This window comes from Adiantum capillus-veneris, chromosome 12 (assembly GCF_014529385.1).
Source record: "Adiantum capillus-veneris isolate H3 chromosome 12, ASM1452938v2, whole genome shotgun sequence".
NCBI classification, from domain to species: domain Eukaryota; kingdom Viridiplantae; phylum Streptophyta; class Polypodiopsida; order Polypodiales; family Pteridaceae; genus Adiantum; species Adiantum capillus-veneris.
Window position 1 is genome coordinate 66,352,021 of NC_140942.1, and position 144,179 is coordinate 66,496,199.

Consider the following 144,179-nt stretch of genomic DNA (forward strand, 5'->3'; position numbering starts at 1 on the left):
CACAACGGGCCGAGGGGGTCATACCAGCCAAAGATGAAAGGGCTGAGGATGTAGAAAGGCCAAACAAGGATATGCAAGGTGCTAGTGTACAAGCAGAGGAGACAATGAAAGAGGCAAGTAGGCCAGTGGAGGAGCCAAAAAATCCCATGGAGGAAACCTTGGATGAGGCAAGCCAGTCTCAAGAGGAGCCCCAAAAGCAAGCAAGCATGGATGAGGAGAGCAGGCCTATGGATGAGGCAATCCGGCCAATGGAGGAGCCCCAAAAGGATATGGATGAGGCAAGCCGGCCAACGGAGGGTGAGGATAAGACCTTGGAGGAAACCATGGAAGACAATCAAAGTGATGAGGCACAAAGAGCCATGGGGGAGACCCTTGATGAAGATGAGAACGATGACTACAACGACAAAGCAAAAGCAGAGGGTAGCAACAACGACAACAACACTATAGAGACCCAATATGGACCCTTGCTACCTGTAGATACGGTTGTTCCGGTAATGTCTATTCAAGTATGGAAAAATATGTTCAGCTTCTAACTACTTATATGTACTTGTCAACTTTTGCAGAGGTTGATTATCTTGGACATCAATGGATTGCTGCTGATGCGCCTGCCTCTGGGTATAGCAGACACCTAATGGGATTTGCAAACATTTTGGATGGGTACTTGTCGAGTTGTGGTTTGTCCAGGAACAAAAGAATTTATTCAATTTCTTCTTCCGCACTTCAGAGTTCCTGTATGGTCTTCAGTGCAAAGGCAAAACTTGTTGCCACTAGTTAGAATAGTTTGCGTTGTATCCGATGCTGATACGGCAAATTTTTCTTTTTTATATGATCAGAGAAGATGCGCTACCATCGAGGGCCACTACCACCCTAAAAAACCCAACTTACATCTTTTGTACAAACCGTTCAGCCAAATCGATGTACCCTTTGATGCAAATAATACACTACTGATCGATGATACTCCTGAAAAGGGAGATCTAAATCCACCAGGAACAACTATCTCACCACCCTCTTTTGAAGGGCATACCTTTGATTTTTACCTTGAAGACATTTTGATTCCATACTTATAGAAATTGTATCTCAGTCCATTGTTCATGGACGAGTTTGTACTTTCTAATGAATTAAGATGACTCTTCTATCATGTCTTTGTGTTGCCTTACATTGAGAGAGAGAGAGAGAGAGAGAGAGAGAGAGAGAGAGAGAGATGTGGAAATGGCTAAAGAAATGTATTTCAAGAACACTTATATTCACATACCACAATTGATAAATAATCTCAAAAAAACTTCATGTATTGAAAGTCACTCGTATACACTTAGGTTCACAAGAATCTCTGTTAGATTGACACTATTTCAACCCGAACATCCAACTCTTTGCACAAAATATCTTTCTCCCTATGCCGCATCAGCTTACGGCTAGCTAGGAAAAAGGAAAAATTTGAAAGGTCCCTATCCATTGACTCTTCAATTATGTCGTGCCGCAACTGCGGAAGACTGCATAGCTCCCTTATTGTAACCACCAACATTAGGCCATGCTCTTTATCAAACACTTCCACATCCACAGCAGGATTATCTTCCAAACCTGCAGAAACCTGGTCCATAGGAATGTACTTACGTATGAGCATTTGTGATCGCATATACCAAAAGGAGACTAACAGTGATTGGCTGGCAATCATGTACTTGACAACTAGAGTGTCAAGCGCAACCTCATAGCATATGCCAATCTCTTCCTTTACATACCATCCTCTGTCAAGAAGTTTGTCACAGGATGACTGTTGAAATGAATTGCACATGAACATAGTTTTCATAACACGTATATTATAGTTATGAAACAACTCTATGAACAGTGCAACAGGACAAAAGTTTGCAATTCTAACCAGTTTGGTGGCAATAGAGCTACGTAGAGACCTCTGTATATCCTTGTAGAGCTTACTTCACATTGCCTCCACCATTGTTTCCTCAAGAACTGGCCAGCCCGCAGTGTTCCAGTCGAATGGTAGAGGCACTTTCACCAACATGCCATTCTTATTCCCTGGGCAGAGTTGGTAGATGTGGTCATAGAAATTTATTCCTTCATCAGCCAGGCTTTTGCTGGTTCTCCCTGAATACTATAGAGAACTAATGTGGGCATGAACGACAAGGAAGAGGCCTATTATGCACTCCACAGGCTCCCATTGCTCATGAGAAGAGGGATAAACATCTGCAAAATATATAACAAGAGTTAAACTAAGAGTATCAATAAGTGAAAATGACATATCTAATGTAGTTGAGATGTGAAGAATGGAGCCATTGCTCATAAGAAGAGGGATAAACGTTGCAAAATATATAGCAAAAGTTAAACTGAGAGTATCAATAAGTGAAATGACAAATCAAATGCACTTGAGATGTGAAGAATACTTACAATTGCAACGTGGTTGATGTATATCTGACACATTTCCATCGTTTTCTATCACGTCTGGATGGGTAAATACATGATGAACAAGAACTTACTTTACAGATCTTTTGTCGATTTCAACTTTGAAATCCAACACTCTGGCCTTCCATGTTGAGCAGTAAATATTGATAGCACTAGACCTCTTGGCTCTTCTTGGTTGCATTAGGACCCATGAACCTCTGTTTATCCTTTGTCCAACCCATTGGTTCTCTGCACTTATTGAAGTTGATATTGTAATTGATGATATGCTACTACTTGTCCTTCTAGGCAAAGTGCAGGTGTTGCTAGTTGGTGTGAGAGACCATAAACACCTAGAGCTTCTTGGCCAGGAAGACGTGGAAGCCATAGCTCTGAGAGAAAAACTTTAGTGGAGGGAGATTCACTTTGAAAGTATCCTAATAGAGGGAAAGTGTTTTACAATTCCAATATCTTGTGCAGGCTTAATGGCCACCATCCAGTACGTTAATGATCATAAGAGAATATCAGCAGTGGAACCACACATGCACCTAACAGCTCTGTAAAAGCAAAGAAGTTACGATGCCACAATCCTAGATTCGTGAATGTTTTTAAATAATATTTCTATTTCTTGAGTCTTTCCACATATTTTCCTACGTAACGTAGCCCTCAAGCTCATTGGACGCGCTCTATTTTCTCTCTCTTTCATATGGCCCTCCAAATGACCTCCAAAATTTCCTAATGATAGTATTTAGTATTATAATGGAAGCATATACAATGATGGGTGTTGTATGGCCACCATACGAGTATGTCATGCATACAATGGAAAAAATATGAAGCCATAGAGTCAAGGATAGTCTCAACCATGTGAGCATCCATTGGTATATGTGCCTTGCACCACTACACTGGTATGGATACATCACAATGCACCGTTGCGTAAACTGTGAGCTTATATCCATGTAGTGCTAAAGATGGGTGCCATTATTTGTGATCTAAAGTCAATTGATAATACCTTGTCACATAAGAGAAGCTTTGCATTACATAAAGTCAAGCAAAGCACTAGTCACCCCTTGGAGACGAGTAGTCGTTGCTTGAAGTTGGCTTGTAGCCATATATACTGAAAAATTGAGAGCTATCAGATGTACCCTACATCCATTGTGGCATACCGACCTCCAAGAAAATCATATATACATTGTGCCAAGTTTTGTGAAGTCCGTATGCTACTAGCATACACTACAAGATGTTCTTCATATTAGCGACGTTAGCAGTGCAACGCTCAAATGTTAAAATCCATGGCGTTGCTATGCTTGTCGCTATGACCGTCGCTATACAACAAATAGTATAGCGACAAGCATAACGACGCCGATAGGGATAAAAACTAAACCGAGAGCGCCAAAAACTGAGATCTCAGATCTGACTTTCGATGCTCTAGCGGAACAGGTAAACCCGCACTCTCCCCCCCCCCCCCCCCTCTCTCTCTCTCTCTCTCTCTCTCCCCCCCGACCCCCCCAACACACACACAAGGAGAGGAAAGAGAGCCAGGTATGCTCCTTCCCTCTCTCCTTCCTCTCATGTTCCCTTCCGCCATTTCTCTCTCTCTCCCTCTCAATCTCTCTCTCTCTCTCTCTCACACACACACACACACACACTCACACACATTGTGTCTTTGAGAGAGAGAGAGAGAGAGAGAGAATGTACACACATGCATAAACAAAAAACACATACACACACACACACACATTGAATGTACAAAAAATTACACACATATACATAAACAAAGAATGCACACACACACACATTGAGAGAAGAAAAGAGAGGAAGAGAGAGAGAGAGAGAGAGAGAGAGAGAGAGAGAGAGAGAGAGAGAGAGAGAGAGAGTGGGGGGGGGGGGAGAGGGAGAGAAGAAAAAAAGAGAGAGGTATGGGGAGAAACAGAGAGAGAGAGAGAGAGAGAGAGAGAGAGAGAGAGATAGATTAAAAAAAGTAGAGAAAATATGAAATGAAATGTTATATTAAGATTTAGGGCTAGGTTAGATTTAAAATTACATTTAAGATCAGGTTAGATTAAGATCTAAGATTAGGTTAGATTACATTTAACTTATATTTAAAATTTATGCTAAATTCAAATTATGTTAGACTTAAGATTAGGTTAAGATTTAAATTAGACTTAAGATTAAGTTAGATTACATTTAAGTTAGATTACATTTAGGTTTAAATTAGATTTAAAATTAGATTAGATTTAGGTTTATGTTGAGTTTAAGACTATATTAGATTTAGATTTATGTTAAATTTAAGATTAGGGCAAGATTTAAAATTAGCTAGGTTAGATTTATTAGATTTAGATTTTAGGGGCATGTCAATGAAGGGGGAGTTGCAACTAAGCTCAAGGATCTGCCCAAAGAGCAAACACTAGGTACACAACAATATGTATATTCCCATCAGAATCTAACACCTATTAACTTACCCACTAACCATGTTCAATTAGCTCAGAATCACCACATGTTCAATTAGGTTAGATTTTGGATTTAGTTTTTATATTAAAGTCTACCTTAGGGATTACGGAAAAAAATTAGAGTTAGGCCAACGGTAATCCCTCTCTTCCTCTCTACGGATGCGACCTTAAGTTGGAAAGCTTTCAATGGCATGATACTCAGATTGGGGGCCAACATGTAATGTGCTAAGCAATCCCTCAAACAAGGATCTGCTGTGAAGAGATGTTAAGATCTTGTGAATTGCTACAGCTAAAGAAGAGGCAAAGAGGTTTTGCCCACTACATACACTATCATGTAGACGTGGGTGTGTAGATTTTTTGTACCCACAAATATAGGCATTGACCAATAAAGACGATATTATAACCTGGTGGTTCTGATCTTCGTGCACCTCTAGACCGAGGTGTGCGGGAGATGACTAGAGAATGTGAGGTAGTTTACAGTGTGATCAAAGAGAGAGAGAGAGAGAGAGAGAGAGAGAGAGAGAGAGAGAGAGAGAGAGAGAGAGAGAGAGAGAGAGAGAGAGAGAGAGATAAGATGAAGGATGCCAATAGAAGATTAAATTTATGTCTAGTAAGGTTTTTACATTCATTATGAGTAGTGACGACGATGTGGGGCCGTCCAACTGAAACACCTATCTCTCAACAAAGATCTTATGTCCTTGTAATCCATGCAGACATGATGTGCGACGTACAAGACGCGTTTCTTTGCAGCACGTTCACGCATTTGGCAAGTTTGATCCATCTATTATAGATCGAGTTGTTGCCAATTATAATTCGTCGGACTCTGACGTTGGCCAACACACAACAATCTTGAAACCCAATAGACGTATTCGCAAGCTCTTTGGTCAAGTAGCATACGTGAGGCCACAAGATGTAGCCTCTGACAGCTCGGAGGATGATCATGCATACCACATTCCCAACAACAAGGCTATGTTTGAGCTCGAGATTGATGAAATGATCGATACGATCATGGATTTAGAAAGGCTTATCTATGATGATATGAAAAGTGAAGCCGATACGCCATTGTATGATGGAGCACGTGTGTCTAGATTGAAGGCGCTCTTGGTTCTTCTCAACATGTACGCAAAGTTTGAACGGAGTGACACTAGCATCACAACGCTTTTCAGGTGATCTATTACAATGTGTTTACTTCAAGAAAAAACTGTAGATGTATAATGATGTGATAGATTACTTACACAAGTGTACTGCATTTTTTTTGCTGTGTAGATTGCTTAAAGATCACATATTGCCAGCTGATAATGCGATGCCAGATTCTAGAGAGGAAGGAAGAAAGATCTTGTGAAACTTAGGGATGGATTACAATTTGATTCACTCTTGTCCTAACGACTACCTTCTTTTCAAAGGGGAATACATAGACATGGAGAAGTGTCCGAAATGTAATTCCGAGAGATATCGAGTAGATCTCCACGGATAAAAAATTCCACAAAAGGTTTTGCGACATTTTCCTCTGCTTCCTTGCATCAAGAATTTCTTTGAATGTAAGTCCATGGTCGCCCTAGCATCATGGCACAAGGAGAATAGATCTTTGGATGATGTGCTATGGATTCCTGCAGATTGCGCAGATTGGAAACATATAGAGATACATGGCTAGATTTTACCAAGGAAGCTCAAAATTTGCGCATAGGCCTGGCTATGGATGGCATGAATCCATTTGGTTAGAGGTCAACATTTGACAGTGTATGGCCCGTTGTCATTGTCAACTACAACATTCCCCCGTGGTTGACTACCAAGAAGGGACACCTGTTTCTATGCTTGATTGTGTCGGGGTGGTATAAAGTGAAGAATATGGATGTGTATCTTCATCCACTATTGGAAGAGCTACAACAATTGTGGATTGGCATAGAAGTGGTGGATATGAGCCGATACACAGGTCGACACAATGCTTTGATCAGACCATGCATGGCTATCCCAGACTAACAGAATGCTCAGGTGATTTATACTCAAACTCAAACACTATAAATCTTGGTTTTTCTCAAGCTTATCTATTGTCATGTGTATACATGCAGGGATTTAAACAAGCGGATGCAGAGCATGTGTCACATGTGGACCCAGACTTAATGCACGTCGGGAACCCTCATTGAATAAGGAAATCTACGAAGGTCATCAAGCGCATCTTCCAAAGAATCATGAGTTACGCGATGATTTTTTGGGAAGAGAGCCACCGAGGATGTCTGCACAAGCATGGTTAGAGTAGAAGGAGATGTGTGATGACAGTTTGCCCCTAGGGATGAAGAGACTCTCTCTATGGTACGAGTTACCATATTGGCCCAGACTCATGATCAATCACTTGCTCGATACAATGCACATATTCAAGAATGTGGGTAATCTGACGTGGGACCATTTGATCGGCAAGAAAGATACTTTGGGAGCCAGAGTTGAGCTTAGAAATGTGGATCGTATGGAGCAATATTTGCAAACAGCACCCGATGGATCAATAAAACTCCCTAAAGCACCATGGATTTTGACAGGAGCCCAAGAATGCAAATTAAAAGAGACTATTTGATCTATGTGGACCCCCACTAGCATAATGCACTCACTCTGAATGTGTTTCACTAAAGAAGAGAAGCTTACTGGCTTGAAGTCACACGACTGGCATAAAATGTGTCAAGTATGTTTGAAGTGGAATATATCATAGTGGAAATTGTGTAACATATCCACGTGTGGACTTTAATATCATAGCTAGATGTGTTTTGTAGTTTATTTTATCGGTGGCCATTGAGGGATGTTTGTCTCCTGACGTCCGTACCACAATCTACAAACTTGCGAAGTTAGTGCAATGGATCTCACAAAAGGAGATCCATGTAGAATCCATACCATTTTCCAAACTAAACGCTATGGAGGTTGTTGCATGTTTGAGAAACACTTTCCTACTACCATGCTAACCATTCAAGTGCATCTTCTTGTTCACATAGTTGATGAGGTGGAAATAACTGGCACTAATACATTCCAGATGGATGTTCTTTTGAGAACATTTCATGAAAACGTTGTCAAAGGACATGTGCGTTAGAAGGCACGTCCAAAGGACAGCATGGTAGAAGGTTGGCTGGTATCAGAGTCCCTAGTTTACATTGGGGAGTGGCTAGACGGATTTGATAAAGCCCGAGACACGCTATGGCAAACCATAGATGATGAGTGCATATTTGGGATTGTCATGTGCAATCTCGATGTTGAGAAGAAGATGACGGAAGATCTAGAGGCTAAAATCAATCGATTTTGCGTGCTTCACAATTCATTGATGCAAAAGTGGATTTCACGATACGAGATGCAAATCAAGAGTGACAAAGGGCACGAATCGAGTGGAGACACGGAAGACGACCACCGATGCATTATCCGGCGGGTGTGGAGAGCCTATCAGCATTCATGAGCTTAAGATGGTTGCACAACCACTTGAAAAGCGCACAACATTGCGGTGAAGAAGTGATTGAGGAGGAGTGGGAGTACTCTTGGGGTTGCGCAACCAATATAAGTTTGCTATTTACGACTCGTGGCTTTCTAGATGTTTGAACAGCCACTCATAATCTTTGTTGGTTGTAGTATAAGTCATACACAGCAACATGGTGCAAAGGTTGACATTTTAGGGTGGAACGGATCGACAAAAAACGTTTTACACAAGATTGTGGAATCATGGCAAAATTTGAACAGTCTAACGATTAGTCTTGGGCACATTCTTGGCAATACCAATGAGTCACTACCCTTCTTAATCAATTGATTGGAGATTAGTAGCATTCTAATAATTGTGTGTGTGTGTGTGTGTGCACGCGTGCAATTTCCAATTATTGTGCTTCTTCGTGTTCACCTTTAGGTTGTTTTAAAGCCCCATTACTCTCATTGTAGGAATCATTTCCTCATGCAATTCGTGTATGTGTGGGGTGTGCTTCTCACCACCATTACATTGAAACCTTAATTGCTTAAATCAGAGCTCATTTGGATCCTCCATTAAGCTCCATTTTCTAGCTTTTAGTTGACTGTTCAATCACTAGCTTTGGAGGTCATTAGTCCACTAATTGCCCCCCCCCCCCCCCCCCCCCTTCCCCCTTTAGGTGTGTGTATGTGTGTGATCTCTTTCTAATCCAATTGTTATATTTTATTCTAGGAGTTCTTACACAAGCAAACAAGGTGGTCATGGTGGCCACTACACCATTTATAGTGCATTGGTTGAATTGCTGGGGGTTCAAATCATCACTACCTATTTTTGGAAATGGGGCAACCTGGGTGGATTTGAAATTGTCGACTAAATGGAATCCATAGCCATGGTCAGGTCCAAACAAACCAACTGACTAGCCATATTTTTGCTTTGACCGACCACTGTCAGTTGCCTCTGCTTTGGCCACCACAGGCTTTCTTTGATCAAGCCACATACGTGCTCACGATTCTTAAATCCACACTATTGCGGCTTTAGTTCTGCTAGCATGCCGTCCTATGAGTAGGAGCTCTAGCTTTTGAGTAGAAAGCCGCCAAGGCCAAGGTTTTAAAACTTGTCCCCACTACTATTCATAAACAAGCTCCATTTTTTCTAAGGGTCTATTCCCACTATTCACAAACAAGCTCCATTTTTTCTAAGGGTCTTTCGGTGATTTATCGCCTATTTTCTCACAAAAAATTGACCTACAACTAGCTCTCGTGATTGCATATTCTACCATATATGAATCCCATGTAGCCCGTTTTTATATGTATGTGTACTCATCTATCCTCGAGGATAATTCCATGAGTCTGCAAGTCCATGTATGAGAATTAGACATTGCCTTGCAATGTCAAGGTAAGACCTTCCTCATGGGCACTTGCATGAGCACACACACAAGCATCACAAACATTGTAAATGAAATGTATGCATGATATGCACCATCGGTCACAAAGTTTGCACCCTCAACAAAATGAACCAACAATATCAAGGAGTTCAACATACAAGTGAAGATGAAGTGGCAAATGACAACATAAAGACAAAAACACATGAATCCAAAAAAATTAATACCAATGAAGACAGCAAAGATATAAACACAATTGTAATGTACCCAACATTTATCTATATAAATCATTTCAGATATTTTGCAAAGAAATTGAGATTCTCAATTTGGTGAGTCATCATGAGTTTATCAGAGCAATCGGATTGAAAATTGGGTTCAGAATCCATTTATTTATGATCTTTCTTTATGTGGAACCATAGGTTTATGTGGGAACCTAATCTATGTGTGAAGAAAAAGCTTGGAGATAGTATTTTTAGGAAAGAAACAGAGCTGAGTCAAAATTAGGATACTTCTTTCTTTCTCTCTTTCAAAATAGAATGAGAACTTGTAAGTATAGAGCTTTTTAAAATCGCGCATAAGATTCGCGAACGCAAAAAAAAAATCGCTAACGTATGCTCTTAGCATATCCTCTAGCACTTGGTTAACTCGTTCAGTCTGACCATGTGTTTCTAGATGATCGCCTGTACTGAGGTTTAGTTGTCTACCCAATCATTTGAACACAGCCCTCCAAAAATGACTGTTAAACTTGGATCACGATCACTGACAATGTTACTTGGCAAACCATACAGCTTGTATAGATTGTCCACAAATAACTTGGCTAGTTCTGGATTCTTAACCGTTGATTTGGTTGGAATAAACTTACATAGTTTAGTCAACCGGTCTACAACCACCCATACTGAGTCATGACCTCGTACAGTGGTTGGTAAACCCACAATAAAGTCCATAGAGATACTTTTCCATTTTCCATTGGGAATCTCCAAAGGATGTAAGAGTCCTCTTGCTTTCAGGCGCTCTGATTTGTAACTTGACATTTTTGGCAATGCAAAACATAAGCTTGAACAAAGCCATGTAAACCTGGCCAGTAAAACTGTCGTCGTATGATAGAATAAGTCTTTCTAATACCCCAGTGCCCTGCACTTGGACTATCATGACATTCATAAAGAATTTGACGTCGAATGTCTGTGTCCGTCGGTACACAAACTCTCCCCTTATGGAGTAGGTACCCATTGTCGATGGTGAAATGCTTCCATCGTTGTAGTCCATCACTCGATAGAGGAGAACTATGTGTGGAGGTTAATGTTATACTACCATCATTGGAGTGAGAAGGATCCCTCATTTGTACATGGCTCCACACTTTGGAATATGCTTCATCATGCTTATATTTGCCCTTTAGAGAATCCAAAAATTCACTACGAAGTTCCATGAACAAGAGAGAATTGATCTCTAGCATACAACTTAGAGCGTCAGCCACCACATTGTATCGTCCTTTATGATACCGGAGCTTGGCGTCATATTCTTGAAGAATCTCGGCACACCTGGCTTTCCGACCCTTCAAATCCATTTGTTGTGTAAACCATTTAATGCTTACATAGTCAAACACAATCTCAAACTGAGCACCATACAAATAATGACGCCATGTTTTTAAGACAGACACTATTGCATAGAGTTCGCGCTCATACTCGATGGGTAGTGAGCATAGTCCACTACATAGTGTTGCTTTTCTACTTGATCCAAAGTACTAGAACATGGACTGTGATGACTTACATGAGGAGTGATTCAAGAATTCTATAATGTGGTCAATAATTTCTACAACAATCTAGATGATCAAGCCTAAGCACTCGCCAACCTGACAAAGTACATGTTAAAGGATGTCTTTTTCAGTTCACAGTTTGTGCAAAACCTTGCATCCAAACAACCAGCACATGGAGATGGTGGCTCATGATCGGTACTTCCACACCTACATTACGCAGATTGGCTGTTAGGGTTCTTGCACAGTGTGCTACCAATTCAAGTACTGAGTGAAATTGGAGTACCTATAGCTATGTACACTCGATTATTCGTAATCGGCTTCTCAATGATCGTGCCAAGAAATTGGTATACCTATATTGCAATCATAAAATTCTAAGCAATATCAATCAGAAGGTATGAACAAGACAAACCATGTTGAACTGTGATATCAATGAAGATGACCATGAGAAAGGGGAAGAGGTGAGGATCAAAGAACTTGAACTTTGTGAGCTTGGTGGATGTACTTTGCTTGAATTGAATGTGAACCTTGAGGTGGATGATTGTCTTCCTACTCGACAAAGAAGGGTATTGTGGAGTAATGATGTAAACAAAGATAGCAATGTATGTTAACACTTTATGGTGCAAAACAAGTGGAAGTCATGTAACTTTTTGTGACTTATGTGCAAGGTATAAGCTTTGTCCTAGAGTCACTAGAGTGTGAGTGAATGAGAGAAGATTGGAATTATCCCACATGTAATGGTGCAAGATTGTAGAGCTACTTAAAGCTCCTTTCATGGATAAATGAATCCATTCCAAGTTTGCACTACATCTCTCTTGTCTTTGGTGAGGTTGCGATGGGTTAGCAAACTACTGAGGATTGTGTTTATGAGTCCAAGTTAATCTATCTTGGAACCTAATTCGCTTGAGTAACAATCTAGCCTACACACACTCACTTGTGTTCATGATGTTTGTCTTCCATCCACCCTAGCTAGCATGATCCCATTCCCATCAAGTGGTGTCAGAGCCATGGTGTGCTAGGTAGTTTTATTGCTATGTTTTTTTGTGTTAGTGTGATTAGCATTTCCATTAGTTTTTTCTAGTCTCTAATCAATTTATGATTAAGCCATTGTTAGTAATTAGCATCTCTTAATCTTTTCCCACCCTTGCATTGCATATTAGGCTACACTAATCCCTTTTGGAGGTTTGATACCAAAAGGATATGTACCCTCATTGAGGATGTGCCACTACCCACATTATTAGGTTAACAAAAGGAGATTAGCATTAGCATTAGGAGATTCATTTTCATAATTAATCTTGTCTAGTGCAAACCTCCTCTACTCCAACTCTTAGTAGAGCCCTCAAGCTTTGAATTTGGATGTTAATAGCTTGCTAATCACCCACCCGATTTAGGTGTGTGTGCCTTTGTGTGAGCCGACTGTGAAGCGAAGTTTAGATACACTACCTTTGGAGACTTTCTACAACAAGGGCGTGTGGCCCCTTGGATAGACTCTCATAAATAGAGCTTTGACCTTACGGATGCCCTGAGTTCAAGCCATGAATTTTTCCCCAAGTTTTTGAGCTCGTTATGCTTTGATCATAAGAAAAAAAAAATCAACCATCTCGTGGCTGCATGTGAGCATCAAACCCAAATGGCCTCCTTAAGAGCCTCAAGAATTACCAACCAAGCTATGAGCTTCACTTGCCTTTGAACCAGCTGCAAACAAATATATGCCGACTTTCACTATTTTTGGCCCTACCAAGCCGGCATTCCCACGGCTTCTCTCGTGCACCAACTGCTGCGTGCGGGCTTGTGGAATCCCTGGAAAGCAAGCACATCCTTGCCTGCAACATGTTCAACTTCATTGTCTCAATAGATCATCATAATCGGTGTCCCAAGTCAGTAGTAAGTCAACATTGTTTTTGTGAAATTTGAAGTACAAGACTCAAGTGAAGGGACCCTTCCCACATACTACTCATAAGCTATCATTGCCGTGGCACCCCAAGCCCCTACAAGGGCTCATTACGCTTGGTGGCTTGTCATATCTGCAGAGGCATTCATGCCTCAATTACTACACAAAGGCAAGTCCCCGCAACAGCGAGCATATGCAATGAAACATCAAAGTAAAATGTCAAAGAGCATTAAAAACTTATATTCGAACATCAAAGAAATAGGCTTCTCAAGGCACACTTTGAAGGAAATTTCAAACTTCAAAGGCTTCCCCATGCAATCAAAGAAGATTTTTTTTTTGAAAGGGTGGTGGTAATGCGTGTGCTAGTCTCCACCCAACCGTGCTATCTTATAGCCTCCCCCTAGCGTACACACTATCTAGTCGTGCCAATGGCATTGCCCATAGGACCCATGTCCTTACATTACCCTCCCCCCCCCTTGGGGAATCGTTTTCGTCCTCGAAAACAAACGTAGGAAAATGTTTGTTAAGTGCAGAGACATTCTCCCATGTAGAACCTTCTTCATGTCTATCTAGCCACTTTACCAATACTTGTCGTCTGATATGATGTCTGGTGCGAAGCTCATGAGAATCCAAAATCTTTTCGGGATCATGAGGAATGCTTAGCAGTGTGATAAGGTCAACCAACACACCTGTGTCAATGAAATTATCATTCTGTCCTAGCTGTTTTCGTAAATGGCTAACATGAAAAACAAGATGAACTCGTGAGTGATCTCGAAGAGCTAACGTAAAGGCCACTTGACCTATACATTTGAAAATGGTAAACGGTCCACAATAGCGTGGTGAAAGTTTAGCAACCTTTTCTCGTATTGAGACTTTTTGAATGCTCCGGAACTTTGAGGAAAACCTTGTCTCCTTCTTCGGCAGTAGCAAGACGATGATGCTCATCTGCATACTTCTTATATCGATCTTGAGCTTGCTCAACATTGTGTAGAGTAACTCGAAGCATGTCAAAATGGTCTTGGATAAAATCCTTTGCTTGCTGTATCTTCTCCTTAGCCAACCCCACCATAATGGGTGATCTAGGTTGAAATCCATACAAAAGCATAAATGGACTAAACCCTGTAGTCACATGCTTTGAACTATTATAAGCAAATTCCAATATAGGTAAGTAGTCTTACCATTTGGTTTGCTTCTTGCTAACGTATGCTCATAGCATATCCTCTAGCACTTGATTAACTCTTTCTATTTGACCATCCGTTTTTGGATGATCAGCCGTACTTTGATTAAGTTTAGTTTCCAACTTTTGGAACACAGCTCTCCAAAAGTGATTATCGAACTGTCGATCTCTATCACTAATGATACTAGCTGAAAGACCGTAGAGTTTATATATATGCTCTACAAATAGCCATGCTAATTTCGGTGTCTTAACTGTAGTCTTAGTGGGAATGAATTGACCCATCTTTGTGAGACGGTCTACAATTCCCCAAATGGCATCATGGCCACGATTTGTAGTAGGTAGTCTTACTACAAAATCCATAGAGATACTCTCCCACTTACCTTGTGGAATGTTTAAAGGATGTAAAAGGTCACCTACCTTGAGGCGCTCTGCCTTATTAACTTGGCATTGTTGACAGTTTAGTACGTACTCTTGAACATCATGATGTAAGCCTGATCGATAAAACTGCCATCGAACTAAGGCATATGTCTTACGAATACCTGGATGACCGGCACTTGGACTATCGTGACACTCAAATACAATTTGGCACCTAGTGTCTGAGTCCTTTGGCACACATACTCTACCTTTGTGGAGTAAGTAGCCATCATCAATGGAAAAATTCTTCCATCGCTTAAGCTCTTTCTGAGTAGGGGTGGAGCTCTGTGTGTTGGAGTTTTTATCTGCACGTGTAGAGATATGTTGATCTGGCTGTTCAGAGACATGTGAGTGTGAGGGATTCCTTTTTAAAACTGCACGCCACACTTTAGCATATGATTGATCGTGTGCACACTTGCCATGTAATGACTCCAAAAATCCACTCTTTAGTTCCGTGAAAGCAAGTGAATTAATCTGAGGCATCCGACTTAGTGCATTCGCTACTACATTATATCGCCCCTTGCAATATCGTAGCTTACAATCATAATCTTGAAGGATTTCTGCCCATCTAGCTTTACGGCCCTTCAAGTCTGTTTGAGTAGTAAACCATTTGATACTCTCATGGCCAAAAAACTACTTCAAACTCGGCACCATATAAATAGTGTCGCCACTTTCGTAAAGCATGAATCATGGCATAGAGCTCTCGCTCATAAACACAATAATTCTGTTGAGCTCTACCTAACTTTTTACTTTCAAAGGCTATAGGTCTTCCCTCCTGGAGAAGTACCGCACCAATGGCTTTATCACTAGCATCAGTCTCTACCACAAATGGCTTAGGTGGGTCGATGATTGCTAGGATGGGAGCAGTGGCGATAGCTACATTGAGCTGTTCAAAACTGTGTTTCTGGGCTTCTTCCCTAGAAAAGGTCTTACCTTTTGCTTTAAGTTGATTCGTCATAGGAACAACAATTTTGGCATAATCACGGATATACTGTTATTAAAATCTAGCCATGCCTAAAAATAATTGAAGCCCCTCAATCGTGTTGGGATGTGGCCATCGAAGAATGGCAGCGACCTTGCTAGTGTCCATTTTGATGCCAGAATAAGAGATCACATGACCGAGGTAATGTATCTCTATTTTAAAGAAATCGCACTTGCTTTGCTTAGCATACAACATGTTAGCTTGTAGCTGTTTGAACACTAATTGTCATTGTTCTATGTGTTCATCTTCAGTCTTACTGTAAATGAGAATGTCATTAAGGAAAACCACAACAAACTTTCCAAGATAGGGACGTAAGACACTATCCATGAGTGTCATAAATGTAGCTGGAGCATTGGTTAGGCCAAAAGGCATAACCAAAAATTCAAAATGCCCGAACCGTGTTCTAAAGGTAGTTTTGGAGATATCTTGCAGTAGGATACGCACCTTGTGGTATCCTGAACGAAGATCTATCTCTGTATAGTATCTTGCCCTGTGGAGTTGATCAAACAACTCATCGACTCAAGTAAGAGGATACTTGTTCTTGATGGTTATCGCATTTAATCCGTGATAATCAACGCACATGCACATAGTACCATGTTTCTTTTTTACCAATAGAGTTCGTGATGCCCAAGGCGAAGTGCTAGGTCTAATGAAACCACGGGGAGGTAGTCAGCATACTGACTCTCAACCTCCTTGGCTTCTTTAGCACTCATACAATAAGGTGGTTTACTCACGGGTTTAGTGCCTGGCAAGACATCTATGCCATGCTGCACATCACGTGTAGGGGGTAAACCCGGTGGTAAATCACTTGCAAACACATCACTATACTCCGTGAGTAAGTGAGTCAGCTTTTCCTATGAAAAAGGAGAAAGTAAACTAGAGTTATGATGGGATGGAGAATCTTGTAATACCTGTAATGTTTGTTTTACAATAATTGCACGTTACTCTATAGAATTAAAATTGAGAGCACTTTGCTCGTTAGATTTTTTAACACTTTGTTTATCAATAGAATTCATTGCACTGTGCATACAATTAGAATTCATGGCACTTTGCATACCATTACTAGAATTCACCGCACTTTTCTCTTGAAAATTCACAAGACTTGGAGAAGCAGTAACACAAAAAGACTTCATCTATTAAATCTGCTTTCTGCAAAATAGAAAGCTCGGCTGCACATATAAGAGGTAATGCGTGTGCTAGTCTCCACCCAACCGATGTCGTGCAGCTCCGCTCCCATGCTAAGAAAGATGCCAGGAAAATGCACATCAAGTTTGTTTGAAGCTTACACGATTAATGAACAGTGATTAGGGCCTGGTAACAAGACAAGTTCAATGCTGAATGTATGACAAATGCGGCTGACAGAGCCAAAACATGCCTTAATGATGCTAAAAAGTGTTATTCTTGCAGTGGGCACGGATGGGATATTGTGACTCAGAACTACAATGCTTGATGTGCTCTACCGGCCTGTCTTTACGGCTCGTCGATTGGAGCTACGGTGAAGAAGTTAAGGCAGTTTCAAGTTTAAGTCGATTGCAGATCCATACCGGATTGGGCAACTGCAGCTGACGAGACAGAGATGAAATGAAAGCATGGGCCTGGAGTGTGCACTTTGTGGAGAGCGTTGGTCCTTTCAGATCAGCGATCGGAGTTTCGGTTGCCAAGTTATTGGCCGTTTAAGATTCACCGGGGGCCGGTTCCGTACCAATCTGGTCGGTTTGTACGGAGTTCCATCTGGAAAATTTTGAGCTTCAGTCAGGTTTTGGGAACTGGAATCTTGTTCAGAATTTCATCTCTTGCAGTGCACTGTGAACTGGTGGTTCAATTGAATTGTATTTCATGACCCGCTAATGAAGATACGACTGATATGCTTTGCAATGCCTTGGATGATAAATATGCTAAGTGGAATTAGCAATGCCTTGCTAGATTATGCATGCTAAAAGTGGTGCCATTACGAAAGCACTTGATTAGCTCACAGTCCTAAATGACATCTTATGGAGCTTATCGATTGTGGGATATGCTAATGATTAGACAGTGGCTGCTCGAGAAAGATGTTGTGCTTGGCAATGCTTTGCCAATATGTATGCCAAATGGGGTGCCCTTTAATTGCCACCCACCCAAGCCAAATCGAATGGCCGCCCAAAGGCAACAAAAGGGTTGCCGCCCGCCCAAAAGTAAATTAAGTTGGTCGCCCACTTGTAAAATAGGGCTTAAGTGTGGAGGAAAATAAAAAACAAAGAGCCAAGGCGTGGCGGCAGCGTGCAGTGAACTGCGCAGGGGAAGAATGGCTCGCGCCGGCCTGTACGAGCGGCAAATGGAAGCGCTGCAGTGACGAGAAAGCACCTCCTTGCCCTGGTGATCATTTTTGGTCCAAGTCTCGCGACATTTTATGCTGGTCGATTTCGCGTTGCCACGTCAGCTAGAGGGAAATTTTATGCCTCCCTAGCAATGACGGCGCCGTTGTTGCTAAGGGAGGATGCATGCTATTAATAGCGGGTCTTTTTTTTGCATGCGAGAAAAAAGAAGAGGAACGAAGGGAAGAAGGAAGCTTGGAAAGAAACAGGGAAGCTCTCTCTCTCTCTCTCTCTCTCTCTCTCTCTCTCTCTCAGCTTGGAGAAGGTGCTCACTCTTTGTCTCCCGAGCTTAGACAAGGAACGCTCTCTCTTTCGTTCTCGATCTAAAGAGAAGCAAAAGCAACAAGGAAGGGGGAGAGTTTTTCGAAGAGAGGAGGAGAACAGGAGAAGGTCAAACAGGGATTTTCTCTCTCTCTCTCTCTCTCTCTCTCTCTCTCTCTCTCTCCAAATCTCGGGAAGAAAAGAGGGTGATTGCAAGTGAAGGCAAGCGAGAGAGGAGAGCAAGGGGAAGCAATCGAGCTTGGAGCAGAAGGTAGAAAGGGCAAAAGAAGCTTGGAGAAAGCACGATTTTCGTTCGGCTTAGCAAGGAGAAGGCAACCAAAGCATGATTCTCCTTCGGTTTAGGCAAGGAGAGACCAACAAAGGCTGGTAAGGAGTCATAGGATAAGAAATAAGCTTCGGCATAGACAGTGATTGAAGACAATCAAACAGATGGAATCGACACAATGGGATTTTGTTCGTTGGCAGGCTACCTAATTTTATTTTTTTCTTTTTATTGAATCGTGGAGCTGTTAACGGCCCGAAGTATTCTGTAAGGGGAGTTTAAGCTCCTAAATCGTCATTAGTGTCAATTAATGGTGTCGTTAACGACACTTCTTCATAATTGTGCATCAATTTTGTCGGTGTTATCGATTTCCGAGCAAGTTTTGTGCGTCGATAACATTACCAAGTGATTAAAAGCTGCTGTATTGTGTGGTGTGGCAAAATTTTGCTCTCAATTTTTCCACAGCCAGCAGCCCCCGGTGCTGATCTGGCTCAAGTTTCGAACACATATCCCCCGACACCTGGTGAACCTGACGCGAAACCGAGCCGGGGTGGGAAAATTGTTGAAGCATATGTCTACACCACAAGAAGCAGCCATGCAACAGATGATGCAACAATTTGCAGCATACATGCAATAGCAACAACATAATTTGCAAGAGCGGATTCGTAAAGCTCGTCAAAATGTTACGGAAAAGCTGCAACGGTTTGAGGGCCGAGATATTTCAAAATTTTGGAATTTGTATGAGCAGTCTATGGAAGATAATGGTATTGAAGACCAGGATTCAGTGGAAGGATTTCATCTGATTGCACTACCAGAACTTAGGGCCCGAATTAAAGAAATTCAAGCGGCTCAAGGGCTGAACTGGCAGGATTTTAAGAAGGTACTGCAAGAGGAATATTTTTTGGAGGATTCTCAATGGGTGACCAGATAGAGTTTTACGAAGTGGGTGTAGAAGAAGGGTAAAAATTTATCTGCACGAGAACTGTTGCGAGAGTTTGAAAAGAATTTTGATCAGTTATTGTTAGCAGAACAATGTTCCTTGAGGGATCAAAAGGTGGAATTGTTTATTCAAGCTGCTGATCCACGACTACAAAAGAATTTGGTGCAATTATTAAAGGATCCGGCGAGAGAATTGGGATTCACATCAGATTGGAAAATAGTATCGAAGCGGTGAACATGATCGTAAAACGACAGAAGCGAGTTGATAAGCAAATCGTGATCGAGGCACTGGATGATGATGAAGAAGAGATTAAAGAGAAGCTGCCCTCTACATTACCCAAAGTGGAGGGGCCTGTTCTTGACGATCTCGTTAAAGGTATTCAAGAACTAAATTTGAATTTTAAAACTGTTAAATTTGAAGGGTTAGTTGCAAAGGCGTCTACTTCTGAACCTAAGCAGCAGACAGAAAAGAGAAGGAATTCAGGAAGTTTAAGGTGCTTAGCCCTCCACAAAGAGCCTAGATCCAACAAGAGAGAGAGAGAGCCTATCCAAGAGGCATCCATAAGTGCAAATACAAGGTTGGAAAATTGAGCGGACAAAGCATAGAGGCACCATGCAGATACCAAACACCAAGAAAGTGCCAACTGCCAAGTGGTGGCCATGCAAGGAAATTTCTAAAGGAAGCTCCAGTTAATTGTACGAGCTAGAAATTGAGCGGACAAAGCATAGAGGCACCATGCAGATACCAAACACCAAGAAAGTGCCAAGTGGTGGCCATGCAAGTAAATTTCTAAAGAAAGCTCCAGTTAATTGTATGAGCTAGATAGCTCTTGTTTTGTTTCCTTTTTTGCATTAGCCAAGCTTGGCTTTTTTTCCAGAGAGAGTGATTGGGGTTTTTCAAGCCTGTGTATTGCAAACTTGCCATTGGAGCTACATACTTGACTGTACTATCTCCCTATGCAAAAATACCAAATATTTTCCCCTACTTCTTGTGTTGCTTCTCCCCATCCCCCTCCTTTTCTCTTGGTCTTTGTGTACTTGCCGATGCTTGCAGAGGATTTGCCTGCATCTTGAAGGGTGTCACCAAGAGGGCAGAATTGGGGTGTCTTGTGAGCGGGAACAAAGGGTCAGTCGAGCAATGTGGATGCCTTAGTGCTGTAAGGTGTTTTTTTGCAAGGTGGGAGGCGGTTGTCCTGTATGCTAATGTGGAGTTGTTAGTGTAAATTAGCCAATTTGAAGGTGGTATTAGAGAGGTTAGGGGTGGTGTGAAATCCCTGGGCTATAGAGAGGCAAACATTTTGTGTGTTGGGTGTGTTCCCTATTCCTCGTCTCCAATGTCACATTCTCTAGTCATGCCCGATCCCTGCACACCTCCGTCTAGAGGTGCATGGAGATTAGGACCATAGGGTTATAATCTCATCTTTATTGGTCAATGACTATATATTAGGGTTTTTGAAGTTTGTGTGTGCTATTGAAGTCCGGATGCGTTATTTTACTTCGTTTATCAAAGTACGTTAGTGGTAACTTTTTTGAATTACACAAGTCATTTTCGAAGTTCGTTTGGATTTTTTCTAATATTTTCCGCTAGCTCTAACAACTTCACATTCTCTAGCCATGTCCGATCTCTGCACACCTCCGTCTAGAAGTGCACGAAGATCAGGACCACAGGGTAATAATCTCGTCTTTATTGGTCAATGACTATATATTAGGGTTTTTGAAGTTTGTGTGTGCTATTGAAGTCCAAATGTGTTATTTTACTTCGTTTATCAAAGTTCGTTTGCGGTAAAGTTTTTGAAGTATACAAGTCATTTTCGAAGTCGGTTTGCATTTTTTCTTCTATTTGCCGCTAGCTCTAACAACCTCACATTGTCTAGCCATGTTCGATCTCCACACAACTCGGTCTAGAGATGCACGGAGATCAGGACCACAAGGTAATAATCTCGTCTTTATTAGTCAATGACTATATATTAGGGTTTTTGAAGTTTGTGTGTGCTATTGAAGTCCGATTGCGTTATTATGCTTCGTTTACCAAAGTCCATTTGCGGTAATGTTTTTGAAGTACACAAGTCATTTTTGAAGTTTGTTTGCATTTTTTCTACTATTTGCTGCTAGCTCTAACAACCTCACATTCTCTAGCCATGCCCAAACTTCTCATACCTCGGTCTAGAGGTGCACGAAGATCAAGACCACAGGGTAATAATCTCATCTTTATTGATCAATGACTATGTATTAGGGTTTTTTGAAGTCTGTGTGTGCTATTGAAGTCTGATTGCATTATTTTACTTCATTTGTCGAAGTCCGTTTGTGTTTTTGAAGTACACAAGTCAATTGTTGTAGACTTTTGCGTTTCCAAAGTCTGTTTGTGGTTCTTCTACTATTTTCTGCTAGCTCTAACAACCTCACATTCGCTAGTCATGCCCGATCTCCGCACACCTCGGTCTAGAGGTGCACGGAGATCAGGACCACAGGGTAATAATCTCGTCTTTATTAGTCAATGACTATATATTAGGGTTGTTGAAGTCTGTGTGCGCTATTGAAGTCCGATTGCGTTATTTTACCTCTTTTGTCAAAGTTCGTTTGCGTTTTTGAATTACACAAGTCATTTCTGAAGAGTTTTGTGTTTCCGAAATCCGTTTGCAGTATTTTTACTATTTGCCGCTAGCTCTAACAACCTCACATCCTCTAGCCATTACATAAGTCTGTTTTTTAAATCTTTTTGCATTTTTGTTGTCTGTGTGCGCTGAATAAAACGTTTGAATACTGATTAAACCTAGAGGAATAGCCCTAAGTTGCCAAGTGACTAAATAACAAAACTAGACGAAACTAGCTCAGCCCGCATGTAAGACTAAGCGGGCTCGGCTAAACGATACGTAAGCAGCTACACGCTCTAATAAAACACCTAACCTTGATCAATCTAACTGGGGATTAGTCCTAGGCGATAAACCACTTATTACCTAAATCGATTAATGTTAAATGTTTCAACCTAATTAAGCGGGATAGCCTACGATAAGTCACAATTATAGAAATAACAATATATTTGTCAATTTCTAAATTTATTTACACAAAAACAACAAAACTAATTAGAAAGTAACATAAATCAAAATAAATCTTTCCTTTAATGATAAAATGTAATTATCTTTCTTAGTTAATGATGATTTTTAATTAATATTACTTTAAAAATGCATTTTTATTTTTTTTCAAATTGAGAAATATGTGTTTGCATCATATATAGCATGTTTATATTGTTTAGTGTGCATTTTTATTTACTTGTGTGCATGTTTATGTGAATGTGTGTGTGTATGTGTGTATGCAACAAAAAATAATGTTAGAGCACTCACATGCGGCCTATTTGAGCAAGAAAGAGTTGGAAAAATGTCCTCAAACTTGCAAAAATGCACGCACACATGCTATGTTACATACACATACACTAAAATGTACAAATCTACAAGGAAACTTAAAAAGAATCTCACCTTGTTGATGAGGAGTAGTCCACAAGTGAGAATCTCACCTCCGGCATGTCTTGAGGCTGCAGCAAGTAGGAGGAGGAGGGCAACAGAAGAAGAGAAGAAAGAAAGGAAATGCACAGGAAAGACCCGCGGTTCTGTTTTTTGTAGGGTCCGACGGTACAGGTGCATGTATACGCATCCATATGCGCACTGGTATGTGCGTTGGTATGAATGCCGTATAGGCATCGGCATGAGCGTCAAAAATTTAGAAATTAAAATTTCTAAACACTTGATCTCCCTCCAGATTTACCTACACATATACCAACGCTTGCCATTGACGCCGGTAATTTGATGTCGAAATTTAAGCGAGCTCTTGTAGTGAATGCATATAAAAAAACTTAGTGGATGAAGACCACCGGTTTGCTGCAGTGTTTGACACTTTCCACTCATGGTTGCATGGTATACTGAGGTTGAAGACATGAGCACACAGATGCCCCCAAGAAATTTTGAGGCCATGACCCAGCCTGAATCTTCTCTTGGCCACCATAAAAAAGATAAGGTTTCCATTAGAGTCAGCTACTTGATTGATTGAGCTTAACCCTCTTTTAAAGAGGGTTAATGCTTTCTTGCCCAAAAACACAGCAGGTGGCCTTTAAAAGACAAAACTCCAAAAGCAAGATTCAACCCCTAGTGAGTTATTAGTGTATCTGGCTCTACCCTCCCAAATCAACAATTCAAACACATTTTTCCAAGATTGCACCAATATATTAGCAGTATTCCCACACAATTTAGCAAGAGTAGCTGAAAAGAGTTTGTCTCAAGTAGACATATCCCACACACCATGAAAATACACAGCAAGTATATGGAAAAAACATATGTTCCAGTAGAGTTGCCCTCCTACCTAGCATATGCATTTTCAGATTAGTGGTACCCAAACCTCCAAGGTTAACATCATGTAATGCAATGTAATCACATGCTAGCCATGCATTAGCAAAAGATCCCCAAAAAGTTTTCAACAATTTAGATTTGAATCTAGTTCAATTACTGTGAGGCCAGTTCATTAAATGCAGAAAATACATGAGATAAGGAATTAGAATAGCATGTATCATTCATAATCTAACATAAATGGGCCATTCAGTACAATTCAATGATGCCATTTTGCATTGAATTCTTTAATCCACTCATTGAGTGAGCTGTTTAGCAGAAACATGAAATCCCAAAGGGTATCCCAAATGTTTGAAAATAGTTCCCCTAGGGATTCTCTTACCTTGCCAAATCAAATTATGAAACTGATTTGTAGTTACATCAATCAACTGAGATGTAAATCAGACATACATTTCCCTATATATGTTAGCATTCTCTGCATGCAAAAAGGTGATGGTATCATCAGCAGATGCCAAATCCAGAATGTGTTCACGCCGTACTTGCAACACTTTTGGATTTCCATTTCTTTCTTGTGCATGGAGAAAACAAAACAAAGGATGAGTAGCAACTGCAAACAAAAGAATACTTAGTGGGCAGCCTTGCCTAACAGATCTTCTCACCTTAATGGCTAGGGATAGTCTCCCACTGACACTAACTCTTGAGATTTCCCCTAAGCCCAACAATTGAATGCAGTTTGATATTCGTTGCCCAAACCCCAACTTTTTCATTACATTCACTATAAAATTCCAAATAACTGAGTCAAAGGCTTTAGCAAAGTCAAGCAACAACAACACCAATTTTTTATTACATTTTTGAGGAGCCTCTATCCCAAGCATCACTGTGAGAATGTTATTTAATATGGACCTTCACCCAATGAGCCTTGATTGCGTCTCATGCATGTGTTTTTCAAAGAAGGGTGCTATTTTTATAGCAATTTCTTTTGCCAACAATTTGTACAGAATCCCCATCATAATTACAAGTTTCCATTTAGATAGAGAGGTTGGAAAAGTCTTCTTAGGCAGGGGGGTTTTAAATTTGTGAGTCTTTCATTTCGAGCGTTTTTAACACTTTGAACAATTCTTTGAGTTTCTCGACCAAGTCTCTATCAAATCCTATTCATTGTATATTTCAATTACAAGACCCTATACAAGTGTTGGAGAGAGAGAGATAGAGAGAGAGAGAGATAGAGAGAGAGAGAGTACAAAACCTAGAGAGAGAGAGTAACTGCATGTCTTCTCTTTAGATAGAAAAAGTATAAAAACTAGAGAGATAATAACTTTATTATCCCTACAGCTTAAAAGATAGCATCTCAAAAGTCACTCTACGCAAATACATCTATATGAGCATCATAAGAACAAAATAAATCTTATGTTTGAAGAGAGAACGTAGTTCTAAAACAAATAAAGCTGCAAGTAAGAAACCCCATGTAAAAAAGTTACAAATCATGAAATATCTATAGATAAGGGGTACTACACTTGTTCCAAAACTCCAAAAGTGCCATGTAACACTAAGAAAAAGTGCAACATGGGCTACCAAAAAATTTGCAAGGACAAAAAGGTCATAAATCACAAGAGATCTATATACTCTCTTGTTCCAAATACCATGTAACACTAAGACAAAATACAAAGCGGACTACCAAGAAAGTTGCATGGACAAAAAAAATCAAACACCTAATGGAAAAATAATAAACCAAACACGTTGGGAATCCTCTTATAAGAATCTCATAAATGTTCTTGATCAACACCTAAAAAACTACATGTTCTAGGGACTTTACCACTTCCTCCAAAAAAGTGGCAGCCATATCCTTGCATGCATCTAATCTCTCCATGGCCTCTTTAGAAATCTTGTGCCTCCATTTTTTTTCCCATGAATTGCTTCCACCTTCTGAGGGGCCATCTCCTACAACTTGATCTCCTTATATTGTCTTCTCAACCACAAAGCTTGCCTAACTTAGTCAAGCAAGTTCTTTCTTGGAAATGTTTGTTCGTCTTGTGAAATTGGGATGCTTGGAAAAAAGCTATGCACGAGGTAGTACTTTTCTTGCATACACTAAAAAGGATAAAGAAATAATCCTAAGTCTTTAGGGAATAGATGACTTTCACAAAACAAGAGTGTTTACACAGGAATTAGATAGACACTTCAAGCGACATGTGAAAAAACGTGAACCTAAAACTTTGGAGGAATAAATTAAATTTCCACAAGTTTATGAAGATAATACTCGCGTGAGAGCTTCTAACCCCACTCAGACTAAGCCCAAATCCATAGATACGGGTATTACGGCCCTCTCTAAAGGGGAAAAGGAAATTGTCATTTAATAAGGAGGGTAAACCATTGTTTAAGAAGAGAGTTGTAACCGGACCTAGGTTGAGCCTAGAGGATGTTGCAAAGGCTAAAAAAGAAAACTTGTGCTTCACTTGTTTATCACCTAATGGAATTTTTCAAATAATAAAAGAAAAAATGATGATGAAAAAGGTAAAGGTCTTGACAAGAGTCATAAAGATAGTCTAATCTGTTAGGTCGAGACACTTTTAATAACTGGTGATGAAGAGTATAAATTCATAGAAGTGTTGCATAAGGACAAAGATCATCATTATTGTTTGTAAACTAGCATGTGAAAATCAAGTTTTGTTCCTCATGAGCTGGTGAAAATGCATGGGTTTGTAGATGGGAAAAGGGTTAGGGTCATGATAGATGACTCTGCCACAGTGCATAAATTTGTGAACTATGCTCTTGTCAAGAAATTAATTTTTTTTTCAACAACCAAGCACTCAGTTATATGTCATCTCCATGATGAAAACAAGAAGGATATGGGATACATTGGTATGCAATTTGGAATTGAGATACAAGGATATAGAGAAATTCTTGACTTGCAACTTATGAATATGGATCATGAGGACTTAGTTTTGGAAAGGGAATAATTATGAAAAATAGGACCTTCTTTGAAACGGAGTTACTAGGAAAACTCACTAAAATTTTAAAAAAAATTAGTAAAAAGTTTGTTTTACTAGTGATCACAATGTATAGAACAGTCCTTTCATATGATCTCTTGAGTTGAAAAATCTTGTTAAAAAAAAGTTTTTTATATGGTTTGGTGTAAGTCTGTTGTAAATAAATACTTTGATGCGGAAATGAAAGATCAGGTTTCCTACTCGTCTTTGTCTTGTTGTAGTGATTATGCAAGTGATTTGAAAGTCTTGCTAGATTAGTTTAAAGATGTTTTTCCTATTGATTTGCCAAAGGGTATAACTCTTGAAAGAAATGAAGTAAATCATGCTATTGATTTAGTTAAAGATGCAAATCGTGTGTGTAAACCACCTTATAGATTAGGCCAAGCACAACACTAAGAAGTAGCAAGACAACGATAAACTATGTAAATAAAGTATTTAATAAACCCAATGATTATCCATAGGCTTTACCAATTTTATTTGTGAAGAAAAAAATGGTTCTATCTTTGTGTCGACTATAGAGCACTAAACAATCTCACAATCAAGAATAGCATCCCTATGCCTAGAATGAAAGATCTTTTTGATTAGTTAGAGGGAGCCGAGTATTTTATAGAGATTGAATTACACTTTGGTTATCCTCAAGTAAGAATAAAGTTTAAAGATGTTGCAAAAACAGCCTTTAGAACTAGATATGGGCTATATGTGTTTTTGATAATGCCCTTTGGGCTTACCAACGCACGAGTTAGTTTTATGACGTTGATAAATAGATTTTTATGGCCCTATCTAGGAAAATTTTATGACGTTGATAAATAGATTTTTATGGCCCTATCTAGGAAAATTTGTAGTAGTCTTGCTTGATGATATCCTCATCTATAGTCATAATCCAAATGTGAATTCTTTTCTTAAGAAGTAAAATATCTTGTTCATATCATTTTTGGAGATCGAATCAAGATGGATCCCGGAAATGTCCAAGCCATTTTACAATGGCCTAATCCCAAGAACCTACATGATGATGATGATCTAGGATATCATGGGCTTTAGATATGGCTTCTTTCAAGACTTTGGAACATTGCCAAAGAGTACTTGAAAGCAACCTCTCCGCACTCAATGCAAATGTTACCAATCTTACGGAGTTACTTGTGAAATTTATGAATTCACAGACGATTCAAGGAGCCACAAGTGGCACGATTCAAGGAAACCAAGCTCGCACGAATCAAGGAGTCCAAGAGGCAAGTACTACAGAAGATGCAGAAGGTAGCAATGCATTACTTAAGAATATCACCATTCCTGAGTTTCACGAGGAAGAGCGTGATCGCAAAAGGATGCGGTCAATACATTCTTACACAAATGGAGTGATATTCATAGATTGAGACACACCCCGGATATAAAGACGGCTATGGAAACAAGGCAAGGCCTATAAGAGGTGGATGACATTTCCAATAGATGCTCGTCCTTCGTCTTCGACTGCGTTTTGAGCTTCTTTCTCCAAAGAGTTTTTGGACTCCAATGAAGAAGATAGGAATTGGTTAGCATGGGATGTATGCCGCATATCTGGCCTCTCTCTCATGTAGTACCTTTCAAAGTATCAGGAAATCATATTAAAACTAAAAGATCTAGATGAATTCCAAAAGATATGGGGTTTTAATAGGGGTCTTGACAAAGACTATCGTCTTCATGTCAAGACCCAACGTCCAAACACTTTGGAAGAAGCCATCAATCATGCCCAAAGATATGACGATGACCAAGAGAGGAAAGGAAATGTTCCCTACTCTAAAAATACTTTTGCCATAAGAGCAATGTGGCTAAGAGCCAATGGCGAGGTAGATCTCCCACACGTTCCAAGAGGAATAAGAGACAATCTACCTCTCCACGCCCTCAAGAGGCTATGAAGCGTAAGCAATCACGAGATACTCCACGTGGGTCTCTCAGCACTACCGATTTTGAGCATGCAAAGAAACATAATTTGTGGTTAAAATGTCTTTCGGACCAACATAACAAGAGAGATTGTCCTTTTTTGCAAGGCATAAAAAAGGCCATGCACACGGTTCAACGCCTCACATTAGATTCATCTCCTGAATATTGTGATGTAGAGGTTCTTCATATGGAAGAAAAGCACAAGTGTTGTGTGCCTCCTTCAATGTGGCAGCCCACCTTTGGCCCCCATGATTTGATTCGCATGCATGGCACTATTAACAACAACGTGTTCGTATTTTAGTGGATGATGGTGCAACTGATAACTTCTTGAACTATCAACTAGTCAAGAAATTGAAGCTTACACAGACTCCCTACTCTTGCAAGTATGTGGTGGAGGAAATGTCTGTGAATGATAAAGAAGTATAAGAGTGGAGGCTACGTCACACTTCGGCTTGAATCTGTAAGTATTATACGTTGTGGGTGGGATGGAAACACACGGAACGCTTCTATAACGACCCGACACACACTCTTGGAAGGATATACACACACACTATGGGGCACCGCTCGGCTTACACAACACACCTGGCCAAGACATGGAACACACCTATGGAGTGAGAGGAGAGAGACTATCCGTTTGTCCGCTCCACACAGAGAGATACACATACACACACTCAAAAAACTCAGCTCAAAAGAGGAGAACTTATAATGTTTAGATACAATTGAGCTTGGGCCAACACCATTGGGACAAATAGCTCACACAGTATGGGTAAAATAAGCCAGATACAATCACAAACTAGAGTAGAAGCTTCGCTCATAGGAGAAACTTACACAGCAAAACAGCAGAAAAAGAGTGAGGAATTTGAAAAAATGGACAGCGCCATCGCGTCCGGAACGGCCCAAAACCCCAGTCTACGATGTCAAAGTGCTCAAATCCGACCTCGGATGAGCAGTTTACGGCCAAAACATGCTCCAAAAACCCCAAAAACACAGTTGCGGCTGTTCCTCCTCTCTTCTCCACGTTTTTTATGGTTTTCTCTCAGTTTTTTCAGTTCCCACACTTAGCTTTATCACTTGGGCACCCTTGGCCTTTTAGTTGACCTCAAACGGACCCCGAACAGGCCAAAAACTGACCTCGCAGTGCATAGTTGTCACCTTTTTGCATCCATACGCACACCTGGCACTCAGCTTTTTTCAATAATGCATCCCGCCACCACGTGGAGTGGCCCAAAAAGTGGTCCTCATGATGACCTTTCTACATAATTATCACAAGACAACACCCAGGTTGTGCCCGTACTTCTCCATGTGCAAGTATTGACCCCATTCGCCCTCCTGACGCCACTAGATGCCATCTGACGCACCTGCTTACCTCATGTCATCGGCCCGTGGATAGCTTCCTCAAGAAGTTTTACGTGCTACCAACTCCTCATTATTGTAGAAAAAACACACTGGTACTGGTAATAGTGAAAATCGATGCACTATGTACACCATGTCCTACATGTACACATGTGGGCCCCACATAACCACCTGGCTCTGGAAAATGGGCAATCCTTTATTTTATGCACCATGCATGTGTATGTACATATGCGCAATCCCTTGATCCAAAAAACTCCTGAAAACGTATGCTTTAAATTGTCAAAAATATATATATAATTTGAAGATTTATCTAATCATTAAACCATAATTTTGCAGGCAGTTTCCATGAAGCACCCTCTAACACGCCGAGATGAGAAGTATGGGTACAGGCATGGACTTGTGGCCCGTTTGACCAAGCTGCAAGAAGAGGGATACGCCATCGATTAGGAGGCATTACCATGAGGGTGACGTCCTCCATATATGTTTTTTTTTGGAGCTATTGTCAGGGATGATGGGTTTGCGAGGTGAGTCAGGTCAGCACCGAGGTGCTCGCTGTGGAAAAAATAACAGTTTTGATACACTACACCAATCAAATAGATTGAATAACACTTAAATGACTTAAAATTGGCACACTGAAAGCCTCAAGCTGGTAATGGTTAACGAAAGGTGAAATTTGATTACAAAAGTTGTCGTTAATGGCACTGCTTGACAATTCCCAAGTGCTCAGAGCTTACTCCTCCCAAAATCCACCCAAGAAGGTAAAATTATTCCCTGGCTACACCTTGAAGCTTATCTGCTTAGAATGGCTATCATTAGCACTTAGAAATTGGTTCTCCTCTGCTTAGGGCAAGTGTGGAGAATCCAAGAGTTCCTTGCCCACAGTCTACTTGGTAGAGAGTAAGAGATATCTCAATAAGCACACACACACACACACACATAGAGATAGAGAGAGATAGAGTCAAATCCTTCTCCATTTTGCTTGCATCCTTCCGCTTACCAAAGAGAGAGAGAGAGAGAGAGAGAGAGAGAGAGAGAGAGAGAGAGAGAGAGAGAGAGAGAGAGAGAGAGAGAGAGAGAGAGAGAGAGAAAGAGCGTTTCCCTTAGCTCTTTTTGTTTATGTATACTAGCCTGTTCTTTTCATCATATCTATATATTATATTTATGCATAATCCACAACCATGCATATTTCAAACCCCTAAGAATCAATTAGGTCATGTTGTAATGCAAGGAGGAGCCCACCTTTAAAGCCTTATGCAAATTCAACAAGAAGGGGGCCACTGAAGAGTTTTTTTTTTGAAGAAAAATAGGCTTTTTGGTGGGATTTTTTATATCCATCTCCACTCTGAATTTGAAGCAGCAGTTACAAGACAAAATGTGGACCAAGAGCTGAATAATCACCTCAAACATTTTGATAATTTCTGGAGCTACCACCGATGAGATAAGATATTTTGAGTGGACCTGAGTTTGCCCAGTTCTCTCAAACTAACCCATAGTCTACTCTCACCTCCTTTACTACTTCCACACACACTCATTCCTCACCATCCCTCACTCAAACCTGCAACTTTCATGGCTTCTTTCATCTTCTTCACCATTACCATCTCTCCCTTACTCCATAATTCAAAATTATCATCCCTACACACATATATCTCAATTTCTCTCTGTAGAATCAATCTCATATTACCATAACCTCTTTATCCTTTCACAAAATGAGAAAAATCACCAAATAACCAAGCTCAAGATCTACCAAAGGAGGCGTTTGATCATGGAAAATTCAACTTTTCCATGTTCATAGGAACTACACCAATAGAGTTCTACAACAGCTCATTCGCTGGAGGAGATAGGTGAAAATTTTCCTTTCCATCTTCTGGTTTCTATCAAATTGTGTATATTCTAATCCTTCTCTTACTTTTTTATCATTGTATAAATCATATAATGCACCTTGAGTGCATATGCCACGTAATGTTACCCCATCCTACTAGCTACAAACTACTAACACTAACCACTTACATACTTACACCAAATAGCCATTGACCTAACCATAAAAGACACCTCACCTCAAGCCGACATGTGCATAGTAACTCTCTCTCTCTCTCTCTCTCTCTCTCTCTCTCTCCTTCCTTTCTTAAAAATCTACTTTCACCTTATCTACCATCGATAATGCTCTCTTTTGAGCCCACATCCATGACTCAAGCACACAAACGAGGCCCGCAATGTTTTGATATTAAAAAAAAAATCATAATCCTGATTTGTTAGCTTGTAAATTAGGATTTCCAATAATCTTAAGGAGAAGTCTCCAACCTATAAATAGGAGCCTCTCCTTCTTGTAAAGAACTCCCAACATCACACATAGCACCCCAACACTCTATGCGTGAGGAGAGACTTAGGCTAGCAACCACTTTGTGAGCTTCACTTTTGATGTGAGAGAAGCTTTCAAGCTACACATTGTTGCGAGTGAGAGAGTGTGAGTTCAAAATCTCAAAACCACTATTGTATATGTTCCTCCATCATCAGTAAATTGAGGTTTGGTGCATCAAAGGCGTGATTCGATGTTCAAATCTTCGTCCTTCCACTTGTGCAATATGGTTTGGTGAATTCAAGGCGACTTGTGAATTTTAAGTTTCTATAATTTGATCTTGTTTAAGAAAGTGTTTTAGTGTGCTTTCATTGCCAGTTTTGTGTCCATTGTAAGAGGGTATTGTGGTGACAGGTCTCCCATGCCCTAAGACAGTATGTGTGTGTTGGCAATGTTTAGCATTCACTAAGCATTGACTTAGTTTTGTACAAACTCTATGATAGCATCATAACGTACCATCTCCATTTGCAAGTCACAAAAAAGGTATTATGCAAGTTATATTCCTCTCTCTCTCTTCCCTTTGCTCTAGCTCTCTCTGCTCCATTAAGTGTGTCTTTTGGTGTGAGATTGCTTGTGCGTGTTTGTGGCACATCTTCTTGGTTGTGACAAAATCTCTCTTGCGTCCTAATTTGTATACCGTAACTAGGTGGTGCCCCATCACTCGTTTGGATGTGGGTTTTTTTGTTGTTGTTTCTTGCTTGTGGTTGGCTCAGCCCCAATTGAGAAGCACCGGAGCCTTGAGGGGTGTTTAGAGGTCGCCTCTCTTGTTGCCTGCCCCAAACTACTTCACTACTATCATAAACAAGTACCCAATCTCCATTCTTGATAGCATAAGACCGTAGCCTATGGTTCTCATCAAATGCTTCTTTATTTGTCAACCTTGCCTCCCTGAGCTTTTCTTTGGCTTGCTCAATATCTTCTTGACGCCTCTCAAGTTGGAAAATACATAAAGCAAGCAAATCTTCTGTAGACATATCTACTTCCCATGGAATTATAGTCTAAGACATAACTGCCTCCTCTGTAGGCATAATGGGTTTCTGCCCATGCATCAATTCAAATGGCATATAGCCTGTAATTGAACTATGTGTAGTGTGATTAGCCCATAAAGCAAAAGGTAGTAGCTTAAGCCAATCACCAATATCTCCTTGGAAAGCCTTAACAATAGGTGGATGCCCTCTTCCACTTTTTCCATTACCCTCTGGACTGTATGTCGTACTAAGAGCCAATTTGATGCCCAAACAAGAAAAGGACTCACAAGCTTCATTTGCATCCACGTCTCCTCTATCAGTAGTGATTTTTCCAGCACAGCCATACCTGGAAATTACATCTTCTGAAAGCAAAAATTTGCATACAGTAGTTGTAGCCTTTGTACATAAAGCTCTTCCTTCAACCTGATTAGTGAGACCTTCTCCTCATTTTCCAAACACCCACTTGCATTATAATAAAATCTACTACCCACTTGTAATGCATAGCTAGTGGATAAGTAGGATGCAAATCGTCTTGATGCCGTACATTAGATTGATGGCATACTAAGCATGTCTTCACAAATTGACGAACATCTTTGTATATTCCCTTCCACCAGTAGCGGTCCTTAATTTTGACAAAAGTTTCTCATACCCTTCTATGTCCGGCCCATAAGCTTTCATGAAACTCTTTAATCACTTGCTATTGAGTGGTTTTATCACAAACAACCCATTGTGGTAACCCTCTTGAACGCTCTGGCTGATTCAACAAATGACCATCCTTTAAAAAGTAACCATAAGCCTTCTTTCACATCCTCTTGTACTCTTGATCACTCCATCCCTCTTGCTTGGTAAGAGTGCTTAGTTAACGGCCGATCAAAAGCCATTCTCCATTATACATCTCTTCAGAAAAGACTTTAAAAACACGAGCATGAGTACCACAACTTGCATGTAAATGAGAAGAGGTATAGAACTTTAAGCCCACGTAATCACTAGTGGTAAGCATCTCCGCTTCAGCTTCATATCTAGCCCTTGACAACATATCTACTACAGGGTTATCTCTGCCTGCAATGTGACAAAGGCTATCCATCGCAACATTGCAATGTCCAGTAATAGTACAGTTTGCAATCATACCTATCAATGGTAAACAATGTGTCTCTACTACCTTTGAAGCACTTATAAAATATTCTTTGTCAGACCTCAACAAAATAGCAACACCCCAAAGTTCTCTCTTAACTTGTGGGTAACCTCTTTGACGAGCATTAAGCACTTTTTCTCCAAACCGGACTGCATACATGTGACCATCCTCATCATTTTGACCTATAGCCCAGCCAATACCTGTCAAGCTCACTGGCTTTCCACACTTATAGTCAACCTTTCTCAAGGTAGGAGCCTCGAGAAGCATTGTTTTTAATTTTTTGATGGCCATTGTATGAGATTCTTCCCATACAAACCTTTTACCCTTCCTTAGCAATTGGTAAAGCGCCTCTCGAACATGAGCAAAATGCGGCAACCAAATACGATAGAATACACACGAAACCCAAAAATCTCCGAGCCTCTGTGACCAAGGTGCATGTTTCTTTCATCTTCTGTATAGCTTCAACTTTAGCCAGACTTGGTCTTCTTCCATCTGAGCCACACATATGCCCCACAATTGAAACCTCTTTCATCTTCTATATAGCTTCAACTTTAGCCAGACTTGGTCTTCTTCCATCTGAGCCACACATATGCCCCACAATTGAAACCTCTTTAGCACCAAAAATTCATTCTGGCCCTAAAAGTGTCAAGTTAACTTCTTCAAGCCTAGATAAAATGGCATCACAGTCAACAATATGATGGGCAACAAATTGTTGGCACCCGCTCTAGTCTTTTACCTCATCTTTGAACCCTTCTTCACATCCCTTGATGGGTAATTCATCGATGAAAGGCATAGTAACATGAAGAATACAATCCTTTAGCACCATCATATGAGCTGCAGAGTTAGTAGCACCATGTGGTAGAGTGCACATCCTTACTAAACCAAGAGGTGTACGCATTGTAGTAAGATCCTTGCTCTACAAAGCAAGCTGAAACTGATCATATCCTGACTAAAGATCACCCATAGAGTAGATGGATCTTCCTGCAAAGGCTTCAACAAACTCATACACTATTGGACCTCTACCCACATTGTGGATTGTTACTTTGTTGACTGGTTGCATATCCTGAACGAGCCTTAGGGTACTATTCTTCTTTGGAACGGTAAACCACGGATTAGAGTATGGTGCACATGATAGTTCCAAAATGCCCATCCTTATCTTCTCATTTAACAAATCAATGAGCTTTGGCAAGTGAGCTTTGGGTACCAGACTAGGGCATAAACTCCATGGCATATGAGGAACATTAAATATGACCATAGGAGAAACAACATTTGGGTATGCACATCCAATCTCATCAGGCTCAAAAGCAAAGGCTTTACCATGATTTCCAAGCATCTCTCAAAAGAATTTGATTTCCTCTTTAGTAAGGAAATTCTCCTCTCCAGTTTTCAGTTGCTTCAATGTCTCTTCAGTAAACTTATGGCCAATGTGTTTTGGATCTCTTAGTATAGGCTGGCGAGAAGCTTTCTCCATTACTCCATCACTCCCTTCTGGTAGAGGTGTAGCCACCGACCTCACCTTCTTTGCAACAGATTTATATTTTGTCTCTATCTGGACTTCAATGGCTTCCCCCAAATCCTCCTTTATTTGTGTAAGTGCTTCATATAAATCCAATTCTTCATACATGTCCATTGAATGAACTTTTACAATGTTAGTTCCACTTTGTAACCTGTATTACATGATCTCTTCTAGCTCTGACATAGTATCCACATATGAGACCTCTTCAAAGATTCCTGAAAACACATCATCTGGTTCAAGCACATCACATCCCTGCAACTCACTTTGAATACCTGACAGATATTGTTTTTCCCATTTAGGTAGCTCATTAAACTTCCTGTATGACACGGAACCCTTAGATGTTAATCCCAAAAACCCTGAAGAGAAAGTCTTTGTGAGAGATTTTCCACCTTCGTACCACCGCCGCACCTTATAGTGGCACCCCAAGAAAATCTTGTGAAAATCTATGTTCTTTGAACTCTTTGCGTATCTTTAACAGTGGATGATAATGTAGGCTATCTTTGTTTCTGGTTTGTTCTACACACACAGTAAAAAATTAAACAACCCTTTTACTATCCCTTCTTTAAATACTTGCATAGGCTATCTTTTTCTCTGGCTTGTTCTACACACAGTAAAAAATTGAACAACCCTTTTACTATCCCTTCTTTGGATACTTGCATAGGTCGCCATAATCTAGCACCTTTGTTTCCATGCGCACAGCAGTAATGTAGGATTGTCCCAGTATGAGTGGATAGGACAAATGCTCGTGTATCACAAACATCCCCAGTTGTTACCTTAGCATTTGTACATGCACCATAAAGATCCCCTGGAACAATATTGGCAGCTGGAATCCGCCAACCGTGATCAACATCAATAGGCCATTTTCCTTTCTTGTGCAAGCTCTTTGCCATAAGATTGATTTCTGACCCATGGTCCACAAGTGCTAAAACTGGCTCTTCAATGTCCCCAAGCTTCACAATGGTTTTTATCGTTGTTGTGGCCCAATGAGTCCTAGAAAAGTGGCTCCTGGGGCACAACTTCCTCTTCTCCATCATCATTAAAATGAACATGCCTTACCTTAGATATGACTGGATTTGAAACCACCACAGACTTTGACTTTTATCTTCAAATGCCTCTTTATGAGCATCCAAAATTGACTCAATGTGATGGATGATTTGGCTTTTAATCGCATCAGGTTCTTACTCACTTGGTATCTGACATTTCCTCTTGATAATGTCAATAATCTCCTCATGAAACTCAAGCTTAGAAGTTCCCAAGATCACCCAATGTGATCTTCACTTTTCTATTGAGAATGCGCTCTTCAAAAACCTTCTTTAGATCTGTAGCCAACTCAATGTCCTATTTCAGCTTATAGGAAGGTCCCTTGGGTTTACCTTGCTTCTTATCTTTCGACGCCTCTTTCATTGCCACTTCTGGAGTAGGTTTGGGAACAGGCCCTTCATCTTGCTTATTGCTAGATCTTGTTGGTATTTTTGATGTTCTTGCAATATCCTCATCTCTTTTCTGCTTCTCTTATACTATGGCTTCATTAGCTTGAAACCTAGCAATAAATGCATATACTGAAAGTGAATCTATCGGATCTGCCCATCCTACAGTTTCCGTAACGTGTCACAATTTTCCATGAGTCACCTTGCCTGCTTTTGCAGTCTTCATAGCATGGGGCCACAAATCACCTTTAATTCTTGCACCTTGGTCATCTGCATTATTGTATACGTGCAACCCATATGTAGTTTCTTCTACCATAGCAACATTATGCTGTATCTCCTTCACTAACTTCTTCATACCACCCCTCCCAAAATTCAAGTGGAGCGACTCACCTGTTGCTTTGAGATGAATCTTTTTGTCTTTCCAAAAGACCACATTTTTCTTGTAAGCTTCATCAAAATCTTCACAGTCTTTGCGTTCATGATCTTTACTATCACACCACATGCAATGGTCATCCCAATCCTTGCGAGAAGGTCGTTGCCTGACTCTGAAGTGGAACCCCTTGGTGCCTACCCCTTCAAGCTTAATTGTTTTCAAAAACAGGATCCTCTAATTTTTGCTTCCCAAAGACTGGCTTTTCCTTAATTTCTTCATCCGTTGTCTCCATGGGATCAACCACAATCAGCTTATCTACCCTCATCTGCCGCTTTACAATCATGTTAACTACTTCAAAAACCAGCTTCCAATCAGATGTTAAACCAAGTTCACCTGTTGAATCCTCAAGTAGCTGTACCAAGCTCTTTTGAAGCCGTGCGTCAGTAGCATGGACAAATCACTCTACCCATTCAGGTTTCAATGACCGTTGCTCTCTTATAGATAGCTGCTCAAATTTCTTTTCAAATTCTTGTAGCAACTCTCATGCAAATAAATCCTTGTTTATCTGCTAGATCCACTTCATAAAACTCTGGTTAGTTACCCTTTGAGAATCTTCAAGGAAACACTCCTCCTGTAACACCTTTTTAAAATTCTGCCAATTCGGTCCTTGTGTAGTCTGTATCTCTCCAATTCGAGCCCTAAGCTCTGCCACGACAATCAAGTGGAAAGCTTCAACTTCTTCATGATCATCAATCCCATAAACTTTGCAATATTTTGAAACATCTCGACCTTCGAGCCGCTGCAATTTTTCTGTTACTGCTTGTCGAGCTTTCCATGTCCGCTCATGCAAATTGAATTATTGTTGTGCAGTCTATTGCTATTGCATGTAGGCAATAATCTGCTGCATTGCCACCTTTTGCGATGTAGTCATCTTCCTTTGCTAAATTTTCCCACCTCGGTTCAATTTCGCGATAGGGTTCACCAAAGATATCGGGGATAATGGGTTTGTGAGGTGAGACAAGTCAGCACCGAGATGCTCGCTGTGGGTAAAATAATAGTCTGTTGGGGTATAAAGCCCAATGTGGTCGCCCAAGTAAGTGGGCGGGCTGCCAGGTATGTACACATATTCTTTTGTAAAAACCTAATAAGAACTCACTATGCTCTACACATTACAGTAGAGCGAGTTCACTATATCGTCGTGCTCTTCTTCTCGCACTCTCTCTCGCGTCGCACTTCCGCTCGTACTCCTTCAACTGGTATCAGAGCTCAGATCGAGGCTCGGGGCAGCACTGTAGGAGGCTAGAGTCACCAACTCAGATTGGAGTGAAATTCGACAGGCGAAGACACGGCCCCAAATCTCGTGCATGAGCCGGAAGGGCTCGTTGTAGTCAGAACTTCATTCTGAGGTCATCTCGGCCACCGTTCGGCTTCGACAAAGGTCTGTGCAGGCCATTTTTGACTACGTGGTGACTGTAGGCGACATCCACTAGTTCATCAGGTAGCTTGTGTTTGCTTCTTGATATTCCAGATTTCATCCTGACACTACAGGTACTTCCACATGGGATGTATTGACAGAGATGATGTATGTTTGTTGAGGGTTTGCTTGCTGTGAGTCACGCAGCAAACAACCGCCGCAGCGGTTACAGCATACAGTGGGAAATTTGTGGATGTATGACTTTGTGGGAAGTCTATGTACTGTCAGATTTACTACAGCCTTTGTTGAGGGTCGAGTGAGGTTTTATTGAGCTGGGGGATTCTCGAATGTTGAGATCCTTTCGGTGATACAGGTCTTGGAGCGATCCCTCGAGCACCCTTAGATAGGCAGCTAGGATGTATTGACTGTGAGTTAGACAGTTGGGATTGCATCTTTGCTTTACTGCCGTTGAGGCATTGTCGCAGTCTATGCTTACAGGACAGTGACAGGACAGTCAGAGACAGTACAGGTGCAGGACAGGTTTACCCGCAGCTTACAGTGTCAAAGAGACAGTGTTTTTTGAGCTGTGTTTTGGTCTGTTTTTAGTACACCAGAGCCATTTTACAGAGGAGACTCTGCCAAAATTTTTGCAGAATCTGAAGCTTTCTTGGTTCATTTGACTGGTTGGTATTGGTTCAGAGGTCAGTTTACAGGGGAAACTCTGCCAAATTTTTCCCAGGAAAGTAAACTACTGTGAAGCGTAGCTATGGCTGGATCACAAGACACTGCTCTTTACAATATCAAGAAGCTGGATGGAACCAATTTCCCATTGTGGAAGAAGCAGATTTGGCACGTGTTGGTACAAAAGAAGCAGATAAAACCTATAAAGCTCAAGGGGATAAAACCAGAAGATATGGACGAAGATGAATGGAGCGAAATGGATGAATTGGCACTTTCTACCATTATGTTGACTTGGCAAAAAGCGTTTACTTCAATGTAGCAGATGAGATGTCGTCTTATCAAGCATGGTTAAAGCTGAGTGATCTTTATGAGAAGCAGAGTGCAGCTTCACTGGTATACTGGCTTAAGAAGCTTGTTGACCATAAGATGAAAGAAGGGACACCTATGTCCAATCATCTGAATGAATTCAACACAATCTATAGTCAGTTGTCAGCTCAAGGTGTCAAGTTTGATGAACCTGTTAGAGCTATGTTCCTGTTGATCACATTGCCGGAAAGTTAGGACACTTTTCGCACAGCTTTGAGTAATTCTGCACCTCTAGATGGTTTGAACATAGCAGGTGTAGAAGGAAGTCTGCTTACTGAAGAAACCAATAGAAAGACAATGGACAAAGGCAAAGGAACAGCCTTAGTTGTCAGGGGAAGGACCAAAGAAAAGTACAAAGGTGAAAAGAGGAATCAGTCTTGTAGCAAGTCCCGCAGTGCTAAAGGCAAGACTGACATAGAATGCTACCATTGTGGCAAGAAGGGTCACATGAAAAGAGACTGCAGAGAATGGAAAGCAGAAAAAGGCAAAGAGAAAGCTGAAGACCATGGTGAGAAGAACAAGTCCTCAGTGAAGATTCAAGAAATAAATGTGACAAACACTGTTGCAGAGGATGACAGTCTAGTGTCAGGAGACATCTACTTCTTGAAGAATACAATGGACTGAGCTCTTCTTACAGCATCTGATGGAAATGCACTGAGTGACTGGATTATAGACTTAGGGGCATCACTTCATGTGTCTCCAAACAAGGAGTGGTTTACCTCTTATGTGACCACTAAAGATCATGTTCGGCTAGGCAATGGGCAGACATGTGAGATCTTAGGTGTTGGAGATGTTCAATTGAAGTTTCAGAATGGCTCTTCTTTCACGCTGAAGAATGTAAGACATGTTCCCGCAATTACAAAGAGCTTGATCAGCACAGGTTTACTTGATGATGTTGGCTACGTCACCACTTTTGGACAGAACATGTGGAAGATATCCAAGGGTTCTATGACAGTAGCACATGGAGTAAAGTCTGGAGGACTTTACATGATTTATGTATCAAATGTCTCTAAAAATGTAATCAATGTAACCGAGCAACCGAACGTTTCTTTGTGGCATAGCCGGTTAGGACATATGTCCAAGAAGGGAATGGAAATCTTGTCTCGTTTTGGTTATTTGCCTGGCTTTTCATTTAATGATTTTGAATTCTGTGAACATTGTCTGAATGGTAAGCAAACACAGCATCCACATAAGCATAGAAGCATTAGAAGAGATACACAGTTGGCACTTGTTCATAGTGATTTGTGTGGACCTATGCCTAACCTATCTCTAGGGGGAGCTTCTTACTTTATAACATTTATAGATGATTACTCGAGGAAAGTATGGGTTTACTTTCTCAAGCACAAGGATGAAGCGTTTAGTGCTTTCAAAACGTTTGTGACACTTGTGGAGAATCAGAGTGGCAAGAAGCTTAAATGCTTACGCACTGACAATGGTGGAGAGTATGTTTCAAAGGCCTTTCAGGACTTTTGTGAGTCAAAAGGTATAAAACGTGAACTTACTGCTCCTTACAATCCTCCTCAAAATGGTGTTGCTGAGAGGATGAATAGGACCATACAAGAGAAGGTCAGAAGTATGTTGTCTAATGCACAGCTGCCAAATGGGTTTTGGGCTGAAGCTGTATCAACAGCTGTTCATCTTGTAAATAGATCTCCTAGCAAGGTTTTGCAGAAGGATTCAGTGCCAGAGATGGTATGGTCAGGCAAAATGCCCTCATACAGGCAACTCAGAGTCTTTGGTTGTGAGGCATATACTCACGTTCCAAAGGAATTTAGGAACAAACTTGAGCCAAAGAGTAGAAAGTGCATCTTTCTAGGCTATGGTAATTCTGGTGAGATGGGGTACAGACTTTGGGATCCCAAATCCAGAAAGGTTGTCCGCAGCAATGATGTTCACTTTAATGAATCCAAATATCATTCTAAACCAGAGAGGGTTGAGGAGATTAGAAGAGTTGTCTTCCAAGAAGATGGACCTGCACGTGCAAGAAAAAATGTCAGGGCTCAAGAGGAGCAAGGACATGATAGAGTGGAACCACAGGTTGTGGCTGAGTCTGAGCCACCTATTGTGCGTAGATCTGGATGTGTCACGCGACCTCCTGATAGGTTTGTTCCATCTATGAACTATGTCATGTTGACTGATTGCAATGAGCCTTCATGTTACAAGGAAGCAGTGCAAAGGACTCCGGGAATTGGCAATTGGCCATGCACTCAGAGATGACAGCTCTGCATAAAAACAAGACATGGAAGCTAGTTAAATTACCACAGGGCAAAAAGGCTCTACCTTGTAAATGGGTTTACAGGTATAAGATCACTGCTCATGATAGTCAGCCAAAGTACAAAGCAAGGCTTGTTGCCAAGGGCTTTAAGCAAGAACAAGGCATTGACTTTGATGAAGTCTTCTCTCCGGTGGTCAAGATGACTACATTGAGATGCTTTCTTGCATTGATTGCCATATTAGATTTGGTGTTGCACCAAATGGATGTCAAGACAGCGTTCTTGCATGGTGATTTAGATGTGGAAATTTACATGCAGCAGCCAGAAGGGTTTGTTGAGAAAGGCAAGGAAGATTGGGTATGCCAATTGTTAAAGAGTCTTTATGGCTTAAAACAATCACCGAGGGCATGGTACCATAAATTCCACAAGTTTATGCTTTCTCAAGGCTAAAAACGTAGTGAGTTCAATCACTGTCTATATACAAAGAAGGCTAAGGATGGCAGTTGGATGATCCTTATTTTGTATGTGGATGACATGTTGATTGCTGGCAAGCACTTGGAAGAAATTTCAGCTTTGAAGTCAAAGATGGAAAAATCGTTTGACATGAAAGACATGGGTGAGGCAAGTCATATACTTGGTATGCGCATTGAGAGAGACAGATCAAAGAAGTTGATTTGGTTATCTCAAACAGAGTATATTGACAAGGTTTTGCAACGTTTCAATATGGAGAAGGGAAAGGCATTGAGTGTTCCATTTCCACCATATGTGAAACTTAGCAAACAAGATTTTCCTGTGTCTAAGGAAGAAAAGGCTGAAATGGATAAGATTCCATATGCATCTGCAGTGGGTAGTTTGATGTATGCAATGATTGCTACTCGCCCAGACATTGCATTTGCAGTGGCAGTAGTAAGTCGATACATGTCAAACCCAGGCAAGAAACATTGGGAGGCACTGAAAGGAATATTGAGATACCTGAAAGCTACAAAGATTATGCGTATATGCTATGGGAGTCAGGAGCTAAGTGTAAAGGGTTTTACAGACTCAGATTATGCAGGTGACTTAGACAACCAAAGGTCTACGTCAGGGTATGTCTTTACATTGGCTGGTGGAGCAGTATCATGGCGTTCTAGATTACAAGATTGTGTTACTCAGTCTACTACAGAGGCTGAATATGTTGCAGCATCAGAGGCATGCAAAGAATCAATTTGGCTTAATCGACTAGTAACAGATTTGGGAATCAAAGAAGAGATGCCTGTGTTATATTGTGATAGTCAAAGTGCTATACAATTGGCTCGCAATCCAGTTTATCACTCAAAGACAAAGCATGTGGATGTGAAGTATCATTTCATCAGGGAAATTCCGAGGATAAGCAACTTCAGCTTGTCAAAGTTCACACCACAGAAAATCCTGCTGATCTAATTACAAAAGGACTTCCCTCAGAGAGCTTTGCGCATTTTCGCAAGCAGTTAGGTGTAGGGTAGTACATCACTTCTCTACATCTCTTGTATATTAGCTTGTATAGTAGCTTCTCTCACACTTAAAGTACCACATTGGACTTTAAGTGGGAGGTTGTTGGGGTATAAAGCCCAATGTGGTCGCCCAGGTAAGTGGGCGGGCCGCCAGGTATGTACACATATTCTTTTGTAAAAACCTAATAAGAACTCACTATGCTCTACACATTACAGTAGAGCGAGTTCACCATATCGTCGTGCTCTTCTTCTCGCACTCTCTCTCGCGTCGCACTTCCGATCGTACTCCTTCATAGTCTAGATGCACTACACCAAGAAAATAGATTGAATAACACTTAAATGACTTAAAATTGTCACATTGAACGCCTCAAGCTGGTAATGGTTAGCCAAAGGGGAAATTTGATTACAAAAGTTGTCGTTAACGGTACTGCTTGACAATTCCTGAGTTGGTGAGAGCTTTAATCCTCCGAGAATCCACCCACGAAGGTAAAATTCTTCCCTGGCTTCACATTGAAGCTTATCTCCTTAGAATGGCTATCATTAGCACTTAGAATCAGTTCTCCTCTGCTTAGGTCAAGTGCAGAGAAACCGAGACTTCCGTGCCCAAAGTCTACTTTGTCCTGCTTGGCATCTCCCACTTCACATCCCTGTTGGTATCTCCTTACTCCATGCAAGGCCAAGCCATCACACTCTTTGCTTCATACCTTCATCGTCCTTATCACATCCTTCATGTTGTTCTTGAGAACTCCAATAAGCGGAGAGAGAGAGAGAGAGAGAGAGAGAGAGAGAGAGAGAGAGAGAGAGAGAGAGAGAGAGAGAGAGAGAGGGCCTAGACTCAAATCCTTTTCCCTTTTGCTTGCATCCTTCCGCTTACCGGAGAGAGAGAGAGAGAGAGAGAGAGAGAGAGAGAGAGAGAGAGAGAGAGAGAGAGAGAGAGAGAGAGAGAGAGAGAGAGAGAGAGAGAGAGAGAGAGAGAGAGAGAGAGAGAGAGAGAGAGATTCCCTTTTCTTATTTCAATATTCCTTTTAATTGAGTGGTCAACCATCCCATTTGGCTCATGCGCGGCCTTCCCTTGGCTCATGTGGGCGACCACCACAAGGCCTCAAAGTGCAAGCGCTAGTGAGCATTTGGAGGGATGCCCTCAATTCCTATACGCTTACAAGTGCTTCCAGCTTCGTTGCCATAGCCATATTGGTCATTTTTCGCAAGTAATGCGCTCCAAAAGACGACCCTTTGAATTAAAATCTCATTAAACATCTTATGTTCTCTGGTAAGGGAACCACATTTGACATGCATCTCGACCAAAGCAATGTTGATCATGGCATTTTCCCTTTACATCTCTGCTTGCCCTTGCCCTATCTAGCATAATATCACGCTCAAAAGCTCCTCAAACACTTGTTGCACTCTTAAGTGCACATTACAAAATTCGGAATACATATCAACTAGGGCACTGCCTGAGATGACATTTTGGATGATGCTCCTTGATCGATTATTGCCCTATTAAGTGCAACGCATTCCAGAACCCGATAGAACGCCAAAAACTCCCAGTTGACACTGACCGAGGCGACCAAACTAGTATGGAACAGGCCCCCGAGAAACTTAAACTGCCAATCTTGGCAACCAAAGCTCCAATTTCCGATCTAAAAAGATCGACGTGCCCCACAAGTCGAGCACTTCAAGCCCATTAATTCACTTTCTCCCTGATCCCTCATCTCTAATTGCCCAATCCGGTATAGATCTGCAATCGGCTCAAACTTCAAACTAACATAACTTCCTCACCATAGCTCCAATTGATGAACCGTAAAGACAGGCTCGTAGAGCACCTTGAGCACTACAGTTCTATCCCCATAAACTTTCATTTTTAGACACCCCATACAACTCACGTTTAGCATAAAAACATAAGTTATGGCCCCTTAAAGCCGCACCTAGCATACATTAAGCATTAAACTTGGCCTATTAACAAGCCCTGATTACTGCTCAATAAATGTGTAGGCTTCAAAGAAGCTTAGCTTGCATTTCTTTTCTCTTTTTTCCATCATGCAAGCTGAGCGGCACGACACTGTGGTCTTCTTGATACAATTGGTGGAGATGAATGAGAAGTAGTATATAAGAATAGTGTGTCTGAGGTTACGATTGTATTGCTTTTGTGGTGCATAGATCTCTTTTTTGATTGTGAATTTGCGTTCTGATGTTGCGGGTGTGGTGGCATCCCCATGCTTTTTTTATGTTATGCTTGAGAGGGTGGCTCCCTTGCTAGACGGACTCTTCGAGTTGGATGGCATTTCACATTCTTCTCGATAGGGTGGCTCCCTTGTTTAGCTAGAGCTTGGATGCCATGGCTCAGCTGGGCTTTTCAAGGTTGATATATGTCAGTAGGAGTTTGTGAGCCATATGGATAAATTTCAAGCGCCTAGTGCAACATGGCACAATTGAATAGCCTCCGATCCCTCTAATCAAAAACTCTAAAGGGTGCTTGCTAGTGCCACGTAGGCACTAGCGCTCGAAATCTATCATCCACTCCCGTTTGTGAGTGTTGAAAAAAAAGGAATCTTTCGTTCGTGAGTGTTGAAAAAAGAGGAAAAAGATTCAATCTTGCTAGCTGAGAGCAAGAGGAGAAGAGAAAATATTTAACGGCTACATTCTAGAAAAAATAATCATAAAAGTACTCAAAAATTTAGCTCAATTTTTCAAAGATTCCTCTTGAAAAATTATGAAGCTGTGAAGTTCCAACGTTTTTCAATACCTACCAAAATTTCAAAGTCTGAAGACTAAACCCCTTGAATTTTGAAATGTTGCAACCAGACGTTCACAGGTCCCCTCCACACTATCTCGCACGGGCATGCTCAAATGGGATCGACGGCTAAGGTGATCTTGGCCGTCGGATGTGCATTTGGTAAATTCGGTGCATTTGGTAAATTCGGGTCGATCTGCACCCCATGTCTCAAACCCCCGACCTCCCCACCATGCGCCATGTGCACTAAACACTACGCCCTCATGCGTACGTTGAAATATAGGCGATTCGAGTATATCATATTGTAAATGTGGGTCGATTAGTAAATTCGGGGCAACTTCAGATCTCACGGTCCATAATTGACGCGCGTCGCCTTTTTCCTCCTCCACCATTGATCCCATTTGACCATGCCCGTGTGATATAGTGATGACCGAAAAGCGACGTGGCACATTTCCGCACGCAAGCTCCAGCAATCCGTGGGGACGTGCAGCACGGAGTGTACCATGCCGTACAGTGTACCTTTGGTCCCTTGAGCGTACCAACTAAGCGTGTTCTTATTAAATCGTTCTGCAATGAATCTGCAACAAGGAAGCTTCCTGGCAATAATGGCTGCCTGCTTCCTCCTGTCCACTAACTAATATAAGCTCATCGTGAGCGTACCATCGACATCTCTGTGTGTGTGTGTGTGTGTGTGTGCAGTCGTGCCCACATCCATAATCTTCACATGGCTCTTTCCTGCGTGATGCTGCCCTCTCTCTTTCTGCAGCCGTGCCCACATTCATAATCTTCACATGGCTCTTTCCTGCGTGATGCTGCCCTCGCGTTCTTACAGAAAGCTTCGCTCACGTACTCATGTAGCGGGCTATGGCGGGCTGAAGAGACGAGATCGGGACACCGCGAGGCTATCTGCCCATCCAAGTGGGCGAAACCTCGCAACGTTTCTTCGTGAAGGCCCACCTGGTAAACCACCCCCTCTTGGCGGACCTCCTCCTCAAGTCAGCACAAGTGTATGGCTCTGATGCCCCCACTCTCCATTCCCTTCTCCAGGTCTTGTGATGACATTGCCTTTCCGAGGATATGAACTTGGGCCTTTAGGCACCCCCCACCCCCAACTTCATATTGTGATTCTTTGTCCTTACTGCCTTGCAGGACAGGATCCCCATGGTATAGATCATGGTCACCCCTTATTTTTATCACTAAAAGTTCATGAGACTCTCTCTCTCTCTCTCTCTCTCTCTCTCTCATTTTGTTACATCTTTACATCGTGATGATGAAATCCATCATCTTGACCTACAAATGAGCAGGTTGAGCTACACAATCTTCCATTAGCTTGTCTCTTATCATAGACCACGGTAAGGTAAAACTTTGGAAAGTGTGTGAATAAAACAAATCTGAGTTTCTAGCATTCCGCAGAAAAGACATCCAAACTCTGAGAGAAGCAATACATAAGTCCAAGCCTTCAGCATTAGTTTTAATTGTTCCAAAAAGCAGATTGTACTTATTGGAGATCTTAACTTTCCATTGCATTATACATACATTATACAAGCATAACCACCAAGAGTGAAATGTAAGGAAATTTCAAAACAAATGTCTAACAATTTCAAGCTGACCACAGCTAGGACAATTGTCATCAGACATGTTCTTCCTGGCTAGAAACTCACCTATGGGGAGAGCCCATGTTCAGGGATTTTAATTACGCGATGACGCATATTGTTAAATGTTAATTATTGTTGTTATTATCACTATTTTTTTCATGTTAATAACATATCTAATGTCATGACCTACGAAAACCGGTAGAAAACATAGAACTGACGGGACAACCAACAATCCCGGCAAGCCCGACGGGTTTAATATGAAACCCGGCGGGCCCGGCGGGACAAGCAAGAATCCCGTCGGGCCTGTCGTGTACCCCCTCCATATTTGGCGGCTCTATATAACCCTTTTATAGACATCACATCACATCACATCACCTCTTCCTCTAAATTTGGTCATCCTTTAAAATTTAGAAGAAAAACTAAAGGTAAAAAAATGAATAGTCTTTAAAACAAATTAAAACTTAATGTAACTCCGATCATGGATCATTAGTTCTTTTTTGGATTGAACTGGTTCTTGAAAGGAGGTAGAAAGGTGAATCTTTGGGTCGGTATCTCTACATTTGGGATGGACTGATCTCACGTTTGGTTCACCGTTATATTTGCTAAATTGATTGCTATATTGATTAGAACTACTATCATGGGTCATTAGTTCTTTTTTGGACTGAACTGATTCTTGAAAAGAGATAGAAAGGTGAATCTTTGGGTCGATATCTCTACTTTTGGGATGGAATGATCACATGTTTGATTCACCGCTGTATTTGCTTGCTATTCCGATTAGAGCTCCAATCATGGGTCATTAGTTCTTTTTTGGACTGGATTGTTCATGAAAGGAGGTAGAAAGGTGAATCTTTGGGTCGATATCTCTACTTTTGGGATGGACTGATCACATGTTTGATTCACCGTTGTATTTGATTTCTATTTCGATTAGAGCTCCAATCATGGGTCATTAGTTCTTTTTTGGACTGGACTGATTCATGAAAGGAGGTAGGAAGGTGAATCTTTGGGTCGATATCTCTACTTTTGGGATGGACTGATCACATGTTTGATTCACCGTTGTATTTGCTTGCTATTTCGATTAGAGCTCCAATCATGGGTCATTAATTCTTTTTTGGACTCGAGTGATTCATGACAGGAGGTAGGAAGGTGAATCTTTGGGTCGATATCTCTACTTTTGGGATGGACTGATCACATATTTGATTCACCGTTGTATTTGCTTGCTCATGTTTGAGTAGATTGAGGTTTCTTCCCTTCAGGCTTCACTACTACTCTTGTGTGTGATATTGATTATAACACTAATGTTTGGTTTGAATAATACTTGAAAGAAGTGATAGCATACTGAGGATGTCTACTGAGGGTTCTTGACATGTACTGTCAGAGGATGTCTACTATGTTAAAACTGTCGTGCGAAACTAGATTTTGCACCAACTACTATACGGTAGAATCACTAATAAAAAATAAGAATGTTGTGATGGAGACATTTGTTTGTGCCACTTTTTCAGAATGGGAGGCCGGTCAAAGGGAGAAGATAAAAAGCAAAATAGAGGTGATCAAAGATCTACTAGCTGATCGCCACTTCTGGGATGATGTGGTGGATGTGCACAATGTCATGATGCCAATTATGCTCGCATTACGCCAACTGGATTCTGCCTTGCCTAACATAGGTAAGGTGTGGATGGCTTGGTGGAGTATTCAAGAAAGCCTTGCAAATCCAGAGGAGCCCCAGGAGCCAATTATGAAGCCTTGGAAGACACCATTCACTCAAAAGAGGAGAGAAATTTTGAAAGTATGTGCATGGTCGATGGGTTGGAGCACATAGTCCACTACGCAGCATAGATTTCTTATTGGATCCAAAGTATTGGGCAACGGAAATAGACAAACTTGATGAGGAGGTACTGGAAGACTTTTATGATGTGATAGGCAGGTTTTATGCTGATCTTGATGAGCATGCATCAGCTGCTACTGATCTTACGAAGTTTGAACTCAAAGAGGGTAAGTTTGGTACAGAATTTGTGCAGAAACTTGCCACGGAGCAACCGACATGGAAGTGGTGGATGATGAATGGTGGTAGTGCACCCACCCTTAAACGCCTAGCTGTTAGAATCCTAGCCCAATGTGCATCCAATTCAAGTTCTTAGAGAAACTGGAGTACATATAAATATGTACATTCCACCATCAGAAACCGCCTTCTAAATTCAAGAGCTGAAAAATTGGTGTATATGTACTGCAACCATCGGCTATTGGCAAGAGTGCAAGCTGAGAACTACAAAGAGGAGATGCCGCGCTGGACTTATGATGTAACCAATGATGAGGTGGACGAAGACAGTAAGCTACAAGAGGAATCTCATGAAGTAGAAACTACATGTACTTTAGAAGAGATTGAAGAGAATTTGGAAATTGAACCAACTTTGACCTGTCGCAGCAAGCAACAATGGTTTAATTAATAGATTATCGAATCCATTGAGTGACTTCTGTTTAAGTTTAGAAGCTGTTCAGAATCCATTGAGTCACAATTCACTAATAAATTCTCGCAATACAACGAGTAAATGTTTTCAAATGTTACAAAAACTATCCAAGTGATAGTGAAATATTTGTGAAAATATCTTCATTCTCCTGTTCACGCTGACCTTTAAGCTTATTATAGTCTTCAGAAATTTTGAACATTGCATATAGCTTTTTGGATATCTCATACTCACATATAGCACAATGAAAGCTATTAATCATGCTTTGTGATAGCGGGAAAAAGAGCAGTGCAATCGGGTGGCCTCTGTACTCGTGCACACTCCACAAACCACGCCTCATGCAAACAAGCAAAGAACAAAACAAAGGGGGCACCACCCAAAATTAAGAGGTTTAGGGACCTCACATATAGTGCACATAGGCAAGTGAGACTTCTGGCATTATGATGGCATCAAAACATATGACAAAACACATAGAAACGAAGCTTAGGGACCTTATGTAGCATATATATACACAAGACATCAGCTTAAAAATACAACGGCATCTGATCATACATAACAAGGATATAGAGAAGCAAGCCAAGGATGGCATAATCCCTTGTCCAAAACAATCAACCCAGCAAGTAGGTATGATCCTACTAGCAACACATCAATACCTTAGAGAATGATGGCGAGGATGGTGGCCATGGAGCATGAGAGAAGACTCCTTATTTAGGTTTTAGGGCTAGTAATGTAGCATACTAGAGGGAGAGAGAGAGAGGGAGAGGGAGAGAGAGTAGAGCTCCACCCATAGCTCCTCGTTGTGAGCAATGTCGTCATAGCTTCGTTGCTTGGTGAAGTGGGTGAAGTGTTGGTTTTGAGTGAGAGAAGGCCTCCTTATATAGGTTTCTGAGAGGGTTTAGGATTAGGGATAAACATGCTTAAATCCGCTGATTGGGGTTACTTTTTGCTTAGGGTGGTCAACAGATTGAGGTCACCTGATATGTCACCATCAAGATATTCTCTAGAGTGATGTGAGAGGGGAGGGTAAATGCTGATTTTTCTGATTGTGACACATGGGGATAAGGCCTTGACCAGCATGTAAGAGCAGGTAAGGTGGCTGTTGAAACTGGAGGTTCTGCACATGTCAGGGGGGGACCTGCGGGGGGGAGGTGGCAGCTGGGTCCTCCTGAATATCAAATTCTCAAAAAATCCTCAACCATGGCTTCTTTTGACATGTGTTCTTTGAAAAAATCAGCATGTCTCTTTTCAACTCAAAAGTCTTTATCCCTGTTGACTCACCTTTACCATAAGATTTTCCCCTTTCCTCCTCCTGTAACTGCATTGTTGATGCCCAATCACTGCTTCTAGTAACAGTGAACTGTTACCTACCAAATACTTATGGTGCAGTAAAAAATATTTACCATGGGTAAAAAAAGTTACTGTAGGTAAAAAGTGATTTGTATTTACCATGTAGGTGAAAAATATTTACTGTAGGTAAAAAATATTTACTGTCGGTAAAAAAAGTGAAAACGGAGTATGCTGTGCTGTGAGTCCACACGAACATCCTCGTGTAAATTTCACTAGAAATTCACACCTAGAATGGGCTATTCTGTAAGATATAGGTTGTAGGCATGCATAAGAGCTCGTTCCCACGTATCTTCTGTCCATGGCACTTTTTACTCTTTGGTGCTTGTGAAGTAGATTTTTCTTCTCTTTCGAGATCCCTTGGACTAGAGTATCCTCATCTCCCCAACAACTGACTGTGCCTTTATTGCATCTTCAGAAGGGGTCCTAAAAACCATGCATCATATAGCCCTCCCCCTTAAGCTAGAGGTATTTGATGCCTCTAGCTGTAGGTTGTGCTACAATAGGGTTCTCTTGAATACTTACCTACCTGGTACCAATTGAATTTTCCATGTTACTCCTTTCTTGGCTGATGCACCCTGTTTAGTCCTTTCTGATGAATAATTGTATCCATCCATGACTAACAACTGGTCTCCTAGACCCTTGAAAGCCATACCCCATCCATTGTCAATATCCACTTTCACTGGTAGCATGCTCTTTTTTTCTTTTTTTCTTCTCTTTTTTTTTTTTTGGTCTTCTCTTTTTTTTTTTTTGAAACGACTATGTACATGATTGTTACCTTAGTTGGAGCTTGAATATGTTGAGCTCTCCTCTGAACCATCCTTAGCATTGATTTCACCAGCATATGGCTGTGAAAGACGACATTGGTAGGCCTTCAATCGCCAACCATTTACCGGGGTCTGATGTACCTTACCATCTAGGTCACCTAGTTGGTAACTACCATTTGAGAACCTCTGTATCACTACAAAAGGGCCTTCCCACTTAAGCAAGAACTTACCATCCTTCCTGCGATCAAAGCGATTGTCGTATCTGAGCACTAAAGAACCTTCCTTGATACCTTTCTTGACAAGGTTGCGATTGAACTTCTTTCGTTTCTTCTCTGCTTGGGCTGCATAGTACTTCACTGCTGAGTCTCGATCTAGCCCTAACCTCTCCAAATCGATGATTCTTCCTTCCACCTGCTTCTCTTGACTATCCTCTTGATGTGCTTTTAGAACTCGGAGGCTCGCTAGCTCCACTTCTATAGGCAATAGTGCCTCTTGCCCGTAAACCAAGTGAAAAGGTGTATACCCCAAGGATGTTTTAAAGGATGTTCTGTAGGCCCAAAGTGCTGCATCTAGGTGTTTGTCCCATGCCTTAGGATGTAAATGCACTTGCTTAGTGATGATTTTACATATAAGACCATTTACCTTTTCCACAAGACCATTGCACTGAGGGTAGTATGGTGTAGAGTGCCTGCGCTTGATTTTTAACTTGCTCATCAATTGCCCGACTAAATCAGCTCGAAATCCCGGTCCCCTATCCGAGAGAATCTCCAAAGGTGTGCCAAAACGGCAATAAAGGCATTCAAAAATGAAATCACTCACGTCCTTGGCTGTGATGCGCTTTGTGGGACGAGCTTTTGCCCATCTGGTCATGTACTCCACCCCCATAATGATGTATTTCTTCCCTGATTGAGTGCAAGGTAGTGGCCCTATTGCATCTATCCCCCATTTTTCAAATGGCCCATAGGTTTTGATTGGATGCTGATTTTCATGGGTAAGACGCCTTGGTCCAGCTTTTTGGCAAACCTCACATGTGCGGCACCAATGTTGTACATCTCGATGGAGGCTTGGCCACGTGAACCCTGCTTGTAAAATCTTTCTGCTAGTAATCTCTTGTGCAAAGTGGCCACCACACACACCTTCATGAAAACTAAACAAAATATCCTTTATCTCTTGGGATGCAGGAACTCTCCTTAAGACAGCATCTTTCCCTCTACAATACAAGTCCTCATTCACTAAGCTATAGCTGGTAGCCTTTTTTGCCTACCACCTACGTTCACTTTTACTCATACCAGAGGGTGCTTCACAATGCTCAAGAAAGTAAAGTAAATCATGCAGCTCCTCCTTTCCCTGGTATAAAGGACTTTTCACAAGGATAGCACCTACTATGAGAGTTTGTAGTTCTTCACCTGCTAAGGCATCCGCTTCTCGATTTTGATCTCTAGGTACAAAGTGCACTCGAACTTCTTTAAAACCCTTCAACAAGGCCTTTGCTTCCCTCATCTTAACAGAAAATTTGTCATTTTTACAGGCCCATACACCAACCATTTGCTTAACAATCAACATGGAGTCACCAAAAACATTTAGCTTTGTGATGCCCTGAGAAAGACAACATTGCAACCCTAAAACAAGGGCATGGTACTTAGCCTCATTGTTAGAATGAACCTCTTTTAGATGAAACCCTTTTGCAAAGATCTTCTCCTTCTCTGGACCTAATATTACTATGCCTGCTGATGCCTTGTCTTTGGTCCTCTTGTAAGCCCCATCAAAATACAGACTGTGTGCTCCCAGTAGAACTTCAGGCTCCGGGATAGGCGGTACCTTACTAGGTGCCTCTTTCTTGGCCTTCTCATAACACCTTTGTGTGAGGACATCTGCCAAACAAGCACGGGTGGAATCCTCTACTTGTAGTGTGTAGTCAAACTCTTGAAGCTGCACCACCCACTTTGCTATTCTTTGAGACAATTCCATGTGTTGTAGGGCATATGGAAAAACCTCCTCAGTTGTGATCACCACAAATTGTCTCGAAAGTAAGTAAGCCCGAAACTTCTCCACTGAAAACTTAAGAGCTAGCACCAATTGCTCAGTTGCGCTGAAACCCTTTTCAGCAGCTGTCATCACTCTACTAGAGAAGTAGACTGGTCTCATGAGAGATGTCTTTGGGTCTTTTTGCATCAAGACAGATCCTAGAGCTTCTGGACCTACACTAGGATTAACATAGAATAATTCACCCCATGTGGGTTGTAGGACGACAGGCAATGAGCTCAAAATGCTTTTAACTTCTTGAAAGCACCTTTCACCCTCCTCACTCCATGTCAATGTAGTGTGTTTAGTGAGCTGCTGCAAAGGATAGATTGCCTGAGAAAGGAGATGTATGAATCGTCCCATGTAGCGAACCTTTTGAATGAAGGAGACTAGTTGCTTCACGTTTGAAGGAGTAGGTAAAGCTAACAATGTCTTTACCTTTTCAGGGTCAGCCTCAATACCATCTTGAGACACAACATGGCCTAGTAGAGTGACCTTGCTCTCACCTATGTGGCACTTGTCTTTATTCAATTGCCCACCCAATTGGGCCAGACGGGTGAAACCTTCATCAACCTTGGACAGATGTACTTCCCTAGAGCTGTAAATGCAAAAATCATCAATGAAGACTCGTATGGACTTACCAAAGTAAGGTTGAAACACCAAGTTCATAAACCTCTGGAAAGTAGCTGGGGCATTAGTTAAACCAAAAGGCATAACTCTATAAGCAAAACACCCCCAAGGTGTTATGAAGGTAGTCTTTCTTTGGTCTTCATCTGCAATTCTGATTTGGAAGTAGCCTGAGTACCCATCACACACTGTGTACCTTTCATGACCAGCCACTTCATTTAGTATTTCATCTTGAAAAGGCAAAGGAAAATGGTCCCTTTTTGTGGCTACGTTTAGAGGCTTGTAATCCACACATACCCTCCACTTCCCATTTTTCTTTGGTGCTACCACAACTGGAGACACCCACTCAGAATCTTCCACTGGGTAGATAAATCCTGCCTTGAGTAATCTTTTTACTTCTTTTAAGAGTGCATCTTGTTGCACTAGCCCTAATCTCCTTAGCCTTTGCACCACTGGTTTGGCACCTTCCTTTAATTGGATATGGTGTTGGGTTACCGTCACTCCTTTAATGTGCTCGTAATCAGTTATAAAGAGGCCAACATGCTTCTTTAGTACCTGCAAATAGGGTTCTCTCTCTTCTTCTAGTAGGTCCTTAGCTAGCATCTCCTCTAAGCCTGTGGCTTCTTCCTTGTTTAGAGAGTCTTGACCACCTTCTCCTTCTGGGTTTCGCAGTATTATACCCATGACTTCCAAAGAGCTAGCATCTTCCTTGTTTAGAGAGTCTTGACCACCTTCTCCTTCTGGGTTTCGCAGTATTATACCCATGACTTCCAAAGAGCTAGCATCCTCCTCAGATGACTCATCCTCAGATGAAGAGCAGCTGCTTGTGCTCCATTCATCCATAGAAGTCTCCATCTCTAGGTCTTGTTGTCTACCCTGCTTCATGTCATACACAATTTTTTGTTGCTTGCCACCTACCTTATGATTTGGTCGCAACTCAAGGGAACCTGTCTCCCAATCTTGCCTAGCTTTCATACCCATAAGCCAAGGTCTTCCAAGGATTAGCGGATAGCCCTCCCCCTTAGTTGGGATCACATAAGCATCAATTGAGATTGCCACACCAAAAGCTGAAACCTTCACTCCATTAACCTTTCCCACACAAGCCACCCTTACATTATTTGCCATCTTAGCTTGTAAGGAAGTTTGCTCGTTTACTTCCAAACCCAACTTGTGCATTAATTTCTCTGTCATAACACAAATCTCGGCTCCACCATCTACGTACACATTGGAGACTCGCTGACTCTTAATCTCTGCATCAATGACTGGCACGATATCCTTCATGCCTCTTGCACTAATAGACCCAACTGACTTTGCCTTAGCCCTCCTGGTGCTGACCATCTTAGACCAGGTTCTACGCATCTTTGGGGAAAGGTGGAGGAGTTGCTGCCATGAAATCTTTGGTCCTTGCTTACTCACATCTGCTACCAGGTCGTAAGGTATGGATCCTACCCCAAGTGGAAAGTCTTCTACTCCTATGTGGCTCCTTGACCTACTCTTCCTTTTCTTGTCTCCTATCACTTGGGAGGAACCCTCATTCCCTTTATCCGGCTCTGAAGCTTCCATTTCATCAGTTCTTTGTCTCCTAACTCTCTTTATTGGCATGGCAACAGCTTCCTCCATTTTTTCTTTCCCTTTATCCTTACCATTGTCAAGACTTATGACAGAGACAGCCCTGTCCTCCCCTCCCGATGGTAGTGGAGGGATCTCTGCTGGTGCTTGTGGTGGTGGAGGAGGGGGTCTCAATATTTGGATTGGTGGAGCCACGTGTGCATTTTGTCCATTTAGTGGCCTAGCTCGAGGAGGAGTGACTTGCTGGCGAGGAGGCCGTCTTTGATTACCATTTCCTTGATAGCGTCGTGGATGGGGGCAATAATACATGCCGTGACCTACCTCTCCACAGTTGTAGCAAATGTACTCACGTGCTTGCCTTTGTCTTTCTTGTCTATTTCGTTCATTTCCTGGCTGGGGAGCCCTTACACCTTGAACCAGATTGATGGACAGGCTCTCTAGTTGATTGGTGATTTGTTGAAGTAATTCTTGTTGAGAGGACTCTTGGTCTGTTGCTCCTGTCCCTGCTACTACCCTTGCCGTAGGTTGAGCTAGCGGTGGAGGCTCCATTCCCCCTTGTAGTTGAGCTTGGAATTTTAACTTCCTATCCTTCTCCCTTGCATAAGTCATAGCTTTATCAAAGGTATCTGGGAATTTACCTTTTACCTTTTCTCGAAGGATGGGGTAAAGCCCTGCCAGGAATCAGTCCTTCTTTAGGCATTCTGGCACCCTTTCTCCTTCACCTAGTGATGCACACCATTTCTCCCACAGGTTGGAAAACTTTCCTTCATAGCTTCTATAGTCATTGGGTGATGTTTGGCGTAGCTCTAAGAGCTATCTCCATATCTCCTCTGGAGGCTCATGGCGGCGAAATTCTTCGATGAAGGCCATCTTTAAGGACTCCCAGTCTCTTCTTTCTTCAGGTGCCAAAGTTTGATACCATAATTTTGCACCTTCCCTCAAGACCAAAGGAAAGGCCCTTAACTTAGTAGCTTCGTCATCCCTTCCTGATATTAGAAAGGCCATTTCCAAATTATCCAAAAAGTCTGGAGCAACCTCCCCAGGCTTACCATAAAAATTAGGGAAGGCCATAAGTGAGAGAGTAAACAATTACACAAACAGCTCCAATTTATTTTAAAATAGAGTATGGTAATTACAATTTGGAGCTTTAGCACAACTTAGCTCAAAATAGGATGAAGATCGACACATCAAAGGAATGGTAATAGTCTAGTAAGGGTAGAATGACAGGATGAGGAGAGCGCAAGATTTCCCCAAGGCTCTCGGCTCCAAACAACAGGGCTATTCTTTGTTGATAAAAGATTTTTCTATCAATACAAATATTCACACAGATATGACGCACAAAATGGAAAGGAAACATGCGGGGATCATCATTCTCATTATTGGCATCCATACTTACACACAAGAGCCTAGCTTAGTTGCACCACCTTGGGACCAATGAGCCTGATCAGCCACAGAAGGTCAGCACCTCGGATCACTTCGACTCTTCCTGATGCATCTGTGAAGACGTAAGGCGTGATGGCAATGCTGAGCCTTTTAGCAAGCAACAATTGGATGCTATTACCATAATCAGCATGACGAATGAAAGTGACACCATTAATGTGCAGCACATCATCAACTAAGATAGTTTCCTTAGATTGAGATAACTTCTTGAAAATTAGTAGCAAAGGTAGGGCAGGGAGGCTTTTCACCCGGTCTCCAAAGCACTTTGGACAATATCCAAAGTGATCTTCACGCGGACAGGAGGTTGGCTTGGGATTGGTGGTGTCTGGATTCACAAAGTGCACTGGGAGCACTCGCAGACGGGCGGCAATCTTGTAGGCAAGCCTTCGCCTCTTTGCTTCAGGAGGATTTAGGGGTGAGAGTCGTGGTTGCAAGTTGTAGGTTGAAGTTGGTTGCTCACTAGCCTTTTTCTTGCATGTAGTGGTCATGTAATCCCTTATTAATGAGATTAAGCCAAATGTTACCTTACGCTTGAGCACTTGCTGCGGCCTTGGGCCACTTAGGTGTACAGGTGATCTTCCTCCTCTTAGTCGGCTCCTCAGGAAAGAGAGGTCTGGTGATGCTTTCTCTTCCCTTAATGTGTGTCACAGTACCTTCGTGTATGTTGATGTAGAATATTTCAAGCTCGTGTGCGTTGGAGGTTTCTGGAGCACTCATAGGTTGAGAGGAGAGGTATATCAAGCTCTTCTTCTCACTCTCCTTCGTTGGCGACGATCACGAACAAGGCATGTAGAAGAACTTACTTCTTGAATTTCAATGACACTGTAACCTGGTAACAAGACCTCGATGAAAGCTTTTAAGGCCTCTAAAGCCTCCTCCTCTTCTGTTCTCCAATTTGCAAACTCCTCACGCCATTCGTCCATGTTGTAGATTGCACATCTTCATTGCTTGTGAACTGAAGGTCTGTGAAGCCCTCCTCCGTGGGGGCACCAAAATGATAGCGGAAAAAAGAGCAGTGCAATCGGGTGGCCTCTGTACTCGTGCACACTCCACAAACCACGCCTCATGCAAACAAGCAAAGAACAAAACAAAGGGGGCACCACCCTAAATTAAGCACATAGGCAAGTGAGACTTCTGGCATTATGATGGCATCAAAACATATGACAAAACACATAGAAACGAATCTTAGGGACCTTATGTAGCATATATATACACAAGACATCAGCTTAAAAATACAACGGCATCTGATCATACATAACAAGGATATAGAGAAGCAAGCCAAGGATGGCATAATCCCTTGTCAAAAACAATCAACCCAGCAAGTAGGTATGATCCTACTAGCAACACATCAATACCTTAGAGAATGATGGCGAGGATGGTGGCCATGGAGCATGAGAGAAGACTCCTTATTTAGGTTTTAGGGCTAGTAATGTAGCATACTAGAGGGAGAGAGAGAGAGGGAGAGGGAGAGAGAGTAGAGCTCCACCCATAGCTCCTCGTTGTGAGCAATGTCGTCATAGCTTCGTTGCTTGGTGAAGTGGGTGAAGTGTTGGTTTTGAGTGAGAGAAGGCCTCCTTATATAGGTTTCTGAGAGGGTTTAGGATTAGGGATAAACATGCTTAAATCCGCTGATTGGGGTTACTTTTTGCTTAGGGTGGTCAACAGATTGAGGTCACCTGATATGTCACCATCAAGATATTCTCTAGAGTGATGTGAGAGGGGAGGGTAAATGCTGATTTTTCTGATTGTGACACATGGGGATAAGGCCTTGACCAGCATGTAAGAGCAGGTAAGGTGGCTGTTGAAACTGGAGGTTCTGCACATGTCAGGGGGGGACCTGCGGGGGGGAGGTGGCAGCTGGGTCCTCCTGAATATCAAATTCTCAAAAAATCCTCAACCATGGCTTCTTTTGACATGTGTTCTTTGAAAAAATCAGCATGTCTCTTTTCAACTCAAAAGTCTTTATCCCTGTTGACTCACCTTTACCATAAGATTTTCCCCTTTCCTCCTCCTGTAACTGCATTGTTGATGCCCAATCACTGCTTCTAGTAACAGTGAACTGTTACCTACCAAATACTTATGGTGCAGTAAAAAATATTTACCATGGGTAAAAAAAGTTACTGTAGGTAAAAAGTGATTTGTATTTACCATGTAGGTGAAAAATATTTACTGTAGGTAAAAAATATTTACTGTCGGTAAAAAAAGTGAAAACGGAGTATGCTGTGCTGTGAGTCCACACGAACATCCTCGTGTAAATTTCACTAGAAATTCACACCTAGAATGGGCTATTCTGTAAGATATAGGTTGTAGGCATGCATAAGAGCTCGTTCCCACGTATCTTCTGTCCATGGCACTTTTTACTCTTTGGTGCTTGTGAAGTAGATTTTTCTTCTCTTTCGAGATCCCTTGGACTAGAGTATCCTCATCTCCCCAACAACTGACTGTGCCTTTATTGCATCTTCAGAAGGGGTCCTAAAAACCATGCATTACTTTGCATCAAGCATGATATATGGTACATATGTCCGCATGGCAAGCTGAAGTGACCACACCACTCATGAAAGAATGATCTACATATGGGGCAAGGACCACCGTGCTCACCAGAAGCTGGAGGGGCCTCAATAGATGTTGGGTGCTCAATCAATGTGGCAGCATTTTGTTTTTTTATAGTCGCCTCTAACTCTTTTACGTGGCGAGATAGCACCTTCACCTCCCTTTGCAAGTCTCTATTTAGGGTTGCTTCTACATGAGAACCTTGTGTAGCTTGTCATGCTTGCCTGAGTTGAGTTTGAAGCTCCTCCTTAACTTGGTGCACTTCCATTGATCCACCTTCTAGTGCCAATGACATCTCTTGCCGTGTGACGGTGATTGCACTGCTGTGAATGTCCTCAACCGTCATATGAGGTGTCCTTGAGCTGAAGTCCACTGCTTTACCCAAGACATAATGCATGTATAACATCTTGGCAAACCACAATGGACAATCCATATGATGCATAGGATGACCCATAACATCAAGATATATGTTCTCTCCATTGTCTCGTATGTCTTCATTAATGCATTGTGATAGCTTGAGTCGGCCTTTCTTGATGTTGTCATCTGCAACGCCTGGCCATATGGATTTGACCATTTCTCGGTCAATCCTAGAGTTCACCTCTTTCCATTGTGTACCCACTGGGTTGGCCCACTGGGAGCAACGAGCTGGAATTCGAGCGGTGTCATTCATTCCACCGCCTTGACACATGGACCTAAGACACTTAAAAGTGCGCTTAGCCCTTTGATTATCATTATCCATATCCTGATTAAACACTATACTTTAGTTACGGCATACAAACTTAATGATAATCAATTGCTATAAGAGTAACCACCATTTTACGACAATCAATTGATATAAGAGTAACCACCATTTTACGACAATCAATTGATATAAGAATAACCACCATCTTACGACAATCAATTGATATAAGAGTAACCACCATTTTTTAAATCAATGAATGACAATCAGTGATTCCACGTGGCTTATTGCTTGAAACTTAAGAGAAAAAACAAAACTCATAGAAAATTTGTTGTCTATTGAGATATAACAAAGTGTTTTTATTACTCATACATCATCCATAGCGCATAAAACCCAAATTCTAAAAGTGCTTTTATAAGTCAAAAGTCTCAGAAAACCCCGCTTCATAAAGTACATCATATATCCATCAAAAAAAGGCTACACTCATTTCAGAGGGAGGGCATAAGCATCGTTCTGGCTGGGCTTCAAATCTTTCTAATTCTTCGTCCAAAAGTGCCAAGGTCTTTCTCTCTGTGGATTTCTTCCTCACCCAACCTTCCACAACAATCCTAGATATGGCTTGTACCTCCACTGAAACCTTATGTTTGAACCAATCTGTGTTGTAGTAGTTAGAGAACTCTCCACAAAACTTACAAAATTGTCATATCACCCATCCTATGGCGTACACATCTGTGGGCATGGGTGATTGCCATCTAGTAACTCAGGAGCTCGCCAAGGATGAAGCTTTTGCCAGTTTTCATCGGTATTGTTGGTCTTTTGTGTCTCTAAGCCAACACGCAGAGCCAATCCCCAATCAATTATTCCAATACGGGGAGTGCGATCCTTGGTAAAGTCCAACATGATGTTCCATGGATGGAGATCATTGTGGATCACTCCCTTGTCATGTGCGAATCGCAATGCCTTCACTAAGGCATGGATCAACGAGGGAGCATGATTGCACAGGCTCTTGATACGTGTTTTCTGGTCTTCAGAGGGTTGTTCCCATTTAAAGTCTGCAGGGATCTTTGCTTTCCCCTCTTGATGCGCTACAAGCATCGTGAAAGAGCCATGTGGATGGGGCATTGTCTCCATAAGATCACCTAAAGTTCCCCCATTGAAGTAGGGGAATATCAAAAACCATGGAAACGTTACAGAGTGGGAAATACTCCTCACAATCCCTCTATGGTTGAGATCTACCCCACTTTTTGATGCAAATTTTTTCCATTAATGCTTGGCCTGTCCTTTGAACTCCTTGGCACAATAAGTATTCGTTGTAGGAAGGAAAGTCATCCCTTTGATTTGAACTTGTCACCCTGTGCCATAATCCCCTGACCCAAGTTTCTTGATCTTCTTAATGGACTTATTTGGAATGTCCAGAGTCATACTACATTCAGAATTGTATATACTGCTCTCCAGGCGACTGGCAGAAGCAGTAGAACCCGATGTTCCCTCAATGGCAGCCTCCTCAATAAACAGTTCTCCAACTTGGCTGCTCCCCACAACTCTGGTGACAACCATTCGCATTTTCTTGCTTAGGCCAAACTGTGTGTCTATGTGGGATGCTCGCCTTCACCTCTCCTTTTCAGCTCTCCATCTAGTGTTCCAATGCTCTAGCTTACCCTTGTCTACTTCTTGAGGGCATTCCTCTTTCAAATCAGAGGCCACCTTGGGAAAATTGCCCACCCAAGTGCTCAGTAATGAGTTTATTGATTCGGTTGTTTTGTCTGGATATAACAACAACATTTTGCGGGCAATCTCACTGTATAATGATTGCAATCTAGAATCATCTACAATAATCTGCGCTATATCGTCGGGATCTAGTGCACTAACGATCGTAATCAACAATTGTCTAATTTTCTTTTTGAACTCTATCATTGAAGTAGCAGAAGGATCCATTTTGCCTGCAATGGTATTATTGCAAACAACACATTGTGAAATATAACTATGTGCCACTGCATTTGGATCTTTTCTACGTGAAAGAAAAAGTGTAATATAGACCATAGATCTCGTACGCTTTTGCAGTGACACACCTAATCGCAATTGCAACCATGTGCCAATGCCTCACCGTACGACAACTTACAAACAGATGCTCCTGTCATTCTAGCAGCAACACACCTAGTCGCAATTGCAACCATGTGCCGAAGCATGAATGACTGGGAGAAACATAAAACATAGTCACCCTACGCTTTTGCAATGACACACCTAGCCACAATTTCAACCATGTGCCAGTGCATCCATGCACGGTGAATTCTTTCAAACAGATGCTCCTGTCATTCTAGCAGCAACACAACTAGTCGCAATTGCAACCATGTGCCGAAGCATGAATGACTGGGAGCAACATAAAACATAGTCATCCTACGCTTTTGCAATAACACACCTAGACGCAATTGCAACCATGTGCCAGTGCATCCACGCACGGTGAGTTCTTTCAAACAGATGCTCCTGTCATTCTAGTAGCAACACACCTAGTCGCAATTGCAACCATGTGCCGAAGCATGAATGACTAGGAGCAACATAAAACATAGTCATCCTATGCTTTTGCAATGACACGCCTAGTCACAATTGCAACCATGTGCCAGTGCATCCACGCACGATGCCTTCTTTCAAGATTCAAGCATATGAAGCATTATGAAATTATTTGAGCACACATTCATGCATTAGATGCTACCGTCAATCTAGCAGCAACACACCTAGTCGCAATTGCAACCATGTGCCGAAGCATGAATGACGGGAAGCAACATAAAACATAGTCATCTTGCGTTTTTACAATGACACACCTAGCCACAATTGCAACCATGTGCCAGTGCATCCACGCACGGTGACTTCTTTCAAACAGATGCTCCTGTCATTCTAGCAGCAACACACCTAGTCGCAATTGCAACCATGTGCCGAAGCATGAATGACTGGGAGCAATATAAAACATAATCACCCTACGCTTTTGCAATGACATACCTAGCCGCAATTGCAGCCATGTTCCAGTGCATTCACACACGGTTACTTCTTTCAAACAAATGCTCCTGTCATTCTAGCAGCAACACACCTAGTCGCAATTGCAACCATGTGCCGAAGCATGATTTTGCAATGACACACCTAGCCGCAATTGCAACCATGTGTCAGTGCATCCACGTACAATGATTTGATAAAAGAAATTTTAAACCTTTAAGTTTTAACGCAAAAAACTCAAAAAAACATCAATAAAATAAGGAAGGGTTTAAAAAATTACTGCTACACTGCTTTGAGAATGTGGAAAGCTGCCAGAAAGTTTGGTGAAGACTTTTCAATGTACTTCTTTTGTGAAAAGACAAGCACCGGCGTCACCTTTATATAGCCACGGCGGGCCCGGCGGGAAAATAGCTTTACCCGGCATGACCGCCGGGAAGATTCACTAGCCCGGCGGGCTACGAGCCGGTCTCCCTGGAGGTCAAAAAAGATGAATGTCAATTAACAAAATATTTGTTATTTTGCATTTCTATTGTTATTAACCTAAAATTATAGTGTGATCACGTCATTTTGAAATCCCTGCCATGTCAATATTCTCCACCTTACACTTGAAACTCACTGATGGGCACCATGCATCTAATAGCTTTTGTATCCACTAGCTTTGAGAATACTTGAATTGCCATATCCTATTACATCTAGTTTGAATCTTTACATTGCACCACACAATTGTCGCATTGAAAGTCCAAGGGAACCGTTGTATTAGTCTCGTCGAGCTCTATGTGTGGATATCTACATTGCAAGTGCTTTACAAGATCCGAGCATCGAGTTTCTCAACTTTCCAAGTGACTTATCTCACCACCCAAGCGTTGTATTGAGATTCCATCAAATACATGAAATTCCCAACACTTAGGAGTACCCCGAAGACATGTCTAATACTTGATTTGATGAATGCAATTAGATTACTAGAAAAGTTAGTGTTTTTTTTTGTGATCGAATTTTAGAGTCAAATGATCTAGATGTGTTCTCGATCATGTAAGGATGTTGCCAATTAGGTATGGAGTCATTTGTAGTTGGTTTGTTAGTGAATTTTCATATGGATGTGTGAAGGGATTAGAGGGATAGAACCCAGGTTTTACGTAGATAGAGTGCACACAAGCACTGACAGTCAAATCAGAGTTTATCATGTCCAGACAAGAGACTGACAACCTATTGGCGCGCTTGCATGCCCTAGTCGAGTCACTTTCTCCCATGATTTACATTTTAGTCTTGGCTCCGTCTCATTGGGAGGTGTGACATGTGTTGACCATTTGGTCTCAAGACATTCGCACCGTTGCCAAGAAACGAGAATGTAGACTAGTGTGGTCACATACAAATCTGATAGAGTTGCCTGAGATAGAATATTTAGTTGGATAAGGTAGAATAGGAGTGGAGATTGAGGTATCCTTGATCTTGGTGTATTCACGAGGTGAGTTTCTTTCCGCGAAAGTGATAAAGGGATAGAGTAGAATATGTGAGTACAAGGTAGGAAAGCTTGGTGCAAAGTTAAGATGGTTGTTAGAACCACTAAACTCGCTCTAGTCTAAGAAACGCAAGAAAACAAAAAAAAAAAAGGAGTTCATATAGGGAGTTGTTTGCTGAGCATTTTGAGGTTGTTTTTAAGTTGGTTTCTTTTTTCATAGGAGTAGACAAATAGGAAAGTGTGACAAGTATCCCCATCATCTTGGATTTGGAGTGAGTCAATTAGAAAATAGCCATTGCGGTTTGAAGCTTAGTGTGATGAAAGTTTGAAAAATGAGATACACTAATGCAAGTTGTAGTTGATAGCATAGATTTCATATACATGAATATATCAATGCACATCCCTCGACAAAAAGTTCAAAAAGTTCATCATCAGTCTCAATGTGGAAAAAATGCAATTTTTTTCCAACAGGCTGATTTGGCCGGAAAATTTGGCACAGTTTGACTTGACCGAAGTATTTGACTTGTGCAATTGAGAACTTTTCTCAAAGTTGAGTGCAAAGAGAAGCATGGTTTGGATGCAAAAGCATTGAAAGACCAAGTCTCAATAGGGTTATTCATGAGTTAATACCAAGTGGTAAGTGAAAATCAGTGTGTTTGAACTATTGGGGAAGTGGCTCCGGATAAATAAAAAGGGAAAAACAAGTTTTATTGGACTATCATTGAACAAAAAAATGTGTTTTATTTTCCATATCACCTCTGAGAGTTCAGTTTTTGAGTTTTTCTTGCAGACTTTTGTTTATTTGTGTTTGAATGCTAAGTTGTGTTGAAAATATGAGATTTGAACTCTTGAAGGGACAGATAGGATCTTATCATGCAAGAAAGATAATCAAATTTAACCAAAACTAGGTAGACAACGTCTTTTGATAGTGCTAAGCACATTCCAATTTCCAAAAACTAGATTGGAATCCATAACATAGGGGCTAGGAAAAAAACGTGTTTTTTTCATCACCTAGCTGCAGGAGCCAAAACTAGGTAAAAATTGTGACACTGGGTTCTGCTTAACCCTAGAAAGTAAGCTATCAAATAAAAAGTAAGTTTGGACTCATAATGTGGGTGTGAGGTCAATTATCAGCTTTCAGACAAAGAAAATTTCTAAAATTGAAATTAAACTCAAACCAAACAACCAAACAGAGTGAAACTTGGGGACTACACTCTTGAGAGAGGCACAACACTTAAGTATTAGAAAAAGTTGCAAAAAGTGCCAAAAGCCGATTTGAAGAAAAAATGACGATTCTTTTCTCAAACTTGGTTGGAGTGGAAACTTGGGACCATGGGTAGACCTTGATGCAAGGGTCTCACCTATCAAGTCAAAAGTGAAATTGGGCTTCTATGTACTAGATTAGGCCAAATACTAGTCAGAAAGACGACTGAAAGAGGGTTAAGTGAACACCAGAGACCCTGAAGAAAGCTTAAAAATTGGGATTGATGCATAATTACATTCTTGGGAGTGTGTGGTATGCTTGTGAGAGGGACAAAATGAAAATTAGTTCATAAGCTAGTAGGCATGAAAAAGACGTGTTTTTTTTTTCCAGATGCACCATTCATTAGGAAGGGAATGGGGTATAGGAGGGCCTCTTTATTTGGCAGTTTAAGGAAACGCTTAAAGCTTAAGTCAATTTTGACCAAGCCTAAAAGAGAGGGCAAAAAGGCCTATGCTGAGATTTTTAAAAATACCATTTGTATATTTTGTATTTTAAAAATAAGCTACTTCAACACAAAAGAGAGGTGGGTAACTGAATTTTAAAATGTCTTTCCCCATCTCTCTCCTCTCTCTCTAACATATAAAACACTCTCTCACTTAGTTCTCATTAAAAGAAGCACTTTTCAGCCCCCCTACCCAAAAAGAAAATTTTACATATTCTCTCTCTGCATTCTCTCTCTAAAACGTGAGCCAACTCTTTCTCTTTTCCCCCCTTTTCTCTCTTGTCACTTCCACCTCCCAATCATGAAGAGGACATTCTATGCTGCCTACATCTGACAGAAAGTGCAGATCCTCCAAGGCTGCAGATCTACTCTCTCTCTCACTCTCTTCCTCTCTCTCTCTCTCTCTCTCTCTCTCTCTCTCAGGCTCTCTCTCCTCCCATTCTAGCTTTAGGTGAGAGCAATGGAGAACTCCATTACCTCTGTGTGCAGCTGCATTTCTCTCTCTTAATCCCTCATGATCAATATTTTGAATTCAAAAGAGATTGAGCTACACTCCCTCTCTTTCTTCCCTCCACAACATAATCCTTCTCTACTATCTCTGAGTACCTTTCCACTTTTTCCTTCCATAGCCATATTTTCCTGCTTGTAGCAGTCACCATTACACATTCTCTCACGATTTTTCTTAATTAGCTAACAAACATGTCATTCAATCTCCCTCCACTGCAAGACATTACTACCATGCCAAAACGATATCGATTAAACGTTGATTTGGAGCAGGAGTATGCTACTGTGCAACTTGGCACATCGAATCCCAATGCTACAGATCAGCTACGAAGCATTGGGTGCAAGGCAATCAACTTATGGGTTGATGGCCACATTTATCCAGGTGATCTAACGACTAATGCACCACTACCCTTTCATAATGTCACTGAGCTTCTGCATTTTATTGGAGATGGAAGAGGCAGACTGTTTAGCTACTACTGGAGATTGTATTCAGCTTTTGTCAATGAAATGGGAAGCAAGTAAACATCTCTTAGCTACCTATTCATCACTACAAGAGAAGTCTACGAAAGATCTACAGCAAGTTAGAGAGGAATCCAACAAGAAGATGAAGCAACTGAACGATGAGATGGCAAATCTCAATGAAAAAGTACAACAACAAAAAAAAAGAGCAGGAGTGTCGACTAGACAATTATGTTCAACTACAACACACTTCATGCAATATGCATCGGCGAATCGATCATCTCACACACATTCCCCTTGACTACCACATTCGTAAGCGCAAGAGACAAGCGATGTCCTTGCTATCCTCAAGTGGTGGAGCTCAAAAGAAACGTGTCCATCAAACTCGGTAAGAGTACGGATGCAAGATTCTGATTTCCTATATGTTCTACAAGTTTGGGTAATGGTAATTCAATATGTAGAAACTTGGCTGGAATGATGATGGGAATTGATCTCGATGCTCAAACAATCGTACGTGCTCTGCTGCAACATATCATCAAGCCAAAGGAGTTGGTTAAGCTACTAGATGATCCATCCAATGCTGTCACTGCTAATGTTTTGCGACAGAAGTATTTCAATGAGCTAACGGACATTGTGTCGCCTCAAGAGATGATGGAGGTGTGTGACAGCGCATGAATAAGTTTCAAGGCCTATGAAGCTTTGTATAGAAGTGTCACACTCGGTCATCGGACAAAAGGTTTGTTTCGATTTCTGCCAACGCCTTACAATGTCAATGTTGCAAAAAAGTGCTCCAATAATGATGTTGCAAGCTTGTTGGGCGGATTTCAGTATGTGAAGGATGACATGCCATTAGATGACAACAAAGCATTCCGCTACAACGAGTTCAACAATGTGTATGTTGACTTGTTGAAGCTCCAAGAGTCAATGATAAGATTTTTATGGGTTGACACAAGAAGAGTGTGATGGAAAAGTGATATTTGTTATGAAACTTGATGAGTGCCAAGTTGTTGAAGGTCAACGGCTCGAAAGGGTAAGTGTTACGTTGATGAGCAGGGCCTTGGTGGGTGTTGATGTGGAGCTAAATGCCAATGAGAAGGGAAACACTTGTTTAGGTGTTTAGTCAGAGAAAAATATTTGGTGGCTGGCAGCTTTTCATCTCCCACATGAGACACATGAGACTCTCAAATGGTATTTCAATCACACAGAAAACGTTGATGTCATTCGACAACAGCAAGAAGGACAGAGATTGCATGTTTCAGGTCTGGGAACGTTCCAAGGTGAGTGGCGTTTGGAAGGAGACTTGAAAACACTCAAGTGTATGTTAGGGTGCAAGCAAGGTGCAATGACCCTCTTTCGATGCATTTATTGCTGCCACAGTAAAGTCTCAATGGGAACTGATGGCAAGGGTGCAAAGGCCAGCAAGTTGAAAGGTGGTAAGGGTAAGGGAGGCAAAGTTACAGTCAACTCTGCAAAAGGTGTACCCACTACACAAGCAGTGGGTAAAGCACTACAACAATGGTTTCAAGGTATCCTCAGTTGTGACCAACAAGTACCTCCTAATCGAAACATGGATGATCCAAATTGAGATCCTATTCTTTCAATACCACTTATAAATGTGCATGTGTGCACCCTTCATGCCGGTCTACGAATTCTTGACAAGTTTCTTATGCTCCATATTAATTACGCTTGGAATATGGAGCCTGCAAAAAGAAGATAAGTTTCTTGACAAGTTTCTTATGCTCCATATTAATTACGCTTGGAATATGGAGCCTGCAGAAAGAAGAGAAGAGTGTATACGAGAACTAGAATCTATTCTATCGAGCGTTGGTCTACATGGGGGTGCAGTTGAGCTATCAAAAGACAAGAAGGCGTCTGGAAGTACACAAGATCGCCCTAATAAAGTTTGTATGGGTGATAGTAAAGCTAGACATTTGCTTTCAAACTATTGAGACTCCCAAAGTCCCAATGAGTTTCAATTGTGGAAAAAGGTGTGTGACATTACCACCTACAAAGGTAATGAAGCAGCCCTAGGAATTAAGTGTGCTCGTGTACTGATGATATTTTTTGTCTTCTCAAAAAGGCAAAGCTAACCGATGATGATATATCCACCCTAAAGTTTGTAATCAATAGTTTTACTGCACAAATGGTGGATGCTTGGGGGGAGACACACATAACATATTACATGGTGTGTTGCACATTTGATATTTTCAATCAAAATACATCTGTATGCGAAACTAAAGTTTGTTTTTTTCAACACATTCTTTTTGGACATACTGCTTTTTTTCTCGACACTTATGGTTCATTAGGCATTTGGAGCAGCCGGGATGGAGCGCTCCACTATCAAGCAAAAGCAGTGTATTTTAAAAATACACGACATGGAGGTGGAAGAAAAAAGAGCAATGCCCTTCACGAGATGTTCAATTGGTTCTACAGAGTTTTAGCAGGGAGAGAGAGGAAAAAGACAAGGGAACAAAGAAGTTTAAAATGTAGAATAGAAAATTGGTTAGCTTGAGGTGATCACAATCATATCATGCTTCGAGTGTAAAAGATCGATTCCGACGCTGGTTGGAGACAAGGCGGTGTGATGGTAGGCGTTGGGTGGAAATTTAATTTCCTTTTGACACTAACCATTTCTATTTTAAACATGCATTGTCGTGCAAAGTGATTTGTAAAGGCGACAATTATTAGTCCCATGGTTCAAGTTTCATCTATTTTGGAGTCTTTTTTAATTTTTAGTGATTTTATTGAGTTTTTAAAAAATTTTAAAAGTTTAAGTACTATATAAGTCAAAACTCATAACTCAAAGTTCATTTCTTGTTTGCACATTTTAAAAGATCCTCTCAAGCCCAAACGTACACGCACTCATATCTTGCACAACATGGATGATACACAAGAGCACACCACCATGCACAACGATGACGCCACTGCCATTGACAACACTGCAAATCCGCAACCTCAACCTCGTACAGAATCCACAGCCTCAACCACAAGAACTAGCTTCTAGCACCCAACCACTCCCCCAACCTTCAACTACAGAGGATCAAAACACCATGTGGCAGATATTTGGTGACCTACAGCCACTACAACATGCAAATCGCACATCTCTACCGGATTTCAAAGCATTTGCACCTCATGATAGACCAACACAGGAAACGGGACCTAGAGTTCATGCAACGTCTCAACTGAAGATCAAGCAACGACAGCAACTGGAGATCAAGCAACGGCAACACTTGAAGCTCAAGCAGCCGCAACTACACCACGGAAATTTGCTCCGTGAATCAAACAAAGGGTGATCAAGGTAATACCCGATGATCCTTTTTTTAAAGCACGAGATGCCAAGAGGAGGAAGAGAATGAGAAAGTTAAAAAAGAAAGAGGCAGCAGATAGAAAAGCACAGAAATTGCATGAAGAACAAAGAAGGCAGAGAGAGCAAGAAGAATGGCAGAGAGCCGAGGCTGAGAGATCCCACTTGGCTAATTTACAAGCACGAACAGAGGCCGAGAAGAGAGCGGAAGAGGATAGGGCTCAGGCCGCCCAACAAGCAAAGGCTAGGAGCTCCACACCAACAAAAATTCCGCAGAGAGAAAAACAATGTGCGAAAAAGAAAAAGGACAAGCTCACACCTGAAGAGCAGCAAGCCCAAGAAGAGAGGAGGAAGAAGTATAAAAATGATCCTCCTCAATGGGCTAAATAAGCGGCTCCTCCACCACCGCTAACAGTGCAGAAGAAAAAGTGATGGAAGCCTGAAACAGTTGCTCTACGTGAGATCCGAAAATCTCAAAAGAGCACGGAGCCAATAATACCAAAGGCATCTTTTTCTCAGGTGGTAAGAGAAATAATGGACGAATATTCAGATTCGGTTACATGTATCCAGCGTGCGGCTCTTTTGGCTTTACAAGATGCCGCCGAGGACATTCTGGTGTAGTTGTTCCAAGATGGTGTATCTTGTATGGTGCATGCAAAGCAAGTTACATTAAAAAATACAGATCTAGCTCTAGCGCTCAATCTGAGGAATGAAGGGTGCTTCCATAAGAATTAGTTTTCCCATGTAATCTCTGTTTATCAGATTTGTAATCTTTCGATATAATATAAACGACTCCATTTTCTCTCATTCGGTGTAACTCTAATAGTTAATTGTGTACTTTCTATTGTTGAAGTATTTGAATTAATCAAGTAGTTAGATTTCAATTCCTCGACCATCCAAGCACCCGTTTGACGTGGGACGCCCACCAGTGAATAATTTGTGAAACGAAGCCGTTTCGTGTGCGTACGGAGGCCGTGGGACAACCAAAAGCCACGGCTATGACCGACGAAGCAGAACGGGTCGCAAAAAATCCGTGTGCGCCACGGTGCGCATGGGGCAGTTTTCACCCAGGTCAAAACTGCCCCATGCGCGTCGTGGCGCACAGGGCTTTTTTGCGGCCCGTTCCACATCGTCGGTCATAGCCGTGTCTTTTGGTCGTCCCACGGCCTCCGTACGCACCCGAAACGGCTTCGTTTCACAAATTATTCACCGGTGGGCGTCCCATGTCAGATGGGTGCTTGGATGGTCAAGGAGGTGTGAACGCGTTGAAGAAAAAGATTTATTGGCCAATATGTGCAATAGAAAAAAAAAAGTACATGAAGTGACAAACAAAAGACAGAAGACGAAATTATTGTATATTGCTCTAGATATTACATCATGGCTGGTTGGTTTTCTTGTAAATTACATCTTTTGGTATAGAGCGAATGGCCGACTTGACACCAAAAGTTTTGATAATCCTTTGGGTTTGTCACCATTGACCTAGTCTTAAGGCACAATGGGAGAGGACTGACCCAGGGTGCTTTCCTGTAAAAGCATACAATGCGACCTCTCGATCCACCAAGATACACTTGTGAGCATTAAGGGTAAGGGAATCTTCAGCAAGGATGGCACTTAATGCCTTGCACTTGAGCAACTCCACAGAACCATGCTTGGAGAACTCTGTGTGTCCAACTCGAAGAACGGATGGCCCTAGATGGCCAAGGTAGTGCCACAGGGAGCTATCTCTACCCATAGGATTGCTACATGAACCTCCAGTACGCATTGCAAACTTATCAACATGGTATGCGGTCTGCAAAACATTTTAAACAACTTCACTTGATATAGGAAACAATTTACTATCGATAAATTTAAAAAGTGGATACCTCAGCTTCCTCATCCATCTCTTCAAGAGTTTTCCTTGTAAGTTCGATGCTAAAGTGATCTTCTCCACTTATAATGGTCAGCGGTTTGTGTGGAAGAAAAGTGCTTTCCGGGATGCTTTCATAAAATGAGGCACATGATTTGATTTCCATAAGTGTATTTGCCACGGTTTGTACCAAATTCTGTTCGTTTTCACTAGGGAGGAATGACAGGCTTGGTGGGAGACCTTGGTCTTCAAAGTCAATTTGAAAGTTGACCTTCTTTTGCCTTCCACTGGGATCTTTCATGCCCGCATAGATAGCGAGCACTAAGAGAGACTCATCTTCTATAAGTCCTAGTGTCTTTGCAATGTCATCAAGGAACAAAAAGTGACGACCATCCACCACCACTACATGCAAAGTGAGAATTTGGAGGTCAGGAGCTTCTTCTAGCACCTCGTCTCCCTCTATCGTCCCATCTTCCTCCTTAGTGGAGCTGGGATCTTGCAAGAGGACAAGTTCCATAGATGCTTCAGCCTGCTCATCAACCTCTTCAAATAAATTCATTTTATTCCTCCACAATGGTTACAGGAGGTTTCTTGTCGGCCTTTTCCTTTGATTTTCCCTTCTCCATGCCCTCAAGCACAAGCAATACCAGAACCATGTCCCAAGAGATGAATTGGGTGCCTATGCACCCCATGCCCAAGTCTATGAGGTCATCCTCATCCTCTGTCTTGTAGTCCCGCTCAGTAAGCCCTTTTATAAACCTCAACAAGCGATAGCAAAATTTTTTGTCAACCGCATAGAGGTGTTTGAGAAAATCCACTGGCAACCACGCCATGTTAGATCCCTCAAAGACTATTGCATATTCTTCCATGTGCTCCATCATGTAGTCAAGAAAGCTCTGGAATCTCTCTACGTGAAGGTTAGCAGTGGCATGCATGTCGATCGTCCCCTCAAACACACTGACTAGTTCATGTGCGCGATCTACAAGTCCTATCTTTTGTAATTGTGTGAGAAGTGCATCAGAAGATGTTTCCATGGGTCTGTTAGCGAAGAAGATGGGAAGAGAGCTGAAAGCTTGTGTTTTGTGAATGTGAGAAATGGTTTAAAACCTACAAAGTGACTTTTTTACTCAATGTCACTTTTTTAAAGCACTTAAAATTAACAACAAATTAACTTAAAACTATAAATATAAACAAAATCACACGACAAGCATTGAAAGACACCAACATTGAAAGTCTTCACGCTCGAAACTAAAAAACTTGCATATTTCAAACTTAATCTTGAACAAATTAAAAAATGAGACAGAGATTCAAAACGCCATATGTATTAATGGGAGGAAAATCGTTTTAGTTACAAGCTTTCACATTAATACATCGCGAAAAACCAATGTTTTCACACAGAAAGCTCTTTTCTTTTCTAGAACGAACAAAGTTTTCATTGATTACAAAAACATATTGATTGGGCATGGTATATCTAAGATTAAGATACTCGCGAAGGTGACTCAGATTCCAGTCGTTATTCACCGAGATGTCATGCACTGCATTATTATGGAGGGATATTTGCAGATCAATTGATTCTCTAGAAGCAACATCAGAGTCTAGTGCCTCCTATTCTCCCTTCGTCAGCTTCCATCTTCTATAGGGAAAGACAATTGACAAGCTCTGCTTCGCAATATGGTATCTGCACACCACATTCTCAGCAACTACAGAGCACTTGCTTGTATCTCCCTGGTGGTTGACCACCTTAGTCTACCATCCAACTGCAAGGAAACTGTTGATCGCACTTTCCCCTTTGCAAGTCCACATTGTTGGTGTCCTGTGAACACTCTGCAGTCAAAAGATAAACACAAACACATGAAGGGACATAAACCAAGTTAGGGAAGCTTTATGGGAACCATAGGTGCACTTCATTGCTGAATACACATCCGCCTCAATTCTCCTTTTGGTTGTTGTGCTCAAGGCACTATCAGGCTTAGGCCATTCCGTACTCTGCAAGGCTGGTGGATGAACTGGAGAAAGATTACCATACCCAGTTTGCCTAGGCGTTACATAAGTATGGTTATAAAAAAAAATGTCCCATGAGACAAGCTCCACAGATGGACAACCAGCATAGAGCAGCTTGCCAAGGTCAATGTGGATGGCCTCAAAAGTTCCTGTGAAGGACTCTAATGGCTCCCGCTCTACCAAATCAGATGGGAATACATCTGCAAACATGAACAAGCAATGAAAGCCTTATAGACATCAAAGCAATATATACAACACAAATACAAAATATACAATCTAAAAATTGACAGAGGAGTGAAATTACAGTTTGCAGGAAACCTCGATGGAGCCATTGTTGTCTCTAGCTTCAGTGGTGAAGCAACATACACATGTTGCACCTTTGCAAGATGCTTTCCATCATGGGTTTTCTTGAACTCCATGATCCTTCCCTTCCAATGGTGTGCTCGAGAAGCCATGTGTCTCCTTGAGACCTTGTGTGCACCTCTCAAGCTGGGCTGCATTGTCACCCACATCAATCGTTTGAACTTCATCCTCACCCAACATCTGTTGCCGTCTTGTACATTGCTGCATGAAATGGAGTATATGACACTCCTAGGTCGTCGAGTACCCGATGATGCCATGGACAATAGTGGCACAACCTGCAGACAAACACTTATGATTAGAGATTGCACATCCACGTTCTCAGTTGTATAAAGAAAGCAAGATTCTTGATGGTACATCAGACGAAGGATGCCACTTACTGCTATACTGCTCCACCTGCTTGTTGGCTTAATTGGAAAGATAATGTTGCAAAACTTGAGAGGAAAGTAGATCCTCTCTAGAGAGCACAATGGAGAAGGAGCAGGAAACCTATTGAGGAAAGAAAGAGGGATGATCTAGAAAAAGAATATGCAGCAGATCTTCAGCTTTAGGTAGAGGTGTTTAGTGAGGCTCATGGATAAATAGAGAACTTCAGCTTGAGGAGGGAAAGAAGGTTCAAACTTCTGCTGCAGAGCTTTTGGGAGGGAAAACTGAAAGTGAAGTGAAGAGAAGTGAGAGATGGTACAGTAGAGAGGGAGGGAGGGAATGATCAGCACGTTTTTGGAGGGACCCTTTTTTAGGAGAGAGGGGGGGAGAAATTGACAACCACTAGAGAGAGAAAGTATTGTTCTTTACTCAACTATTTAGAGAAAAGTTCATTTTTTTCAAATTATAAGAGATTTTCTCTTTGTATTTTGTAAAAGAGCACAAGTTTGACCACTTACTTTTAGGACCTGCCATACCCACCATTTCAGTCCACATGGCATCCACCCATTTGCCCCTTCCATAATCTCCTTTTTAATCACATGGCAAATAAAGAGGCCCCCTTAGACCCCATTCCCTTCCTAATGTTTTGACAAATTTTGGTTCCAAACTCTGAAGTAAGCCTTGTATTGCAATAGGTCCCCTTTGGACCAAGAAAATTGTGATTGAAGTGTTGTTGTGTGTAAGAAATCGTGTACACATCATTTGCTAGCTTGACATAACTCCACCAATGTTTTAGTTTATGTTGAGACTTATACAAGCAAGAGTCAAATGTACAAGTAATCCCTCGTGGACCTATCTCCTTTGCATGAAGTGATATTTTTCGTAAGAAATTATGTAAACATCATTTGCTAGCTTGACATAACTCCACCAAAGATTTAGTTTGTGTTGAGTCTTGTACAAGCAAGGAGATCGGTCCATGAGGGGATTTGGAGCAAGGTAGAGGTTCCAAAGGATCTAAAGAATTCTAGGTAACAAGTCAGCTTTCAAATTCCCATATATTGTTCATGTCCTTGAGGTGAAGAGCTCAGTACATGTTAAGCAACAAACTGGTGAGAGATCAAGTGAGTTGTTGGTCTACTAAAGAGAGTGTCAATCAAGCTAACTTTGAGCATCTATTGACTGTTCACAAAGAAGTAGTATTTGACACTTCATCAGAATAGGATTTCACTATCCTTATGGTTGAGAGAGCACCAAAGATGAACTATCATAGTGAGGGAAATGGGGTTGGTACCTCAAGGAAACTAGAAATCCCATCGCCCATGCAATTATATTACCATTACACTAATGGTAAAGGAGCCAAAATTTATGTGAATATCCATCATAGATGCTATGTTTGTGAAGACTTAGGAAACGAGTTTTGAGAATGTAGACACTATTGACAATGGAGACTGATACATTGATGAGAAAGGGGTTTCCTTATCTTAGGACCAATTGTCTTGATCCCATAGATGCGATGGGTATGATTGGGACCAAGATAAATTTGATGGAGGAATAGAGAGACCTTCTCTAGAGAATGAATCAAGAGCTAGATTCATAGCCATGAAAGATCTTGTAGAGTGCTTGTGGATGATTCTAGAATGGGGTTATGCAAGCTGATGACTAAGGAAGGGAAAAACTATTACATCAAGGAAGATGTGAGTTTAGTAGACCTTATTACTGATATCATGCAGATATTCATGTATGCTTATCAATTCAAAAAAATGACTTATTTTGGTCGACAACAATGAATAATAATATGAATATATATATATATATGGATATGTGAGGGACATGGAAAAGCTTTTTTGTTCGGGAAAACCATTTTTTCATTTATTTGAATCAGATGTCCCATAAAAAGCCGATTGAGAAAGAGGTAAGTTTTATTAACAGAGTCATAGAGATTCCATCCCATGTATAGAGCACCCACAAGACAGGATTAGGAGCATCAAGAGTTACAAATCTTGTGATGAGAGAGAGTCACTTGTGAGAACCAGAGCCTATCATAGGTGGTTTTACAACCATTACATGGTCATCCATGCCACAACATACTGAGCGAGTAGTACCAGATGTGACTACAAGAGAAGCCTTGAGAGCTACACCTAGAATGGAAGCACTTACTTATGAGGAAGATTTTAAAATATCTCTGTGAGTGATGAGATATGTTGATGAGTTGAGGCCCATGCGTCCATCACAAGTTGCAAAATGCATGGCATCAAAGTACAATGGCTCCGAGCATCCCCGTGCACATTTTGCATCATTTAAGCAGGTGTATTATGAGCCAAGTATATTTTTCCACATTTAGTTTGAAGGTTTTAAATTGACCTTGGAAGGCAAAGCCCTTACCTGGTTCCAACCTTTGAAAAAGGAAGACTTTGGAAGCATAGAACTGCTATTGCAAGATTTTATAGAGTAGTTTTCCATGACAGGAATCAAGCACAATACAATTTCATAAATGCAATACATTGAAAGGTTCCCACTATGTGAGAAACCTCGGGGAAGACTACCAAGTAGTGTTGTTCATTGAGGGATTTAAGAACTAGCACTTTGAGAAGTATTTGCATTTGAAAAATTGTATGACTTTAGACGAGGTCACAAAAGAAGCTTTCCATCTGGTAGAAAACTACCAAATCTATGGGAAAGTATCACAATATGTGGATACTATCTTGAGATATTCTCATTTGATAGCTAGTGGATCAAATACATTTTTTAGATTCTCATTTGATAGCTAATGGATCAAATACAATGAAGAAGACACCACTACCGCAGTTCCCCATGAATATTGAATAGCCTTGCAGATGAGCTTGTGAGAAGAATGGGATAGAAGTTAAGAATCCAAAATTAGAGAGTACCACCATTGAGGCTTTACTTGACCTGTGGAGGAGACCACCCGAAACGGTAGTGCTCCATGTTACCACAACCATATCCTAAGTAGAAGTGGTGGACAAACCATACCACTCAAGAATGCTACTACAATAGGGAAATAATGCCTTATTAATCTACCTCCCAATATGATCCTAACATGCCACTAAATCCTCAGTATCAAAATAAAGGACAAGCACTGCCACCACCAAGATATGCATCAAGGCCAATAAATCCGCAGCAAGCTAGAGTGGAGAGGCCAAGACCAATGTTGGTCCATCAACCACCACTCCCAATTGAAGATCAGGCAACAGTGAGATGTGTGTATCCAGACCAATACCAGGAAGAGAATGCTCTAGTGCTATTACAATTGTAATACAAAGAGGAAAGCTACAGACCCCACCATGCATACGACCCTTATCCATCAGGGATCATGGAGTCAAATGAGAAGGACGAGGTTATGAGACCATGGGGGATTGGATCATGCAACTCTCCACTCAACCATGCCATCTAGGCTCTTAGAAATCTAATAAAACACCCCTTGACCGCATGTTCGTCTTGGCCCTTGGCTCTAGCCCTTGGTCTAACATTACTCCCCCCTTAGAGAAGCGTTTTTGTCCTCAAAAATAGAAGTGGTGATATCTTCTTAAGAACACTAATGTTTTCCATGGTGGAATCCCTCAATTGGGCCACAACTATTCATTTCACCGATACATAGTGTAGTAGGAGGTTCAACAAAACCAAGAAAAAAATCTTGATTTTCCAAGTTGTTGTCCCTTTGCAACTGCTTGTATCCAAAATTGGATGAATACAATAGTGTGTAGACTCAATTTATAGCTCACTTGAGTACGTTTATTGAGTTACTACAACTAGGATGTGTCTAAATTCTTAATTACGTTTTAGAGTTTCTAAAAGTACTGAAACATGCAAGAATACCTCATCCTAACTTTCCATGAAAGTAACACGCTTGCTTAGGCCATCCCCACCAACCAAGTCCTTGACTTTCTCTCGTTTCTCAGTAATAGGAAACCTCATCAAAACTGGTGATCAAAGTTTAAAATCTTACAATAACATGTAGGTACTAAACCCAGCCACTACATGCGAACAAACTCCAAACTGAAAAGGTAATCGTTGTCAATTGGGTTGCTTCTCGCTACTGTATGCTCTTAGCATATCCTTTAGCACTAGGTTAATACTTACCAACTTCCCATTTTTCTTTAGATGAGTGGTAGTATGTATTATTGTTTTCTTCCCACCCATTTACAAACACTCCTCCAAAATGATTGATAAACATGGGTTCTCAATTAGTCACAAAATTGTGATGCAATCCATATAAGCTACACAGAGATTGGAATGAACCAACTTGGTTAAAGAGTGGACCTTGTTGAATAATCATACACAATTTAATCAATCTATCAAAAAACACCCATACCGAGTGCGCACCTTGTATGGTAGTTGGTAGATCCACACTACATTTCATAAAAACATTGCATCTATGGTGCAATATGCTTCTTAAGTTATGTTGTCCATGAGTTTTCATGCCGTTTCAAACAAGCATGTGTTAAACACTAGGGCCCATAACACCCAGTGTGCATGCATTCAACACAAACCTATCTGGACCCGCATTTCCATGCGTAGAATTTCCACCATTACTACTGTGCGCTCCTTGCCGCACTGTCGAAGCAAGGGACTTGCCAATACACCGTATGCGAGCCACAAACGGCTCCAAGCACACAACAAGCCTAAACTAGCAAGCTCAAGAAAACAAAGGGTGTGTCACTCACCGCTCTACGCTCGCCTTCGTGGTGGATTCCTCGCCGCGATGAAGAAGAAGCTGCAGTCGTGCCGCGCTCAACCGCTTCGCCGCCGTCGTGCCTTCGTAATGCTCGATCGCACACACACTCTCCCTCTCTCTCTCTCTCACACACACACACACACAAGGAGGTGAAGAAGAAGAAGAAGATGGAGATGGAGCAAGAGCACTCTTCAATTGCACAAATGAGAGAATGAGTAAAAATTAGGTTTAGTTGGCTTTTATAGGAGCTCACCCCATTCACACTTGGGTGCCCATGCTTAACCAACTAATCCCTTGAATGTCCAAGTTAAAGTGCGCCTCTCATCGACGATCACTCTACCTTTCCCTATTGGACCGACAAGCCCGGTACCTGACTCTACCAAATACATAATACGCGTCCATCGTAGGTGATGGGTGTCCGTGTGCCGTGAGGGTTAACATGCCCCCCTTCCTGATGTAGATTCCGTCCTCGGAAGCTATTGAGTTGAAGCTGGGTCGTCGAGGTGGAAGAGCATTTGAGATGAATGTCCTTAGCCTTCTTCAGTCACTGCAAAATCAAACAACATTGGCACAGTAATTGCATTCTCTTAAAAAGCATATGCAGTTTTAGGTAGACAAATTGATTAGTCAAAGAATTTCAAACAATTTGTTAGCAATGAACATTAAATTGCAATGTAATCAAATGCATAAACAGATGTAAAGGCAAAAAATTAAACAAGTCTGGGGTCGCTAATTTGACGGTCGAAAAGCACTAGAGATCGAATATTAATACCATGGGTAAGCTTCTTAACTTTCTGTGGTCAATTAAGTTGTTTAATCGCGAGAGCCAAGTATTCATGTTCGAGGGCTGACTAGAGGCTATATCTAGAAAACCTTGTAGTTAAGCTACCATAAAAGGAATTTCTCATGAAATCATCGCCTGACTGATTACTTTTTCTTTGACTCCCCAAAGTCTTTTCACATTGATTCAATTATGATGTGTGTGCTTATTTTGTATGCCTTGGGTTTTTTGCTTTTCAAGGAAAAGCGCCCACACTGGGAACCTCTAGGGCTCTAGTACCATAGGCGATACATGTGAGTGAAGTACCAAATCAAGCCGAGATTTCTCTTCCAGCTTAAAATTTTACATTGTGGCACTTTGATTTTTTGTTTGTTCATTTTTAGCATTTTAATTTTGTAACTTTGGGAGGTCATATAACACTGTTACATTCCCCAGGCTCATCACATTAGTAAACTCCCTTTATAATACTTAAGCTAAAGGTCACTAGGGTTAAGCCCACTAGAAAGCCCTAGTACATTTCATACAATGCTGCCTAAATCGGATTAAGAACCTAAGTAACCATTGTTTATTAGGAAGGCATTCCCCATGGTATTAAGAGAAGATCTCTAACACCTAACTTGGTCAAACTAGCTTAGTCGGACTGCTTGATTTTTACACCTTAAACAAGTGATTATGACAAAACATTACATTGAATTAAATGTTGGATACTAAGCCAATGCGCTGAATAGTATGCTACCAATCACAATCAAAGCAGACAAACATGGATGTAAAAAAGATAAGGGCAATGCTAATGGACAAGAAACACCTGTTTGTGTTGATGGTCGCGCTTGATTTGAAGGTTCCATGAAGATCCAAATCCTATCAATAGCAACACGCTCCTGTACACACTATGAAACACAAACAATACCTCTAGGAGGCACATTAGTGGGAAAAGAGATCTTTGCTAATCACTCAACTCTAAAACAGAAACACTCCTATCGTACTAATCTTACCTACCCTCCATCACTCAAGTGATGAGGATCAAAGGTGTTTTATGGCATAGGTTTTTGTTTCACTGTACCAGATGTGACATGTGTAGGTCTGAGTCAATGTTTTGACTTTTATTGTGCATAATCGTTTGCTAATTGCTCTTGCTCTTTATTTTTTGTTTTTTGTGAGTATAAAGCTTTATATGTACATTCCCTAAGATCGGAATTGAGAGGTCAGGGAAAAAGGTTGAGAGGGAAACAAATGAATGATGGATGTCCACAAACACTCCCCCCTTCCTTGGGTAGATCATACCGTTTGAAATGAGCTTGTCACCCTTTGAAACCAATTGTTCCAGTTGGTAATAGGTGAGGATTTTTGCCAGTAGTTTTCTATTACCCTAGGTGCCTCGTCAAGTTGCAACGGTGGTAAGGTACTCTCCCAGGATCGAACCTGAAGTGGTTCATTAGGTGATTCTTGAACACTCGGAGGTGTGGATTCTTTTGTAGCTTCATGGAGGTCCACTACTATAGATGGAGGCTGTGTAGAAGCTTTTACCTCTATGGATGTATTACAGGAGGAGCTAGAATCTTCATGGGACTCCCCCCTTCCTGAGCTAGGTGGAACAAATCGTTCTTTCTTTGGTACCCAAACTAGCTCGGGAGCGGGTGTGTAGCATTCTGTGATTTTTTCCTTTCCACGATCATTGATTCGTTTTGGAGCTACGGGATTGGGCTCACTTGGGTCAGGTGACAGGTAAGAGCACAATCTACATTTTGGCACCCAGATTTGATCATTTCCTTGATAGTAGCCTTGGGCTTCCAATAGTCGTTTAGGGATCCATCGCAACATTTTCTTACTTTTCTTGGAGTGAGTGGTACGTTTCTTACAAGGCTTCTGTTTTTTTGCATCAACCATGCTCACTACAGAGGTTTTAGGGACCCACTTGTATGTTTTCTCTGTTATATTAGGATGGTTCTTGTGTGTCTCAAGCTTTCTTTCAACTACATCAGTTGAAGCTCTAGAGAGTTGGGCTATGGGGACGTATGGTTCAACCTCCTGGACATGCAATGTCTTGGGTTTTATTTCCTTGGGCAATATCTGAGGGACTATGGCTTGAGTGGTAGGGCTAAGAGTTGGTTTTTGCGTTGTAACACCCCCAGTCCCCCAATCAATAGTGCATTTGGTGGCTATCATCCACGTGCGGCCTAGGTTTATATTACCCTCCATAGTTCCAGTAGGCATGACCAAAAAGTCTTGAGCTACCACCCCATTGTCATAACTGACAGAAGTGTGCCAGAGTCCAAAAACCGCAGTTTTTTTCTTGTTGACACCCTTGACTTGGATAATACTCTCAGATAGAGGTGGCTTCCCTAACTGACACCACACCCCATAGGATAGCAGATTGTATTTAGCACCCGTGTCCAATAAGGCGTTATATAGCACTTTTCCATAGGCACTATTTAACTCAATGGGGTATCGTAGAGGTGTGTCAGAGTCCAACCCATCCTCTTCGTGTGCTTCATTTGCATCAGGTTCCGAGCGAGTAGCTCTACCTAATGTTTCCATGAAACGGCTAAACATACTAGTACTAGGCTGTGGAGCTTCGGGAGGTGCATGGCCTTCTCTCTCAGTGTTTTGGGTAGGGTATGCTTCCATGATTTCTGAGTCGGAGGAGGAATCACTAGCGGCTATTTTAGGGTCTTGGGTGGTGCTACCTTGTGTCCCTGCTGAGGGTCTAGAGCTTATCGTGGATGGGTAATGGGTGTCCGTATGAACAGAGGCACCCTCAATATGCTCGTGTTCTAGCACCCGCCCAGAGCGTAAGTGCATGTGCTTTTGATACCCTAAGGTGTCAAAAAGCTGCTCTAGGAGGCCTTGTGACTAGTTTTTAGCGTGTTTTTTGTTTGTTTTTTTGCTAGATTTTTTAGAGCGTGTCGTGGAATGGGCCGTGTGATAGCTCAAAACGAGCGTATCGGTCAGAGGGTCGTGCCGTGCTTTACAGCCCTCCATTTGGTCACTCTATGCCCTCGGAATCCCTAAAACTGTCAATTTCCAGTAGGGAACTAGGCCCAAACTAGAAAGTCTAAGGGTGCAAGTGGGAAGAGAAAAGAGGAGAGTGGAGGACTTGTCCCACATGCTCTCATTCTCTCTTGAGGGAGTAGGGTATATATATAAGAGTGAGTCTAGTATATATCATAAGACTGAGGGCTTGGGCTTGGGCTTGGGCTTGGGCTTGGGAAAATGATCCCGATCCCAATCTATCTTTTATACAAACCAACCCGTCCGTTTTAAGAGTCACGTTTTTTATTTTCGAAAAATTTCGCCGCCCGCTCACTCGCGTTTTTTTATTTCCGAATTTTTATTTTTTATTTTTTATTTTTCATAAAATTTTTTTTTTGGGAGAAAAAATAAAAAACTTTTTTTTTTTTTAATGCAAAAAATGCAGAAATTGCAGAAAATTGCAGAAATTGCAGGTATGGGCCTGAAGACTGAGGACTGAGGCCTGGGCCTGGGCTTGGGCTTGGGCTTGGGCTTGGGCTTGGGAAAATGATCCCGATCCCGATCTATCTTTTATACAAACCAACCCGTCCGTTTTAAGAGTCACGTTTTTTATTTTCGAAAAATTTCGCCGCCCGCTCACTCGCGTTTTTTTATTTCCGAATTTTTATTTTTTATTTTTTATTTTTCATAATTTTTTTTTTTTGAGAGAAAAAATAAAAAACTTTTTTTTTTTTTAATGCAAAAAATGCAGAAATTGCAGGTATGCAAAAAAAACGCAGAAATTGCAGAAAATGCACAAAAAACGCAGAAATTGCAGAAAATTGACAGAAATGCGGAAAATTGCAGAAATTGAAAACGCCGAACTTGAAAACGCAGAAATTGCAGAAATTGAAAAAACGCAGACAATAGCAGAAATTGAAACTTGACAGCAAATGCAGAAAACGCAAAAAACAGAAATCTCCACACACTCCTTCCCTGCCTTTCCTATGATAGAAATTGCACCATAAGGAAGCGTAAAGTGCTAACCGAGCTTAGTGTAGGGCATATCCCCGGCAGCGGCGCCAAAAATGTGCGCTCCTTGCCGCACTGTCGAAGCAAGGGACTTGCCAATACACCGTATGCGAGCCACAAACGGCTCCAAGCACACAACAAGCCTAAACTAGCAAGCTCAAGAAAACAAAGGGTGTGTCACTCACCGCTCTACGCTCGCCTTCGTGGTGGATTCCTCGCCGCGATGAAGAAGAAGCTGCAGTCGTGCCGCGCTCAACCGCTTCGCCGCCGTCGTGCCTTCGTAATGCTCGATCGCACACACACTCTCCCTCTCTCTCTCTCTCTCACACACACACACAAGGAGGTGAAGAAGAAGAAGAAGATGGAGATGGAGCAAGAGCACTCTTCAATTGCACAAATGAGAGAATGAGTAAAAATTAGGTTTAGTTGGCTTTTATAGGAGCTCACCCCATTCATACTTGGGCGCCCATGCTTAACCAACTAATCCCTTGAATGTCCAAGTTAAAGTGCGCCTCTCATCGACGATCACTCTACCTTTCCCTATTGGACCGACAAGCCCGGTACCTGACTCTACCAAATACATAATACGCGTCCATCGTAGGTGATGGGTGTCCGTGTGCCGTGAGGGTTAACAACTACGTGAAAATTTTGCATCAAAAGTTGGACCATATTAGAATGTGGAAGCTCAATCACATCGAGGTACCAAAAATGAAACATTTTCATTAACCGAACATAGCTGTGCTATATATGTAAACAACCATCCGTCAATGTTGCTTATAATACTTGTAACCTCAACGCGCCAGTGTCAATCCCAGAGACTCATATTCTCCACATATAGAATATGTCTCATAACATGATGTTAGAAAAAAAATGACATACAACAAGTACAAGATGTACTTGTGTGTGGAGGTAACTGCAAACACTCACCGACATGAACAAGAGGGACCCTCATGAACCTCACTCCACACTAGCTAAACCGAGCTCCATGAGTTTGTGGACCATGTTGCACACCTTGTGACTAACAACATGTACCAAAAAAAACCGTACCATATAGGCCTATCATTGTGAGGTGCAAAAATTTCCCAGTACACTACTTTTCCAAAGTGTTTTTCTCCAACATGACCTTGTCGCGTGTCTATCGAGTAAAATGTAAGCAACATATACATCCCATTATGGGAACACTTAATCAAAGCATATACGGAACAAGAAAAGTACATACTAAGAAGAAGTTAGAAACATACCATGGAGTATCAAAGCCTTGCTTGAAGTGGCTCAGTACTGACATAACCTGTCAACCAAACACTAAGGATAAATTAGTGAATAGACAGAGACAATTACCTGATGATTATTCCTCTTACCTTGACAATTCGAAACCCTTGGCAAATTCCAAACGATACGACAATTACCCTTTGGTAGATGAGAGGATCTTTCCTTGCAAGTGTAAGTGTGAAGGTTTCAAGAATTGACCATCAACACTTAAATGAGTGATTTAGTAATCGCAAGCTAGGTCTTCCCCCAAAATTGTGCTCCTATAGACACTCTCCTTGCTTTAGACAAAGCAAGAGATCCACTGAAGTTGGAATCATATTCACAAATAGATCTTTGGTAGACTTGAAAGTCAATAATTGTGTGTTTTTTATGGACAGTCATGCTATCTAAAATGTTTGATTCATCTATTATACACCTTGGTAGAGATAAACCTTTACAAGTCTAACTTTCAAAAACTCAACTTGATTTTCACACTAAAATTATGATGTGCTAAAGGAACACTCAAATAGTTACTAATGGCAAGACTCTTGCTTGTCCATTAGAATTGATGGGTACTCAATTGGATAGAATTATTCGATCTTAATAGCGATCACTGATGGATTACAAACAAAAGTCTCTTTGCCGTTTGAAAGTAGATGGCTTGTAGCCCTTCTAAAACAGATGGCTCTTAGCCCTTTCCCTTAATCTCAAATCAATGGCAATACCTGGGCATGGGTTAGAAGCCTTACTTCTTGTGAATTTTATCAAAGCAATTTTGCTTTGCATAGAAAGAAATATTTTGCAAAATAAAGGTTAATATAAATTTAAAAATTAAGAACTTAAAAGTTGTAACCTTGTCACCACTTATGGCCAGTTGTCTAGAAATTAACGTAACAAACTCGCTCAAATATGTTTCATAGACATATCTACTGCGTGATTGAGTTATTGTATGTACCATATAAGGCCTCTTGGTATGTAATAACTTGTAGACACCTTGGCAAGTTCCCTTGGGCACATGCCAAAATTGTAGACTTTCTTAGCATAAGTACTCATGGAGTTCTTGTGCTCATAGATAACAGATACTCTTGCCAGCTGACAGATGTCATAGCAAAAGAAATTCAACCTTGTCAAGCATTCATAGAGAATCAACCTTGCTGAATTGCACATTGTATTGAAAAGCAAAAAAATACTTGCAAGGTATGTACCTCGTACCTGCTTGGCTTGCTTACTGATGTCCTTGACCATATAGGTTTGTCTTGTTCGATGGCAGAAACTCTAGAAAACTTTGCCTAGGAACCATGTCCTAGAAAAAATGAAAATTCAAAACACAAACACCCATTGAAATGGTCATGCCATACATTGGTAAAGCTCCCCCAAATTGATATGCTCATAGCATACTCCAGATTGTGGGTAGGTATTATACCATAAGCATGAAAAAGGAAGCCTTGCTTTTGACATTGCCCTTATAGATATGCACATCCCATGCATGATAAAAAATCTCCAAGGCCAACTCCTAAGTGTTGTACTGAATGTAGTTGTTTATATTTAGCTAGTGAGCCTTGCTCAACGATCAAAACACCATCTCAAAGGACACGTGTACCTTGCTCTAGCATAACAAATGACAAGTGTATGATTAGAATCAATCAGCAAGGCCTTGAATATCGAACCGCTGCCATTTTGTCAACAAGTGCAACTTCTTGCAGTTCCTTGTTCTTTGGTGGCTTGAATCTCTGAAGAAATTGACAAAGTAACTTGCTGAGAGAGAGCATCACCGATTTCAAGAAGTTCAAAACGACCTCAATCAAACATAGCTATGCTAGTCTTAATAGTACTAAAAGGACTTGCTTGTTTAATCCCCTTTTAATAGCAACAAGGCACACTTGATGTAATTGTGTAAGTACAAGGTTTATGTTTTCTATAATTGAATGGTGAAGAAGCCACCATACTTTTGTTAAGGAAAACTTTTGCTCCCAAACGAGGTTGGCAGGTCATGATTCTCCTTGAGGTACTCCTTCTAAGACGATTCTCGTCAAAGTCAAGGTGAATCTCCTCTTCAAAACGGTAAGGGGTTTTTCCATGTGTGAATGCCAAAACGTAAAAATTTATTTTTGTTATGGAATTGATATTTATCCATTTAGTGCAGCTGACAGGTGGCAAAAGAAATAGCAGATAATGGATTATGCAGAAGGATATTATATTTTATGTATATTTGATTATTCAAGTGCTCTGTACGAGCTTTGGCCATTTATGATCGGTCGGCCAGTTTGTACTCATTTTTTACCATTCAAGAAATCTATAAATGAAATACGTGCAAGAGGGAAATGGTCACTCTTGCACGGGGGGAGATTGCACCCAGTGTTCGTATTGTTCTTCTCTCCTTTCCACTCTTCTCTCTCGTCGTGCCGGCGTAGCACTCCGTTGTAGGAGGTGCACCTGCACGTGCTCTCTTTCCCTCTCCTGCTCTCTATCTCTGGCGTATTGCATACGGCTCGGAGTATGTACAATGATGGTTGTCAGGTATACCATTTTGTCGATTTATGGCTTGCTATGTGCTATTTCAAGTATTTTGCAGGGCAGCCAGGCTTCCGGCTGTAGCAGTGGTATCACACTCCAGTGATTGGCATATTTGGATAACCAAAACCTAAGTGCTCCTATTTTCTTTTGGTTTTTAAAATTTATAATTCTATGTCCTTGTTTTATACTATCTTTTTCATGCAATTTTGGCGTTAATTCTTCAGTAATTTGTAAGTAGTGAAAGATATCTGAATAAGATAGTAGAAATGACAATTTTATACTATGAGCAAGTTAACATAGTATTAATGCAAAGACTAGTTATGTTAAAATTAATGCATTAATTAGCACTAGATTTCATTCACAATATCATCTCCATGAATCATCACGTTAGTCATTAGCACATGAAAAGTTTGGTATGCAATGGTGATAGATGTATAAGATCAACTAGAGATTTGATAGGACGAGATAGAAGAGGAGAACCCTTGACATTGTAAGGGAAATCTCAAAAGTACTCAAGGAGACACGTGAAAGACTCCTTGCATGTGGCTGCTGAATATTAAGGAAGCATAGAAAAGGGAATTGAACAATTGTCAATTAGGAGAAGAAGAAGGCGTTGCAAAGAATTGCCGGGAACCACCACTTGGTAGGGGAGAGGATTGAAGTGCGACCATTATGAAATCAATTGTGGATGGACTCTACGGGATTGCGCCAGCATGGAGGCCAAACTTCATCACTTGACCGCATGCAAGTGATGCCTTCTCTGTGAACGGCAGCATTAAATCTCTCTCCCTCTCTCCACTTACATGAAGCAATAAATCTCTCTCTTACGTGCGGCAGTAAATCTTACGAGCGGCAGTTGCTCACCAAAAGCGCTCATCACTTACGTATGGTAGTAAATCTACAGTGGGCATGCAACTGTGTACGCCTAGAATTTTTCTGTGAGTCGCATGCAACCAACCCTCTCTCTTTTTTTTCCCTGACTCCAATCTGCCATGCAAAGTCGATATAGGGTGACATCTTGCAATGCGTCAACTACACCACTATCTGTCTGCACCAACCTTACTCGGCGGCTCAAACACATAGTACACACATAAGATATCCAGCTGGCGGCACCACACACGGCTCTCACTCAACTCCCTCTCACTCAGCCCCTTGCATGCAATTTGCACCTCTTTGATCTCTCACTCTGGACTACTAACAGCCGCACACACAAAAACTACTTGTACTCTCTAGCTTATACTCTCTCTCCCTAGTTTGCTTACAGACGGATCTGCATGCTCAACCCCTTCGAATGACAGTTACCAGTGCCATGCAGCTCGCACCTGGCAGGCCAAAAACCCATCAGTGTCTTTCAATGATTGGCCACCCTACGGTTCTCTTTCTTTTTCTTTTTCTATACAGCTACCCCTATCAACATGACACTCTCCATGTAGGGTTGGCATGCCTAACAACTTCACCAACACTGCAGCACCGCACCTTGCATGCACTCGTAGCTTCTCGACCACCATGCACACACCCACACACACCACACAAATGCTGTTGAACTCTCTCTCTCTCTCTCTCTCTCCATTATGTCTCTCTCTCTCTCTCTCTCTCTCTCTCCATTATGTCTCTCTCTCTCTCTCTCTCTCTCTCTCTCTCTCTCTCTCTCTCTCTCTCTCTCTCTCTCTCTCTCATTGTAAACCATGCAGATATCGACCCTCCCCATTAAATTTGTCTTTCAACTATGGCACATGATCTTGCCTCACTTTGCTTTTTCTTTTTCTGACGTAGTGGACGCAGAGGATCAGGGCTTTCCCACTCTATAGTTAAGCCATTCTACCTTTGCGCTCCCCAATAACCCAATCTCTCAACTCACATACTAGGGTAACAAGAATCTCTACCGATTCACTTTCCTCCCCTCGTCCATTAACCCCGCCTGCACCTCTTAAATCCTGCACCGCTATTGGTTACAATCCTCAACCACCTCTTCAATCCTTCACCGCTATTGGTCACGGATAGAGCTGATTACATGGGCTCTCTTGCAGTCTATTACATCGAGTTGACCCAAGCTTTCCAACTATGTCAAATTCTCTGCAGCTCAAACCGTTTCCAGAACACAAAGAGAGGGAGACGCACAATACAGAGACATGACACAAGCAAGACATCGCAGTGGCGTAACAAGGAAGCAAGGAAGTCTTGCTTCCATACAGAGCATCACAAGCTACCGAGTCTCTCTCCCTCTTTGTCTGTGGGTTCGGCCTGATGCACCGTCTGCGCATGCACAAACATCAGCCCTTGTCGCGTTTCTCTTCCCCTCCACGTACCTTCTCCCTCCCTTTTTCAATTAACCCCGAAGGGAGCATCTCATGAGATTCCAAAATTATAGAGACATCTGCAAACTAGAAGATTAGCAAAGATTCATTAATCATGCCCTCTGCAATAGAACTTTCTTCCTCCCCCCCGTTCCCTCTAAAAGCAAGGATGCAATGGCATAGCCAAAGTGAGCAATGTTTTTTAAATTTTCTTTTTGAGCTTATGCTACGATATTGGTGGTGCATCATGCGAAGCTATGGCGACAACGTCCTCTGCTGACAAAGGAGCGTGACTTTGAGCCTCTCGGACCCTCCGCCCTACCATCACCTCCCTCCTTCAAATTTAATATGAGCAACTCCTCCTTGCATAACCTTCTCAATTGTGCTAGTTGAAGTTACGAACGTCAATCTGGAAGCATGTTTGGAAGCAGTTTCAGTCTTATGGATGGAACTAGAGTTTTTCTTCCTTCATTGGCTTTGCCGGCTATTGCCTTAGCTATTGCCATAGTATGCATTGTTCATGTGGCAGTGATCATTTCCCTTGCTATATAGTTATCTTCTTATAATAGTCGCTCGACCATGCCCTTGCAAAAGCAACACAATTTTGGTTTTTACACCAGCTTCCGCTTAAATGTAGAGCTTAACAATGTTCAAGATCGTAGGGTTCCTTTACTAGGTGAAGATTATATGCTTGATTATGTTCATGCAGAGTAGCATTTCAAATACATAAATATTTTTGTTGGTTCACCTCAAAGCTACTTGAAGACCCCGAGTGTGCAACATCATGAAACAACCCCTATCCAATGTCGAAACTAAACAACATTTTCATATTTAAATTATATGCATACACTTTCAAGGCAAAATCACTATCTGTCTAACCAGCTTTGACCCACATGATATTACTCACCATTTTCACATTTTAATTGTTTTCTTATTTTCCCTATTTGTTTCATTTTGAAAGAGCTACGCGAATCATAATGAACACTGTTTTCTTTTCAAGTTCATTATCAACATACAATCAATGCTTATTCGACTGAGTATACTAACACTTTTATACAAGATAGGGCTACATCATCTTTACACAATCTAAGCAAAAACAAAAACAAGAAGAAAAAAAAACCACACACACACAATTTCAAACGCTAATCATAGTCGACCTCGGTAAGTAATCAACATAATTTTTTCTTTTCTATGAGTTGTTCGATTCATATAATGAGTCTAGTAGAATTTCATACTTACATCTTTTACTTTGGCCAACTGCAACAACTCGCAGCTTTGATCTTGCTTTTTTTTTTTGTTAATGGCACTAGTTGATCTATGCTATTAAATTAGACTTGCAAATTTTCTTTCGCTCGGTTGTCTCACATTTGTCTCGGTTGTATACTAATCCCTTCTGTAGTCGTCATTGCAAGTTCATGACTATTTATTAACCCCACACTAACACATTTTGGATCTGTTAATTATACTTTGGTGTCAGTTTGCTAGTTACAATTGTCTCCTACTTGTACCTGTCTCCCCACCCACAAACTGGTACATATTTTCAGATGCAGTACATCATCCGGAGTCTAATGATTTACAAAAATCACACAGGTAAGTTCTCTCCGCATTTTCAATTTTTGGTTTTGAAGAATCTTCTCGTAAACACAAGCAATCATACACTAATAGCACTCTCTCAAAATTCTATGATTTTCAAAGTCCTACACATATACATTCCACAGAGAACAACACAGGAGAACAACACAGTTACCTAAGTGCAATGGACATGGCTTACTTATCAGCTTGATTACCGTCTATTTTTTGACAGACAGTATGACTCTTTTTACTTACCTGCATTCTCTAACATTGTATCAATGCTTGTATTAAATGAAATTGCTATTGCGATCATTTCACATTGAGCTATGTAGCTACTGACATGAGCTAAGGTGCTTCGCCTATGTATAACAATTCGTAAGTACTCTGCTACTCAACTATACTCTAATGTGGTGTCACATAGGTAGTAAATGTTTTCTCTTTTTTTATGTCTTGTCTAGTCCATTGGTCACATGCACACAGATTCGCCGATTTAGGCAGTGTTCCAATGCTCATCCTGGTGTAGATTCGCTGATTTGGGCAACACCAGTTGTCTATATAGATTTATCAATTTAGGCAGCAGATTGACAAATTGCAGATTCACAACGGTAAATGCAAATTCATCGATTTAGGCAGCATTAGTGCAGATTCGCCGCTTTAGACAGCACGTCTTATTGGTGTAGATTTGCCGATGTAGGCAACATCTATCACAAAATCATGCTACAGTGGCTGGCCACCACTGTAACTGGTATGATTTTGTTACCCGGGTATATGTTGGTACATGTTGACAGCTATTTGGATTTGAACTTGGAATCGGATTTGGAATGGGTATATGATGATTTTCATGTCGCGACAGTGGAACTGAACTTGAGATTGATGACAATTGATTTACTAAACGATGAGTGTGACCTATGATATCCTGATTCATCAGGGTATGACATATACTACTTATTCTAGTGGTATGGGACACTAGAATAGTTAGTATGTGGATGACGGCGGGCATAAGCAATGTTGTCTAATTTTATGAATTTTTTTACTATTTGATACAGATTTCTAATCATTGTTTTTGACAAGTACTGTTTGCAGATTTTTATCTTTGCAACTGAGGACAGTTGCTTTCCAATGGAGAGGTATGTTATGGAATTGATATTTATCCATTTATTGCAGCTGACAGGTGGCAAAAGCAGTAGCAAATAATGGATTATGCAGAAGGATATTATATTTTATGAATATTTGATTATTCAAGTGCTCTATACGAGCTTTGGCCATTTATGACCGGCCGGCCAGCTTATACTCATTTTTTACCATTCAAGAAATCTATAAATGAAATACGTGCAAGAGGGAAATGGTCACTCTTGCACGCGGGGAGATTGCACCCAATGTTCGTGTTGTTCTTCTCTCCTTTCCACTCTTCTCTCTCGTCGTGCCGGTGTAGCACTCCGTTGTAGGAGGTGCGCTTGCACGTGCTCTCTTTCCCTCTCCCGCTCTCTGTCTCTGTCGTATTGCATAAGGCTCGGAGTATGTACAATGATGGTTGTCAGGTATACCGTTTTGTCAATTTATGGCTTGCTATGTGCTATTTCAAGTATTTTGCAGGGCAGCCAGGCTTCCGGCTGTAGCAATTTTAAAAAAACGAAACTTCAACAACAAGAGATGAAGGTTGTGGTCTATTGCACAGGGAAGAACTCAACCAAGCACTCATGGTGTTTCTCACTATTCCTCCAGTCTATGACAAATTTTTCTCATTAGGCCATCGCAAACTGGCCGATCCCAAGAGATTTCAATGTCATGAAGGTCAATTTTGACCACCTTGTGTGTGTAAGGGTGCTTACCCGCATGCTATTTGACAGCCTTGACAAGCCTCGCCATGGAGAAGCCGTTTTTGTTGGCCTCGATGTCTTCTTCATCTACTCCATCGATCATGCAAAGCGTGCAAGCCCATGCATGATAGCACGCATAAGCTCCACGACTCTGGCTTCCTCCATTATTGCTTGGCTTTGTGCCAAAAAAATATTTCCATGGACACTTCCATGAGAGAGAAAGAGAGAGATTGAGAGAGTGATCCATTGTTGCTCCACCACACCCTCTCCTTGTCCATGGATTTGATACCAATAAAACACTGTGGGGACTTAATCATGCAACTTTGCACCCAAACATACCATATATAGGCTCTTAGCCATCTAATACAACACCCCTTGACCACAAGTCCATCCTGGCCACCCTTGGCCCTGGCCCTTGGCGTGACAAAGGTTGCTTCATCCTCTAGTAATCCTCAATCAAGAATGGGCAACATAGCTTAGAGTGAGGGTTTACTCTGAGTCAAGGAATACTCATGTTCATAGTAGCTAATCAAGGAGAGGCTAAACCAAATGCCTATCTCGAGAGACCATATGCTCAACAGTTGAGACAGTAGAGAATGCTTGGAAGTTGTTTCAAGTGTCAAGGAGACCATTTAGCTAAAAATTGCCCAACTGGCCAACCTAATGTTGTTTCTAATACTCTTCAAGTGAAAAATAGTAACTGTGGAAATGATGATGAATGTGAAATTAAATAAATGTATCAAGATTGATCTCAGAATCGAGACAAAGGGGGAAAAGCAACAATGAACATTGTGGAGGTCTTACCTCTTTGAGTGGTTAAAACTCAAAGACAAAATTACCATTGAAAGTGGTAACAAGAGTGCAAGCAAAATAGAAAGACTCTAACAAATTTATTAGTCTGAAATGTGTTAGGAAGTCCATGAGGGATACAGTTAGACCCCAATACCTTAAGAAGTTAAATAATATTACGGTTGAGCTATCACAAGCCCAGGAGCAATCATAGCAACCAACGAAACCTTCACCTAGTATCATACTAGTGGAAATACTCAAGACTTGATAGAAGCAAAGCAAATAAGAGCCAAAGGATGCTATCTCAAGAGGTTTGGTCCTAGTCGACAAAAAATTTGAGCCATTGTTCGAAGCAGTTCTAAAGGCATATGAAGCTAGAATAGATAACAAATGGATGATGGAGCACATGGATGACTTATCCTAATGCAAAATGGCAAAATCTTAGGTTGAAGATGTGCAAAAATTTGATTGAGATTGCTCAAGCCCTCATTGAAACTCCACTAGCCATGCCAATCCAAGATTGGATACTACATCAACCACCTATAGACTCTAGAGAAATGAATGATAAAAACAAAGCAAAAGAGCTTGAATGGCATAGGTGAACAAGAATGGAGTAATGAGATTTCAATTGAAGGATTGTCAAGGAATTTCAAACGAGAGAGGTGAGAAAAAGAATGAAATAAAGATGCAACATCCTCAACGGAGAAAAAAATGCAATCACATGCCAAAAAGCCTCAACAGATCAAGTGGTAGAGAATACAATGGATGACTCTGTCTACCAAATACCTTTTACCATGCCAGAGGTCAAAGGCGATTGGCCTTAAGAACTTTGAGATGTAATTAGGAAGTCTAGACATAAAAATCCTTTGTGGGAATCAGTACCTATTATGGAAGTCAGCCTAGAAAAAGGCATAATGGACCTAGAAGTGCAATCCATTTATGGAAACCAAGGAATGAGAAGATCGAAAGATAATAGAAAAGAAAGCCTTAGGGAGTTTACCTCTTACTTAGGACCGTATGAGGAGAGATTTGATGTTATGTCCTATTATTGCAAAAAGAGCATTCCCCCCTTGCAATGAACATTGAAGCCTTGTAAAACTTGCATTGACTTTTTGAATCATGGTATATGATACTATTGCAATGAACATTGAAGCTAACTTCCCTTGGGGAGTTCACTAAAGTATATGTAACATAGCACGTGAGTTCAATAAAAGGGATTTTATATTCCTGTAAAGTTACATAAACATGTGTACATAAGGCCTATAAGGGGTACTTTTAATCCATTTGGGTGAACGCATGTGATATAGGAAAATTTTACGTAATGAACACACTGAGAAACTGCCTTATAACCAAACGTGGATAAATTGATATGTGAATGTTTTGATAGTCTTACTTGGCGTATAAAGTAACCTTATAAATGCAAAGTATATAAAGCCACCCATTTATTCAAGCAAAAAAAAATTATGATATTTTCTAGACACTAGAGCAGTCATAAATAACAAAGTGTATAAAGCCACCAATTGATTCGAGCAAACAAATGGTTTTAAAGTCATACCTTGGTAATACTCAGACTACTGTGTTGAAAGACAATACAATAGTAATTGTGGTATTTCCCTGGCCCATGGGCCATAGTGATGGGAATGGGATCGTGCTAGCTAGGGTGGATGAAAGACAAACATAATGAACACAAGTGAGAGTGTGTGGGCTAGATTGTTAAGAAAATTAGGTTCCAAGATAGATAAACTAGGACTCATAAACACAATCCTGAGTAGTTTTATAACCCATCACAAGCTCACCAAAGACAAGAGAGATGTAATGAAAACTTGCAATTGATTTGTTTGTTAATGAAAGGATCTTTAAGTAGCTATACAATCTTGCACCATTACATATGAGATAATTCCACTCTTCTCTCATTCACTCTCACTGTAGTGACTCTACAACAAAGCTCATACCTTACAATCCTCCCCTTGAGGTTTGGACTAGAACAATATACTGAAGATTCTTATATCCACTAAGGATGAAATAAAATTGACACAAGATGTCAATACATATCCACAAAGGATGACAGATCCACAAAAGATGACAAAATATGGTATCCACGAAGGATGATAATAAAAAAGAGGAATCCTCTCCTTGAAGTAGAAATTTTGTCTTTGAAACTTGAAACACGCACGTCTTTCCCCCTTTCCTTCACTTCATTCTTGGAGTCTTCTAGCCGCACCTTGTTGATGCCAATGATGTGGATGTCTCCATAGCTTTGTTTGGGCTTTATTGAAAACAAGTACAATGCCAAAAACCACTGATGCAAAACTATTGTGGATGCAAATGTTATTCCTTTTATTTTCCCTCCCCTTGAGGTGGAGTTCCCAGATTCCCCCATGGTTCCTTGGAGTAGTCTTTGCACTTGGAGACTCTTGAAGGCCAATTTCTTGACTCCATAAAAGTGCCGATGAGTCATGACATTATTCTTCTTAACTACTAATGATGGATGTATTGACATACATTGCAAGAAATTGTGTTTGGTTGCAAAACTTTTAGAGGTGATTTTTTCAAGAGAGAGAGTGAAAGAAATATTTCTTTAATTTTGTGAATTACCTCATCACATAAGTGAAGTCGCCTATAAAGACATGGGTCCTATGGACAAGGCCACCGGCATGACCGGACAGTGTGTATGCTAGGGGGAGGCTATAAGATAGCACGGTGTCGGGGGATATGTGTTTGAAACTTGAGCCAGGTCAGCACCGGGCTGTTGGCTGTGGAAAAATTGAAAGCAAAAATTTGCCGCACCGCACAATATAGCAGCTTTTAATCACTTAGTAATGCTATCGACGCACAAAACTTGCTCAAAAACCGATAACACTGACAAAATTGATGCACAATTATGAATAAGTGTCGTTAACAACACCGTTAATTGATATTAATGACGATTTAAGAGCTCAAACTCCCCTTACAGAATACTTCGGGCCGTTAACGGCTCCACGATTCAATAAAAAGAAAAAAATAAAATTAGGTTGCCTACCGACGAACAAAATCCCATTGTGTCGATTCCATCAGTTTGATTGTCTTCAATCATTGTCTATGCCGAAGCTTATTTCTTCTCCTATGAATGCTTACCAGCCTTTGTTGGTCTCTCCTTGCCTAAGCCAAAGGAGAATCGTTCTTTGGTTGCCTTCTCCTTGCTAAGCCGAATGAAAATCATGCTTTCTCCAAGCTTCTTTCGCCCTTTCTACCTTTGTCTCCAAGCTCGATTGCTTCCCCTTGCTTTCCTCTCTCGCTTGCCATCACTTGCAATCACCCTCTTGTCTTCCCGAGATTTGGAGAGAGAGAGAGAGAGAGAGAGAGAGAGAGAGAGAGAGAGAGAGAGAGAGAGAGAGAGAGAGAGAGAGAGAGAGAGAGAGAGAGAGAGAGAGAGAGAGAGAGAGAGAGAGAGAGAGAGAGAGAGAGAGAGAGAGAGAGAGAGAGAGATAAAATCCCTGCTTGACCTTCTCCCGTTCTCCTCTTCTCTTCGAACAACTCTCCCCTTCTCTTTGTTTCTTTTGCTTCTCTTTAGATCGAGAACGAAAGAGAGAGCACTCCTTGTCTAAGCTCGGGAGACAGAGAGCGAGCACCTTCTCCAAGCTGAGAGAGAGAGAGAGAGAGAGAGAGAGAGAGAGAGAGAGAGAGAGAGAGAGAGAGAGAGAGAGAGAGAGAGAGAGAGAGAGAGAGAGAGAGAGATCTTCACTGTTTCTTTCCAAGCTTCCTTCTTCCCTTCGTTCCTCTTCTTTCTTCTCGCATGCAAAAAAAAGACCCGCTATTAATAGCATGCATCCTCCCTTAGCAACGACGGCGCCGTCGTTGCTAGGGAGGCATAAAATTTCCCTCTAGCTGACGTGGCAACGTGAAAATGGACCAGCATAAAATGTCGCGGGACTTGGACCAAAAATGATCGCCAGGGCGAGGAGGTGCTTTCTCGTCACTGCAGCGCTTCCATTTGCCACTCGTACAGGCCGGCGCGAGCCATTCTTCCCCTGCGCAGTTCACTGCACGTTGCCGCCACGCCTTGGCTCTTTGTTTTTTATTTTCCTCCACACTTAAGCCCTATTTTGCAAGTGGGCGGCCAACTTAATTTTCTTTTGGGCAGGCGGCAACCCTTTTGTTGCCTTTGGGCAGCCATTCGATTTGGCTTGGGTGGGTGGCAATAAAAGGGCACCCCATTTGGCATACATATTGGCAAAGCATTGCCAAGCACAACATCTTTCTCGAGTAGCCACTGTCTAATCATTAGTATATCCCACAATCGATAAGCTCCATAAGATGTCATTTACGACTGTGAGCTCATCAAGTGCTTTCGTAATGGCACCACTTTTAGCATGCATAATCTAGCAAGGCATTGCTAATTCCACTTAGCATATTTATCATCCAAGGCATTGCAAAGCATATCAGTCGTATCTTCATTAGCTGGTCACGAAATACAATTCAATTGAAGCACTAGTTAACAGTGCACTGCAAGAGATGAAATTACGAATAAGATTCCAGTTCCCAAAACCTGACTGAAGCTCAAAATTTTCCAGATGGAACTCCGTACAAACAGACCAGATTGGTACGGAACCGGCCCCCAGTGAATCTTAAACGGCCAATAACTTGGCAACCGAAACTCCGATCGATGATCTGAAAGGACCAGCGCTCTCCACAAAGTGCGCACTCCAGGCCCATGCTTTCATTTCATCTCTGTCTCGTTAGCTGCAGTTGCCCAATCCGGTATGGATCTGCAATCAACTTAAACTTGAAACTGCCTTAACTTCTTCACCGTAGCTGCAATCAACGAGCCGTAAAGACAGGCCGGTAGAGCACATCAAGCACTGGAGTTCTAGGTCACAATATCCCATCCGTGCCCACTTCAAGAATAACACTTTTTAGCATCACTAAGGCATGTTTTGGCTCTTTCAGCCGCATTTGTCATACATTCAGCATTGAACTTGGCCTGTTACCAGGCCCTAATCACTGTTCATTAATCCTGTAAGCTTCAAACAAACTTGACGTGCATTTTCCTGGCATCTTTCTTAGCATGGGAGCGGAGTTGCACGACATCCACCCCCTCTAAACCTACACAGCCTCCACTTTGTGCCAACCGCACTTATAAAGCATCATCAAGAGCATCATCAGACTCATCGTCTGATGCATACATAACATTGTCTTCAGGATGTTGATCTGTGTTGAAGTCTCCAATATTAATATCACCATCTCGTTGCTTAAACAACTTAATTCTTTTGCCTGCAATCGGCACCTTGAGATCAGTGCCATCAAGCTCGCATAACTTGTAGGTCGCATTATCATAAACATGAAGTACTACATATGGTCTGAACCATCGTTTAACCATCTTCCGCATAGCAGTGTATTGGTTCTCCAGGATGCTGTCATATACAAGGACCCAATCCCATCTTTAATAGCACAAGGTCGTAGTCTGTGCTTACCATCAAACGCTACTTTGTTCTTCAACCTTGCTTCCTTAAGCATTACTTTAGCCTATTCAATATCTTCCGGACGCCTCTCAAGCTGGCGAATGCACAATGCAAGAAAATCTTCTGTAGACATACCTTCTTCCCATGGCATTACGGTCCAAGAGATAACCGCTTCCTCTGTAGGCATAATGCATTTTTGCGCGTACATTAGCTCAAACGGCATAAAACCTGTAACAGAACTATGTGTAGTTCGATCAGCCCATAAATCAAATGGTATGAGTTTAGGCCAATCGCCAATATGTCCCTAGCATGCCTTTGCTAACGCTTTAACAATAGCGGATTCCCTCTTTCACTTTTACCATCACCTCTGGATTGTATGTTGTAGTGAGAGCCAATTTAATGCCCAAGCGAGCAAAGAAATCCCGAGCTTCATCTGCATCTAGCTCTCCTCTATCAGCAGTAATTCTACCAACACATCTATATCTGGAAATAACATCCTCAAGCAAGAACTTGCATACGGAACTGCTAGCTTTGGTACACAAAGCTCTGCCTTCCACCTGATTAGTAAGATCCTCTCTAGCAAGAACAATATACCACATCTTCCAGATACCTGCTGGCATGGTAATCAAGTCCACCACCCACTTGTAGTGCATAGCCAATGGATAGGTGGGATGCAATCCATCTTGATGTCATACGTTAGAATATTGTTGGCATATTAGGCATGTCTCCACAAACTGAGCCACATCTTTATACATACCTTTCCACCAATAACGATCCTTAATCTTGACAAAAGTTGCCTAGCCCCTCTGTGTCCAGCCCATAAACTTTCATGAAACTCTTTGATAACCTATTGTTGAGTCGCTTTATCACAAACAACCCGTTGCGGTACTCCTTTAGAGCGTTTTGGCTGCTTCCATAAATGCCCATCCTTCATAAAATAGCCGGAAGCTTTCTTCCTGATCTTTTTGTACTCTTGATCCATCCACCCTTCATGCTTAGTAAGAGTGCTAAGGTAGCGACCAATCAAAATCCATTCTCCTTCATAGAACTCTTCAGAAAATACCTCAAAAGTATGAGCAATATTTCCACAATTTGCATGCAGATAAGAAGACGAATAGAACTTCAAGCCAACATCATCACTTGTGGTCAGCATCTCTTCTTCATCTTCAAATCTAGCTCTTGATAACATATGTGCAACAGGATTATCTCTACCTGCAATATGACCAAATTTAGGATTAAGAGATTTAATATAGGCTATCCATCGTAGCATAGAAATATCCGGAGTAGAACAATTTGCAATCATTCCTATCAGTGGCAAGCAATCTGTCTCTACTACGACTGAAGCTCCAATAAAGTACTCTTTATCAGACCTTAGAGCAGTAGCAACGCCCCAAAGTTCTCTCTTAACCTGTGGGTAGCCTCTTTGGCGAGCGTTGAGCACTTTAGCTCCAAATCGAATCGCATACATGTTCCCTTCTTCATCATCTTGACCTGTAGCCCATCCAATACCTGTCGGGCTAGTGTCAACTGTTAAGATTACTGGCCTTCCGCCTTTGTAGTCAACTTTCCTCAAGGTCGGAGCCTCAAGGAGCATCCTCTTTAATTTCCTCATAGCTCGTGTGTGAACTTCTTCCTAAACAAATCGTTTACCTTTTCTCAACAGTTGATAAAGCACTTCTGCAACATGATCAAAATGTGGTAGCCAAATAAGATAGAATACACATGCACCCAGAAATCGATGAACTTCAGTAACCGAAGAGCACGTTTCCTTCATCTTTTGAATAGCTTAAACTTTAGCCGGACTTGGCCTTCTACCTTTTGGACTACACATGTGCCCTACAATTGGAACCTCTTTGGCACTAAAAGTTGATTTTTGCCCTAAAAGTGTTAAGTTAACTTCTTCAAGTCTGGATAAAATAGCATCACAATCAGCAATATGTTGAGCAACAAACTGTCGGCACCCCCTCTGATCTTTTACCTCATCTTTTGAGCCTTCCTCACAGCCCTTAATCGGTAGATCATCAATGAAAGGCATAGTAACATGTGGGATAAAGTCCCTTAATACCTTATTCATGTTGTTCATCATATGAGCTACAGAATTAGTAGCACCCTGTGGAAGAGTGCACATCCTTACCAATCCGAGAGGTGCACGCATCGTAGTAAGATCCCTACTCTCCAATGCTAACTGAAATTGATCATATCCAGAATAAAGATCACCCATAGAATAAATTGACCTACCTGCAAAAGCCTCAGCAAATTCATCCACCATTGGGCCGGTACCCACATTGCGGATTGTTACCTTATTAACAGGTTGCATATCCTGTATGAACCTTGAAGTACCATTTTTCTTCGGAACAGTGAACCATCGGTTAGAGTATGGCGCACATGATGGTTCCAAGATTCCCATTTGTATCTTCTCATTAAGCAAATTGATAAGCTTTGACAAGTGAGCTTTAGGAACTGGAATAGGACGTAAGCTCCATGGCATGTGAGGAACAGTGAATATAACCATAGGTGCAACAACATTTGGATCCACACACCCAATATCACTTGGCTCAAAGGCAAAAGCTTTACCATGTTTTTCAAGCATACCTTGAAAACACTTGATTTCCTCTTCGTTGAGAAAACCATCTTCTCCCACCTTCGGCTGCTGCAATGTTTCTTTACTGAATTTGTGTCCAATGTTCTTAGGATTTCTGAGCATAGACTATCGAGAAGCTTCTTTAATTACTTCATCACTTCCCTCTAGTAGAGGTATAGCCACAGGTCTCGCTTTCTTTCCAACTGTCTTGTACTTCGTCTCTACCTGTGCTTCAACTTCTTTATCCAAGTCATCCTTAATATGCATAAGTGCCTCGTATATGTCCAACTCTTCGTACATGTCCATTGAGTGCACTTTAACAACTTCAGTTCCACTTTCTAACCTGTTCTGCTTGATATCCTCAAGCTCTGACATAGTATCAATATAAGAGATCTCTTAGAAGATTCGTGAAATCACATCATCCGGTTCTAGCACATCACATCCCTGCAAGTCACTTTGAATGCTTGAAACATATTGTTTCTCCCACTTAGTTAAATCATTAAATTTCCTGTAAGATACTGAACCCTCAGATGTCAACGCTATAAATCTTGAAGAGAAGGTTTCTCTCTGCGAGAACTTCTCCCCACTTGCACCACCATAGTCCCGATTTATAGTGGCACCCCAAGAAAATCCTGAGCAATCTTTGTTCTTTAAACTCCTTACGTATGTTTGGCATTGGACGATCACGTAAACTGTCTTTGTTTCTAGCATGATCAATACATACAGTTAGAAATTGAACCTCTTTCTTACCATCTCGTCTTCGAACCCTGGCATAGGCCGAGCCATCATCCAACACCTTAGTTTCCATCCACACATCCGTAATGTAGGGTTGTCCCAGAATCAATGGGTAGGAGGAATGCTCCTGTATAAAAAAGTTCTGCTCATCACAGACATCCCCAATAGTTACCTTAACATTTGCGCATGCACTGTAAAGATCTCCAGGAAGCATGTTGGCAGCTCGAATCCACCACCCATGATCTACATCAATAGGCCACTTCCCCTTTTGGTGCAAATTCTTTTCCATGAGATTGATTTCCAAAAACCATGGTCTATGAGGGCTAAGACCGGCTCCTCAATGTCGCCAAGCTTTACCACTATTTATGTCGTTGCTCTGGCCCAATGAGTCCTTGAAAAGTGACTCTTGGGTATAACTTTTTCATCTTCACCATCATTAAAATGCATATTTCTTACCTCAGGTACAATCGGGCTTGAAACCACTACAGGCTCTGGCTCTTCTTCTTCAAGTTCTGCTAAATACTCTTCATAATCTTTCAAAATTGCTTCAACATGATGAACCACTTGGCTTTTAACTGGATCTGACTCTTGATCACTCGGTACTTGCCGCTTTCTTTTTATAATGTTGATGATCTCTTCATGGAACTCGCGCTTAGCAATTCCAAGAATATCCCCCAAGGTGAGCTCCACTTTACTATTTAGGATACGTTCTTCAAAAACTTTATTCAAATCTGTAGCTAGTTCAATATCAGACTTGAGTTTATACGAGGGCCCTTTAGGATTACCTTGCTTCTTGTCCTTCGGAGCCTCTTCCATAACCACCTCAGGAGCAAGTTTAGGAGCTGGCACTTCTTCTTTCTTATTGCTGGATCTCGTCGGCCTTTTTGACGCCCCAGCCACCTCTTCATCTCTTTTTCGCTTCTCTTCCACCATAGCTTCATTGGATTGAGCTTTAGCAATATAAGCATATAACGAAAGAGAATCCACTGGATCGGTCCATGCAGTGGTTTCTCAAATTGAATTCCCCATCTGTCGTAACTTCCCGTATGTTACCTTACCTGCTTTTGTTGTCTTTAGAGCATATGGCCACAACTGGCCCTTTGCACCTGTACCATCATCATCTTCCTTACCACAAACTTGCAGCCCATATGTAGCTCCTTCCACAAGGGCAACATTATGTTGTATTTCCTCCACTATCTTCTTCATTCCGCCTTTGCCAAAGTTCAAGCGGAGCATTTTCCCTGTCACCCTGAGATGAATCTTCTTGTCTTTCCAGAAAACCACATTCTTCTTATAAGCTTCATCAAACTCATTATACTCTCTCACAAACCTGTGGACTTCACTATCTCACCACATGCATCGATCCCAATTTTTACGTGGTGGCTACTTCCAAGGGCTATGGAAATGGCTTCTTATTTATGCACCAGGGAGGGGGGGGGGGGGGGGGGGGCGGGGGGGGGGGGGGGGGGGGGGGGGGGGGGGCAGTAGCTATATCGCTATTGCCCTTCCCCCCATATCTCTAAAAGAGGGCCTTCAAGGCCGTGGGAACAGGCCCCCTCATGTGGCCACGTCATCACCTGCAGTACACCACCGCCACTGGCCATCAACACCAACGCTCGCTCAGAGCCGCCCAAAATCTCCACATGCGCCACCAGCGGACCACCCATGCAGCGCCAACCGGCGAGCGGCTAAGGGCTTCCACGCCCCAGCCCTTATACCATGAGCGTGCGAGGCCTCCCTGCGCATATGGGAGTATGGGGGCCACGTGGTGTGTGCTCCTTGCCGCACAGTCAAAGCAAGGGCCTTGCCTAACACTGTGTGCGAGCCACAGACGGCTTCAAGCACACAACTAGCTTAACTAGTAAGCTCAAAAGAGGGCAATGGTGTGTCACTCACCGCTCTATGCTCCTGCCGTGGAGGATTCCTCGCCGCAAAGAAGAAGGAGAAGCTGCTACGTCGTGCTCAACTGCTTCACCGCCGTCGTGCCGCCGCAATGCTTGATCGCACTCTCTCTCTCTCTCTCACATACACACACACACACACAAGGAGGTGAAGAAGAAAAAGATGGAGATGGAGATGGAGCAAGAGCACTCTTCTATTGCACAAATGAGAGAATAAGTGAATTTTAGGTTTAGTTGGCTTTTATATGAGCTCACCCCATTCACACTTGGGCGCCCATGCTTAGCCAACTAATCCCTTGACTGTCCCAGTTAGAGTGCGCCTCTCATCGGCGATCACTCTTACCTTTTTCCTATTGGACCGACAAGCCCGGTACCTAACTCTACCAAATAAATAATACAATGTCCACCGTAGGTTACAACGTCCGTCTCGTAGGTGATAGGATGTCCGTGAGCCGTGAGGGTTAACATGCCCCCCTTCCTGATGTAGATTCCGTCCTTGGAAGCTATTGAGTTGAAGATCGTTGGTCGAGGTGGAAGAGCATTTGAGATGAATGTCCTTAGCCTTCATTAGTCACTGCAAAATCAAACAACATTGCACAGTAATTGCATTTTCATAAGCGATTAAAAGGCATATGCAATTTTAGGCAGACAATTGATTGGTAACAGAATTTTAAACAATTTGTCAGCAATAAGCATTAAATTGCAATGTAATCAAATGCATAAACAGATGTAAAGGTAAAAAATTAAACAAGTATGGGGTCGCTAATTTAACGGTCGAAAGGCACTAGAGATAGACTATTAATACCATGGGTAAGCTTCTTCATTTTCTCTGGTTAATTAAGTTGTTTAATCGCGAGAGCCAAGTATTTCATGTTCGAGGGCTGACTAGAGGCTATACCTAGAGGACCTTGTAGTTAAGCTATGATAAAAGGAATTTCTCATGAAATCATCGCCTGACTGATTACCTTTTCTTTGACCCCCCAAAGTCTTTTCACAGTGATTCAATTTGATGTGTGTGCTTATTTTGTATGCCTTGGGTTTTTCGCTTTTCAAGGAAAAGCGCCCACACTGGGAACCTCTAGGGCTCTAGTACCATAGGCAATACATGTGAGTGAAGTACCAAATCAAGCTGAGATTTCTCTTCCAGCTTAAGATTTTACATTGTGGCACTTTGATTTTTTGTTTGTTCATTTTCAGCATTTTAATTTTGTAACTTTGGGGGGTCATATAAAACCAATACACCTCCCCAGGCTCATTACACTAGTAAACTCCCTTTATAATACTTAAGCGAAAGGTCAATAGGGTCAAGCCCACTAGAAAGCCCTAGTACATTTCACACAATGCTGCCTAAATCGGATTAAGAACCTAAGTAACCATTGATTATTAGGAAGGCATTCCCCATGGTATTAAGAGAAGATCTCTAACACCTAACTTGGTCAAACTAGCTTAGTCGGACTGCTTGATTTTTAAACCTAGACAAGTGATTATGACAAAAAATTACATTGAATTAAATGTTTGATACTAAGCAAATGCAGTGAATATTAGGCTACCAATCACAATTAAAGCAGACAATCATTGATGCAAAAAAGATAAGGGGCAATGCTAATGGACAAGAAACACCTGTTTGTGTCGATGGTCGCGCTTGATTTTCTTCTTCATCATAGGTGCCCATGTTTACTAAGAAGTTCAATAGACGCCTATAGTCATCTTGGTCAAAAGGGTAGGCTTGTGCAATGGGAGAAACACTCTCTACTAAGTATGGATCAGATGTGGTCAAGAGACGTATCAACCATTCTAACTCCTCAAAATTCCTCTCACATGCTAGCGTACCTATCAAATCCCATTCACATGCAAGCACTGGAAAGACCATGTGAAATATTTGTGAAAAGTAACGAGGGTACCTCTCACCCAAGGCAGGAGTGGATGACTCTAGCGTACTAGCCATATCTGTACACGCAAATAGATGATGGTTAGAGTGCAAATATTACAAGGGTCGTGTTCTTGTGCATAATTTGTTTTTATGATTTGTGTTATGGCTCTTGCTCTTTTACTTTTTTATCTTGTTTTTGTGAGTATAAGGCTTTATATATACATTCCCTAAGATTGGAGATTAAGAGGTCAGGGAGAAAGGTTGAGAGGGAAGCAAGTGAATAATGGATGTCCACAAACACTCCCCCCTTCCTTGGGTAGATCATATCGTTTGAAATGATGTCGTCACCCTTTGAAACCAGTTGTTCCAAGTTGTTATAGGTGAAGATTTTTGCCAGTATTTTTCTATTACCTTAGGTGCCTCGTCGAGTTGCAAGGGTGGTAAGGTACTCTCCCAGGTTCGAACTTGAAGTGGTTCATTAGGTGATTCTTGAACACTGGAAGGTGTGGATTCCTTTGTAGCTTCATGGAGGTCCACTATTGTAGGTGGAGGCTGTGTAGAAGCTTTTACCTCTATGGATGTATTACATGAGGAGCTAGAAGCTTCATGGAACTCCCCCCTTCCTGATCTAGGTGGAATAAATTGTTTTTGCCTTGGAGCCCAAACTAGCTCTGTACTAGGTGTGTAGCATTCTGTGATCTTTCCCTTCCCACGGTCTGCCATTGGCTTTAGCATTACACTGTTTGAATCATATGGGTTTGTTGTCGATAGGGAAGGACACATTTTACGTTTAGGTACCCAGATTTTCTCATTTCCATCATAGTAGCCTTGGGCTTCTAATAGTCGTTTTGGAATCCATTGTGATTTGGTCTTGACCCTCCTAGAGCACGCTCTTGGTTTTCCAGGGAAATTTTTTCTTGGAATGGATGGGAGGGTTGAGGTAGTTGGAAGTAAGGACTTGGTGACCCATTTATATGTACGCTTAGGTTGTGCAGGTTGAGTACTTGCAATATTACTGCTTGATGCAACTACAAGTGTTGAAGTGCTAGGTTCATGGGTAGCCGGCAAGGACGAGTTAACCACCTTGGCTTGTGAATGTTGGCTATCCTTCAACTTTGCTAGAGTTTACAACGTAGATGACTTTGCTTGAATGATAGGGGTAAGAGTCGGTGGTCGTGTCGTGACACTACCAATATCCCAATCAATAGTGCATTTGGTTGCCAACATCCACGTGCGTCCCAGGTTTACGTTGCCTTCCATAGCTCCCGCGGGCATGACTAGAATCCTCTGCACTATGCTTCCATTGTCATAGACAACAGGGGTCTGAAGGACTCCAAGAATAGCAGTTTTCTTTTTATTAATGCCCTTGACTTGCATCGTACTCGGGGATAGGGTCGGTTTTCCTAATTGACACCAAACTCCATAGGATAACAAATTGTGTTTAGCTCCCGTATCTAATAAGGCATTGTATAGTACTTTCCCATAGGGTCTATTTAGCTCAATTGGGTGTCGTAGGGGTGGCTCAAATTCTAATGAGTCGTCATCTGTGTCCTCGAAAAATGCTTGCGTGATTCCCAGATTAGCCTCTCATTGGCGTCTAAGACGTTGTTGTCGTTCTCGAGCCTCAACTCTTGCTTGGATTTTTCTAAGCTCTGGTTGTTCCTTGGCAGCCTTCTTTTGATGGATGGCTTGCAACTCTTCCTGGCTTAGAGGATCATAATATCTTTTGAATTTACTCCCATTAAGGAATCCAATGGTTTCAACTCCATCTAGAGTCTCCACACGAATGGTACCTTGCGGGGTAATTTCACACACTCGATATGGTCCCTTACCAACGTATTTCAATTTCTTCTTTTCATTACGTACCTCGTACATAAGAACTTTATCACCAACCTTGATGTATTTATCCTTTAAATGGCTATCAAACCACTTCTTTCTCCTATCCTTCTCCACTAGAGCATTTTGCACAGCTAATTGCCTCTCTTCATCCAGCCTTTCCAGGATATATAATCGCTCAACTAAGGGGTTACCATCCCAACCTTCTTGAGAAGCTACTCGAAGACTAGGAATGACAAACTCCCATGGCATAACTGCTTCTTGGCCATACACCATCTTAAATGGTGTGCAATTAATAGCAACTTTATACGCAATATGATAAGCCCATAAAGCTGATGTAAGATTTAGGTCCCAATTAGTGCGATGAGCCTCAACTGTCTTTGTCAAAATGGAGATGAGAGTTTTGTTGGTACTCTCAGCTTGGCCATTTGCTTGGGGATAATAGGGTGTAGACTTGTGGTGAGATATCATGAAGTTTGATGTGAGTTATTTTATTACTTCATTTATAAAATGAGTTCCATTGTCACTCACAAGTTCAAAGGGGCATCCAAAACGTGTGATAATGTTCTCAAAGAGGAACTTAGCTGTTGTTTTTGCATCCGCCTTTCGTGTTGCTTTTGCTTCAGCCCATTTGGTTACATAGTCGGTAGCCACAATGATATATCGTGATTGCGTGTTACGTGCAGTCGGACTAATCGGTCCTACAAAGTCTAAGCCCCACTTTTCAAATGGTTGGGTTACCTTGATGGGATGTAGAGGCATCCTATCACTTCTTTGTGGCTTCTTGAAGCGTTGGCATTCATCACATCCCTTTGAAAAAAGTGATGCATCCTTAAACAGAGTGGGCCACCAATAGCCTGACTGTAAGATCTTTCGGGCAGTCAACTTTCCTAAAAAGTGACCACCAGCTACGCCCATGTGTGCCTCTTGTAGAATATATAAATACTCATCCTCGCGGGCACAGCGTCTAAGAACATCATCTTTTCCTCTCTTATAGAGAGTTCCCACCCGTAAGCCAAAGGGTCGTATTCCTTGATTAATTTTCGAGCTATATCTTTTCGCAGCTCTTTGGGTGGAAAACCATTAACTAAGAAGTTAACAATCTTTTCACTCCATTCAGGCATTGTCTCAACAATGAACAAAGGAGTATCAGGCAATTCATCATCAACCCCTGTAGGAGCTTCGCCATTAGGGATACGAGATAAATGATCCACCATGACATGTTTCCTCCCAGGCCTCACAACAACGATGAAGTCAAACTCAAGAAGAATTAACAACCATCGTGTAATTCGACTCGTGGAACACGGCTTGTTTACCAGATATAGCAATGCTTGATGATCAACATAAAACACAAACTTGGTAGCAAGAAGGTAATAGCGAAATTTCTTTATTGCGTAAATCATAGCTAGACCTTCGCGCTCTGTAGTAGTGTAGTTCATCTCGGCATCATTTAATTGGCGACTTGCAAAGCTAATAGGGTAGTCCAATTTATGTTCTCCTGGTTGAGTTAGAACACACCCAATAGCAAAATTTGATGCATCAATATGCACATGAAAAGGTACATTCCAATCAGGTGTTCGTAGGATTGGAGCACTTGTTAGGGCCTTCTTTAATAACTCATAAGATTGATGACATTCTTCCGTCCAGTGAAACTCGATAAGAAGCTTGTACAATGGACGCGCTATCTCGGCAAAGTTTAAAATAAACCTTCGATAATAACCAACATGGCCCATAAATCTTTGAACTCCTTTATAGTTAGTAGGTGGTGGCAAATCGACAATGGCTTTAATCTTACTCTCATATGTGGATATCCCGTTCTTGGAAACTATATGCCCTAGAATGACTCCATGCTTAACCCAAAATTGGCATTTGAAAGGGTTCAATGAGATGCGATAAAATCTGCACCTTTCAAATATTTTTCGTAGATATAACAAATGCTTCTCCCAAGAATAATAAACACAAAGGTCGTCTAGGAAAGCTTCACAAAACTCCCTTAGAAATTCTTTAAACGCAGTGTTTATTAATCGTTGGAATGTAGCAGGGGCATTTGTTAAGCCAAAAGCCATAACACGAAATGCAAACACTCCAAACTCTGTGATAAAAGCAGTTTTAGCTTGGTCCTCTAATGCAATTGTGATTTGATTGTAACCAGATTACCCATCTAAAAAGCTATAAGCTTCCTTGCCCGCAACTCTTTCAAGAACATGTTCTGAATATGGCAAGGGATAATGATCTCTCCTAGTAGCTGCATTAACTTTCTTGAGGTCCACGCACACTCTTAGTTTCCCATTATTTTTTGGCACAATGACTATTGGAGAAACCCATTCTGAGTGCTCAATAGGGTATATGAATCCACATTGGATAAGTTTTTCAATCTCCTCTTGTACAATTTTGGCGTACTTAGGATTCATTGGATAGGGTCGTTGCTGGACGGGTTTAGCAATGTTGATCATGGGAATTGTATGTTGCACCACAGAAGGTGGAACGCCCTTCATGTCATGATATGTCCAAGCAAAGATATCCTTGTATTCCTTGAAGAGCTCCTTAAGTATAGCCTCTTCAGTTTTGGTAAGGTCTTGAGCAATAAAGACTGGTTTAGACTCCTCACCTGGTTCTGCTAATTCTATCTCTTTAACTACCGCTAGACCATCATAGACTCCACTGCTTCCATTGGTAGGTATTCGTTGGGCTTTGGCATACACAACTTTTCGCTCCCCCGTGGTATAAGATTTAAAATATTCAGGAGCCGTATGTAAGTCAGCAGGCTCTTGTCCTGACGGAGACCTTTCTTTTAATTCTGCCTCCTTTTGTTGTTGTGCTAACTCTCGGTTTTGACGTCTTCTTATAGTTCGACTCAATTTCGGCTCTGTAACCTCCAATTGAGCAAGGTCAATGGGTCGTGGGCTGCACCACATGACACTCTGGAGATGTTCACCCCAATTGTCTACTAGCTTTCGATGAGCATCACATGCCCCTCCCCTAGATAGCTAAGCCATTCTGCAGTAGATCTTTCCTTGTTTATCCTAGCTCTCACACTTGCTCGATATCGTCGTCTCTTATATGACCTTTGTTTCTTGTTAAGGTTTTGATTTTGGTAAATGTTTGAACTCGACTCGCCTGATAGGTCTTCGCTTGTATCTTCTTCACTCTCATATAGATTACCATAGATGGTCGTACTAGGCCTTGAGTGTTCAGTTTCTATACTTGGTTCACTCGATGTTTCCTCAGGTTCTGAATCCATTTCTCCCTGAGATTCCGTTTCTGATGTGTATTGGCCTGAACCTTTGAGGAATCATCGGTTTCACTCTCAGGTAGGTGTGCCTCTTTCTTATCATCGGATGTTACATGCGCTACACCTAACATGTTTACTGGTGCAATGTGTGGTATTTATTCTGCATCTGGTGTTACCCAGGTTGTTCCTCTAGCTCCCCATGTATCTATAGTTGCCGCTAGGTGCACCCAATCGACATTGTCTGACTCAGCCATTCCGGGTAGGATATCCATATAAGGAGAGTTCTCCCCAATATCCGTGTCTTTGTTACACGTGTAACAATACTGTAATGGAGTTGAGTGAATTTTTGTGTCTGATCGATTATCAATGATGAATTTATTTCCTAGAGGATGCGTTCGACCACTTAAAAGATCAACTCGAATGACAGAGTCTTGGAACTATAAGTAGATGTGGTTTTTGGACCAGTCATGCACCATTTTTGCTTCCCTCATGAATGGATGCCCTAAGATCATCTCAAATGACATAGGATGCTTGGAAAAATCCATAACAATGAAAGTCTGCCTTACCTTGTGTCCCAAGACCTTGATCCTGAGATCCTTTAGCATTCCAATAGGCGTAACAATAGATCCATTAGCCATTTTTACCACTACGCTTGTGGCTTCAAGGTGAGGTCTCCCCATAGACTCCCAACAACTCTTTGTCACCATGCTGACTCCCGCACCACCGTCAAGGACCCCCTTTACAGTTAATCCTTTAGTAGTGATTGGTAGAGTAGCATTAGATTCATCACCTTCAAAGTATTGCCCCAACTTGTTAACGGGTATTTCAATTATAGATTCATGTTCCGCTAGGTCAAATGGTGGTGCTAAATGTTCCTCATCATTCATTACCGAGTCAGGTTTGTTCATATGTGCAAACTGTGGTAATCCGGCCTGTAATTCTCCATTGAGGAAGGCTCGAAGAGCTGAGACTAGCTCGGGATCTTTATATAGTTTGGACATGATGGTGGTTCTAACTTTTGAAGACATGAAATGCATCAATTTGGCAACATTTAATGGAATCTTGTGGGACGTAGGACCCTGACAAGAGAATGGTGAAGATGGAATCTCCACTTCCTCAAGGGGGTCGGGCATTCCCTCACCAAAGATTCTCTCTAGTAGGAAAGGTGTGTGTCCACTTTCAGATGTCCTACCCTCACTCTCTTCCCGAATGATACTGGGTATAGCTAACGGCCTGTAGTTCTTGTGAGGTTGAACTTGTGTGGGAAACACGGTGTCCGACATCTGGATATGTTTGGGTTCAGGTTCTAATGTTCGTTGAGTTTCTTCCACCAAACCCCTCAGTTGTTGGACTCGTTCAATTTCCACTGTTGGGTTTGGATAGGTTCCAATCTTTCTCTTGCAATCCTCATTTTTTGTCTCTCGTGGCTTATCTTGGGGGTTTGCAACTGGGTGGTTTAACTTTGAATACTCTTTTGGTGTTCGTCGTAATTCCCTCTCGTGATCCTCCTCACTGGCTTTTTCCTTTGTAGTAACAGTTTTGGTCTTCATGGTCTCTATCGAATCTGAGTCATCCTCAGGGTCATTCATATACACGGGATCCTCTCCTGTCCCTATGTTAGTCTTTGAACTAGGTTTTGAGCTAGAAGCATTAAGGGATTTCTTTCTTCGTGTTTTCTTCTTTCTCACTCGGCCAATGGATGTAGCATCTCTCTCTTTGAGGATGTAATTTTGCTTTTGGAGCATCGACCGTGTGAGTGCATTCACTGGTGCTATGTGTAGACCCATCAATCTACACCAAAATTGTAAACTTTTGACATTAATTTGGGAACCTGCATGGGCATATTAGGAGCATATGCATGTAAATCACTGCATCATAATGCTTGTTTAGTATGATTTTATGACTGTTGCATATAACTGCCATTGAAATTTGAATGATTGGTCATTGTTTTGCGGGAAGCTTATAATTAAAGTGTCAAGCATAAGTGCGATATTGACAGAGAGGACTGTGTGCCGCAAGGTTACTGAGTATGAAGTGTAGGAGAGAGAGAGAACGTGAAAGAAGCCAACTTTCTTTTGGGGCAGATAATGAGAGAGAGAGACGAGCTGTGAACAAGGGTTTTAGGTTTCCTTGCCGAGCGGGTTGAGAGTTAGAGGAAAGGCGAGCCCTGCTCTGCAGTAAGTCGAGGTGAGAAAAGAAAAGAGTTTTAACGTCCTAGGAAACTATCCCAAGAGACCTTAAAGATTTAGCGGATGAGAGTTGAACTAAAGATGAGAAGAAACCTGAAAGAGGCCGAGTACAGGAGGCACGAGCCAGCCTAAGTCACGAGAGAGTTTGAGGGACGCCAGGAAGGGCTGAGTCGATGAGAGCCGAGTTGCGATTACCGGACAAGATTTCGAGAATAACTTTTTGTGTGTAGTGGGAATAAGGACTTATGGGTACTCATTTACAATAAAGTTTTTTTATGATTATTGAGCAGGTCGAAAACTGTTACGAAAAAAACCAGTGGGAGGTGGGGTCGCCTGGAGGAGTGGAGAGTCGCGAGCAGAGGGGAGTTAGTTGGTTAGCATTTTCTTGCCAGAAGGGGAGCCTGAAGAGGGCGCTCCAGATAGGAGAAGGAGAGAGAGAGTATAGCGTTGGTTTTTCTTAGAGAGAGAAAGAAGGAGAGAGAGATTTCGTTTGCTTGACTGTGTGTGTATTGAACGGCTTGAGGAGGTCATCTGTGTATTAATCCTTGGCTGCATAAGATAGCGCTACCTACACAGGTAGAGAGAGAGAAGCAATACTTACATCATAAGCAGGAGAGAGAGAGATTTCCGGGTACTCAGAAAAGAAAGGAGAGATTGGGCCGAATCTGTGAGTGTGTAGGAATCGTTAAAAAGAGAGAGAACACTGTCATAGTCTGTGTATGCTAATTTCCTTGAGAATGACTGCGAGTTTGTGTGTTATTCTTTGCCTTCATGAGCATAGCGCTGAAGTTTAGGAGAGAGAGAAAAAAATAAATTGAATTCTCTGTAGTAAATCTAGAGCAAGAGAAAGAGGGAAAAGGCAACTAGTTGCAGGACGCGAGAGAGAGAAAAAGGGACTGTGTGTAGTGAAATGGATAGAGAGTGAAGACCTTGCTGAGCTAGTGAGAGAAAGAGAGTGAAATTTGGTAAACGAATTCAAAATCTTGCCGCGGAGTGACTCACTTTCAAGTGAGAGGAGCCGCTGCTTGAATTCAGACGGAGACAGAAAGAAAAATACACGAAATCAAAAGTTAAAATTCACTGGTTAGTCTTTTTATTGATTTCCAAACAAGTTCATAAAACTAGAAAGAAGTATTGCTAGTTTCATTATTTGCATTGCTAGCTTCATAATTGAAAACAAATCTGATTGTTTGAAGACTTGTCTGTATTGAAATCATACTTGGAAATGAAATGCTGCATATTTTTGCATGGTTAGTGGCATTTGGGAAGGGGAATGGAATCATTGACAGTTTTTGGCATTTTAATAGAAATTTACATCATTACAAGATTATTCTGATGTTTTTCATTGGAAAATTTGCAAAACTGTTGAGTGATTCTAGTTGCAATGTTCAATAATCTGAAGTCCAGTAAGTGATTGATTTGTTTTGTGAGTTCTGAAGTGTAGTTTTGAACTCTAGCGGTCAAATAAATATCTGGATGATTGAATGCTGATAAATCTTGGTTAAAAACTCCATTAAAAATGTATATGAGAACTCAGATTTTAACCCTAAATAGCATGTTTGGATAGCATACATGAGTAATCTTGCATATTAGAGAGTTGGACTACGAAGCATAGAAAAGTAAGTGAAATACGAACGCATAATCAGAAATTAGTTAAAATGGGTTTGAAAATCGCAAATATATGGCAAATTAGTGCAAGTCTAAGCTAGTTAGGGGACCGTTGGGTTACTTGAACGTTATTTAGAAGACTTGGAAGGCGACGTTCACTATGTTTATAGTTGGTGGTGTCCCATCAACAATCTCTATTAAGTTCAATGGTGTGATTTTCGGTGCGTTTGGATTGTTAGGACACTGTGCGATCAAATGATCTATGCCACAACAATTACAAGTGAGTATTGGCATTGCCAATGCACTCCCTTGACTTGTTTGCATTAGTGCAGCATTCTTTTGCATTCTAATGGGGCACTCAGCTACTCGATGTGGTCCAACACATTCGTAGCACTGAAGAGGTGGTCTCCTGGCAAAACTATTAATGTTTTGGCCTCTTGCTGCTAGCTCAGTAGCTTGATATACCGGTTTGATTTGTCCCCAATGGTCTTCCATATAGTACATGGGACACTCCTCAAGCATGTCGACTCCATAGGTGATACTAGAGTCTATGTCCTCTTCGCAATCTACATAAGTACTAGATGAATCGCAACCTATTTGGTTCATAGGTGTAACTCTTGGATGAGGGGGTTGCGGTCCTAGCACTGGAGGTGGAAACGGTGTGGTTTGGACCACATTTTGGGTTCTAGGGACCATGTGCTCCATGGGTGGGGTAGGCATCAATGCAGGAACTAGAGGTGAGTCTGCGCAAGCTATAGGCGGTCTATTTTCCATGATGCGTTTAAGCATTAGGCAATCCTTCGCTTGATGGCCATACCTACCACACGCGTTACAAGTCTCGTTAAACTTTACTCTGAAAGTAGGGCATTCACTCGTAGTATGTGGGCCCAAGCAAATTGAGCACCATTGTTGCTCCCTTCTTGGATACATATGAGTGTTTTGTGGAGCACGATTACCCCTAAGGATTTCTTGGATGGCCTTGGTGAGATCTGCCAAAGTCATCTCAGATATCGTTTGCTCTTTAACGATTGGCTTTATCTTCATTGGCTCATGCCCTGACGCTTGCGAGCTACTAGACTTCGGCTCGGCAGACACTCTTTCTCCTCCAATCATTAAATTATCCTCCAGTTGGATTGCATTCATGGTGACTGCTTCCCAAGTAGTGATACCTCTAATGACTAGGCCATTATAGATACTTTCATGTCGTAGTCCCCTAATGAATCTATCAAGCAATTGGTTGTTGTTGAATCGCTCGTTTGGATTGCATCAAGAATTCAAATTCTTTAGGCGACTAATGAAGTCTCTCATGGATTCACCTTCTTCTCATTGGGCTTTCTGGAGCTGAGAGGCTACACCCCAAAGTACTCCCTCTCGTATGTATTCTTTTAAGAACAGTCTCCTAAGAGTAGAGTAGATCATTTTCTCTTCTACTCTTAAGGTTCTATACCAATCTCTAGCCTTTCTGCTTAGGGTCAAACTCAAAGCCTTACACTTATGTAGCTCATTGTGCTCTTCCAAGGAATCGCACACATGTTCAAAGACTTCCATATGCTTTCTAGCATCTCTTTCTCCACTGAATTTTTGTGTGAGCTTAGCTACTTGAACTACCTTGCTCCTAGGCTCTCTATCAGGTGCACTACGCATGTTTTCTGCAATAGAGCGATCGATAGTTTGAGCAAATGCTGCCAAATCTCCTATTTGAGCAGGTATAATGGGTGTATGTGCTCCTGGAACCACATGTGAGATGGGAGTTGGCCTTGGCCTTGGCATACGCGCGGCTCTTGGGTCCCATATTTCATATGGTGGTGTACCAGACGGTGGTCCAAAGTTTACAGGCGTGGCCCTAGGCATAGGGGGTGCCTGATATGGCATGTTATTATTAAATGGCATGGCTCCACTTGTATAAGAGCTTGGATAATGCCATTGTGGATTGTAAGCTCTTGGAATAATCGGAGGTGTAGGAGCTACATGAGGCTGAGGTACGACAGGTGCACATGATTGATACATACATGTAGGTATAGTTGGGGGCACTGTGCTACTAGGCATCCGCGCAGTGTTAACAAATGAACTCCATGGTGTACTTCTTGTCATGCTCACCACTGGGATATGCATGGTAGCCATAGTGTCATTAAGAGAAAGATGAGCTAGATCTGGGAAGGTAAAGCTACCACTTGTGGGCTCAGATTGTACTGAGGCTCCTGGCGAAACAACATATGGAGGATCAATGGAGATCAGTGAGGGAGTCTCCATTTGTGATAGGGTTGGTTGGTTGGCCTTTCCCATATCCAAGAATCTCATTAGGCCTGTTGAAGGCATGTTGATCTCTGTGTTCTGTCTTTCTAACTCGACAATCCTATGGAGGACATCACATACTTTCTGTTGTTGCTCATCTATGCTAGTAGCACCCGATGTGGATTGTAGAACATCTAACCAACCCACATGATAGGTGTGTCCTGTGTACCGATCAGTTAAAGCTTTTGCTTGTAGGTCATACTCCCAATTTTCGTTTAGGAATATCCCATCTAGGCCCGGCGTGTTGGAGGTTTCCCTTGAAGTGGAAGAATTATTGCTCCCCATCGCTTGCCCCTCCGTGACTGCTACTGAGGCGGTCCGGGGCGGGCAACAAGAAGAGCAACCTCTAGACACCCTTCAAGGCTCCCGTGCTGCTCAATGGGGCTGGGGCACAACACAACACAAACCAAAACAGCAAACCCACAGCCAAATCCCAACTACACAAGGGGCACCACCTAGTTTAAGAGCAAACTAGGACGCAAAAGAGGAGAATCGTTAGAGCAACCCACAAACAAGCAAGGAATTTACACTAACCCTAACACCAATGGAACACTCTCACACACTAAAACACGAGAGAGAGAGAGAGAGAGAGAGAGAGAGAGAGAGAGAGAGAGAGAGAGAGAGAGAGAGAGAGGGGGAGAGAGATAGTGCTCGGGCTGCTTTGAAACATATCGGCAATGATCAAGCAAACACAACTTTATATTTAAGAAAGAGAGAGAAAGGGGGAGGGGGTGCTTGTTGCATTAATACCTTCTTACAAATCTGTCATGACAAATCAAAGTGAGATTAGTATTTGTTCAACATAGCTTGCGTAAATTTCACCACAACACATCACAAGAAAAGCCACCCCAATCACTGTCTTAAGGCCAGGGGAGTCCTCTCCACCCTGTCGCCCTCTTACAGTATGTGGGATTTATGGCTAGATTGATGACAACACCAGAGACAAGCTATCAAGAACTTAACAAAAAACACCAAGACACTTACGCATCATTGTTGTCCATTACTTCACGTTGGAAGGGAGACAAAATATCCAAGCTTAGTCCAAATCCACCCTCCTTGATTCAGCAAATGTTGGGCTTACACTAGTAGGAGAAATGATAGATTTCCTACTCTCAATTGGATTATCACTCTCTCTCTTACAATGGCATAGAGTTCCCTTGCTAATCCCCTATTACAACACATGCACATGCATAAGACAATGAGCTTCCACTCAAGAGCTCCTTCTAGAGAGGTTGAGCTTGGCTTCTCAAGCTATAGCATAGTGCTCTTGCTTATGGCTCCCCCTTTTGTGCTAGCTACACCCTCCTTTTATAGCAATTTTGAAGGCTAGGGTTACTCCTCTAACCATGGTTGGGTTAGATTTTCAGCAATTTATCTAATTTCTTTTGCTTGGAATTATCAAGAAGTTGGTGGGGAAAGAGAGAGGAGAGAAATGGAGGTGATAGGACTTTTCATAGTGGGTTAGTGTTAGTAGAGTTAGTATTAATTTACAAATGGAATTGGATATTTACAATGGGAGTATCCATGTAGGATACAAATAAGGAAGAAAAACTCTTAAGAGGTAAGAAAAGGTGGATTTCTTACAAGGTTGATGCTCCAAGTGTCTTGAGTAGGGCCAATTTTGACGCTTGTTGACGGTCCACTAGCTTTGACGGTACATTTTTTCTCCACTCTTGACCTTCCTTGAGAGACAAGGTAATTGAAGCTGAGTAATCAACCACCATGATGCTGTCTTTTAAGAGAAGAGGCTGAATTTTGTGGTTTTTTTGATAGATATGGGTAAATTGGAGGAGGAAAAATGAGACTAGGTGGTCAATTTTGGAATGGAATTGTGTGTGGGAGGTATGAGTTCACCATGGTTTCTCTTATTCTTCAAGGTTGAGGAGAAGGTGAGTAGGGTGCAGAGAGGAGTGGTGAGAGAGGTGGGGATGATGAGTGGAGAAGTGTGTGTGAAAGAGGAAAATGATAAAGTGGAAGAGAGAGTGTGGCTGCATAGCATGGGAAAATTGGGGTCCACTAATAAAATCATAGCTCACAGCTCGTAGCTCAAAAAAATATGAAAAAATTTGAGGCAAAAGTTCAGCCCACGAGCTACAACTTTTGTTTGTATCACCTTTTCAAATTCGGAGAGCAAGTGAACTTTAAAAATTCAGCAAAACCGACCGTTTTTTTCCACTGCACAAGGTCCTTGTGGGGTCCTTCTTTGGATGATTCTTTTGAATACCTCCAAGAGTGAGCCCTCCATAGTGCATGTATGCATGCCACCTACCCTTGACCTTATTTGGTAGGTCTATAATTGAAGATATTGTTGAGATTATGATATAAGTGAATAGTACAACTAAGAAAATCAAATATTGAGGGGTCTAAAAAATATGTACATGTCAAATATAAATAATATAAGTGGAAAAAATATAAAGGGGTCAAAACAAATCTCTCTCATTATGAGGCTACCATAAAAAGATAAATATTTTTGGTGTTCTAATTTTTTAGAAAAAAAAACAAAATAGATGTAGGAAGGGAAAAATCACAATAGTGAAAAAATATACACATAAATAAAACTAGTTTTTTTGGATTTTTGTTGGGGTGGAGTTACACCAAATATAAAAGAAGCTTACATGAAAATATTTCTATATGGAATAAAGAGTATGAAAAATGGTAAGAAAAAATTGTGGTAATGGTGAGGCAATGTACAGAGCATAAATAACACACACCTAGGTAGAAATATTTAAATAAATACCAAAATAATTATGAAAAAAACTTTTATTTAGGCCCTATATACAAAGAAATATTTACATACGCATGGGTCATAATACTTATATTTTTTATTTTTTTTATTTTTTTGGCTCAACTAGCCCAATGACTAGCTAATTGAGGGTTTTTTTAAAGAAGATATGGGAAAAGTCCCGTGACTCACGCACGCCTATGTACAGTGAAATGGTAGGGATAGCCACAGTGTTTGGGTGATTTTGGTAGGGTGAGGTAACTCACTGTGGCAATTACAAAGAGCCGAAAAACGGCTATCACTACCTTGGGAGCACTCGGTTGCTCGGCTGGCATGATTGTTGTCATAGGAGCCTTTGCTTTCAGGGCTCGACTTTGTTCTAGCCTTCGTAGGTTCTCAATTTCCCTCTCCCTTGTTGCTTGCATATAGCGTTCATTCTCTTGTACTTCGGCAAGACTCCTACCATTGGGTAGTAAAACCTTAGAGGGAGATAGTCCTAAAGGATCAGGAGGTGCAGTGGATGGAACATTCACATGCACACTCTCAAGAAGCATAGGGTCTATTTTAGGCATGAATGACGAATTTACTTCCCCACTCCCTTCATTTATTTCATTAACCGCATGTTCGGAGCGAGTAGCTCTACTAAGGGTCTCTTTTAAGCGGCTAAACACGCTGGACCCGGGCCGTGGGCCCATGGCATGCATGTCTTGACTTGAACTATCAGGGTTTGGTGTAGGATACCCCTCCATGACTTCGTAGTCAGAGGAAGAATCACTAGACGCGATATGAGGATCTTGGGTCGCGCTACCTTGAGTCCCGGCCGAAGGTCCAGAACCTAGGGTGGAGGAATAATGTGTGCCCGCGTAAATGGAGGCACTACCAATATGTTCGTGCTCTAACACTCGTCCAGAGCGTAGGTTCATATGACTTGGATCCCCTAGAAGTGTCAGTGAGTGCTCGTGAAGGCTGCTCACCTAGTAATTTTGGGTGTTTTGCAACCCAAGTCTTTTCTTATTTATTTATTTTTTGATTTTTTAAATCCTTTTTTTTCTGACCCAGCTATAGAATAGAACGTATGATAGCTCAAAACGAGCGTCTCGGTCAGAGGGACGTGCCATGCTTTACAACCCTCCGTTTGGTCACTTTATGCCCTCGGAATCCCTAAAACCGTCAATTTCTAGTAGGGAACTAGGCCCAAATTAGAAAGTCTAAGGGTGCAAGTGGGAAGAGAAGGGAGGAGAGTGGAGGACTTGCCCCACATGCTCTCATTCCCTCTTGAGGGGGTAGGGTATATATATAAGAGTGGGTCTAGTATATATCATAAGACTGAGGACTGACGCCTGAGCCTGGGCCTGGGCCTGGGCTTGGGCTTGGGCAAATGATCCCGATCCCGATCCCGATCAAAATTTTAGTGTAGCCCCCCAGTCACTCATTCTTAAATATTTTCGGTTTTTTTTTTTTTGAGGCGACGACTGCGCGCGGTTTAGGTGACCCTTTCTTGGCCACACACACTGTCAACACCTACCTAACCTCTCTGTCAACAACTCACAGATAGCTCACTACCTTATCTACTTACTAACAGTGCTGTTAACCACTGACTAATCTACTAACTAATCTGTTAACCACTCTGCTAACTGCTTACTGACAGTGGGCTAACTGTCCACCTACTTCCTCTCTCACTACCTTACTGTGCAAAGACTGTGTGCAGGCAAACCTTGACAGAAAACTGTGTACAGACTGTGTGCAAACAGAAATTGCTAACTGCCTACCTACTTATTCATTCACTGCGAACAAGCTAACGACTACTAATCGTGCAAAGACTGTGTGCAAATATAAAACACAACATTATGCAGAAATCACAGAACTTGCAGACAATACAGAAATTAACAACTTGCAGAAAAATAACTCATTCCTCTTCCTCTTCCTCTTCTTTCCTACTACAAACAACTTATAGGAGAAGCACAAAGTGCCTCTTGGGCTTAGTGCAGGGCGATTCCCCGGCAGCGGCACCAAAAATGTGCGCTCCTTGCCGCACTGTCGAAGCAAGGGCCTTGCCTAACACTGTGTGCGAGCCACAGACAGCTCCAAGCACACAACTAGCTTAACTAGTAAGCTCAAAAGAGGGCAATGGTGTGTCACTCACCGCTCTATGCTCCTGCCGTGGAGGATTCCTCGCCGCGAAGAAGAAGGAGACGCCGCTACGTCGCGCTCAACCGCTTCACCGCCGTCGTGCCGCCGCAATGCTCGATCGCACTCTCTCTCTCTCTCTCTCTCTCTCTCACACACATACACACACACACAAGGAGGTGAAGAAGAAGAAGATGGAGATGGAGATGGAGCAAGAGCACTCTTCTATTGCACAAATGAGAGAATAAGTGAATTTTAGGTGTAGTTGGCTTTTATATGAGCTCACCCCATTCACACTTGGGCGCCCATGCTTAGCCAACTACTCCCTTGAATGTCCCAGTTAGAGTGCGCCTCTCATCGGCGATCACTCTTACCCTTTTCCTATTGGACCGACAAGCCCGGTACCTGACTCTATCAAATAAATAATACAATGTCCACTGTAGGTTACAACGTCCGTCTCGTAGGTGATAGGGTGTCCGTGAGCCGTGAGGGTTAACACGTGGCATCCCCACATCAATTCACCTTCTCAAGGTTCCAAGGTCCCCTTAAAGTCTTCACAAAAACCCATTCCTGCTTCCCAACTTGCAGTGCTTGCCAACTACCATCTAATGATCTGACTACCAAGCAGTCGAGGCCAATTGAGACCTCGTATCTCTAGCTCAAAGCTACATAACTCTCATCTCATCCACAATCTAGGAAGACCTCGAACCAAGGTCGCAAAAAGTGAGAACTTTCATCTGCACTCAATCTTCCAGCTTCAGTATCTTTCCGTTCCGGACTCTTTTTGACGTGCATCCAATTCCTGTTAACCCCATATGATGCATACCCTACCGTAGAACTTCATTAGGGCTCAAAAGATGCCAGATGGCATGCTTTCCCATGTAGCATCTGGTAAAACTTCAACTGGCCATAACTTGCTATTTGTGGCTCCTATTTGCAATCTGAAAAGACAAGTAGGCTCCATACATCGAACACTACACACCTATACCTTGACTTTCACTTAGACCACCTGTCCCCAGTTGCCCTGTCCGACAAGAATCTGCAACACACTGAACCTTCAAACTTTAATAACTTGAGCTCCGTAACTCGGTTTGATGAGCCGTTTGGACCTGCTCCTTCAGCACTTGAAGCTCTTCATTCTTGGACTCAAAAGCTGCACTTTGTACCTCCTTCATTTGCTCCCTAAATTAGCCCCTCATATAGTCTTCCATGGCCTATAAACCGCATCAATCATACATTTTCGTTGTTGCCTGTCAGCCCATGATCTTCCTAGATGCTCCAACCTTTTGCCATGTTTCTACTAGCCTGCACATATATGTCCATGCCACCTTCTAGAGTCGACACACTTTGGTTGTACCAACTTTGTTAGAGCTAGCTGCAAATAGCAGAAAAAATAAAAAAGGACTTTGAAAACGCAAAAGTCTTCAGAAATGACTTGTGTACTTCAAAAATGCAAACGGACTTCGACAAAAGAAGTAGAATAATGCAATCGGAATTCAATAGTGCACATAGACTTCAAAAACCCTAGTATATAGTCATTGACCAATAAAGACAAGATTATTACCCTGTGGTCTTGATCTCCGTGCACCTCTAGACCAAGGTGTGCGGGGATCGGGCATGGCTAGAGAATGTGAGGTTGCCATGTATTGTCATGTAGTTAGTGGTGTGTACTTATAACAAGAGTGATTTAATTATTTGTTGCAGCATTGGTAGATAAAGTATGAACATTAGGATGGCATGTCCTTGTGCACATTGCAAGCATCAGATCTTTCAAAAATGGAAAATCTGCGACAAACACATACGCACTAACGGTCTCTTTCTCATATAGCAACTACAAGACCTGCGGCATCAATCTCATGGTCCGAAGGTAGTAGATCAAACCTCGCAAGTAGATATTGCTCCAACTTCATCCCAGAGAAGACTATTTTCAAATGAATAGCCATCAAGTGAATCCACCCAACCAATACCTGATTCCACATTTCAAGAAGTAGAGATGGAGCAGATGTTAGACACATTCTTTGACATGGATCCCATCATTGAAAACATAGAGGACAAAAACATTCAAGGCAATACTACGAACCAACCTCAGGAATCCTATCCATATAGACGGCATGATAACAACGATAAAGAGGGCGAGATGATGCAAACTCTTGCATGTATGCCGCTTTACAATGGTGCAAAAATCTCAGTTCTCCATAGCACTTTGGCAATGCTTAACTTGCAGTCTGTCTACAGGTGGTCTAACGCCTCTATCACAGAGCATTTTAGGTAAATACATTGTATCCTAAGCATGCCAAAGTGAAAATTATATTTCAATAATGTGATCAAGGGGTTGACATGTTCATGTAATGACAGGTTGCTCAACAAGAAAATCTTGTCGGAAGACAATCACATGCCCCCTACCCTTCCAGCAGTGTGTATGGTGGAGAAGTACTTTCCAACAAACATTCTTACCATTCAAATGAATCTACTTGTGCATGTGGTCCATGAAGTTGCAATTGTTGGGGTAGTCCATAGCAAGTGGATGTTCTTCTTAGAGAAATTCATGAAGACTTTAAAGGGGTTCGTTCATCAAAGGGCTCGCCCCGAGGGTAGCATCAAGGATGGCTTGTACAAGAGTCTCTTATCCTCATCAGAAGATTCTCGGGCTCAATTGATCCAGAGATGCCCCAAATATGAACTACTGAGGTCAACGTCAAGGTGACAAGGGACAACCTGCAAGGACAAGGCATTATTTTATGAAGATGGATATCATAATGCGAGAAAAGGTTACGAGATTTTTCCTTCTCAACTTAGACATCATGCAAAAGTGGCTAGAGAGGTACGAATGGGAAAAGAAACAACGCTTGGTAGCTCCCTTGCAATTCAAGTGCAACCGTGCCACTAGAAACCTTCCTTTTCCATATCATCTTCAAAAATTGCCTGACTTTACTGGGTGTTGGTTAGATGCGACAATCTCAGAGGCAAAGAGGAATGGAGTGTTGATTGCTGAAGAGGAAGAGGAGATGTCAAGGGGTTGCAATTGGCATGTAAATTTTCACAACTTTCTTTTTAAGCTCCACATGGTCACATTACTTTAGTAAGTTTAAGTTTGTTTCATTTTTGTGGCTGTAGTATCACAAATATGGAGCTTTGTGGTTGCATGGGAGACACTTTAGAGTGAAACGGATAGAAGAACAAAGAGTCACCTTCGACAATGGTGTTAGGGAAAGATTCATCCAAGAAACTAGGAGTAGTGTCAGGGATGAGAACACAGAGACTAGCCAGCTTGAATACTTTGGCTACATCCAAGACATCTTCAAGATTATCTTTAGAAAGTTTGATGTTTTTATCTTTGATGTCAAGTGGTTAAAAGTTATTTCCAGTGGCCCTAATGCAACTATGTGCAAAGATAAGAGTGGATTGATTCAAGTGAACTCTAGGCAGGTGTGGACAGATGCACGGGATACATCTGTACTTCCACAGCATTGTGAACAAGTTGTGCTCACACTAGATCCACGATGGAAAGAAACTGATGACAAAAATCTATCTAAAGTGTGTTGTCTCTATGTTGTTCAAGTTGCTCCACGAAGCAAGCAAGTATGTGAAGGATTCGAAGTGGAGGTCGAAGAGCTTCATGAACAAAGTGAAGGGCCGACGAATGATGTAAGTTTGGATTTTGAACTAGAGGTCAGTGGTGAGCTTCAGCGTGAACCTAGAAATGAGCTTTCAAATATCGAAGTTGATGTGGAGAGCGATAAAGAAGTGGAGTTTGATGACAAAGGTGTAGAAGTACAAATTGAGATAGACATCTTTGGTGCATCAGCTCTCATAGAAGATGAGAGATTGACTACTGATTTTTCCTCGGAACTCTTTTGTAAAACTCTTTTTATTAGTCTCTACAATACTGGATAGATTCATTGACTTGTGTTATAGCTTCATTTTTTTGTTATTTGCATTGCTTAAGCGTTTCTTTTGTAACCTAACGTGTTATATTTGTGCTATTTGTGTATCTGTAGACATGGCCGATGATGACGATACATGCTCTCCTAGTTTTAGTTTTTATGTCCCTCCAGTCATTGTGTCACCCGAGAAAATGGGCTCCTTTTTTACACAGTTCACACTAGAGCAGATTAGTTATGCACTAGAAATTTGGGTAGCTGGTCCTCTAGACCTGCTACGGCCGTCCCTATTCCTAGGACTATTGTGCCCCTACATCGACCGGCCCCACACCTCAGTCGAGTGTGTCACCCACACCAACGTCTAGTTCATCTTCAAGACGAGGTAGGCATTGTTCTGGAGGTGGTGGTTGTTGTGGTAGCGGTTCTACTAATGCGTCCACACCATTGAGAGAGAATCCACCACTCTCTTTAGTTGTTGATAGTCACCGATTGGCACACCGTGTACACCTTGAGGATCGCACGAGCATGATCCTAGCAAGGTGTACAAGAGCAAGGATGCGGCTGGTGTGGCTGATAGGGTCAGCAAGGCCATGCAACTGAGGATTCAATAGCTCTGTACAGTTCAATTTGGCCAGTCTGTGATGGAGATTTGGGATAATCAAGATGATGAAAGAAAGAGTTACATCGTTGATGCCATTCACAGAGAGTACATGCCGCCAGCAGAGGGGTACGATCCACTCTCGAATGACTGGATTTTGAGCGTGGTGAGGGGCAAAATGTCACACTGTTGCTCAAAGACGAGAGACATGTACAAGGACGGCAGTTCAAAGCTGGCATGGTTGGATGCAAAGGAGTGGGCAACGATTGCACAAGAGACACAAGACAATCCTAAGAGATTTCAGCACAGAGAGATGCAGCTAGTACACGTTTGGAGTCTTTAGGAGCTTCACATCTTGGGAGTGGAGGCTACGACACCCATCGGCTTGAGTTTGTAAGTATTATACATATGCTTTAAATTGTCAAAAAACATATATGATTTGAATATTTATCTAATCATTAAACCATAACTTTGCCGGAAGTTTCCGTGAAGCACCCTCTGACACGCCGAGAGGAGAAGTATGGGTACAAGCATGGACTTGTGGCTCTTTTAACCCAGCTGTAAGAAGAGGGATAGGCCATCAATTGAGAGGCATTACCATGAGGGTGACATCCTCCATATATGTTTTTCTTTGGAGATGTTGTCGGGGATAATGGGTTTGTGAGGCGAGTCGGGTCAACAGTACCGGGGTGCTCGCAGTGGAAAACATAACAGTCCAGATGCACTACACCAAGAAAATAGATTGAGTAACACTTAAATGACTTAAAGTTGGCACACTGAAAGCCTCAAGCTAGTAATGATTAACCGAAGGTGAAATTTGATTACAAAATTTGTCGTTAACGGCACTGCTTGACAATTCTCGAGTTGATGAGAGCTTAATCCTCCCAAAATCCACCCAAGAAGAAAAAATCCTTCCTTGGCTACACCTTGAAGCATATCTACTTAGAATGGCTATCATTAGCACTTAGAAATTGGTTCTCCTCTGCTTAGGTCAATGTTAACCCTCGTGGCTCACGGGCACCCTATCGCCTACGATGGACACTGTAACCGTATTATTTATTTAAGTAGAGTCAGCCACCGTGCTTGTCGGTCCAATAGGGAAAGGTAGAGTGATCGCCGATGAGAGGCGCACTCTAACACGAACATGCTAGGGTTAGTTGGCTAAGCATGGGCGCCCAAGTGTGAATGGGGTGAGCTCACATAAAAGCCAATTAAACCTAAAATTGAGTCATTCTCTCATTGTGCAATAGAAGCTGCTCTTGCTCCATCTCCACCTTATCCTTCACCATCTCCTTGTGTGTGTGCGTGTGAGAGAGAGAGAGAGAGAGTGTGAGAGTGTGTGTGCGATCGAGCGTTGCGGCGGCACGACGGCGGCGAGGCGTAGCGGCGTCTCCCTCTTCTTCGTGGTGAGGAATCCTCTACGGCAGGAGCATAAGGTGGTGAGTGACACACCATTGCCCTCTTTGAGCTTACTAGTTAAACTAGTTGTGTGCTTGGAGCCGTCTGCGGCTCGTACACGGTGTATCGGCAAGTCCCTTGCTTCGACAGTGCGGCAAGGAGCGCACATTTTTGGCGCCGCTGCAGGGGAATAGCCCTGCACTAAGCCCAAGAGGCACTTTGTGCTTCTTGTATGAGTCGTTTGCAGTAGGAAAGAAGAGGGAGAGGAAGGCGTATTTTTTCTGCAAGTTGTTAATTCTGTTTTTCTGTTGCGCACAGTTTGCATTTTCTGTTTTCTACTGCGTACATTTAGTATTAGTTAGACAGTTAGCAAAATTCTATTTTTTTGTTTACACACAGTTAGCATTTCTTGCGTTTTTTTTGCATTTTCTGTGTTTTCACTGCACAGTTCTGTCAAGTTTCAATTTCTGCATTTTCTGTGTTTTCTGTGTTTTCTGGTTTGTGCACAGTTAGGCGCACAGTTAGTTAATTAAGTAGGTTAGTAATTAGGTGAACCACTGACTAGCAGGTCAGTAGGTAGGTGGGACAGTAAATAGTTAGGTGAGGTCAACGCGCACCAAAACGCGCACCAAATAATATCTCAAAAAAAAAATTGAATTTTTTTTTTGAAAAAAAAAGAAAAAAATTCGAAAAATAAAAACGTGAGTGAGGGGGAGGATGTTAAATTTTCAAAAATAAAGAACGTGAGTTTTAAAACGGACGGGTTGGTTTGTATAAAAGATAGATCGGGATCGGGATCATTTCCCCAAGCCCAAGCCCAAGCCCAAGCCCAGGCCCAGGCCTTAGTCCTCAGTCGTATGATATATAGTAGACTCACTCTTATATATATACCCTACTCCCTCAAGAGGGAATGAGAGCATGTGGGACAAGTCCTCCACTCTCCTCCCTTCTCTTCCCACTTGCACCCTTAGACTTGGTATTTGGAGCCTAGTTCCCCAGCTAGGAAAAGACTGTTTCGGGCTTTTCTGGAGCAAATTAGAACCAAACGGTGGGCTGTAAAGCATAGCGCGTCCCTCCTAGCGATACGCTCGTTTCGAGCTATCACACGGCCCATTCCACGACACGCTCTAAAAAATCTAGCAAAAAAAAAAAAAACAAAAAACACGCAAAAAACTAGTCACAAGGCCTCCTAGAGCAGCTTTTTGACACCTTAGGGTATCAAAAGCACATGCACTTATGCTCTGGGCGGGTGCTAGAACACGAGCATATTGAGGGTGCCTCTGTTCATACGAACACCCATTACCCATCCACGATAGGCTCTAGACCCTCAGCGGGGACACAAGGTAGCACCACCCAAGACCCTAAAATAGCCGCTAGTGATTCCTCCTCTGACTCAGAAATCATGGAAGCATACCCTACCCAAAACATTGAGAGAGAAGGCCATGCACCTCCCGAAGCTCCACAGCCTAGTACTAGTATGTTTAGCCGTTTCATGGAAACATTAGGTAGAGCTACTCGCTCGAAACCTGATGCAAATGAAGCACACGAAGGGGGTGGGGAAGTGGACTCTCCTTTCACATCGCACGTGGACCCCACACCCCCAAAGAGTGTCCATGTGGATATCCTGTCAACTTCTTACCAAGAAGGCCCTGTTGAGCTGCCTCCTTCAGAAGTTCCCTCTAGAGTACCGTTGGTGACAAGTAAAACCACGGGGAGCAACATTGCTTCTGCCTCACAAGAAACCGTTAACACGTCGACTCTAGAAGGATTGTTCATTAATGATCATTGGACATACGACCTCCACACTGAGGTGTTGACGGATCTACACTCTGGCCACGCCTACCATGTAGGATGGATAGAGATTGTACAATCCACCTCTAGTGCCACGAGCATCGAAGATCAATAGAAAATGATCTGTAATGTTATCCATGGCATTATTCAATCGGAAAGGCAAAACCGAGGGGTAAATATACTCTCAACTGGCCCCATGAGATTTCTGGATACGAGCAAGGCTCAACAGCCTACTCTATCACAAATGGAGACTCCTCTAATGAGCCCCATGGACCCATCTTACGTCATTTCACCTGGGGTCTCTATGCAATCTGAGCCCCCGAGCGACAACTTTAGCTTCCCTAACTTGGCTCAACCCTCTATTAAGGAAAACACAGTGCTCACTCCGGGGATAAGCCTGACAGAGAATGTACCGATGACATCTACGGTTAGCGCAGTGCCACTACCTAGTGTCGTAGTACCTAATATGGGGCCTCGACCGTATGTGCCTCTAGCCCTTTATGCACACATGGCCCCCACACCTCCAATTGTACCACTTGTTTATGCTCCTCGAGTGCCGCTCCCTAGCCCTTATCCGAGTGGACCTATTCCCGGTTGTGTTCCATATCCTGCATCATCCACACATATGCCAAGACCGGTACCCGTCCCTCTCCCACATATGATTCCAAGAGTACCTCCACCGGCCCTGCCTCCTCACATAGGTGACTTGGCAGCGTTTGCTCAAACCATAGGTCGATCTATCGCGGAAAATATGCGTCATGCATCTGATAGAGAGCCTAGAAGTAAGGCATTACAAATTGCCAAACTCACGCAAAAATTCAATGGGGACGAAGATGCTAGAAAACACATTGAAGTGTTTGAACAAGTATGTGATTCCTTAGGGGAACGCAACGAACTACATAAGTGCAATGCCTTAAGCTTGACATTAAGTGGGAAGGCTGGAGATTGGTATAGAACCCTAAGGGTGGACGAGAAAACAATCTACCCTACCCTTCGAAGGTTGTTTCTAAAGGAGTACATACGAGAAGGTGTGCTTTGGGGTGTAGCATCTCAGCTACAGAAGGCCGAACGTAAGGAAGGAGAGTCAGTAAGGGACTTCATTAGTCGTCTAAAGCACTTAAACTCTCGTTGCCCTGTAAATGAGCGCTTCAACAATAACCAACTACTTGATCGATTCATTCGAGGGTTGAGGAATGAAGGAATCTATAATGGGCTAGTGATTAGAGGTATCACAACCTGGGAAGATATCACTGCCAATGCAATCCAATTAGAGGACAACTTGATGATAACAGGCATGAGGGTGTCTACTGACACGAGATCCACTAGCTCACAAGCCATTGAGTATGAACCCATGACTGCAAAGCCCATTGCCAATGAGCCAAAGGTATTTGAGACATTCTTGACAGACCTCACCAAGGCAATCCAAGAGTCTCTTAAGGATAATCGACCCCCTCAAAATAGTCACATGTATCCAAGAAGGGAGCAACAATGGTGTTCCATTTGCTTAGGTCCACATAGCACTAGTGAGTGCCCTACGTTTAGAGTAAAATTTAATGGAACTTGCAACGCATGTGGTAGGTATGGTCACCAAGCTAAGGATTGTTTAATGATCAAACGTATGATGGCAAATAGACCACCTGTAGCCTGGACGGATGCACCTCGAGCTCCTGTATTGATGCCTGCTCCACCTGTTGAGCAACTACCGCAACACATGGTCCCTAGATCTCAAAATGTTGTACAAGCTAACTGCTACCACCTCCTGTGCTAGGATCGCAGCCCCCGCATCCAAGAGTCGCCCCTATGAACCAAGTGGGTTGCGAGCCATCAAATGCTTATGCAGATGGCTGTGAGGAGGAAATAGGCTCTAGTATTGCCTACGGACTTGATACATTGGAAGAGTGTCCTATATACTACATGGAAGATTGTTGGGGGCAAGTCAAGCCGGTTTATCAAGCTGCTCGCATCCAGAGGTCAAAATATCAACACCCAGGCTAGGAGGCCACCTCTTCAATGCTACGAGTGTGGTGGACCACATCGGGCAGCGGAGTGCCCTATTAGGCTGCAAAAGAATGCTACACAGATGCAAATGAATCAAGGGAGCACGTCTGCAATTCCAATACTCACATGTAATCGTTGTGGCATAGATCACTTGATTGCCCAATGCCCCTATAACCCAAATGCGCCTAAAATCACACCCCTAAATTTGGTCGAAATTGCTAGTGTGACATCGCCAATACCACCCGTCGCACCCGCTTATGCGATTACACGGTCCATGCTTCAAGGGCCAGGCCATATCCTCGAAGAGAGAGATACCGCGTCAGTTATCCAAGCAAAGAAAAAGAAGACACGAAGGAAGAGGTCGCAGAATACGGGAAATTCAAAGCCAAGTTCCAAAACAAACATAGGAACAGGAGATGACCCCGTGTATATGAATGACCTCGAGGATGATTCAGATTCAATCGAGACAATGGAGACTAGAACCAATACCACAAAGGGAAAGACCGACAAAGAAAACCGTAACATGGAACCAAATGAAAACCGAATAAGAGAAAACCATAAAGAGCCTCTGAAAACACCACAAGTGTTTCCAAATCCAATCCAAGACCCCCAAGATAAACCGCAGGGGCAAAAAGGGAAGAATCGTAAAAAGAAGATTGGGACGTACCCAAACCCAGTAGACGAGATTGAGCAGGTGAAACATCTAAGAGGTTTAGTGGAGGAGACTCAAAGGAAACTAGAACCAGAACCCATGCATGTCAAAATTCATGACACAGTGTTTCCCACGCAAGTTCATCCACCCCACATGAACCATAGACCGTTAGCCATATCTAGTATCATCCAAGAAGGGAGTGAGGACGGGGCATCAAAAAGTGAGCATACACCTTTCTTGTTGGAAAGGATGTTTAACGTAGGAATACCTGATCCCATTGAGGAATATGAGATTCCATCCTCACCAGTTCCTAGTCAAGGACCTACACCCTGCAAAATGCCAATGAATGTTGCCAAACTAGTGGACTTCATGTCTTCTGAGGTCCGAACCACGATCATAGCAAAGCTATATGGAGATCCTGAGTTATTCCTTGCACTTCGAGCATTCCTTAACGGAGAGCTACGAACGGGATTACCGCAGTTTGCGCAACCAAATAGGCCTGACTCGATTATGATTGATGAGGAAAATCATGTGCAATCACTTGACTTAGATGGACACGAGTCTGTGATCGAGGTACCCATTAACGAATTAGGGCAGTATTTTGAAGGCGACGAGTCTAATGCGACCCTACCCATCACTACCAAGGGATTAAATATAAAGGGAATTCTTGATGGTGGTGCGGGAGTTAGCATCGTTACAAAAGATTGTTGGGAATCCATGGGAAAACCCCGCCTCAGTGTTACTAACATTGTGGTAAAGATGGCAAATGGTACCATAGCCAAACCTATGGGGATGCTCAAGGATCTTAAGATCAAAGTTCTAGGACACAAGGTACGACATACGTTCATTGTAATGGATTTCTCTAAACACCTTATGTCATATGAAATGATTTTAGGACGACCATTCATGAGGGAAGCACAAATGGTTCATGATTGGTCTAAAAATCATGTCTATTTGCAATTCCAAGACTCTGTCCTTAGAGTGGATTTGGTGACTGGTAAGGTACACCCCTTAGGGAGTAAAACCATTATTGATCATCGCTCTGACACCACAGTTCACTCGGCCCCACTACAATATTGTTACACTTGTAAGAAGGATACAGACATTGGCCAAGATTCTCCTTACATGGATGTGTTACCGGGTATGACGGAATCAAACAACGTAGACTGGGTACACCTAGCTGCAACCATAGATACCTGGGGAAATAGAGGAACCACTTGGGTCACACCAGAGGGGGAAGAGGTACCACAAATTGCACCTCTGAACATGATAAGTGCCATACATGCATCTTCTAAGGGCAAGGCAATTGTGGACCAATCTGACAGTGACACCGATAGCTCAATAGAAGACTTTGACCAACACGACTTGGACACTGACTCCCAGAGTGAAACGGATTCTGAATCTCATGAATTAGAGAGTGGAGCAAGTTCAGAGTCAAAACATTCGGAAGGACCGAGCACATCAACCGATGATAGCTCCCCCGAGAGTGAAGAGGACACCAACGAGGACTCCTTTAGTGAGCCAGATCTAAATGCAAATCAAAAGTAGGTCTCAAATAAGAAAAAGAAAAACCTTAAGAGGCGTCGATATCGAGCCAATGTACGTGCTAGGATAAAAAAGAAGAGATCCTCAGCAGAATGGCTCAGTTATATAGGAGCATGTGATGCTCATCAAAAATTGGTAGACAATTGGGGTGAATATCTCCAAAATGTTATGTGGTGTAGACCACGACCCCATGACATAGCCCAATTAGAGATCATAGACAAGCCAAAGTTGAGCCGCACTGCAAGGAGTCGTCAAAACCAAGAGTTAGCTCGACAATACAAGAAAGCAGAAATGGAAGCACAAACCAAAGCACAACCAGAATCCACAGACTTGCATCCTGCACCAGAATATTTCAAATCTTACACCACAGGGGAAGCAAAGGTTGTGTACACAAAAGCCCAAAGAATACCTATCGATGGGAATAATGGAATCTATGATGGTCCGGCAATAGTTAAAGAAATAGAATTAGCTGACCCCGGTGAAGAATCAAAACCTGTTTTTATTGCCCAAGACCTCACAGAATTTGAAGAGGCGGTCCTCAAAGAGTTTCTCAAGGAATTCAAGGACGTATTCACTTGGACATACCATGATATGAAAGGTGTTCCACCTTCTGTGGTCCAACATACAATCCCTATGATTAGCACTGCGAAGCCCGTACAACAAAGACCCTACCCGATGAATCCTAAGTACGCAAAGATCATTCAAGAAGAACTAGAAAAGCTTATCAAATGTGGGTTCATATATCCTATTGAACACTCTGAATGGGTGTCTCCAATAGTTATCGTGCCAAAAAAGAATGGGAAACTCAGGGTGTGCGTGGACCTCAAAAAAGTTAATGCAGCTACTAGAAGAGACCATTACCCCCTACCATATTCCGAACATGTACTCGAAAGAGTTGCAGGCAAGGAAGCTTATAGCTTTCTAGATGGGTACTCAGGCTACAACCAAATCACGATAGCGCTAGAGAACCAAGCTAAAACTGCCTTCATCACAGAATTTGGCGTGTTTGCATTTTGTGTGATGGCTTTTGGCTTAACAAATGCCCCTGCTATATTCCAACGATTAATAAACACTGCTTTTAAAGAATATTTGAGAGAGTTTTGTGAAGCTTTCTTAGACGACCTTTGTGTTTACTCTTCTTGGAAAGAACATCTATCATGTTTGCGGAAGGTGTTTGAAAAGTGTAGGTTATATCGTATCTCATTGAACCCGTTCAAATGCCAATTTTGGGTCAAGCATGGAGTTATTTTAGGGCATATAGTATCCAAGAATGGTATCTCAACCGATGAGAGCAAAATTAAAGTGATTCTAGAGTTACCACCACCAACCAATTACAAGGGAGTTCAAAGGTTCATGGGACACGTGGGTTATTATCGACGGTTTATTTTATTTTTCGCTGAGATAGCACGTCCTTTGTACAAGCTTCTCATTGAATTTAAATGGACTGAAGAGTGTGACCAGGCCTATGAACAATTGAAGAAAACACTAGCAAGTGCTCCGATTTTAAGGACACCTAACTGGGATGTCATTTTCCATGTGCATATTGATGCATCAAACTTTGCTATTGGGTGTGTTCTCACTCAACCAGGAGAACATAAATTGGACTATCCCATTAGCTTTGCAAGCCGTCAATTGAACGATGCTGAAAGGAACTACACCACTACAGAGCGAGAAGGTTTGGCAATGGTTTATGCAGTAAAGAAATTTCGCTACTACCTTCTGGCAAACAAGTTTGTATTTTATGTGGACCATCTTATGTGGACCATCAAGCGTTGCTGTATCTGGTAAACAAGCCATGCTCCACAGGAAGAATCACACGATGGTTGTTAATTCTTCTGGAGTTTGATTTCACGATTGTAGTGAGACCCGGTAAAAGGCACGTCATGGCTGATCATTTGTCTCGCATACCCAATGGTGAAGCCCCTACAGGAGTTGATGATGAATTACCCGATACTTCCCTATTCATAGTTGAGACTATGCCTGAATGGAGTGAGAACATTGTTAACTTTTTAGTTAATGGTTTTCCACCCAAGGAACTTCGTAAGGATATCGCTCAAAGGCTAGTAAAAGAATGTGAACCCTATTGTTTGATTGCCGGAACTCTGTATAGATTAGGCAAGGATGATATTCTTAGGCATTGTGCCCGCGAGAATGAATATTTGTATATCTTGCAAGAAGCACATATGGGCATAGCAGGAGGACATTTTTCAGGAGACCTGACTGCTAGAAAGGTACTGCAATCAGGCTATTGGTGGCCAACTTTATTTAAGGATGCATCACTTTTTACAAAAGGGTGTGATGAGTGCCAACGTTACAAGACCACACAGCGCAAAGACAGAATGCCCTTACATCCTATTAAAGTAACCCAACCATTTGAAAAATGGGGCGTAGACTTTGTAGGTCCAATTAGTCCCGCAGCTCGCAACACTCAATCTCGATATATTCTAGTTGCTACGGACTATGTAACAAAGTGGGCTGAAGCTAAGGCTTCACAAAAAGCTGACGCGAGGACAACAACTAAGTTTCTTTTTGAGAACATTATCACAAGATTTGGTTGCCCTTTTGAAATTGTTAGTGATAATGGTACCCATTTTATAAATGAGGTAATAAGAGAGCTTACCACGACCTTTATGATATCCCACCATAAGTCTACACCTTATTACCCGCAAGCTAATGGACAAGCCGAGAGCACCAACAAGACTCTAATCTCTATTTTAACCAAGACGGTAGAAGCTCATCGCACTGATTGGGATTTGAAGTTGACATCTGCTCTATGGGCTTATCGTACTGCTTATAAAGTGGCTATTAATTGTACGCCATTCAAAATGGTATACGGCCAAGAAGCGGTTATGCCTTGGGAGTTTGTCATTCCTAGTCTTAGGGTAGCTTCGCAAGAAGGATGGAATGGTAACCCCTTAACCGAGCGTTTGTATATCTTAGAAAAACTAGACGAAGAGAGACACTTGGCTGTGCAAAATGCTCTGGTGGAAAAGGATAGGAGAAAGAAGTGGTTTGATCGCCATGTGAAGGACAAGGACATCAAAGTTGGTGATAAAGTCCTTATGTATGGAGTATGTAAAGAGAAGAAAAAGTTGAAATATGATGGTAAAGGACCATATAGAGTATGTGAAATTACCCCACAAGGTACCCTTCGTGTGGAAACTCTTGATGGAGTTGAAACCATTGGATTCCTCAATGGGAGTAAATTCAAAAGATATTATGATCCTTTAAGCCAAGAAGAACTCCGGGCCATTCATCAAAAGAAGGCCACCAAAGCACAAACCGAGTTAAACAAGATACAAGCTCAAGCTGAGGCTAAGGAGCGACAACAACGTATAAGACAAAAACGAGAGGCTAACCTTGGAGTCACAAATGCATTCCACGTGGAAATCGAAGAGGATGGGTTGGACTCTGACACACCTCTACGATACCCTATTGAGTTAAATAGTGCCTATGGAAAAGTGCTATATAATGCCTTATTGGACACGGGTGCTAAATATAATCTGCTATCCTATGGGGTGTGGTGTCAGTTAGGGAAGCCACCTCTATCTGAGAGTATTATCCAAGTCAAGGGTGTCAACAAGAAAAAAACTACGGTTTTTGGAATCTGGCACACTTCTGTCAGTTATGAAAATGGAATTGTAGCCCAAGACTTTTTGGTCATGCCTACTGGAACTATGGAGGGTAATATAAACCTAGGCCGCACGTGGATGATAGCCACCAAATGCACTATTGATTGGGGGACTGGGGGTGTTACAACGCAAAAACCAACTCTTAGCCCTACCACTCAAGCCATAGTCCCTGAGATATTGCCTAAGGAAATAAAACCCAAGACATTGCATGTCCAGGAGGATGAACCATACGTCCCCATAGCCCAACTCTCTAGAGCTTCAACTGATGTAGTTGAAAGAAAGCTTGAGACACACAAGAACCATCCTAATATAACACAGAAAACATACAAGTGGGTCCCTAAAGCCTCTGTAGTGAGCATGGTTGATGCAAAAAAACGGAAACCTAGTAAGAACCGTCCCACTCACTCCAAGAAATGTAAAGAAACGTTGTGTTGGATTCCTAAACGACTATTGGAAGCCCAAGGATACTATGAAGGAAATGATCAAATCTGGGTGCCCAAACGTAAAGTGTACTCTTACCTGTCACCTGGCCCATGTAAACCCAATCCTGTGGCTCCAAAACAAATTGAAAATCGCGGAAAAGAAAAAATCATGGAATGTTACACACCCGATCTAGAGCTAGTTTGGGTACCAAAGAAAGAACGATTTGTTCCACCTAGCTCAGGAATAGGGAAATCAAATGAAGCTTCTTGCTCTTCATGTAGTTCCTATATGCAAATAGAAGCTTCGACACAACCTCCACCTACCACTGTACATATGCATACAAGCTCGAAAGAGTTTTCACCTCCCGGGGTAAGTTCATCACCTACAACAACGTTGCCAATAAAATCATGGGAGAGTACCTTACCACCCTTGCAACTAGATGAAACGCATAGGGCGGTCGAAAACTATTGGTTAAAACCTTCACCCATAACAACTTGGAACAATTGGTTTCAAAAGGTGACGACCTCCTTCCAAAAGGTATGATCTACCCAAGGAAGGGGGGAGTGTTTGCTAACATCAATCATTCACTCGCTCCCCTCTCAACCTTCCTCCCTGACCTCTCAATTCCAATCTTAGGGAATGTATATATATAGCCTTATACTCACAAAAAACAAAAATAGTAAAGAGCAAGAGCAACTAGCAACGAGAGAGCACCCTATCAGATCTTACATATAAGTCCAAATTCACCGTGTCAATTCAAGCAACACACAAAAACAACTCTTATGTTTTAAAGGCCTAACCAAATCTATCTGTCTTGTCAGAAATGGCTACTTCACCAGAGGCATGCACTTCTATTTTTGATGAAAGGTACCCTTTGTCTTTTCCTCAAGTGTTCTACGTATGCTACCCTATACTTTCTTGCGAATGGGATTTGATAGAGAGCCTTGCATGTGAGAGAAATTTTGAGGAGTTAGAATGGCTGATACGTCTATGGCTAACTAGTGATCCCTACCCAGTAGCAAATGTGTCTCCAATGGCACATGCTTATTCTTTTGCACAAGATGAGTATCCACGCATCGCGAGGTTCTTGATTAGCATGCTTGCACAAGAGGATGATGAAGAGGAACTAATAGAGACCGAGGAAGACTATGGCCTCACGGACAACAATTTTATTTATCTAGATGATGAGGATAGAGGCCTAGCCTTAGGGTGGCCACCCGGTTTATATAATATCCTCTTTCCTTGATTCTAAAAAGGGGTGACAGATAGGTAGGTTAGGCGTTTAGATTGTGTTTTGAGTTTGTTTTTTAGGAGTTTTAATTTTTCACACTGACATGCCTCCTAGAGGTATAGTGCCTGTTTTTGGATGTGTTAGGTAGGACTTATATGGATCTCCATCCACATGGCCGAGGACAACTGCTTCAACGAAATGAGCCACTCCATACCCCCAGGTGTACTACTTTCCATGATTCATGTTGGTGGATATGTGTAATTGCTAATAATGATTTTTCATTCTTTGTTTGAGTGCAATAGTTGTGATTGTTATCTGCCATTATAGATGTATAAATTTGTCTTTGCTTAAGTTGATTGAACTCCAGTTTAATCTTATGGATGAGCCTGGAGATTAGGAGACCGTGACTTTAGGTTAACTCATTTACTTGACCACTAGGCCTAGCTAATAAAATTATCCGAGTATTTGAGACCTTAGGAATGTTTTAGGCAGAGAAAGGCTTGCTCATTCAAACAACAAAAAACACTAGTGCGAATACCAAGGAAATGGAAGCAAAAAAAAAAAAAAACATAAGTGCCACAAATGAAAAATGTTACGCTGGAAGAGAAATCCTGGCTTGAATTGGTACTTCACTCACATGTATTGTCTATGGTACTAGAGCCCTAGAGGTTCCCAGTGTGGGCGCTTTTCCTTGAGAAGCAAAAAACCCCGGACATACAAAATAAGCACACACGTCACATGATTGTGACCCAAAGTAAAAAAGTATTAAAAAAAAATAAAAATAAAAAATTAAAAGACTTCCATTGAGCTTATAGTTAACATTTCAAGCTTTTGTTTGCAGTTGTGAGAGCGAGTTGGCTAATCAAAGCTGAAAAGCATAATTAGGGAATCTTGCATTTAGATAATCTTCTTAGCTTAGCTAGTACTAGAGTAGTTATTTTAACCTTAGTCATAGCTAACTAATTGATAGACTCACCCATAAGCTCAAAACTCTTGATTAATTAATTTACTCAAAGTGCAATTTATTTGTCCTTAATGGCAGTCTAACATTTCATAAATCTTGCATTTACTCATTTCCACATGTACTTTACATTCCCCTCATGATTTATGGCAATATAATTCCGCTTGCTAAAACAGTGACTTTGCCTTGCAGATTCAAATCTAGATGATCTACAACATGGACATACCAAGCTTCAACTCAATAGCTTCCGAGGACGGAATCTACATCAGGAAGGGGGGCAATGTTAACCTTCGTGGCTCACGGGCACCCTATCGCCTACGACGGACACTGTAACCGTATTATTTATTTAAGTAGAGTCAGGCACCGGGCTTGTCGGTCCAATAGGGAAAGGTAGAGTGATCGCCGATGAGAGGCGCACTCTAACACGAACATGCTAGGGTTAGTTGGCTAAGCATGGGCGCCCAAGTGTGAATGGGGTGAGCTCACATAAAAGCCAATTAAACCTAAAATTGAGTCATTCTCTCATTGTGCAATAGAAGCTGCTCTTGCTCCATCTCCACCTTCTCCTTCACCATCTCCTTGTGTGTGTGCGTGTGAGAGAGAGAGAGAGAGAGAGAGAGAGAGAGAGAGAGTGTGAGAGTGTGTGTGCGATCGAGCGTTGCGGCGGCACGGCGGCACGGAGGCAGCGAGGCGGTTGAGCGCGGCGTAGCGGCGTCTCCCTCTTCTTCGCGGCGAGGAATCCTCTACGGCAGGAGCATAAGGCGGTGAGTGACACACCATTGCCCTCTTTGAGCTTACTAGTTAAACTAGTTGTGTGCTTGGAGCTGTCTGCGGCTCGTACACGGTGTATCGGCAAGTCCCTTGCTTCGACAGTGCGGCAAGGAGCGCACAGTCAAGTGTGGAGAAGCC

At 41.8% G+C, this 144,179-nt stretch overlaps 1 pseudogene; it reads left to right on the plus strand.

Annotated features, from left to right (window-relative positions):
• Nucleotides 1–68,838: 68,838 nt before the first annotated feature.
• LOC147445860 (uncharacterized) lies at nucleotides 68,839–93,267 on the plus strand (annotated as a pseudogene).
• The last annotated feature ends 50,912 nt before the right edge of the window (nucleotides 93,268–144,179 follow it).